Source organism: Neodiprion fabricii, chromosome 7 (genome assembly GCF_021155785.1).
Source record: "Neodiprion fabricii isolate iyNeoFabr1 chromosome 7, iyNeoFabr1.1, whole genome shotgun sequence".
Classification (NCBI taxonomy): Eukaryota; Metazoa; Arthropoda; class Insecta; order Hymenoptera; family Diprionidae; genus Neodiprion; species Neodiprion fabricii.
In genome coordinates this window covers 15,072,902-15,217,080 of record NC_060245.1, presented here as the reverse complement: position 1 = coordinate 15,217,080, position 144,179 = coordinate 15,072,902, and the positions used below count along the sequence as shown (strand labels likewise).

The window sequence follows — 144,179 nt, the reverse complement described above, 5'->3', positions numbered from 1 at the left end:
CCGTAAATTAGTCGCGCGACTTATTTTTTTGTCGCACTCAATTTTCAAAAAAAAAAGCGGATGGCGTGCTAAATTCTTGAAAATCAATCAATCACTGTGTGTGGCAACTAGCCCCAAAGCACGTATTCTGCGGCAAGCAGATAGTAGAAATCGCTACGCAGTGTGCTGTGTGCACCTTCAATGAAGGTTACGATCCAATTTTAAAAATTTTGAAGACGATGGGATGCACGATAGGGCCGAGCGCCGCAGATTTCGCCGCTAAGTACAAGAATGCGCGCATCATCCAAGCAAACCGCCAGGCGTCCCTGGATAGCAAAGAGGCGAGGACAGCTCGTCGGACTGAACAATCCATTGAGCACGATCTTTTCGAAGAAGCAGAAGGGATATTGTCCGGACCTGGCATCGCTGATTGACCGTAAGTAAACGATTTACCTAAAATTTCCTCACTTGAAACTTTGAACGCGTTTTTCTCGAAACAGCATTTTTCAAAACGGTGTCCAACTTGGAGGGCAGAGTTTTAAAGCTATCGAGTTGAATTTTTTACACAATATTCTTAACGTCATTTTTTATCGTGCTATGGAAGCTTTTTTTTTTTTTTTGATATCTTCCTATTTTTTTGTAAAAAAAACTGCCAAAAAAAATGCTAAAATCGATACTTTTTGTTCAAACCGGCGCCATTTTTGCAAAAAAAAAAAAAAAGAAAAAAGCCTCCATAGCACGAAAGCCAATTATATACCGATCAATAATCTTTTTGTGTTTTTTGTTTCAGATCAAAATTGTGACCCCCAACGTGGACACCACATCCAAGTGCATTTTCTGCAACAATTGTTTCATCATTTTTATAGATATTAATTAATAAATAAATCGATCTTTAAAAAATTGTTTAGTATTCTTCAATACCCAATTAATATACAAAAAAAAAACCAGACCGATTAGATTATTTTTTCTTTAAAAAAAAAAATCGCGAAAAACAGCGATTTTTCGGGCTGTCACACTGGAAAGCTCCCTTAAGCGTTGCTCCCTTATTTCCACGATTCCGAGCGAATGGTTAGTTTTCCGCAATTTTCAAGTGCCATTCTTTTCAGAGGATGTTCCTCTACAGACTGAACCTGATATGTTTGAAAAAAAATATAAATTAAAAAAATTGCGGCTCAGATTTGAAAAACATCGATAAATGAGTGAGATTTGTGATAACAAGAATAATATTTTATTTTTTTTACCATAGACGTTGGCTCACTTTGTAAAGAAAATTAATATCTTCGTTAAAAAAAAAGAAGAAGGCGATATTTTACCACGTTCTTGAGTTGGCACGACAAAACTTATGAAAAACGTTGTTTAGAGAAAAACGCGTGTAAATATCTACCACACCCGAACGCACGATTGTCTTCAACGCTGAATATCTTTATTTATTATCAATATTTTTTTTACACGTAACACTAATTTCCATCGAAAAAAATGTGACAAGAAACTTAAAAATAACAAAAATTGCGTATGTTTTTTCAATAGTTTATAAAGGCGAATTGAATTTTTACCACATTTTCAGCCGCAAAGCCTTCCTAGTCCTCTTGAGTTCAATTTTCAAATTTTTCAGTTTTTTTTTTTTGCGCCAAAATGTTTGTAAGAGATTGCGGCATAGGGAATACAACAAAAAAAAACTATTCGAAATCTTTCAATGCTTCTTCCCCTTAAGAAGTAGTGATCTAAAAAAAATAAAAACAATATCATCTTGACAATGGATCAAATTCATTCAATATTGATTGCGTGAGATTTTTTATGTCGCTAATCACGAATCTTAGGCAAAATGAAACTTATTTGCAAAATTCAAATTTGGCATATTCAATATACTGAGAAAAATAAAAAACATTTGCATTTTTATGAAAATTGGTAATGGAAGGTTTATTAGGTGGTGGGTCGCAAATCTGAAATCAAACTTGCGAAGTGCAAAATGGCGAATGCAATATGGTGGAAAAAATATCTAAAAATATTTGGATTTTGATAGAAATTGTTACATTTTCATGTAGTATGATACCTGAGGGCCTTTGAATCATCAACCACTAATCTGAGCTTGTAGTTCGAAATTTGAATTGGATGTTATTATTTTTTGCCTGTGAACTTGGAACCTGCAGTGTGAGAACAGAAAGTTCGAAGACTGGCTCATGGTCAGCCTAGAGCCGCTTGTTACTCTTCAAAAACCTCAGATTTTCAGAATAAGATATTACCAGATACATGAGGATTCAAATGATCGTATAAAAATAGGTTTCCTCCGAAAATAATGCATTCTTTTCAAAGAGCCTACACTCTAATATTTAAAATATATTTGTGTTGACTCATGCATGCAAAATCCTCGTTTGCCCACCGTTTACAGACGTCCAAAATGGCCGATTGCCGCACTGTGCGCGAAGACGGTGCGCAACATCCTTTAACCAGTGCGCAAAATAAATTCACCAGTAAGCAAAATGTTACTACCGGTGTGCGAAATACTTTGCGCACTGCTGTAATTACTAGTGCCATCTAGCGTCACGAGCGGTTTGGTTTGCGGACTGTTGTGATTGCGAGTATACCGAGTTGTAGAGGTTAGATCAGCCGTTGCGAGTAATTTACGAGTGAACATGGAGTTCGTTGACGAAGAAAGCGTCGAGAGCTACGATGAAATGCAGGCAATAATAGAAGAAGCCGACAACATTGTCTTGAACTTGTTGCCGCCGAAGTCTAAAGCCAAGTACTTGGCTGTGTATGAAAGATTCGTGAAATGGAGCAACGCAAAAGAAATTGCACAAAACGATATGTGCGAAGAGGTTATGTTAGTGCATATAAACGAACTGGTCGATGTCGACAAACTAAAACCACCAACCGTTTGGTCGAGGTACTCGATGCTCAAAAGCACGTCACTTGCTTACGAGAAGGTTAACGTCAAACCGTGGGATAAAGTCACTTTATACATGAAAAAAAAAGCGAAGGGATATTGTCCCAAAAACGCGATGATTTTCGTGGCCGAGGACATTGCCAAGTTTTGTACACAGGCCTCTGACTGTTCTCATTTGATTGAAAATGTTAATCTTCAAGTAAATATAATATATAACAAAAATTGATATTTCCTTCGGACTAAAATATGTGGGCCAAACTCGCTTCTTGCGCACTACGAGTCTGAAAGCAGCACGAAGCCGAAACGAAGCGCAAAACGCTCGTTTGGCCTCTTGTATCGAAATATGCTAATTTCCGGGAGAGGGCATCGTTTCTACAAAGTTTGTTTATATCGATTTCGTTTCCATAGAAAATGAAGCCTGACTTACTCTAACTTTCGGGATGATAAAGTCACTTTCTGCGTTCTCATCAGAGGATTGTGTGTTATGGTTTCGGATATGGCTCAACTTGTTCTTATACCTTTAAGGTGTCAAAAATAACTCATATGCTGTTTTCAGACGAATAATTCTGGACCTATTCAAACTAAATTTTCTGGAGAAACGAACACTAGAAATCAACTCGGTGTAAATGGACGACGTGGGATTAGTTTTCGGCAAAAACGAATTCATATACCGGGAGTGTCTGGTGAAAGTGCCCACTTCAAGCCATGTGTACACCACTAGCGCCACACATGCACGACTTTCACGCGAGTCGAGCGTAGCGGGCAAATGCTGCGAACGAAAACTTGTGCGTTAGTTGGCCCTGGCGGTGTGAGCGTGGCTCGGAGTGAGCACTTTCACCAGATACTCCCGGTAGAAACAATCCCTGTCGTAGAAACGAAGTAGAAACGATTTCTGTTGAACGGGTCCTCTCCAATTTTATTCCTGGGATTTTTCATCCGTAATAAGCGCATTCCAAAAGTGAGATCTCTGTTAGATCAGACTATTAGATAATAAGTACGATCGGGTGAATTCAAAAACCAAAAATAAATACGAAAGTATCATATTCTTATATTAAGGTGTATTACGCATTCTTAAAGTTATACATCAATCGTCGACCAAGAGGTTTAAATTTAGTTCACTATTATCTTCATATTGTTGTTGGTGTGTTGAGGGTATCTCATTATGGTTGTTTCCTACAGTGTATTTACGTTTGTGTATTATCGGTAAACTATGTATTGTTTTGATGTAGAATAAAAGTTGTCCCTGAGGAGGGCCCACACCGAGGGCCGATACGTTGGATTAAAATATTTGATTCCTGATTGATCTACCTATCCAAGCATTTTCTGCATATTTATATTGGAAGTCAAGAGTTCCTTGTTAACAAAAGAGGTTTAAAAGGATGTCATCGTTCGAAATTTTGACTCGTACACCTTCAATCAGACAGCAAGGATATGATTTTACACAGATATCGTAAGTTTAAATAGTAATAAAATTCATTGTGACCGGAATTTTAAAGGAAATTGCAGAAACATAGGATGCATAGCAGAATAAAATGAGAAAATCACTTTGTCATAAACTAGGAGTGGAGGCATTATATGTATATTTGGAGGAGAAAATTGTGTGCTTAAAATGAATTTGTTAACGTCCAGAATGAAACAGTCTTTTTTGAATAGAAACCAGTTAATATTATAGATGAGAAAGTCGTGCGCAACGGAAAATGTACAGAATAGTATATTGCGTTACATGTAGTGCTGTGCGATTTAGCTAGCTTAGCCGACCAAGACAGTTAACTCGACCAATTAGCTGAAAGTTATTCGGGTAAAATAGTTAATCAGTCACTTGCTTCCCGGAAATCCAAGTATGTTAATATTTTTGTATCAAAACAGAGATTTCACTCAATATGAAGGCACCTCGGACAATTGAATAGCAATAATGTCGTTAGGGTAATATAAGAAAACTTATTTTGGTTGGAAGTTCAAATTCAAAAGGTGAAAAGTTCGTATGCTTGTTGATTTTTTGGATTCTTAGGTTAAGGCGGTTGAAATTAACCGATCAGCTATTTTTGGTCGACTTAGCCGATTAACCGGCTGATTATTTTGGCCAGTTAATTGCTTTAACCGGCTAACTTTCAGCTAATTAGTCAAGTTAAATGTTCTGGCTGGCTAAATGGTACAGCACTAGTTACAAGTGCGAAAAGCGGTCGGTTACCAATGAATTTGAAGTCTGCAAGTAAATAGAATTTAATTATTCGATAGTGCGCATACGCCAAAGAACGCCCTACTGTGTAAGGTATAGCATTTCAATTGTGCGCATGCGCTAACGTCGATTTACCTCATTGTTGGAAAATAGAGCTCTTTACGCACGCTCCAGTCACTTCAAAAATCGAACTTTCCAAGCAAGTCTTGAACAGAAACTGTAATTCGAACTCTTGGATTACAAATAATATATAGTTGAGCAGCACATTGGCCCAATGAAGATAATTTGCAGGAAATTCAGAGCTAAATATTGTGCCAAAAAATTGTTGGAAAATGTCCTCATGACGTCAGAGCCTGGTTTTTGGCACCATTTAATCACCAGATAACCTAAATTTTTAAATTTAATGACGGAAAATCGCAATTCTTGGGGTTTCACATTACTCATGTCACATAAATTAATGAAACGTAATGAATAATACATGACATATGTTCTACTATCCACACGCAAAAAACACGGTCAACGGTCAGCTGTCAGCGTGGTTGCCTTGGCTTGATTTTTTCCACCGGATGACGCGTAGCAAAGTGAGAATGTAAATATTGCATGACAAGGGACGAAAGTTGGCGATTGCAACGAATGCAAAGATTACGCCTGAGCGAAGCGGGGGCGGCAATCACACAAGTGACGATTATTTAATACGGATTCTTTCAATGATTGTTTTCGTAGTGACATGATTCTCAAAAGTTCGCCAATTTGACCGAGACAATTGTTAGCCGTGTTGAAATATATAGTCCGTTAATGAAAGTAATAGTCTTTAGTCAACGTATACTCGTAGTCATACAAACCTGAATATTATTTGGATTAAATTTATAATTACTTTCGTGCAGTGGCTTTTGCTTTATTCGATGTTAATTTACTAAATTTCAATTAAAATAGTTGTATACTGTACTATAAATTTCGCAACTCATTGATTATTAGAGTGATTTATCCTGTAGGAAATGAAACTCCCGGTTTTTTATAACCGATGCAAGCAAATCAACATATCATCGGTCCTGTGCAAGTTCTCAACTTGATTGTATAATGTTAATAATCTTGATCACATAATTCGTAATACGAACGTATCTGCAAAACCGTACCAGACATAATGGATTTAGTGATAGAAAATCAACGGAATGGTTAACACAGCAAGCAGATCTCATTGTGTTCCCAATTTTTGTTAACTCTGAAATATAGTGTAAATCAACAACGTAATAATTTCCAAAGATGTAGTGAAGCTCCTGCTGTTTTGTCCAACTATTACTTATCTAAAGATTTACTGTGAAACTATTAAGAGACAACATTCATGAATGTGCTCAGAATTTTCATTCGTCGAAAACTTTACAGACTTGAAAATTGCAAACACGCAACTAATACAATCATTTACAGAAGCTGTATGTTTAGGGTTTCATTAAGGGGTATTACATCCGGTCATGGCGTCGAAAAACAGGTACATCTTTGAGATTTTGTGACCAGCAAAGTACGGAGTAGATCCAATTGATATTTGTACAGTGATTATCTACATACAGTAGCATCCGGATTAACCGGGCTGCTAGGAACGAAAAATCCACGGATAAGTGAAGCCACGGTTAATCTGAATTACACGTAATTTTTCATTTTGATAAGTGTAATTACAAATTATTACATAACAACTCTTAGTCAATGATCAGTTATTATATATGTGTATATATATATACTAAATTTTTTCGTAAGATTTACCGTTTTTAGATGACTATTAAAAATACAAAGCAATTTTCGATCGAGGGATGTGTATGGAAATTCTGAAGTTAATTCATCGAACGGTGTTTGGGTTAGGGGGTCTACCACACCAGAAAATGTAGTTTCGAGAACGCGTTGACCTCAGTTTTGACTCTAATTTTGGATCAGATGCAATGGAAACTTCTTTTAACCTTAATCGGGGATTCCTGGGGTGTAGGTATAAGAAGCGTTCTACCGCATTTGCAGCTTCATCAAAGGCTGATCTTTGTACATAGCATTGAGCTCATGATCTATTGAAGTGCGTACCATTGCGCAGTTTCACTCAATCGCTCATAACTTTCACAATTTTTGAGAATTCGAAATTGGCTGTAGGCCAAAGCATTCAAAAATTTGATTTTTGAAAAGTTGCGACTGGATTTGACCCTTGATAACGATGAAGAGTTGTGACGGATAATGGATAAGGTTCTCGGATGATGCCAGCATGCGACACCGAATGCAAATAATGATAAGTTTGATTCTTATTTATTGTTAATCAATCGGTTTCTTCCGTAAATCTATGGGAAGAATTTGAATCTGCAATGTCGGAGGATTTGGTTCAATGAAAAGGTTTATTACAAGTTCAAGTAGACGCATATGCTGGAATTATTGTAAACGGCATTGCTTGGAAGGTCGTAGTCTATATTATATGATTTTTCGCAAGTGAAACTAATCATCAAGGCGATTGAAACTGAAAATAAATCTAAGTTCATTGGATGATGAATGTAATGAACCTAAATGCTTTTATATCGATGGATTGCGAGATTCTGATAAAACTTTGCACGTATAATCAAATAGTATTTTGCTTCAAAACTCAAGAAAAAAATGTAATCACCATTTTTGTTTTACGTGGAACTCTCAGGTAATTTCTTCCATTCAAAGTGAAAAGTGGGTATGTATAGTGAAATTGTCAATTTATCGATAAAATTTAGATAGCTACTATAATCTTAAACCCATTCCAAGAGGACTATGAGCCTATAGTCCCATTTATTTGTAACATAAATACGATAGTAAAGATTGTTCATTGAACAAAATGGTTTTCTTGTTGGAATGGAATCTTTAAAAATCTACGCAATTAATTATGAAGAAGAAACCCACCATACAATCCAGAACTTCACAGTTCAGTTTGTTGTTTCTACGAATTATAAAGTCAAATTCAAATGACAAGATTTTGTTTCTTCTCTCAACTCTTTTGTATTTTAGAAAACTTTGAGCAGATTTCAGATCTACAATTTTTATCACTAATATTGTAAGTAAAATATTTCAGTAGAAACGGAAATAATCCAGATGATACTTTGATCCGTGATTAAGCGCACGTTCAGTATATTTCAAAAAGTGTAAAGCAAATTTTGAACAATTTGTACTAACTTTACAAATAATCGATGTCTTTTTCACAAATTTAGTAAATTTAAAACGCAGTTGCAACGTTGCTTTTTACAATTCAGAATTTGTTATTCAATTCACAAAAAAGAGAAGGCAATTTTCCTTTTCTACACAGAAATTATATTATTGCTTTACTTTTATGGAAAAGTACGATAAAACCACTCATATTTTCCACAGTGAGTGAAGCTTTTTTTTTGTTGAAAAAATCGGTTTAAACCAAAGCTACTTGCCTGATGTGTTGAATATTCGAATATCATGACGCGTGAAATATGAATATATGGGGCATTCCATGCGAAATCACCGAGATTTTTAATTTATCATTTCGAGAATTGTGCATTTTCCTTGTACTATGATAGAAAAACACTTGTAAACCAACTCTCGTTACATAAAGTATCGTGTGCACCATGGAGGCAATGTCTTTTTCACCTATTAGTATATACTGTGAGCTTGAATTGATACAGGTTGATTGATCCGTGATTAAACTACTTTTTGCATTTTAACGGATTTATGTTGAGATAAGAATCTGGACAAATCAGAGAATTATTTTTGCATTATTTGAAGCCTAGCTAGATTAGAATCAACCTCATATTTATATTTGGATGTATTTTCATGTAATTTTTTTTATCACTGTTGAATTTAGGGATGAATTTACATTGTATTGGAATGAAGAATTGAGAGTATTTTAATTGGGGGTTTGTAGCACGAATAAAGTCAATTAGACCTTAAGTCAGGGCAAATTGGAAAGCTGGATAGGTAAAAGTCGCAGAATTTTTTTTCCAAAAAAAAGTAACCGCCGTGCATCAGCTCGCCATCACGGTTTTAAGTGACGAAAACATTGCATTTTTCATTTCGTGAATAAGGCCTTCAAAGAAACTCAGAACATTGACCGTTTTAACGATTATTACTGTACAACGCTACGAATGGGTGGTTTTCTCAATTTCAAAACGCGATAGTCAATCAGTCTCCAATATGTTCATTTGAAAAGATACACGGTCATTTGTTTGTATCGAAAATATACCTGTATGGTAAATTCAATTGCCAGAGGAATGACGTGTCGGATTGTGAGAGTCACTTACGATTCACAACTTCTGCGAAAATAAAATGGAAGCAACAAGAATGATGCATCAGTCATCATGAATCATTTTCAGAAGAACTCTCTGAGATGTGTCGAACGAACCCATTGACAAGACTTCGTTTCTCATTACGAGGTGTCTATGCCGTTTATTTTTTTATCTATTATTGAATCTTAGTGATCGGTCAATTAATTAAACGTATTTTTAGTTAACGTTTCGACCCGGATATGGGCCCTCCTCAGAACGATTTATTTATTTAACTGTCAGGAACAACAAAAAATTTTTATAATAGAAGTACAATCAGACATTAAATATTTTAGATGTAATACTCTTAGGGCTATTATATATTATTGGTTAGTGAGAACATTTTGATTAATTGAAAAAAGGTAGGCTTAGAGTGTTTTTTACCTTTTTTTAAAGTAAGCGGACTAAGATGCAGTCGAATTCATAATTTACAATTTGTGGAGACAATGTTCTTTGGGTGACGGTAGTCATTGTCATTCTTCTAGTTATTTTACATGTAGGAGTTAAAAGTTGGAAGTCATTAATTAAAAAGATTAAAGAACTATGTTTCTTCACAGTCAGTATGTCATTGTATTAAAAGGTTTTAAAGAAGGTCTTTTTAGTAAAATTAGTTTGCAAAGTGTCCAAGAAGTGGAGCTAGGCTCTTTATGACTATGTTCCCCATGTCTAACAAAAATTATTATTGGTTGAACCGATTGGGTCAAGAAGGTGAATAGCGACTGACGGGAGAAACAAATATGAACCAGAGTGAAGGTGAACCTAATATAAACAATTATACAGAAAAACAGAAAAATATTTTATGAAAAAAATTATGTAGAAAAACTGTGCTATGGGGACAATAATTTTATATATCTAGTTAAGGTTAAACAATATGTGGTGTGTGGGCGGAGATTAGAGGTTTGTAAATATTACTCAAATGTTCAACATCTTGTCTACGATTAACAGAATTGGTGTGTCCTACAATGTTGCACATTTCTAGTAATAGTCTTTTACAATAATTAGGTTCTTCACAGAGGATGTATGTATTGTCGTAGTTAAAAGTATGTTCTTTATTGGTCATATGTTTTGTTAGAGCAGTGTGACGTTCTTCAATCTCATGTACATTGCGTTGACTAACTACTAACCAATAATATATAATAGCCCTAAGAGTATTACATCTAAAATATTTAATGTCTGATTGTACTTCTATTATAAAAAATTTTTGTTGTTCCTGACAGTTAAATAAATAAATCGTTCTGAGGAGGGCCCATATCCGGGTCGAAACGTTAACTAAAAATGCGTTTACTTAATTGACCGATCACCAAGATTCAATAATAGATTATATACGAGGTCGAGAATTCCTACTCATCAGTTTAAAATTGGATTACTTCTGAGAACATGGGCTTTATTCAGAACATCGAGCTTTCACACGGGAAAGCTACAGCTGATTACCTACGCCGTTGGATCCGGACAGCTGAAAAAATGTCGAGGATGAAGAACCACAGGATCTTTCTACCTCGATGTAAGAAACAAGGAATAATGCCCAAACATTTAAGTTTCTCAAAGACAACCTTTGATAGTATTAATTTTAATTTGTCAAGATCTAAAACCAAAGCCAAACAACTTAAAACTAATTTCCACATATCGCTACTGAATTTAGAAATCAATGATGTTCATACACATATTATCAACTCTGAAAAGATGCTGATTAACTTAGCAGAACAAATCAACCATAAACTAGGGAGTACTTCAGGAAAAAAGTTCTTTGAATCCCAACATCGGATGTTAAACAATAAATTCATCGCTATCAAAAATCGTAATATCAAAAAATTCACCATTTTACTTGCTCAAAAAAAATCTTCTAACAACCACAAAGTTTCGCTTTCAAATGGAAAATATTACTGGTTAATAAATCTAACCGACACTCCTATTCCTGAAAATGTTGCTGAAATAGTACAACTCGGTCATAAATTTGGACGTCCATACAATAATCGCGATCTTCCGGTCTTCAACCTCATTTCCAATTTTGAAGAAAAAATAACGACTTTTCCAACCGATTCAAGAAATCAAGTTAGATCCGATTTCACTAACAGAGTTCTTAATTTCCCAAAGTACTCCAGAAACAATAACAATAATTCAGTCACAGACAAAAAAATTCGTGATACCATGATTTTTAAAAAAAACAACCCTAACATTATGTTTTTAAAAGCAGACAAAGGCAATACGTCTGTAGCTATGCATAGAGATACTTACAACAACAAAATGCGGCAACAGCTTTCGGACACTAACACCTACAGAATTGCTAAATACGACCTTTGCAACTCTCTACAAACTAGGGTGAACAGACTCACGTTCAATTGGTTTAACTCCAAATTAATAAACAAAAATTTACACAGAAGCATTTCTACCTACAATAGTGTCCTCCCACGTGCATATGGGCTACCGAAAATCCACAAAGATGAAGTCCCATTACGAATTATAGTCTCATTTGTCAATAGCCCGACTTATGCCTTATCCAAGTTGATTAATTCATGGCTCACCACAAATATCACACCTCCCACCTACAGAGTTAAAGACAGCTTTTCCTTAATTGAAACAATAAAAACATTGATTATTCCAGACAACTACACTTTAATATCGCTAGATGTAATATCTCTTTTCACCAACGTTCCGACAGACCTTGCTTTGCACGCAGTAAACAACCGTTGGGCTTCTCTTGAAAAAAAGATCCCAATTCCTCTTAGTGAAATAGATAAAGCTTTAAAAATATGTTTTGATTCTGCAATATTCAAATTTAACAATGACACGTATGCACAACAATTCGGGTTGCCCATGGGATCCCCTCTCTCTCCAATCTTGTCAGATCTTGTCATGGAAGACTTGGAAAGGTCTTGCATTACCAATCTTGATTTTCATTTACCGTTCTACTTTCGATATGTTGATGATATTCTAACTGCAGTCCCTAAAGAAAAAATAGATTACACTCTTAATATTTTCAACCGATATCATCCACGATGGCAATTTACTATTGAAATAGAAGATAATAACGCCATCAATTTCCTAGATTTATTGCTGATACACAACAGCAATAATATCAAAACAGTTTGGTTCCACAAAAAAACCTGGTCTCAAAGATATTTGAATTTTAATTCTCACCACCCGATGTCCTACAAAATAGGCACCATCATTAACCTAGTTGACCGAGCCATCAAACTTTCAAGTACAGAATTCCACGTAAAAAATCTGTCACTCATATACAATATACTAAGATGGAATGATTATCCTCATGGCCTATTACACAAACATATAAATAAGCGACGCTCCCATATCAACAACGTACTTGACAACAATATTGACTCTGCTCCCGCAGACGACAACAATAGACCTGCTATTACATATATCCCCATCCCATATGTATCTGGTCTCTTTGAGTCATTGAACCGTCTATTTACCAAACATAATATCAAGTTTGTGGGAAAAAATTCAAAAGATTTACAAATAGTCTTTGACACAGGAAAAGATAGGATCCCCAAGGGCAAACGATCCAATGTTGTGTATAAAATATCTTGCAATGATTGCAACCAAGTTTACATCGGACAAACTGGCCCCCATCTAAACACCAGAATCAAAGAACATCAACGCAATGTACTTGAGATTGAAGAACATCACACTGCTCTAACAAAACATATGACCAATAAAGAACATACTTTTAACTACGACAATACATACATCCTTTGTGAAGAACCTAATTATTGTAAAAGACTATTACTAGAAATGTGCAACATTGTAGGACACACCAATTCTGTTAATCTTAGACAAGATGTTGAACATTTGAGTAATATTTACAAACCGCTAATCTCCGCCCACACACCACATATTGTTTAACCTTAACTAGATATATAAAATTATTGTCCCCATAGCACAGTTTTTCTACATAATTTTTTTCACAAAATATTTTTCTGTTTTTCTGTATAATTGTTTATATTAGGTTCACCTTCACTCTGGATCATATTTGTTTCTCCCGTCAGTCGCTATTCACCTTCTTGACCCAATCGGTTCAACCAATAATAATTTTTGTTAGACATGGGGAACATAGTCATAAAGAGCCTAGCTCCACTTCTTGGACACTTTGCAAACTAATTTTACTAAAAAGACCTTCTTTAAAACCTTTTAATACAATGACATATAGACTGTGAAGAAACATAGTTCTTTAATCTTTTTAATTAATGACTTCCAACTCTTAACTCCTATATGTAAAATAACTAGAAGAGTGACAATGACTACCGTCACCCAAAGAACATTGTCTCCACAAATTGTAAATTATGAATTCGACTGAATCTTAGTCCGCTTACTTTAAAAAAAGGTAAATAACACTCTAAGCCTACCTTTTTTCAATTAATCAATATGTTCTCACTAACCAATAATATATAATAGCCCTAAGAGTATTACATCTAAAATATTTAATGTCTGATTGTACTTCTATTATAAAAATTTTTTGTTGCTCCTGACAGTTAAATAAATAAATCGTTCTGAGGAGGGCCCATATCCGGGTCGAAACGTTGACTAAAAATACGTTTACTTAATTGACCGATCACCAAGATTCAATAATAGATTATATACGAGGTCGAGAATTCCTACTCATCATTTATTTTTTTCATGTTTTAGAACCCGGTTGTAATTATTAGTTTCATAAAATATTTATTATATGATTATTAAAAAATTTCAAACGCTTTTTATTCCACTACGATATAGAATCACTTGGTCAAACAAGCCAGATGAGTGACTTTTAGGGGTCAAACACAGGAAAATTCTGGTTAACGTGATTAAAAAATAAAAACTATTATTAACGATTGATCTTAAATATATAAACATGGCTATAATTTATTGTGGGAAAAATCGAAGAATTTCTAGCGATTATTGAAGAAAAAATTCATTGTAAGCCAAAATTACTATTTCAGGAGAAGTAATTATATGAATGAATAAAGTATATTTGAGGTATTCCATGCCAACTGAGAGGACATTTTCTCTGAACCCCGCTAATTTGCTTCATTATTTTTTATACGATTCTACAACCTAAAAAAAGCACTCACCATTTTTTTTCAGATTTTTCGTTCCAACCATTCTTTTTAAAAAAATGTTACAAACCCGTTTATGGTCCTAAAAAAAAAACGCCATTTTTTATTTTTTTACAAAAATTCACATCATTTCTGGGTCCCAAAAGAAACATTTTGAGCCATAGTTCGGAGTCGAGAATTGATTTTTTGTATTTTTTAAATATTTTTTTAGAGGAATAATTTTTCTTATTTTGTATGTATACTTAGAAATTATGTGAATTTTTGTAAAAAAATAAAAAATAGCGTTTTTTTTAGGACCATAAAAGGGTTTGTAACATTTTTTTAAAAAAAGAATGGTTGGAACGAAAAATCTGAAAAAAATGGTGAGTGCTTTTTTTAGGTTGTAGAATCGTATAAAAAATAATGAAGCAAATTAGCGGGGGTCAAAGAAAATGTCCTCTCAGTTGGCATGGAATACCTCATATACAAGTTGCTAGTGGAAAAAACGTATTCTGTCACTGCATCGTCAGCGAAAAAAGGTGCCTACCGTCTAAAGTTGTTTCCAGATAATTGGTCACGGCGAATTGTACTATTGTTTTCTATTTTAAAATTTTTTTAAACCTATTTGTCAGAAGGTCTATCGCGATGATTATTTTTCCATAAATTTTTTTTACTTTCTTGCATTCTGTGACTATTAATATGACTATATATTCAAACTTGTACAGCTGAAGGTTTGAAATTTCACCGTGCGAGAACGCCACTAATCAAGGCAAGGATGCAACGTCGCTCGGTCGACAACTATTTACAGGGATTCGATGGTACAAAAATGAAAGATATACCGATCGAGATGGTGTTATTTCATAATTTCTAAATACATATTTTCCGAAGTGTTCTTTAAAAATGGTTTATAACGTTATCTTTTAATTTGAAGATAATAGAATATTCAACATTTTCCTGCTCCTTCCAGTTTTCTTTCACCCTCGAGAAAAAAAAAAAACCACCAAAAAATATAACTAATACGGAAAACAAATTGAGTACAAGCGTTTTGTTTGTAATTTGATACCTGCTGCATGACGGTGATCAGTTTTAAATTTACAACATTATCCGAATCCAAGTACTCGTAAATATGATCAAATTGAATCGAATTAGTAAAATTCTTATCAAATCATCCGGCATTGAAATTGCATTAGTATTTATAATTTTGGTCTATAGTTCTCAAGGCGCATTGTGCAGCATCGACCTAACACTTATATGCTGGTCTACACGTATGCGATTGCGTAGGCGCCGATGTGTGCACGAGCAAATCAATGATACATCATCGGCAATTATTAGATACAACAGTATGTCAAATAATGATTCAATTATACCATTGCGTTATTTTATGTAAAATTACAATGAACTGTAAAATGAGAACGTGACAATGTACTTTTCTATAATAGGTGGTAGAAAATTTTACCGGCTTCCGAGTTCGGGAACGTTCTCTCCGACAAATGACGGAAGTACAACATCATCAAATATCATACTGTCCGAATATATTTATCATTTAAATCGCAAATTTATGCGACCATTTGGCTCACATATAGATCAATTTTATTTTTAAATCCAGACTGTTCTTTCCCTATCTATGCTGCGCTCTCTTTTTTCTGCAGCAAACAAATCTCGAATCCACCTTGACCGGATATCAAAAGTCCCTGGTGTCAAGAAAGATCTAGAACCTTCGAGAATATTCCGGCGCGCAGGCCAGTATATAAGTTAAGGAGGCGGCGTGCGCGTCTCATTGCTGAAATCAACGCTGGTGCGTCGTGATATATTACGGACATTTATAGGAAGCAATTTTACGAAGCATTTAACTAGTCATCGTTTCCTATATTCTGAACAGAAACAATCGTAAGTATATGATCCACACTACAGCCTCGAAGTATTGAATTGCTTGATTCAAATGCTTTTCGCTTTTGTTATTTCAATTTTCATGCCTTCAATCATTGTTGTCACCACGCTATCGGAGCCACGTTTTTTCGTCTTCTATTTAAATTTTCGTGAAAAAATTATGTCGTTTCTACTTTTGTCGAAATAAATTATCACGTGCTTGAACACCTCTTTTGCGTTCTAATGACTGCTGCACTTTTCTATACTTTCTTAATCGGAAAATACACCGACCCATTGTTGCGGGATATTGAGAAAATTACAATTTCCTGATCATTTGCCATATATTTGAGTTGTTTGTACAAACCTAGATTTTAACATTGATATCATGCGCTTATATTTTTCTATTCAAATCACGAATTTTGTGTTTGTATCACTGATTCAACAAAGTTTTACTGATCATTTAGTACCAGAAAAATGAATCGTAAGCATGTTTTTTTAAATGTTACTTGGAAATAAAAAAATTTTTTATAAAAATTCCTTATAATAAGTAAACTGAGTGATATTTTTTTTATCCCACTTTCAAAGATGTTTGCATTGAATTTTTCTATCGTTCAACAGAACTCAATAGTAAATCAATATTGTGTCAATTTTCAGATGCCTGAGCAAATGGAGACAGCTCCCGAAGTGGAAACATTCGCCTTCCAGGCAGAGATAGCCCAGTTGATGTCATTGATCATCAACACATTCTACTCAAACAAAGAAATTTTCCTGCGAGAATTGATTTCGAACTCGAGTGATGCTTTGGACAAGATCAGGTACGAATCGTTGACCGATCCGTCGCGTTTGGATTCCGGAAAGGACCTGCACATCAAAATAATCCCTAACAAGAATGATGGAACCCTGACCCTGATTGACACTGGTATTGGTATGACTAAGGCAGATCTGGTAAACAATCTTGGTACAATCGCCAAGTCCGGAACTAAGGCCTTTATGGAAGCTCTTCAAGCTGGAGCGGACATCTCTATGATTGGACAATTTGGTGTTGGATTCTACTCCGCCTATCTAGTTGCAGACAGAGTGACTGTAGTTTCAAAACACAATGATGACGAGCAGTATCTTTGGGAGTCTAGCGCTGGAGGATCGTTCACAGTTAGACCCGACCCAGGTGAACCTTTGGGACGAGGTACAAAAATTGTTCTTCAAATCAAAGAAGATCAGACTGAATTCTTAGAGGAGACTAAAATTAAGGAAATTGTCAAGAAGCACTCTCAGTTCATCGGTTATCCCATAAAACTATTAGTAGAAAAAGAGAGGGAGAAGGAGCTCAGTGATGATGAAGCTGAGGCTGAGAGCGAAGAGAAGAAAGAAGAAGAGGATGGAAAGCCTAAGATTGAAGATGTAGGGGAAGACGGAGATGAGGATAAAAAGGAGAAACCAGCGAAGAAGACCAAAACTATTGTTGAGAAATATACAGAGGACGAAGAGCTAAACAAGACGAAGCCGATCTGGACACGCAATGCAGATGATATTAGCCAGGAGGAGTACGGCGAATTTTACAAATCATTGACAAATGACTGGGAGGATCATCTCGCTGTGAAACATTTCTCTGTTGAAGGTCAGCTTGAGTTCAGAGCTCTTCTGTTCGTACCCAGGCGCATGCCCTTCGATCTTTTTGAAAACAAGAAACGAAAGAATAACATCAAGCTCTATGTTCGACGAGTATTCATAATGGACAACTGTGAGGAGCTGATACCAGAGTACCTCAATTTCATGAAAGGTGTTGTGGACAGTGAAGATCTGCCACTAAACATTTCACGTGAAATGTTGCAGCAAAACAAAATACTGAAAGTTATCCGAAAAAATTTGGTGAAGAAATGTCTGGAGCTCTTTGAGGAATTGACTGAGGACAAGGAGTCATTTAAGAAGTTCTACGAGCAATTCAGCAAAAATATTAAGCTTGGAATTCACGAAGACAGCACAAACCGCAGCAAGCTAGCCGACCTTCTTCGCTATCACACTTCCGCATCTGGTGACGAAGTCTGTTCTCTCAAGGACTACGTCGGACGTATGAAAGCGAACCAGAAGCACATATACTACATCACTGGAGAGAGCAAGGAACAAGTTTCCAATAGCTCATTTGTTGAGCGTGTAAAGAAGCGTGGTTTTGAAGTTGTGTACATGACTGAGCCAATTGATGAGTACGTTGTTCAGCAAATGAAGGAATTTGATGGCAAGCAGCTTGTTTCCGTAACCAAGGAAGGCCTTGAGCTTCCCGAAGACGAGTCCGAGAAGAAGAAACGGGAGGATGACAAAGCCAAATTTGAAAATCTTTGCAAGATCATGAAAAATATTTTGGATACCAAAGTGGAAAAGGTCGTTGTATCGAACAGACTCGTAGATTCACCTTGCTGTATCGTTACATCACAGTACGGATGGACAGCCAACATGGAGAGAATAATGAAGGCGCAAGCTCTCCGCGATACTTCGACGATGGGATATATGGCGGCAAAGAAGCACCTTGAGATCAATCCTGACCATTCAGTGATTGAAACCCTACGTCAGAAGGCAGAAGCGGATAAAAATGACAAAGCAGTTAAAGATTTGGTTGTTTTGTTATTTGAAACTTCCCTGTTATCTTCTGGTTTCAGTTTAGATGAACCTCAAGTCCATGCTGCGCGTATTTACCGCATGATTAAACTTGGGCTTGGAATTGACGAGGAAGAACCAACACAAGAAGAGGAAGCGGCTCCAGCGGAAGTGACACCAGTTGAGGGTGACAACGAGGATGCGTCGCGCATGGAGGAAGTTGATTAAATATGAAAATTCAACATAGGAAACTTATATTAACAACTACAGTTGTTATTTAGTAATTGGAGACTATTTGAAAAATATCGCGTTTTATGCGATATCAACACTCCTCATACCATCAAATCTGTATCATACATACGTCATTGTTCACCGTACTATCTAATTTATCATTCCTAATATTAATATATTAGCAAACCAAATATTATTTTCCATGTAAGTTTTTTTTATAGAACTGTAATAAAAAACCATGTATTATAACATTAATTATTGAATCGTTTTTCTCCTCGTATTTGTCATTGATTTTTCAGAAAATTACCACATTAATAACTTTCTCGGTATAGTTTATTCAATGTTATGATGCTGATTTACTCGAATTTATTATCGATGAGTTACCGATCTTGACTGGAGTTTTCAAAATTGAGAAAAAATTCAGATAAATCTAAGAATATATAAAATTTTTGGCTCATTAATAAAAGACACGTATGACAATAAGTAGGTCATGTGTATTATGATTAGTTTCATTCAATTTGCAGAATTTTAGTAAGTAGCTACAAAACCTGTGAAATTACTTAAACTTTCATGATAAATCTTACATTTATAGGATAACATTCAGGTACGTTGGTGTTCCTTTCTTTCAAAGGTTTTCTCTTATTGATAATTATTTGGAGAATTAACATTGAATGTTTTTATATATTCTACCCACCCATCATTTTTTTCCCCCAACTATCAAAATGATCTGCTCTAATGCACCGAAGGGCCTCAAATTTAGGGCAAAAGCTAGATTTTACATTTAGAAAGTCAAATATATCATTGATTTTTCTACAATATTGTGCAATATGGCCAGCTTGTTCAAATATAGGTAAATATAAATTACCTTCAGGAACAATAATGCATCTGATGTGCTTTAGCTTGAAGTTTGAGTTGCCAAGTTAACTTTCACTTTCTCATTTTGAAAATTAACGTCTCTCGAATTTTGGTGCCACAATGCAGACCCTCCGCTTCTTGCAGGTCCACCAAATCATGATAATGTGACAATTCAATTGTTTCGCCTGTACTGTTCAATACTAATCGCGATTCGAGGGAATTTCTTGCCAATTTCAACATAATATGACACGCGTATAGCATAATATATATATTTTCTTTTTTTATTTACCGGATGCAGAAAATATATAGCCTTTTCCCAAAAATCTGGACAATTTACATCAAGGAATGTGGCTTCTAAATACTCAGCCATTGAAATATTTAAACTCGTTTCATCAGAAGTTAAACTTTTCACATCAATGTTGCAATTGTGCAAAGTGCATAAAATATTTGTAGTAATATGAACTCTTTTTTAGCTCCCGTTCCGTTTATAAAATAAAAAGCTATGGGAGCTTTCAAATGCCCATTTAAGGCTACAATCATATAAACCAAAGCTGCTGATGTCTCGCTGGTATCATTCGTACCTCCTGCTCCTACGTCAACAAATCCATAGGTGACTTTGCCACCAGTTTCGATATGTTTGCTGATGTGCATCTCATAGCACATCATTTTGAAATACAAATTTCGATGGGTTTTCTTGATGCTCTGTAACACAGGCTTACTGACGCCTGGCGTGAATTTGATGTTCCTGAACCATCTATGGACTGTCTCTGAATCGGGCAGTAAAGCTAATTTTGTCCTCATGTACTCATGTGCAGTATTTGAATAAAACATAAAACTGGCACCAAAAACTTGCATCTGAAAAAAGTATTAATTACTTTTAGTAATGACAATTTTTTTACACATTAATACTAATACCTTTAATATTACCTAGTAACTATCTTACTGTCTGACTATCAATTTACAAAAAACAGCCTGCAATTTGCCGTAAGAAAAAAATGAAAGAAGGTTTAGTATTAAGTAATATACATAAAATATATGAAGTGGTATAAGAAACAAAATTTTGAGTGGAATCTTTTTGTTCTTTAAGATCGATAGTATTTTGGATACAAATGAGTTTATTTCTTTGGCAGACTTAAAATTCCAGTCTTATTTTAAAAATTCCTTGAGTTTTCTCGGTTTTCCAGGCTTTCCCTGTGCGTAAGAATCCTGTAAATCTTGTGAGGGCTCATAATATAAAATGATGGGTAGGAATTCTCGACCTCGTATATAATCTGTTATTGAATCTTGGTGATCGGTTAATTATCTGTTATTGAATCTTGGTGATCGGTCAATTATGTAAACGTATTTTTTGTTAACGTTTCGGCCCAGATATGGGCCCTCCTCAGAACGATTTATTTATTTAACTGTCAAGCACAGCATAAACTTTTTATAAGAAAAGTACAATCAGACATTAAATACTGTAGATGTAATACTCTTAGGGCTATTATATATTATCGGTTAGTGAGTACATTTCGATTAATTGAAAAAAAATAGACTTAGAGTGTTATTTACCTTTTTTTTTATAGTAAGCGGACTAAGATACAGTCTAATTCATAATTTAAAATTTGTGGAGACAATGTTCTTTGAGTAACAGTAGTCGTTGTCACCTCCTCTGGTTGTTTAACATGTAGGAGTTACAAGTTGGTAGTCATTAATTGAAAAGATTAAAAAACTATGTATCTTCACAGTCTATATGTCATTGTATTGAAAGGTTTTAAAGAAGGTCTTTTTAGCAGTAAAATTAGTTTGCACAATTTCCAAGAAGTGGAGCCGGGATCTTTATGAATATGTTCTCCATGTCTAACAAAATTATTTTTGGTTGAACCGATAGGGTCAACTGGTGAATAACGACTGATGGGAGAAACAATTATGATCCAGAGCGAAGGTGAACCAAATATAAACAAATATACAGAAAAACAAAAAAATAATATGTGAAAAAATTATGTAGAAAAACTGTGCTATGGGGACAATAATTTTATGTGGCTAGTTAAGGTTAAACAATATGTGGTGTGTGGGCGGAGATTAGCGGTTTGTAAATATTGCTTAAATGTTCAACATCTTGTCTAAGATTAACGGAATTGGTGTGACCTACAATGTTGCACATTTCAAGTAATAGTCTTTTATAATAATTGTGTTCTTCACAAAGGATGTTTGTATTATCGTAATTAAAAGTATGTTGTTTATCGATACTATGTTTTGTTAGAGCAGTGTGACGTTCTTCAATCTCATGTACATTGCGTTGATGTTCTTTGATTCTGGTGTTTAGGTGGCGGCCAGTTTGTCCGATATAAACTTAGTTGCAATCATTGCAAGGTATTTTATACACAACATTGGATCGTTTGCCCTTGGGGATCCTATCTTTTCCCGTGTCAAAGACTAATTGTAAATCTTTTGAATTTTTTCCAACAAACTTGACATTATGTTTGGTAAATAGACGGTTCAATGACTCAAAGAGACCAGATACATATGGGATGGGAATAAATGTAGTAGTAAGTCTATTGTTGTCGTCTGCGGGAGCAGAGTCAATATTGTTGTCAAGTAAGTTGTTGATATGTGAGCGTCGCTTATTTATATGTTTGTGTAATAGGCCATGAGGATAATCATTCCATCTTAGTATATTATATATGAGTGACAGATTTTTTTCGTGGAATTCTGTACTTGAAAGTTTGATGGCTCGGTCAACAAGGTTAAAGATAGTGCCTATCTTGTAGGACATCGGGTGGTGGGAATTAAAATTCAAATATCTTTGAGACCAGGTTTTTTTGTGGAACCAATCTGTTTTGATATTATTGTGTTGTGTATCAGCAATAAATCTAGGAAATTGATGGCGTTATTATCTTCTATTTCAATAGTGAATTGAAGTCGTGGATGATATCGGTTGAAGATATTCAGTGTGTAATCTATTTTTTCTTTAGGGACTGCAGTTAGAATATCATCAACATATCGAAAGTAGAACGGTAAATTAAAATCAAGATTGGTAATGCAAGACCTTTCCAAGTCTTCCATGACAAGATCTGACAAGATTGGAGAGAGAGGGGATCCCATGGGCAACCCGAATTGTTGTGCATACGTGTCATTGTTAAATTTGAATATTGCAGAATCAAAACATATTTTTAAAGCTTTATCTATTTCACTAAGAGGAATTGGGATCTTTTTTTCAAGAGAAGCCCAACGGTTGTTTATTGCGTGCAAAGCAAGGTCTGTCGGAACGTTGGTGAAAAGAGATAGTACATCTAGCGATATTAAAGTGTAGTTGTCTGGAATAATCAATGTTTTTATTGTTTCAATTAAGGAAAAGCTGTCTTTAACTCTGGAGGTGGGAGGTGTGATATTTGTGGTGAGCCATGAATTAATTAACTTGGATAAGGCATGACGTTCATGACGTCTAACCTTTTGCCTTAACACTCTAGCTGCTCAATTGTGTTTCTGCAAGTACTTGATAATAACTCTGTAATCACTAGGGTGTTTAAAATATTCCGATTTGAAATCACCAAGCACTTTCTAGTGTACTGGATTTTATCATTGAAAGTACTTTCATTTCCTGAATTTTTTTTTGTGTTAGAAACAATAAAAGAAATAAATATCAGTCAACCAGCCCATTCAATGTTTGTACAAACCCATTCAATCGCTGGTTGATATTGCTTACTCCTTCTAATGGTTCACTTGGCGTTGTCTCCTGGCAGAAATCATAATGAGGTGTTATGTCTCGAGCAATACTGAAAAAAAGAACCAATTTATTATAAACCTGAATAAATGGGAAAGAACTTTAATCTCTGGATTTTCAAATTTGTTTCTAAACTTTTGGAAAGGTTTGTGGACGATCTCATTTTCAAGAATAATGTTTGAAGCTTGTGACAAGCTTTCAAGCGGTGATTTGATCTTATAATGAAATATATTTTTACCATCCTCAAGGTATATAGATGCAAAATTTTCAGTCTCTGTCAATGGAGCGATATTTGTAGAGCTGGTGTCAGGTACTGGATTAATATTTTATTCCTCATCGATATGATTATATTTTGTGAAACCATCGTGTGTAACATTCTGTTGTAAATTAAATGTGAAACTATGAATCCTCAGTGGCATTTAGATATTACATGAATTACATAATGCTAATGGGAAGGTTAGATTGATAGCGAAAAAAGAATTTGAATCTCACCAGGAAGAACGCAAAGGGCATAGCCGGATAAGCAGGTCGAATCGGCCCCCGCTGAATTTTTTGTCGGTACTTCAGGGATCAATTTGGACCCAAATGAAAATAATTCAGTGAAAATTTCAGCTATTAATCTTAAACGGTTTCCGAGTAATTGAAAAAAAACCTATTTTTTAGTATTTATTTTTTTTTTAATAGTAAAATTAAAAATTTTTTTTTGCTGATTTTTTTTTAAATACTTACGAGTAAAAGCTGTGGAAAAATTTTTTTTTCATGATTTCTAGACTAATGGCCGATTTTTAAACTAAAAAACAAAATGACAATTATTTTTTTTTATGCCTATTTTATAACATGCAATCACCAAATTTGGACAGAATACGTCTTTTATACCCCTCTGTACTCAGGAATTTTTTCAATTTTTTTGGTTTGGTGCAACGTCATGAAAAAAATTAAAAACCAATTTTTTGTTAATTATTTTATCTTTCAACTGCTTAGAACACTACTTACAACTAATTATAAAATGTATTTATTCATAAAAATATTCATCAGAAACGTAAGTGGTCATCAAAATATTTGTTAATATTTTCGTCAATCTTCATCACTGTCTTCATTAATAACTACACAGCACCCGGTATTATTGAAAATGCGACTTTTTGCATATTTTACTGACAGGATCATACCAGCTTTCTCAAGCAGTGTCATACTTAGCTGAGATGATGGATGAAGATAATAATATAAGCCTTCAGTACGTAAGATCGGCTGAAAACATTCTTAGATTTCAAGTAAGATCTCGGCATGTTAATGCAAAAACATATCGCTGCTTCATTGAGTATCATCGTGGCAAAAATGGAGTTAACGGAATTTCTCGATATTGCTGTGATTTTGCCAACGGTCGGCGTACAGTTGGTTGTTGTTCGCATGTAGCAGCTATTACTTATTACCTATCACATGCTAGATATTTATCGAGAATTGTAAGACCAGCAGAAATTTTAAGTCGCATTTTCAATAATACCGGGCGCTGTGTAGTTATTAATGAAGACAGTGATGAAGATTGACGAAAATATTAACAAATATTTTAATGACCACTTACGTTTCTGATGAATATTTTTATGAATAAATACATTTTATAATTAGTTGTAAGTAGTGTTCTAAGCAGTTGAAAGATAAAATAATTAACAAAAAATTGGTTTTTAATTTTTTTCATGACGTTGCACCAAACCAAAAAAATTGAAAAAATTCCTGAGTACAGAGGGGTATAAAAGACGTATTCTGTCCAATTTTGGTGATTGCATGTTTTAAAATAGGCATAAAAAAAAATAATTGTCATTTTGTTTTTTAGTTTAAAAATCGGCCATTAGTCTAGAAATCATGAAAAAAAATTTTTTTCACAGCTTTTACTCGTAAGTATTTAAAAAAAATCAGCAAAAAAAAATTTTTAATTTTACTATTAAAAAAAAAATAAATACTAAAAAATAGGTTTTTTTTCAATTACTCGGAAACCGTTTAAGATTAATAGCTGAAATTTTCACTGAATTATTTTCATTTGGGTCCAAATTGATCCCTGAAGTACCGACAAAAAATTCAGCGGGGGCCGATTCGACCTGCTTATCCGGCTATGCCCTTTATTCCAATAACGACATTTCATAAAAATCTAGCTACATTATACACAGTAAAATGAAATTGTAAATATATATTATTATTCCAAGAATCCATAGATGAAATCTGTAATTTTGTTGCTACTAAAGTTTATCCAAATGTAAATATAGTTAAATATACTACGTATGTTATTGTGTTATTCAATAATCTTTACTTTCAATAAAGAATACACTTATTACTTGTAATAGTGGATGTTCTATTATTCTTTTGTCCCATATTCATAATCTACGTAGTCTATAAAGTGGTCCGTAACAGTGAGTAGCCCATCAATTTCATTCGGATTTCCCGCTGAAATAAAGGGTGGGGGAAGAATAGTTTGTCCTACGATTCAACAGAGGCGCTAGTGGGCCTTATACGAAAAATCACATTGGTGTTTTATGAGACCTTCCGCTCTATCCCATCCTCTGTGGTGATAGATGATCATATATATATGACCTTACTTTATTGAGTAATATCATACAATATCATCATATTTATCCTAAAAAAATAATAAAAATTATAGCCAGAAACATTAAATATTTTTAGCGTATTCTGGAAATAAGTCTGTTACCCTAATAAAATAAGCGTATGCTGAGAGCGCGTTCTTACCAATTGATAATAATGTTGAGCGTGATGATAAGAGATTTATGTGTAATCTTACTTTGTAATTTTAAACCAATAAAACGAAATTGATCGTCCGTATCAAATTCCAAAGTAACGAGGAAGAGCGTCGGTATCAAATCGGAAACGAGAAACGAGAGAACGAGGCCACGACACACGACACCGAGGCCCGGGAGTCCCGGGCCGGGACTCATTGATGATGGTTATATGACCATCGAGGTTACCGACGAGCGGTAACTTATCGGCAAGAGCAGACAAGAAAAAAAATGTCAGTGTCAAGCAGTCATAGCTGTATGAGGAAGAACAGCTATCCGCAAGTAACGTTTGTTACCCGTGAGTGCTGTTACGTTCGCCGTTAACTAACATAAAAGTCGTACGTGCCCACAATTACCGCATGATTATCGTACGTTATGGTACGATAATCGTAAGTCGTACGACCCTTAAAGTTATCGTACATGTACGGTATTTCCGTCCGTATGGCAACACTGTGTACAATCGTACATACAGATATAGCACATGCGTATCCCACGCCAGCCCCCTGACACACGCTGATAAAAGTGGTTCGCAAAATGTCCCTCGATTTTGCCGCCAATCTCCACCACTAGTAGCGCTAGTAGTTGTCTGACAAGCCAAGGTCCTTAGATTAGACAGGTCAAGACACACGTGTTCCATTCTTCTCCCTATAACGTGGGCAAAAATGTTCCTTGCGCGTTCGCCTAAAGAATATCAAACTTACATTACCGCATTAACCAGTTTTGACCAATCTTGCTCAATTTTTTAAGGTTAAGCATTACCGAGTTGCGTCCTTAGTGTCCTGACGTTCACGAAATAAATAGAAGCACGTATATATTTTGAGGTTAATCATTGTGACAGGTCAGGAATCAGAACCACACCGGGTGCTTTCCATTTAATACAAATTTCTATTGTAAGCGGCCAATCCGGGCAAAGGAATAGATCAGAAATGTTTACACCGTGTCATATTGTGCTCTAAATGGAAAGCATCTATTGTCATATGAAACTTTTGGCGCATTCTCACTAATTTTTTTTGCCTACGCGTGTCTTGACCACGGTCCACGGTCTTACATACAGATCTGGTAACTCCACCTCCGTGAAGTTGGGCCCCCGAAGTTGTTATTTTTAAATCTAATTAATGCAATTCGTTCGAGAATCGTTTGAGAGGGTTTAAGAGTAAAGAAAAATCGTTTGAGAGTTAGTAGTTTTTCCGAAAAATTGATTTTAATTTCGGGTGTGAAGTTGGCCCCCATATTTTCTATCTCCACAAAAAATGGACTTAGACGTTTAATTTTTTTTTTAATCGTTTGAAAATCGTTTGAGAGGATTTAAGAGTAGAAAAAAACTGTTAGAGAGTTAATATTTTAATTGATTTTAAATAATTATTCAATGTGCGATTTTCCCTAGGATTAGAGAACTTCTGGTGTGCGCATTGTGTGTGCGCACTGTATATGCGCAACATGTCTGCGCAGTGCGTTTGAAATCAGCTATAGCGACCGAGATTGACGAAGAAATACAAGTTTCGAGGATATTATTTGTTCACAACTCGACGATGTTTGGCAAGATCATTGAAAAAACGTTGGATAAATTTATTATACGACATTATTCCAAAAGTTCTTTCGCTCTTTGAACATTATTGCTCTCGTTGGAATGTTGCTCAATTTTTTGAAGGATTAATTGATTTTGTCACTGGAGAACACATGATGAAACAGAAACGCCAGTTTCTTCGGCGCAGAACACTCACGACCAGCCTCCAGCTGATTTTAGATACACTGCGCATGTACACCACGCATATCCATTGCGCAGGCCGGAAGTGCTCAGAAACTAGGGGAAATCATGGGGAAACCAATCACTCAATAATTATGGAAAATCAATTAAAATATTAACTCTCTAACAGTTTTTTTCTACTCTCAAATCCTCTCAAACGATTCTCAAAAAATTTAAAAAAAAATTTAACGTCTGAGTCCATTTTTTGAGGAGATAGAAAATATGGGGGCCAACTTCACACCCAAAATTAAAATCAATTTTCCGGAAAAACTATTAACTCTCAAACGATTTTTCCTTACTCTCAAATCCTCTCAAATGATTCTCAAACGAATTGCATTAATTAGATTTAAAAATAATAAATTCGGGGGGCCAACTTCACGGAGGTGGTAACTCCGGCACTTTTGAGTGGTAGGGGGTGCCACCGTTAGTGAGGCACACGGTCTTGTTTCCTATCTATCCGTTAGGGGCACCATTGGCCCGGGGTATGATAGATATAGATATATACCGATAAGATAACCTACTCATCGAAGTTTTTGACATTTCATAACTCAGTGTAAAGTATATAAACGGTGGATCATCTCCACAAGATCTCAAATTGTCTCAAAAGTTGTGAGCCCTCGCTTGATGTTTATGGATTTTATTGACTTAAACATTTGAGGATTCCGTTAAAATAAAACAATTATCACGCCCGCCATGGAATGCTAGTAAACATCTCAATCATTTTTTATTCGCATCTTTCTTCATTTTTGAGTGTTATTCATGATAAAAGTACATACCCCCACCACCGGAGTTTCCAGATCTGGGGCCGGATTCTGAACATCCAGTGAGTCGCGTTCGCTTTGTGGAAACGAAAATTTGGAGTATGATGTCAATCTTTTCTTTCTGGAATAGTGTATGGCTCAGAAACTTCCGGTGTGTGCCATCTAGCGGCTAATAAATCGTTCTCTATCTGCTCGTGGTAATTGCCCACCCACTAGCACTCTGTGTATTTTCTATAATTTTTTTGCCTGTGTAGCCGGTTTCTAACGTAACCCCGCGTTGAGCACGTAATATATAACAGACTACTTATCCGAAAAATAACTCTAAAATAAGAAGTATATAATATACTCAACACCCAAACTTTTGAGAAGGAATAAGAGGTTATGTATGATTAATACAAACAAACGTCAGAACTAACATCTATTTTTCTCTCCTTTCTTAGCTATCGCCCTCTATTAACAGCATGTGCCACTTCGTAATAATATTTAACATCGATAAGCTCTGTACCGATCGTGATGTTCATTAACCATCGACTATAATAATAGTACGAAGAGCGGAAAACCGTAGAACTCACTAACTCGAACTCACTTGATGTTCAGAATCCGGCCCCTGTATGTAAGACCGTGTGTCAAACTACCAGAATCACCAGAATATGCAAGTTACGCTCCATGTGCTGGCACCCTGACATTGGTGGTACCGGTGGTACTGCTCTTTAATGTAAACTGTGCTTCAACCGCTTCATCGTAACATCGCACACCGTCGAAGAAGATCGACCAATCGTAGAGCACCACGATCGAAGCATTGCCACGCGTATAGAATCCTCCGCCGATTGTTGGACGAACTCGTATCTCGTCTGTGCCAGAGGGATAGCTAGTGCCTGTTGAGCGGCACTTTCGTCACTTCTTCCTTGTCCTTTGTTGCCGGAATTGGTCGCTGCGCGTGTAGTAGCGGCGTAGAGGTGTAACGGAGTGGTGTCGCGGCTGGCCATTTGATTCATACATCGATACGCACGTACGATCATTTCGCAAACATGAAGTATCTCTCGGTTTTCTTTTTTGCCATTTCGACGATCGCCGTTGTTCTCGGCGACGAGAGTTCCATCCAAGAGGAGGATGGCGTTTTGATTTTAACGAAGAAAAACTTTCAACAGGCTGTTACCGACAACCAGTTTGTCCTCGTCGAATTCTGTAAGTAAATCAAACCATGCATTTCGCAGTTTTGCTCAGCGTTCATTCACTCATTTATCTGAACCTATGTGTCACGATTGTCGTCATGTATTTATTTATTTTTACTTTGTAATTTTAGTTACGCCAACAATTTTTGTCATAGAATTTAAATGAGTCGAAAATTCATCAGTACCAATTAATCTTAGTCAATTAAACTAACATCATCCATACACGTATCGTCGTTATATCGTAAATGCATGTACTTTAACCGGCAGTAATTTGTATCGTCAGTGATTTGACACGTCACTCGTGTGAAGTCGAAAGGCCAACGGATTTACCGTAAGTCGGCTTCTCCGCCGAAGGAGTGGGAATGGAACAAATTTGAAGCATTTGTCATCCTTTGATTCATTAAACACGCTTTAAAATATGTTACTATTCACACGCGATGTACTTTGCCTCCGTATTTTTTGAAATATTTCTTTCTGCTCATTCGTTATCATTAAGTACTGTAAGATTGTGTGATTTTTTTTAGGCTCTTTTGTATCAACTCATTTGGTTTATCGCACTACACTTAAGTAAATATGAAAGGTAGTTCTGGGTATTTTACTTTTTCCTTGATTTCATCTTTAAAAATACATGTCTTACAGCGTTATCAACGACTTTTTCCATTTTTTTCGACGAGGACACTGCGTCACAAATTTTATTCATCTTGAGGCGTTCAGTTTGATACAAATTTTTGTGCGTCCGATCATCGTGACGAAAGGTTCGAGATATTTTGTCAATGTTTCATGCTTGTGCGACTTCTGTCTCAGATAGAAAGCTTCATTCTTGCATTACCAGCCCTACACAAACTCGTCCCACATATAAGTGAAACTGCATGTGATTGGAGTACACATCAATCAAGCCACACATTTTTAACCTACCCACAGATAAATGATATGCTATCGACGTACACATGTTTAAACATCACATTGACTTTTCGTAGTGAATAATATTCATCTTAGAGAAAACAATGAAAAGATGTATCTGAGAAAGACGGTAAAAAAGACTTGTATCAGTGTGATTGTAAAAAATAGCATATCTTAACACGCAGGTTTTAAGAGATCTATTTCAGTGAGAGGAATTCAAAATTTCTATGTATACATTGCCTAGAATCATATTTATCAACATCTGTATCTAGAGTTACATCGTTTCTACCTGTTGCAATAAGTTACAATTAGGGGCCAATGAAAAAATGTGGTCACTTTGTGAGGGGGAGTTAAGTTTTTTTTATAGTATTTGTGTTTTAGCATGAAAATTTACCAAAGATAGAAATGAAGGGCTGCTGTATTATTCGAATTGTGCATTTTGAATACTTTGAATATGTTTCATTATAAAGAATTTTAGAAATAGATAGAATTATGAATTAATAGACAAAACAGGAGTGCAAAGGGGGAGGGGGGGCATGATTTGCGATGCATTATTTTAGGATTATGTTGGAGTTAGTAACGTTACCATAGTGATTCATGCTGGGGAAAGACCATTATATCGCGATTTTGGAACTGTTTGACATTCGGTAAACTGTAATTAAACAAAGTTTATTCAAAATCATTGTAAATATAAGAAAATACTGATTGTTTCCCAATGTTTCGTTAGAATAACGTTACTCAACTTCGTATTTTAAGGGGGTTTGGTCAAACGAACCATTGTTACAAGGGGGGGAAGGAGGTCCGAAACCGTACAAAAAAGCGAATGTATTTGTTGAATGGCCACATAGACTATTTGTCGCTAGTTCGAGACACAGATTCTTTGCGTTTGTAACATAATTAACTTACTCATTACTAGAAGTTACTCATTACACTCCAATATGTGTGGTCCGAATTGAGTAGATTAAATACCTGTAGACAAAATCACGCCTAGTGAGAATTAATTACAGGACTAGTCTGTATGGGATAGAACCATATAGAAATAAGATATTCTTGAATGGAGCAACGAGTTTAAAGTGAATAATATTTCTATTGAATTTTTGTAAAACTAAATTGCATTATATCTATCCAAATGTCTGAAAATAATTAATAACACTACAGATCCAATTAGTCTTTATCCTAAATTTTCATTTCGATTGTCGATGAATACAATTAGTATAGTAAATTGAAATAATTATGAGGCACCTTTCTTTTTCTTTTTGATAAAAGTACCATTTATAAGTAATTGAATTTCAGTATTTTTGTTATGTATAGATATATCTTAGCATAGGTGACATTATAACTCGGTTGTTTTCAATTCGTCGTTTAAACTATAATTCTTGTTCAATTGGTAAAAGAAAAAAATACAACGTAATTATTTTTTTGTGAACTATTGAGATACATAATGAAAAGACGGACTCAAATTAGTTTCAATTTTGAATAATATGTAAAACTAGTTTTCAATCTTCCAAAGACAATTTTGTGAAGAAGATCGCACGTCACAACGTGTATGTGCTGTTACAATACAGTAGGTTGATTTGAAAGATAGTAAAAGTAAGAAGTCATCCCATATTGCCAAAATGAATACATAGTAGTAGTAGATTAAACTTGATGAGTGATATCCTCAGTGACATGTCAGAATTGCGCAATTTTTTTTTATCAGCTGTATTATTGTGAAATCCTCTCGTTACTGATAAAGATTCGCGTATCTAAAAAACCATTCCCAAGACTATAGTTGTGACTTGTTCATGATTACTGTCCACAATAAGATGGTTATCTACAACTTTGAATTTCACAAATTTAGCGCAGCAAAACAGTTTTCAAAAAACTTTGCACAACACTCGCATCGCGCGGTAAAAAAGTGCACGGCTTTGATCCTAATACCACATGGGATATCCTATACTTTTTTTTGCAAAGGTTTAAAGAATTAATGTATTAATCATATGATCTTATAGCACTGACAAATGCTATATCAATTATTCATATACTCCAATAACATGGATCAAGCCCTACTAAAAAGTATTTTCAAAGCCGATGCAAAAACCATCAGAAAATTTTCTCCGTGTAGGATTGTCAGACATGCAGTGAAACATAAATTACGATTCTAATGAAATAAATCATACTGATATTACAAATAAAAGCCCTACGATCTAATTATCAAATTGCGAAATAGTCGTAACGATTTTCAGTGTTTCATTACATTAATGTTACAAAGTTTAACCTCCAGATTATCAACGGATGGAAGAGAAAGCTGCCAACAATTGAATTAATTATGATATATTTCTGCTTTCAATTTATTCGTAATAAATAAAAATCTGATTAAGGTAACAGCATGAAACCTGAATTCAATATCTTATCAGCGTTTGATAAACTTCATATACCAAATGTAAATTTGGTATTCATAACAGATTTTATCATCAGGACCCAGCATTATTATTTTGTGTTTGAAATATCACATATACTTTGAATGTTTTGAATGTGCTCAACCTGCTCGAAACGGCGACGTCTAAACTAAGTAATCCACATGTCTGAATTCAGAATTAATGACCTTTGTGGAAATCTTTGTGACTATAAAAATGGCGTTGATCATTTGGATGCAATGTGACTACATTTAATTATAACGAGTTGAAAGATTTCTTTTATTAATTTAATTGAAATAAAACTATGAAATAAAATATTTCTATCCATTATCAAAATATCGTTTTCCCAATAGTTTTCAAACAGGTTTAAAAACTGATGTGTAGATGAGTGTATAGCTTTAGTAGATCGAACACCATAGAACGTGTAGAATTTTACTCATGTTTTGTCCTGCAGTGCAGACTGCAAGTTTGCTTCACTTAAAATCAACTTGCACACTCATTCACATACACTTTTCCATTCCAACAAAGCTATTTATATGAACAATAAGTGGGAAAAACAGAAAGTTATCTGGCATCATCGTATGACGAACTTGTCGAGCTGCCATGTTGTTTTTGATGGTAGAAGTTTTAAATTTTATCAGCAATAGTTGTAAAATAAAAATTAACACACTTAATTCTAAATTAGCAAGCTGGAAAGCAATTCTGTGAGTTAATAATGAGCATTAATTTTACACAATAAGAACAACAGCAGATTCAATAACACTTACATGATAACAGCACATACATTTAAGCCAACAACAAACTTGAATCACAACATTTCTTGACACATTGAGGCAATTTTATCAAAGACAATTATTTTGCAATTTTTGTACAGCCTGAAATCCTGTAAACTCTAATAAAGCAATACATACTCATATTTTCCAATTTACTTGACTCGGAATCATTTTAGGCCTCCATAAGTAATTTTTATTTCTAATGCTTCGTTACGTTGATCCTACTAACTTATATCTGGTGATTCTGTAATTAACCTGCATTAACCTGCATTAACCCTTAATTTCTTGCACTGTTTGAACTTGAAGTGTAATTACAATAATTCCTGTCGCATTTTCTGTTATAGATAAAGTACTTTGTGAAAGTTTATGGCGGAAGATATTAGTTCCTCCACTGTATTGTTCCAGTGCATCATGTAAAATATTCATATTGTTTCCAATATTCTACACTAGTTTAAAATACGCATGTTGTCTTTTCCAGATGCTCCATGGTGTGGCCATTGCAAAGCATTGGCACCAGAATATGTCAAGGCAGCTAAGCAGTTGGTAGACTTGAGCTCTGAAGTAAAACTTGGAAAAGTTGATGCCACCGTAGAAACAGAGCTTGCAGAGGAACATGGCGTCAGGGGTTACCCAACTCTGAAATTCTTCCGCAAGGGATCACCTGTTGAGTACGGCGGCGGTCGACAAGCTGATGACATTGTTAATTGGGTACTTAAGAAAACTGGACCTCCAGCCAAGAGCTTGACGTCCGTAGACGAAGCTAAAGCTTTCATCGACGGAAACAATGTCGCTGTCATTGGCTTTTTCAAGGTATGAAATTCTTTCACGTAATTTTCAAAATTCCCAAAACAAGGTACTAAAAATAATATTAGACAATTAAATGATTAATACTTCCGAAATGAGCGGAATTGCTTTCAAGAATTTAATAATTTTCGATATGAAGCTATAACGAATTGTAGATATATTTGATTGTCAGTTTGAGCGTTGTACTTTCAACGATTATGCACTAGGACTAAGAAAAGGACGAATATTATTATGATGGCAAAGCAAGTAACGCTCCTAGCATGCTGCTGGAAGAATATTTAAAAATTCTCTTGAGAATACCCCTATTTACTCTGGATTATGTATTTCGTGTATACATGGATACGCGTTTCAATAAAGATTTCCGCTTAATATTTTTTCTGATTTTGCATCGCACATCAATTAACAAATTGAAATTTTTCAACGTTTGAATAGTATATTGTAGTACAAGTTCGGAAAGTTGGCAATGTCCGACAAGTATGAAGTTCACAGTGTAAGCCAAGGAAAATGCTATAATCACATGTATCATCTATCGACACGTGTAACACATGCTATTATTTGCAACACCTATGAAAGTTTGATTTAAGTGACAACCAAATGCAATAAGGTGGTTTAAAAGAAGTAGAAGGTTTAGTCACCTTTAGTGAAGTCACTGGCAGTGCCGCAAGTCATTCGAAAAAAACCCTTGTTCTACGAAGACTGATCTGAATACAAACTTCGGTCAAAAAAGTAATCCAGGAAAAAGATCTAGAACGGCAAGGGATCTGAAAGATTTCTTTACCGTACTATTCGGGAATGGACAAACTATATTACCAATGGAAAACTAAACTTTCCAAGCATGTGCTATGAAAAACTTATTATAAAAGGTCAACCAAAACCATCATCTGTTGAATTATTCCATTGAAATGAGTGAAATTTTTATTGTTTTTGTTGTATTTTATGCCTTTGTTGTATTTCATAGTTTGTTACTCCATAATTCGAAATTATTTCTTTGCGTGTTATTAATTGACATAAGGTCGTTCAGCAAATGGATAACGGCATAGTTTCATACACATCTAAAACGTACAAGAATATGTTCCTATTTTTCCTAAATGAGATATAGTCCTGAAGGAAGTAGAAAAAAACTGAAGTCCCAACTAGTGTCTTCTTGACTGAGTAATTTTCCAACTACATGCAGGAGACAGTGCTAGTAGAATATCTAAGGAAGCTATGGTTTTAAAAATTCATGTGATGTAATTTCTAAGTACGGCAATGCTTTTTGTCGTGTGCACAACAATGTAAAACTTTGAACTTCTCGATTGTAAAGTGACCATTTATGGCATTGTTAGTTTACCATTGTCTATATATATGAATCAAAATTAAAACCAAACTGTTTTCGAATTTTAGGACACGGATTCAGATGCTGCAAAATTATTCTTGGATGTTGCAAACAGCGTTGATGATCAACCCTTCGGTATTTCAAGCAGCGAAGATGTGTTTGGCGAATACCAAGTTGAAGATGGCAAGATTGTTTTATTCAAGAAGGTATGATAGTTATCTTAAACAGTACTTTTTATAAGCATTGTGTAACCTTGAAGCTTAATTAACTAAATTTTAATTGCCAGCTAGTCCTTATGTATAACTGCTCTTTTACATTTTTCCAGTTTGACGAAGGAAAAGCTGAATTTTCGGGCGAAGTAACTGAAGAAGCTTTGAAACGTTTTGTTGCCAGCCAATCTTTGCCTCTGATTGTAGAATTCAATCACGATACTGCTCAGAAAATCTTTGGTGGAGACATCAAGAGCCACTTACTGTTGTTCTTGAGCAAAGAGGGAGGTGACTTTGATAAATATGTTGAAGGTATCAAGGAATCAGCAAAGAAGTTCCGTGAACAGGTAACAAACTAAACACAATTTATCCATTATTCAAATATCAATGCCACTCCCAAACGTGTGCCTAATTCCGAAATTAACTAATAATTTCGTTTATCAGGTTCTGTTCGTTACAATTAATGCCGATGAGGAAGATCACGAGAGAATCTTGGAGTTCTTTGGAATGAAGAAACAAGAAGTTCCTGCAATGCGTTTGATTAGGTTGGAAGAAGATATGGCCAAATACAAGCCAGAAAATCCGGAACTTACGCCTGAGAATGTACTTGCATTTGTAACTGCATTCACAGAGGACAAATTGAAAAAGCATCTGCTGTCCCAGGATTTGCCTGAAGATTGGGACAAAGAACCCGTCAAAGTACTCGTCAGCACTAACTTTGATGAAGTTGTCCTTGATACCGAGAAGGATGTTCTAGTCGAGTTCTACGCCCCTTGGTGCGGTCATTGTAAACAACTGGTGCCAATCTATGATGCTGTAAGTATAACAAGTTCAGCGACATATGCAACCTAACGCGAAAGGTTTAGCAACCATTGATACTTGTGTTAGAAGGACGTGGAATCGAAGTTCATGAATACATTTTCCTTAATTTGATCATCAGATAGTCAAACATTAACAGTTTCCCAACTTAATATAGTTCTAAGCTACAATGATTTTGAAGATTTCCTGATTTTTGAAGAAAACCTGAAGATTTCCAAAACAAACACTTACATTGTGATATTGATAATTCATTTCTAATTTCGTTAAACAGTTGAAATATCTAGTAGATTCGTCTGATTTTACTTCAATTTTAACCCTTTAATTGATACTAGTTTTTTCCGGCTTTCTCTTCTTTTTAAAACACATAATAATTTTTCCATCGGGACCATTTCAGTAAAATTAGGCAAGTCCTCGAATCCACACAATAGTAAAGCTAAAGTCTTTAAAGTTTAACACGTTTATAGAACCTCAACCTCAAAATAAGTATTGATTCTTGATAAAGTCCTGTTTTTGACATTCTAATTTGTCATGCAATTTATGAATAATGATAGAAGTTAAAAAAATGTCCAACTTTGTAGCATAGAATACTGACTACTTATAATTCCCAATTGTTTTCTTGAAAAAATAATCATGTCCTAGTATGAGTATGTACCACTATGAATTGAAAATGATTGTGAAATGCAACATATTTTCGGTTGATTCCACTCTACTTGAAAATTATCTTAATATTTCTACAGATTTGCATAAATTTGACTTGGTCGGGCTAAACATGATTCATAAATCAGGTCTAATAAGTAATCCCATTTAATTTGCAAGATGCTTATGTTCATCGAAGATCATTTATTGTATATGTCATGCGTAGCGTAGCATAGATACTTATTAGATTTCTTTATTTCTTCAATTTAGACTCTAGGGAATCCATTAGGGACATGTGGAAATGAAACTTCAAATTTCAATGATAAAATGCTGAAATATGTTTGGTTTAAATTACAGCTTGCTGAGAAATTCAAAGACAGCAAAACGGTTCTCATTGCGAAGATGGATGCCACTGCCAACGAGCTTGAACACACCAAAATTACTAGCTTCCCAACAATAAAATTGTACCAAAAAGGAGACAATAAGGTTCGTACGAGTAATTAGATCAAAGAAAGTATTAAAGAGTATGAGAACTGTACTAAAGACTATACCAATTGCTTGTAAATTGTCAATTTACATTCATAACATGAGCATATAACAGTATTTAAGATCAAAATATTGCAGATCGCATTACTTATGTATTTTATATCTTGATTAGGGTTAATGCTAAATAAGATGCCAGCTATATTATTGTAGATTACAGTTATTCTTGGATATGAAGGTCACAACTCAAAAACACTTTTTATCGTGTTAACGTTTCGGCCCTGGTGGGGGCCCTCTTCAGAACAATTTTATTTAAATACTAGGGGCTTCGCCCCTGCGCGCTTCGCGCGCCAACCCCATCTCGGCGCTACGCGCCTCGGGCACTCGGCGCTGCGCGCCTCGTTGTTCGGCGCTTCGCGCCTCACTATTTCCTTACGCATTGTCTAGTAGACAGGCGAATTCCTTCATGTTGATTTAATGACAGGTCCTGCACTTGCTGTCCACTTCAATTCCTTCTGTGCTTACTTTTCTTTTTTTCATCAATCTAAGCTTCCATTCGTTGGTTGAAAATTGGTGTTCCTTCTCTATTGATATCTATCTATCTCCTTGACTTGCTGAATTATTTTTGCTACCGCTCTGCCCGTTATTCTCCAAAATCATCTTCTTTATATTATTTTTTTCTCTATATTTATGTTGCTGTTCACTCCGTAAAACACCTCTTTCTCTTGTGGTCAACATCGATCATGGTCGTCCTCTTGCCTGGTAATAGGAATATTCGTTTATTATTATTCTCTGGCTTATTTGGTTCTTCGCACTTAAAATTTTATTTTTCTTTTTCCTTTGTGATACTTCCGACCATCCACCATCTTCATCGCCTTGTCTGCTGGTTGAAACTCCTCCTTTCTGTTCGTTGGTTGAAAAGCCAGTATGATATTTTTTGTTCGCTTCCCTATATTTTCGCTGCTGTTCCCGTCGTCTAATTTTTCGCTCTTCTATGTACATCACATTGGTTGGTCGTCCTCTCGATTTATTTTCCGAATCAATCATCGCAATCGATTCTTCTAATTCTTCGACACCCTTCGTTGAATTATTTTTACTGCCGCTCTGCCGGTTATTCTCCAAAATCACCTTCTTTATATTATTTTTTTCTCTATATTTGCGTTGATGTTCATTCCGCAAAACACCTCTTTCTCTTGTGCTCAACATCGATCCTGGTCGTCCTCTTTCCTGGTTATACGAATATTTGATGGATATTATTCTCTGGCTTATTTGGTTCTTCGCACTTACAATTTTATTTTCCTCTTTCTTTTGTGATACTTCCGACCATCCACCATCTTCATCGCCTTGTCTGCTGCTTGAAACTCCCCCTTTCTCCATTGTCATCGTAAATCCTGGCTGTCCTTTTGACTGTTTGGTGATATATTTAGATTTACTATTATTTGATTGTTACTTTTCGTACTTATTACTCACTATCTGAATTTTATTTTGGTTCTGCTAGACATCAAAGTGTCCACTGTCTCCGTCGCCGGTGAAGAGTAGCGAGAATTGTGTTCCATTTCGTGATCCGATCCGGTGTGGATGAATTTGTTCTTCGCGATACACGATTAAACATATCTTAAAAATGTCCGCAGCTGCGTATATTGCATTTTTATACATATGTGATTTGTAATCACCAGGTGACCTAATCACAGCACCGTTTGACTCATTACCTGTAATTAAACCCGCAAATGTAGACCAATTATCCACTATATTTGAAACGATACTCAGTCTCACCTCTGCGTGTCGATCCTGAGTGCCGTATACACGATACGTCAACGCGCGAAAAAGACAATTCCCGTCGGGAATCATCTTGATAATTTTCGTTTGCATGTTCATTTTTTGCGCGTCAGAAACAGATACCTATAAAGATATTTGTCAAAGACTGTCATAAACAGCCGATGACAGCTGTCAAAGGGTTTGCTAGATGCTTTTTGTTTTGTTTTCGTGATCTCACCCCACCGCCAACTTCATGCGTATACTATTGTTATTATAATCTTTTTTTACTATTGTTATTATAATCTTTTTTTACTATTGTTATTATAATCTTTTTCTACGTTCATTTGTTTGAAACTTTTTTATTAGATAGAGAGATCTGTCACGAACAAATAAAAATGATATACAAATAGGTTTGACAAAGTAAGACATATTGATGTAACTGATATGCAAAGATGTTGAAGAAGTATAAAAGAGAAATTACCTCATATGTGATAACACTTCCGATTAATTAATGCGTGTTGATAATTAAGAATAAATAGAACAAATAGTCAAAAACTACAGAAAACGAAAACACTGCGTTAGCAACACGTAACTCCCACGAATTCATATTTATAGTTGGTATGTTAAAAGAATTAAAATGCACAGCCGTTATGGTTGAGTCAGAGCACATAAGCACAGTGGAACGTCTAATGTGTAGTGGGAAGAGGTCGATCTCAATAGTTATCAGAGCAACGCAGAGTCAACGGGTTAGACAGAAAAACAAAAATTTTTTTTTTTTTTTTTTTTTTTTTTTTTTGTGTTAAGATATATTTGTGTTATATTATTGTAGATTGGAAAACGATAAGTATGCTTGTAGACTATTTAACTAAAAATAATTGGGTCTTATTTCAAACTTGCTTACAGGTTGTAGAATACAGTGGAGAAAGAACGTTGGAAGGATTATCCAAATTTTTAGAGACTGGAGGTGTTTACGGTCAGAGCGCCGAAGAGGTAATTAACTTTTTTTGAAACTGCATTTAATTTTATAACGTATCGGTCTACTCATATGTTCATTGAGTAATCTCAATAATTTTGATTGCTATAATAAAAATGTGACTGTATTGTTCTTCATTTTTTATGTTACTTCGTTGATGTTTCAGGCCGAAGAAGAAGATGAAGATGATGATGTGCCACGAAAGGATGAGTTGTAACCTGGTGCACAATCCAAGAACAACAATTACCCCTTAAAATATCTTTTCCTATCACATGGAGCGAAGTCGGCGCAAACATGTGTTGTTGAATCGTGCGTTGGGTCACATTAAAATGGGGGAAAAGAAAAAGTAAATTAAAAATAAGGTCACCTGTTGTGCTTAAAAAAAAAGCGTCAAACCTATATTTACACCACTAAATACTGTCATTTTAACGTACAAATATCTAAGAGGGTTGTTAGTACTCGATTTTATCAAATGAGAGGTACTAAAGATCGGCCGAATCATGTCCAGGAACAATTTGTCTACAAGCTGTCAAAAGTTTTCACAACATTTCTCTGCTGACTACAAATCTATTCGTACTTTACATTTTTGTAATTCTGGATCTTATTCTTGTGTATAATTACTAAATAGGTTTAGGTTGAGATTTTTTAAAATTGATATATTGCATACGATCATATACAGGTTTTTTTTTCCCGCAATTTGAGCATTTTTCTGTTAATGCTTTGAGTATTTTTGTTTTCATTCAATTGATCAAATCCTAGTACAAGTCAAGAAAACCTTATCTAATTATCTCCCGATTCTTAAATTTGACCGTTTGTGAGATGTACTTTTTACCCTCGATTAATACATCTTCAAATCTGTACATCGAACAATAGTAGATTTTTTTATGTCGAGTACAAGTTTGCTAATAAGCGAGGCGAAAAAGACTGCCCCCATGGTGCGCATGATATTTTATATAGCAAAAGTATGGTTTACAAGTTTTGTTTCGTTATTGCGAAGTGCAAAAAAAATAGTACTTAGTACTAAGGCATAAAGGTGCTCTTTTTCTGTATTATCGCAAAAATGATTACTTCAAGTATAGAACACAATATTCTCGCGTCCAAACCATGATTGGGTCACATAAAACATGATCAAATACGAAAGAAAGCTGTGGAATAATAAGGTTAAAAATTCGACGGAACTACAGGGGATTTCGTTCACTCATGCTTCACCGTGACAAATTGTTATTTAAATATCCAAGTTGAACCATCACAGCGACCTGATTGACAAAAAAGCCACCATATAAATGTGTTGAGCTGGGACGATTTATTCTCCTTTCATCTGTTATTCAGTTTAATTCTTATCTTACAGAATCTAATAATTTGTGAAATAGAATTTATCACTTATTTGGACTTGATTCGAAGTTCTATGCATGCACATGTATCCACGTATGTTTGCTTCAGAATTGCCTACAACGTAATGTAAACTAGTTTTTGTTTTTGCTAGGTTGTTTCATACGGGCCCAGATAGTTTTTTTTTTATATTTTTTTTTATAATACTTCCATTTTTCCATTCTGTATCTTAAGTCTATTTCTGTTGAACCTGCCAATAATTATTCAGATACATGACTGTTGATTTATCTGCAGGTTATTTATTCCATCTGTGGCATTTAATTGAAGGAAACTAGAAAAGTGGTTGTTATTTAGGAAGTATTTAAGCGAGGAAATAATTCCAATTTAATTGTAATTTTACCGACTGAAACGTTTGTAGAAGATTATGGATGAGATAAAATGAGAAATTATATCTTTTAACTCTTTATTATACATATATACACACATACGTATACATTATTCTTAATATATCACAAATATTTGAACAAATTACTACATTATACACTGCGAACAATGTTCGTGCGCAGTTCATTCATTTTTTTTTTAATCATGAAACCTCATTCTATACAGTCATTGCTATGATAACGTAAACATAGTGAATTCGCGAATGTAAGATCTTTTGCACACCCTCTGCATGGTGCACCTAACGTTGTCTACACTGGCCTCGGGAATATTCAAAAATTCCTAAACTGCCTAAAATTATGTATATTCTACATCGAAGATGTCCAAAAGTTTTGTCAACTTGAGAAAATCTCTGCAATCATGACAGGAATAAATTAAATATGCCATCAAAGCAATAAACGATGACATTTTGCGTACAGAAACTTAAAATCTTGATCGAGTTGAATCATTTGAATTAAATGCATGTAGTAATTGGTGGATTCCTAACCGACATGTCTGATTAAAAGCTATGTGAATTGTAAGATGTCGTAGGCTTGTGAAGTTATGTATCACATGTTTAGTTTACGATTAGACCGGATTGGGAGCAAGTGAGGGTATTTTGCTGTTTCGAGTTTTAGCCACAAGAATTATAGAAAATAATGGAAAACCTTAGAAATCGGCAAATCAATGACTATAAAGTGTATGAATAACTTGAGAAGCAGATTTTTTTTAAATTGGAAGACAGCCATATAGAAACTCAATTTTTGGTTCAAGTCTATATTTACCATTTTGACTCAGTAGGTGGCAATGAAAATTTAAAAGACCGCATAGCACATCTACGATGAATATTTAATTTTCCAGACATATTTTACCTGATCCGTCCAAGCAATATTTTTAAAATTAGAAAAACTTCCAGCAAATGATTTTTTTTTCAATAATCCGTCTGGTAATTTCAAAATATTCCGTTTTTGTTTTTTGTACCAATAATTACAGCGAAATGTATGCTGTCGAAACCTCAAATTTAATTACAAATATCTCACAATCCGAAATAGGAAGTCCAATTTGCCGCTCTGAGACCTGGATCGCCTTTTTGTGATCATAATTATTTTTCATGTAGATTCTAAAATTTAGAGAAGCATAGATAGCTAATATTTTCAAAACACTAGTGGATTTGGTATCATATCTGGCATTTCTCAAAGCTTGAATCTTAATTCACAAAATTGCAAACGAAATATCTCTGTAATTTAGCACACATTGAATTCTTTGGCTCTGCAATGGTGTGAGCAAAATTAAAAAAATTTTGGATTTACATAAGTTTAAGAAATAACAAGAAAGGTACGAGGAAACAGATAGGAAAAGCCAGAAGAGGAGCAATGACTGAGCGGAATCACGTGAATTGAAAACCTAAAAGCTTAACCTTTTAAGGACGGGGATTTTTACGTTGAAATCGACCTTTTATTTTACACGAAATTTGCATATAATATCAATGAATTTCTCACGTGAAGTGTCCGACCAACCCAGTGGTCGAAATCTCGACCACTCCCGTCCTTAAAAGGTTAATAATAAGATATCATATCCACACGTTCGTCATCACAGAAACTACTTTAAACAGGGTGAGTATAAATTTGGTCAGATTGTATGGCATACCTTGAAACCCAATTTTCCAAGATTTCTTGTACATTTTACATGCAACACTTATAGCTATAGTATTTATAGTTATTGCTAGCCAAATTTGTGATAAGAAATAGATATGGATTTTTTATTTGTTCGCTTTAATTTTCAAAAAGTACAAAATGTTAAAATTCTTTTCCTCCCACCATCAGTGTCATAGCAAAAATGATAAAGTGAATGGGCAAAAGTTTATATTCAGGGGAAATCTCACTGAAACTCAGAACTTTTCGAGTGACGCGAAATTTGAATTATTGATGAAGTTTCATGGAATCAGAACTCTTCTGTCTGTTTGGATTGATGGTATTCGGTATGTTCGTGGATACTGATAAAAATAGCATAAAGAAATTTCTGTTTTTCGAAAACAGTTTTGTGCCATACTTGTTCTCATGAACATGTCTAACCCGTGGTGGACATTTTGGGTAGTCCAAACACCACGCTAAGTATGCGGCACATGTTACACTACGTCTGACGAAAAACAGATTCATTTACTTTTCTTCTGATTTCATTGAATGTCATTTTTGGACGTTGTTAGTTTCAAATACCTCGGGGTTCTAATTGACCAGAGACTATCGTGGGTTGATCAGGTTGGTAAGACTTGTAACTCAGTGTCGCGAGTGCTATACCGCCTTCGTCAGTCGGTTAATGACTTGAACGTTACGTTAAGAGATCGTCTCAGTGTGAAATTTTCAAAAAATTGTTTTTTTTTGTTTTGCATTATCGTATAGTATACACTGTTCTAAACATTCTCTCAAATTTTTAAATCGAAATTCAAATTATTACGGTCGCTACAGCGTTTCTTGTGGAAAGGGAACGGGTTTTCTACCTGCGCGAGTACTAAGGTGCTTAGGTTCTATAACCTTGCAGAATAAACTCTCCAAGCATTTCAGTTCGTTTTTGACATCCACCACGGATAGACGTACGAAAGAAACCCCCAAGAAAAAAATCAAGACCTGGCATCGCCGATTGATCGTAAGTAAACGATTTATATAAACTTTTCCAACTTCAATCTTTAAACGCGTTTTTCTCAGAATGGTGTTTTTCAAAACGGTTTCCACTCTCAAAGGAAGAGTTTTAAAGATATCTAGTTCCAATTTCGGGAGAACATTTTAAACGTCATTCTTCATCGCGCTATGGAAGCTTTTTTTTTTTTTTTTAAACTTCCTATTTTTTTTACGAAAAACTGTCGAAAAAAAGGGCCACATTCGACACTTTTTGTTCAAACCGCCGCCATTTTGTCAAATTTGAAAAAAAAAAACCCCTCCATAGCGCGATAGCGACTTTCCTACAGATCAATAATCTTTTTGAAATTTTTTTTTCAGATCAAAATTGCGGCCGTCGTCGTGGAAACCGTGCAGCACCTTTTTTTTTCACATGAAATTACAACAATTTATACAACAATGATGCACTCAATAAATAAACTTAAAAAAAATCATTTTGTATTCTTCATAAACGTATTTATTTATGAAAAAAAAACTGGACCGATTAGTTTATTTAAACATTAAAAAAAAAAAATTCGCGAAAATCAGTGATTTTTCGGAGGGTCACACTGAGACGATCCCTTAAAGCGTCAATTAGTAACTAGCTTGTTGCTCCCTATTTTCGATTCCTGTGCGGTGGCTCTTACCAACTTAAATCAAAGTCTTGAGAAGAAGTTGAAGGTTACTCTGAATAACTGAGTGCGTTTTTTGTTGCGAAAGCCGTTTGGAGAACACATCAATGGACCGCGGCTTGATCTTGGGTGGCTTTCGCCATTTAATCGTCGGCTTTACTTGATGGGTTGCATTTATTATGGGATGATGGTCTTAAATAAGAATGCTCTCTTGAAGGATCGAATTAGGACAAACCACAACATCGCGAGGCATAGGCACAATAATCGAACTGACACACTTATTGCGCCGATTCCACGGACCTCAATCCCTCAGCACTCCTTCTTGGTTTTTGGCACTTCCTTTTGGAATTATTTGCCACCATCGATAACAGCAGCTGAATCAATAGCAATATTTAAGACAAGTTGCTATAACTACCTACTGGCTATTGAGCCTGCTGAACTTTAAGCTTGTGTTGTGCGTTGTGTTGATCAAGTGAAATTGGATTTAGTTTGCATTATTATTATTATTATTTTGCATTGTATTCTATTTAATTTCAAAATATTGTGTACACTCTGTATATTTGTATTTGCTTTTGGCCGTTAGAGGATCAAGTCCTACGGCCTTTTCAATAAATTACATTACATAACATTTTTGATACTTCATAATTTCATTGAAATCGGTCACTTCCAACTTCAAAATAAATATAGTTTTGTTCGGTAAGCTCTATGAAAATGATTTTATCCTGAAGTGTGTTATGCTGGGAGTTTAGAGTTGAATTTTTACTAAGCAAATATTGAAAATTAAAAGTTTTATAAATATTGTGGAGTGGAGTGAGTGTGTCTTTCGTGTTATTATTCGGAAGGGTGTTCATAACGGGTTAATAATTCCGTGACTATTCCAGTAGCGTGGATATTAAAAGTTGCCATCCAATTTACTATCTGATGATTATCAAATTATGCCACTTGTTTGTACTTGATAATATCTTCATGAAATTTCATTTAAAAAAGGTTTAATGCTCAGGAAGCATTTGATTTGAAAATAAAAATGTGATATTGCATTTACACATTTTTATTAGTTTTTTGATTTCACCTTTTTTTGCAAATTACTTCTGAAGCAAGTTGTTATATCAGGAACTTTTTGACGAAAACCAAATTGTGGCGTTATTTGAACTAGTACCTAGATTCTAGAAATATTCTAATGAGTAAGACGATCATTCACAGAGGCAGAAAAATACTTTATGAAATTTGTTATTAGCTATGAGTGTCGTACATACAAAAATATTTGGACAATCAAAATGATTCTCTAATCAAAATCGTGTAGTATCCTATTGTCAATAAAGTTACTAATTTATCTTCTGTAATTTGTATAGACCAGAGATTAACAGCAAAGATTAACAGTTCATTTATACGGTGAATTTTTTGAAAATAAGTAGATCAATAATAATACGTTTGCCTGAAGGAAACTGTTCGCAATCTATTTTATACATCGAGAAAAAGGATTGTTTCACGCAATGATTTTATTGCGGCTTGGACAAAAACATTTTATTTTTACATTTCTTAGGGTAATTGATTTTTTATTTCGCTACAGATAATCGTAGATGTTTGCAGTTTGTTAAATGTTTTATCGCTTTCTACGAAAAATCTGCAAAACTCGACGATTTCTTACTATTTTATATTTTTCTGCGTTCCGTAGAGTATCATAGAGATTACTTTCACCGGAACAAGTATTTTCAACCCCATAAATTGGTGACTTATACTATACCCAGCTGACAATAATGCCTTCATCGTACGCAGATGATGATGGCATTTTTGCTGATTTTTTCGTTAAATGGTATTCTTGTCACACGGAATTTTGTCATTTCTTAATATAGCCAATTTTAATGACGATATAATCTGTTTCAAGCGAAGAGTTTTATTAACAAGATGAGATGTAACATTTTTTCATATCGATAACAGAACAATCTTAAATGTAACTGGGATCGGATAGAATTATTTTTATTAATCAATATCATACTCGAGCACTTCACATTGCGAGCCACGTTGTTGGGTTCTTCATTGTAATGAGATCAATATCTTCTTGTGAGAAACCTTTTATTAACATTTTTGGTAAAACGTTGTTATAGATATGAGAGAATCCGTGTCCTCCAAAAGCCATCTGTAAAGTAAAAAAGTAAAAAATACATGAACTATCTGTGGTCTGGAAAATCATGAAGGAAAAATATGTTTGTTTCTAAAAGATGAGTACAAAAACGCGTTCAAAATATCTGCAAATGAAAATGGTTTTAAATCATTCTAGAACTTCCAACATCATTTGCATTAGAAACGACTTATTTTCTAAATATGGATGTTATTGAAAATAAATTGCCGTTAGAATGATGAAATTATCATGGGAATGACGCAGATCCATTAGATTCTGAAGAGTCACAAGGTATAATTTCCAGAATGCATCAGTGATTATTTTTCTGAGAAGATAAATGAATAGTGTCAAAAATAAAATTATAGAACATGTCAATGATTTAGGTGTATCGCTTTGAATTAAAACTAAGCGAACCGGAAGATGAGTACCAAGGAGAGGATTTTCCCGAAATCGTACCTACTTACTTTCCAATTAGGGCTTCAGCCCGGTGCACGGACCGCCCAGTCTATCTCTATAAGTCTATGGTAGTACCTTTTTCAGGGCAACATAACCGCATTAAAGAAGGTTGCATGATTGTTGGGCCATGTCATATATGAAGTGTTAATTAAAGATGAAACTTTTTGTTAATTAAATTAAGAATGAGTAAAACGTGCGTAATTGATTGATGCTATTTTAATGCTATTCGTAAAAGAAAAAAAAAAAAAATCAAAATCTAGACTGCTACGAAAGCACTCTAGACTCACCTAGCATGTAAGTATAATGTAAAGCATATTGCACACTTCAATAACGTATACTTTTTTCACAAGTATATTTTGTATACACTACCGGCGGAAAGTTTCCGGACAAGAGTTGGAAAAAGTGCCGGAACGGTGTTTTATGCCATTTCGCCGGTAGTTGGCCTAGGCCAATTTGACTAACGGCATTTTAAAGAGGGGGGATTTTCACCTACATTTTGGCTTTTCAAAAAAATTTGTACGATTTTTTTGACACTTAACAGACAGTTTTGAAAACGACCATTTCTTGTCGTTTTTTCGTTCTTTTGTGAGTGGACCCCATTTGCACTAAAAATCTGTTTTATGCATTTCTCCGACTAAAGTCATAAAGGGAGAAGCCTAAGCTTCAATTTCGTTTTGTAGAAAAATTTTTGTGTTTTTTTTCCCCAGAAATATTTCGTTTTTTGATAAAAAATAGACAATTTGAATATTGCTCCGGAGTACGAAAACGACGAGGTTTACAACAAAACCTCAAGACGGTAAAAAGTTGCATTACTTCTTGTTGAGTTCATGAGAATTTTTTCAGATTCATTTTGCGAAATGTTTTTTAATCTGTTTCCGGTCGGAGCTCGATTGATCTCAACACCATGATAATGATATAATTAAATTTTCTACTTACATACATATACATACATATGTATGTATTTTTATTTTATTAAAAATACATATTAAAAATTCATCAAGAATCATGGTTTCATGTATTTTTCTTCATAGAAAACTACGACTTTTCATGAAAATCTATGAAAATTAACAATGTTTAACGTAAAATCATGAAAATATATAACTATCATAAAGCGTAATAGTTTTACGTAGATTTTCGTAGAAAAGTATGAATATCTATGAAGATCTGCAATTGTAGTTGAACGGAATAGCTTCTTTCGATTGATCAGACTAAAACTCCGAGGATCTACGAAACTCTGAACCTCAAATACGCACTGAATATAAAAATATGAAACTCTATGGAAAAACTACAACCGCGTATTTAAGTAGTATTACGTAATAGTTTCCAACGATTAAGCAAAACAAAACTGTGACGATCTACGAAAATCTGAGCTTGGAGTTCCAAACGTTGAAAAGTAAAACTTTTCTTAAACTCCATGAATTCTCATGAAACAGTACGAATTTTCACGAAAAGATATGATGATCAACAATTTGAGAAATCAATTTAGATTGATAAGATTACGAATATGTATGAGAACGTATGAAATACTATTTTTGATCCACGGCTAGATGTCGCATCTCGCTAACAAGGAAAACTTATCGCAGACAAGTTCCTAGCAAAATTCGGGTCTACGTCCGAAAACTGATCTTCTTATTTTCTGATCCCGAGTATGATCTAGACGGATTTAGAGAATTTGTCATGTATTTTTGAACTCACCATATCTCGATAAGTGAGTCCTAACATTTGTTATTCTACTAAGCCAGGAATCCTACTATATATTTTAATATTTTACAACAAATTGTATCAATTTCAACATTTGATATAAGAAAAATGATCGCGCAAATGCGAGCCAATCTACACTTATCTATTTAAAAACGCCGATAATCTATGAAAAACTATGAATTGTTAGAAAATCTAAGTTCAAAAACTATGAATCGGTCCAAATCCTATACTTTTGCATAAAAATTTCGGTAAAAACTTGTAGAAATTTTCATAGAAATTCATAGAATTATTTTCACTGGGATCGGTATATTGTCGATTTATTGTCGATAGAACGAAGGTTGTGTAAAATGACTTCTCGTGAACAATAGACAATGACAAAATCCAGTTAGCTAATACACTGTCTGTTATTCCTTGCCCGTGAGTGAGACCACCACAATACTTTTCATTATTAGCATCACAGTTTGTTCGATAGTCATATCACTCCATATTCGGGAACAAAATTCATCCGAGTGGCGAATAGTGAAATATCCATCGTTGGCAAAAGCTTAGATTCCAGCTCAAGATATCTTGCAGATACAGTTGTGCTGACTTTGTATACAAAAAATGGCAACTTCGTTCTGCCTCGAAAAATTGTTTGACCAGAGTTACCATGGTAAAGTATTGTACCCATAGCTTTGCCGTTGGTTCACGTGCCTGGAGATTTGCCAAAGACTCTAGGAACTTGCGCGAAATGCTTATGAACATTCTTCGCGAATGGTGGTTCAAAACGATGGACTTGTAACATCTTGGAGGAGTTCGGTCATTGCTACGCGCTCTCAATCGGTGAAATCCATTTGCTCCCACACAATTCTCGCCGAAGCTGTATATGTCAGCCGATTCTCTCTCAACCCTCTACTGGCATAAGTATGACTTGATATCATTTTTTAAACAGAAACAGGAGCATAGACGAGGCTCAACAATTCTTCAAGTCAATTACTATAGACACAATGTAATCAATTGCTCCCATGAAAGACATCAGCAGGTGAAATCCTCCTAGTCTTACAACTAAGTTCTTCAAAATCGAATCTGTGGGCATTGATGCAACGATACCTCGTGATTTAATGTAAAGTGGTTGACTGAAAGTGACGAGACATTTGTTGTTGCCCTCACATGATCTACTTTTGTCGACGGCAGAGAGTAGTAGAGATGTGTAAACGGTGTCATAAGTGCTAGGTGGAGAATTTATAAATGACATGAACATAGTACGTGACTTTTCGTAAGTCATGTCCAAAGTCACTTGTTCAATGAATCCATTCCACCCCGGAATATGGAGCATGTTCTGTGATTTTCCATACAACCACAACGATAGTCACACGATGATAATACTACCTCTTGCAAAATTGGGTTTATTTCTTCCAGATCTAGTATCCCTATGTTCTTAAACCCCAGTTCGATTGATTTATTAAATACTTGTAGAGGAACGTGACCGAACGTACCCACGACAATGGCTGATGGAATTTTACTTAAGGATTAATTTTCACAATTTGGGTCACGGTAGGATATGGTATAACAGATTCCTGGTCGCCGATCACATGGAATGTATTCAAACCATGCAATGTACCTATGTTCATATCTGCATTATCAAATACAAACTGCGAAAATATGTGTGGTAAAACAGTTGAATCTGGCTTACAAATGATTGTAAGAAAATACGATTTTTTTATCTTTGGTTCCTTTTATCGCCACCCCCCAGTGCAACTACACAGAATAATATTAATCATCGTAACCCAACCATCCTGCAGATAATTGTGTTGGAGTAAATTAGGAATTGATATCGAGTTATTTCAAGTATACAATATGCTCACCAAACGATGCTTAGTGTGGATGTCGTGACTAAGTAGAACTCTATCAAGTCGGCCTTCTTCACGAATCAGCATTACTTTATCAAGGCGTTGAGCATCCGATGGCATATCGGTTGTTGGGGAAAACTGGTAGTACGAACATTCGGTACCAAATAAGTCCATTTGGCAGTAGCATCCAGATTTTGAAAATTCCAGAAGATCTTCGTCTTTGAGCAATGTACCTTTTGAAAGTCAAATATTATTACCATATTGATATCCTAGAAGAAAGAGCACTTTTTTTGCTCGGATGATCTTTTTTATACTGTCGCAGAAAAGATTACTTTATATATACTGATATCTGTCAAAAAAGACGCGTAAACTATACTGGCCCTAAATGCAAAAACCAATTTTGTGCTATTAGCTTATCCTCGAAAACTCGTCTTTTATAAATTTCACAACTACAGAGATGAAACGTTTATAATTTATATAACACCAATATGGTTTGCGCGTCTTTTTTTGCCTACGTACCGTACGAAAAGTAGGATCGTTTTTGCGACAGTACGAAAAAACAGGGCATCAGAGTGCGCTAAAGTGCAATTCTACGCCCTAGGACTGAAAAGTGCTCTTTTTGTAATCTGCTATAAAAAATAGTAAATTGTGTAACAAGGAGACAAACGTGGTCTTTTCGGGCCGAGCGTCAGTTTGCAATATGATTGCGAGTTATAGGTACACATTGTACATAAAACATCAGATTCAGTATCGAGGCTTGCTTTTTCACAGATCTACAGATGAGTAAGGACTCACACTGGAAAACCGAATGCGTGCAAGCTCCTGTCAGGCGAGCGGAGGGGAGGAACGCCGCGCAAGTCTAACCTCGCGATGTCGTGCAATAATGTATATATGTAACGGCCTGTTATTAGAAAAACCGCAAATTTACACTGAATAATTTTTCTGATAACTGACATTTCGGATAATTGAGGTTTCGGATAAACCAAATCACCGTTTGAATAATTGACGTTTCGGGTAAACTAAATCACCGTTCGGATAATTGACGTTTCAGATAAACCAAATTACCGTTCCGATAATTGATGTTTTGGATAACCGACGTTCGGATGATCGACGCTGTGATCAGTGAGCATAGACAATAATTAATATTAGGTATTTACTGGTATAAAGCAGAATACACGAACATATCAAATAAATTAAATTACTTAAAAATTATAGGAAAAATCTTACGCGAGGAGGAGGGGGATTGCGCCACATTTTACCAGGGGCTAGGGCGGGGGGGAGGGTAGGGGGTCCAAATTAAAAAACCACATCTCATATAGTATGTGAATACTAGACGTCCTCTACTCGTTCAGAGCGGTATGATAGATATATAAAACGTAAAGTTTAACTCACGGTCGAGATGAGACATGATGGCTTTTTCTGCAGCACCGCCAGCTTCCAAATACAATCTAATTATTTCGTAAGGTGCTTTCGGATTTCGTCCCGGATGAAAACTCACTGGGCATCCCAATTGTGCTTGTACCGCAGCGGTTGCTTGTATTGCTTTTTTCTCGAAATCTGCGTTTGAAAATTACCAGTGCCATATTTGTTATGAAATTTTAAAAGGATTTAAAAAAATGCTGTACTAATTACAGTAAAGTGTACGAGGTACTGCAATTTAAAACCTTGCGAATTTGAGAGAAACATTCAGATTCGCTGACGATGAACTAATATAACAATGGCGTGTGGCCTACAGTGAAACGTACCTACATCATAAATGATTACGTATTATCAACGCACGTGATGTAAAAAGCATTATTACTATTCGTTCACTATTATATTAAGTATATTTCAATACGTCTAAATGTTGAATTTACCATGAATGGGCCAAGTACTACCCACTTCTCCAATGAACCCGGCCTTGACACCGGGACTACCTTCGCATTCCACCGTCATTTCTTTCAAGATCAAGTCATACATTTCCTCTACACTGGTGTTGAGAGTCGCTTCGGTTTGTGTGGATGCCACGTAATGGCCTGAAATGTATTTCGTAGTACCAAATTTTTTATCGTGTATAGCTTATGTTACAGTACACAGTTTCTAAGGAAGATGACCAAACACCAACTACAGTGACATCAATCAAGTTACAAATATGAACGTTTTCAATACAGCATGAAGGAAAAAACGAGAAAAAGGTAATAAATAGCACTGGCACACAAAAAAAAAAGTTGCTTGTACATTTGACCGGACCCACCTACGGACATGTAATTCGACCCGCTGAATCCGAATTTGAAGTCCGTTTGGCCCGGTCACACTCCAGATTTGAGTAAAATGCAAAAAACCCAAAAAAAGCAAAAAATTGAGAAAAACTGCAATCACAGCGATGAAAAAATTTTTATGGACTCGGATCAAGTATGATTTTCATGTATTTCAATTCACTGAATCTAAATCTGAAGTTTTTTTGTCCCATTAACGTTGCAAAATTTAAAGAAATCTGACAAAACCACAAAAATTGGGAAAATTGCAGTTATAAATATGAGAAAAAATCTATAGATCTATAGATCTATAAAAACTCAAAAAACCAAAAAAATTGGAAAAATTGCAGTTATAATTATAAGATAAAATCTATAGATCTGTTCCCAATTTTTTTGGTTTTTTGAGATTTTTTTAAATTTTGAAACGTTAATGGGGCAAAAAAACTTCAGATTGAGATTCAGTGGAACAAAATACAAGAACATCATACTCAGTCTGAATCCAAAAATTTTTTTTATCTCGATAGTTTCGGTTTTTTATGATTTTATGAAATTTTTTTCAGTTTTTCGCAATTTTTTCAAACTTTGACGGCTCAACGGACTAATTAACGTTCAGATTTAGATTCAGTGAATTGAAATACATGAAAATCATACTTGATCCGAGTCCACAAACATTTTTTCATCGCTGTGATTGCAGTTTTTCTCAATATTTTGCTTTTTTTTGGGGTTTTTTGCATTTTCCTCAAATCTGGAGGGTGACCGGGCCAAACGGACGTCAAATTCGGATTCAGCGGGTCGAATCACATGTCCGTAGGTGGGTCCGGTCAAATGTACAAACAACTTTTTTTTTTTTTGTGTGCCGGTGTAATCTATGAAGAGATTCAGTCGCAAAATGGTAAGCGTCGTCTTCTTCCTTTAGACTTTAGTCTATATTCCTAATATGAGGACAAGTGTCTATGTAAAACGAGAATCTTTAGTGAGTAGACGTATATTGGTATCAATAATTAAATGAATAAAGCAGATGTTCTGTTGGCAGTAGTTGTCGCTACCTTGAAAAGCAAAAAAGAAAAGATTGCTAATAATTTGCTATTGTGTTAATAATTTATTTACACTCTACTTGCTGCAGGGCATTGAGCTCTAAATGAAACAATCGTCATCAAACACATGTACAATTTTTGAACGGGTGTTGTTTACATCCTACAGCTACAGACTGGAACTTTAATAATAAATATATGAACGAAAATTTGAAATGTTCCACAAGAAAACTCATTTCCTCCATATTTTTACGGAATAAATCATCTCGGTTAATTTTTGGAAATGGCTGTATAAGTATTCGATTTCGATATGGAGCTACCATTCGCCGAAAAAGGTGTTCCAAAATATCAATTTTAAATGCTTACTCAAAATATTGATTTATTTATAAGTTGCTGTGCTAAATGTGTTCATAAATTACTTTTGATATAAACGACTTTAAAGTTTGACGTTTACTGTTTTGCGCTGCAACTTGATAATTGTTGCTAAGCCTCATTTCTATCTGATGCTCAGCCTATACAGAGTCTCTGACTACGAGATCATGTTCTCGATTCTGTTTGTATAATTTAATTGGTTTGCACATTACTACTCATAATTTCTCGCCAGCACTTATGCATCACTATATCAATCGCTCCGTCTTTGATGCGTAGATGATATATTGAGTATATGATTACTCGTAGTATTGTCGGTATACCCTGGCGAAGATGATTTTTACCACTTTCTACAAGTTTTTAGAAAAATTTGAATATTTCATACAATTTTGTACGAAAAAATTTTTAGTACAAAAACATGTATAATTTCACTTAAAAACTTATTGGTTTTAATAGAAATTTGTATTTTTTCACTGAAAAATATACGACCATTGCACTAGACTACAATTTTGAAAGAAAATTAACAATTCTTTATGAAAAATTATGCATATTTACAATTTTGTGCAAAATCGTAATACGAGATGTTCTAATTTCTGTAAAAATGCGTAGTCGTAGAAATTTTATTTATTTTACAACATTTGGTGTCATTTTTAAACAAACTGGCAGTAGCTGGCGCGTGCATTTTCTGTTTTCACATCTATGATTTTTTGACTGGTGACGCCATTACTTCTCATATTGTTTTACTGGAATCGAAGCTTGAAAACCTGCTTTACCTGCGAATAGAGCGCTATCCTCAAATTAATAAAATAATAATAAAATCACTGTCGGATGGTTTTACTAAAAGCTTTGATAAATCGAATATTAAGACATTCCAACTGATTAAACAAATCATATCTTTAAAAAAATTGTTAAATCATCCCACCATGCTCTTTTCAGAAGGTCTTAGTCATACTTGGGACTTCGTACAAAAACCAGGGAGAAATTTAGCCTGTGAAACATGAATACAGCGTTACATGGTTTTTTTTTAAATTGAAAGCGCATTTTTTGATTACTTTCGGAATCGTTATGGTGAAAGTTATTCGCAAGGTGAAATAAAGAGAAGTAACTAAATGACATATATGAGTCTTACACCTCTATGACCTAAACGAAAAAACAAAAAATTAATTTCTCTCTGCCGAGAGGAAATGGTGAAACTTGCAAATTCAGTGTCCGACTGCGCATGCTAGACCTTACTTGTCTTGTCGTGCAGGCTAGCCACCTCGCATTTCTGCTCTAATATGCTACTTGTACGTTGCATACATGATGCGAATTTTTTGAATTAAGTAAATCCAAACAATTGATGTATTGCCTCGGGTAGACTTTGAAAACTGTCATTCTTTAATGGCTGATCCCAATCATCAGGAAGGAAGAGGGGACGATCATTATAAAAACATAACGCATCTTGACCACAGAGGTGACACAACTCAAAAATTCGCGTTTCTCAGATAGTACTACATTTCGATTGCCGAGATTAGAATCTATAACCTGCTCTCAGTGGGTATGCTTCACTTGGCCCATAGCATTACAGCGAGCTGTTAGCTATATAGCCTATGTATATAGAAATCTGTGCCTTTGTCGCCAAGATGCGATATTTTCAATTCGCCACTTGACATCTCATACTTCGTTCCGGATTGTATAGTTCCACTGGCTTACGGATGAGAATGTTGCTACATACGATCTTACAAACCAATAGAGTTGTTTACTTTAAGCATATCGAGTCGGTCACTCACCTGCTAATTTTCACCATTTCTTCTAGGTACAGCATTAAGTTGTAGAATATAATCGTTAACATTACCAGTGCCTGCAATGACGTGTATGCCAGATGCCTGACTGACATGCTTCATGAAAGAGATATCTCGCAATAGCCCGTGACTAGTGTTTTCGACAATTGTACCTCCACCGAATTTTTTCAATTGATCAACATCTGCCAGCACTGCATTGTGAGTATCTATATCGTTGAACACGATGTTGTACTCACTGCTGTATCTGTGAATTTGCAATGAAATATGTATGTATAATATACATATATATATTAGGTGTCCCTTAACAGGGGTGTTTTCGAATTTGTATGCTCCCAGGGGCTCAAATGCTTCCATTCGATAAAAAAAAAAATCCTCTAAAAATTTCAGCTCTTAATATTAACTCTAAGATAGTCCGCTTTCCCGCCAAAGTTTCTTATGGAAATAACATGTAAAAAATATGTGTTGTTCTTTTAAATTGTCTACGTTGGTGCCAAATTGACCTACAAGAATGAGCAGTACATAATTTGGTAGGAAATTCGACGCTCTATAAAAAAGGTCTTTTACGGTTTTTTGCTAAGTCTACTGGTTCAAAAGTTATTCGAGCTCAAAGTTTAATTTATATAAAATTATCAATATTATCGAGTATCTTTAAAGGACTGTATGTATAATATATATATATATATATATATATATTATTGTATAGTATCATGAGCAGTGGATAATATTATTTAACAATAACAATTATCTTAGAGTTGATATAAACGAGCCCAAGGTGGTACTCAAAGGATCGACAATGTTTCAGAAAGGTGATTTTCGAAACACGTGTAATTATTGTGATATGAATAATTAGTGTTTCTCAAAGTTTAAAAAAAAAAACCTCTCAGTTTTTTGCGGATTCTCGTAGTTTCAAGATGTCTATCATTATTCTGGTTCCCTCGGAGAAAAAATATGTCTTAAGTACGTTTCCGAAATGTAAGACTGTGATTTTGTAGGGAAATCAGCAAAACAACCAAACGTAAGGAGTAGGTTTAAGAGGGTGCCCTGGTCGATTGCGACGTTTACGTATGTATCTCCAAATATCGAAGTCCACGTATCTCAAACGCAAAAAAGCGCTCAACAGCCTTGCATTCTATACGCAATTCTGAACAAAAACACTCTTAACACATTTCCATTTAACACAGAAATAAAGAAATGGTACGGTTTCTACGAAATCGCAAAAGTAAATTCGTAGATTTCATGCAATTTCTTTATTTTTTCGTCAAATGAAAATGTGTTGGAGTTTTTTTTTTGTCACAATCGCGTGTAGATTGGGGCTGTTAAGCCCTTCTTGCGTTTGAGATACGGGAACTTCAATATTTGGAGATATTATACATCAACGTTGAAATCGACCAGAACACAGTAGACAGGATAGCCCGGTTCTATTCATAGATCCCTGCATCGACACGTTACCAGCCGCGGGGTTCTAATCGATTTACCCCAGGGTAACCAGTCTATGTGCTATTTACCGACGGTGGGTGGTTCATCGGTTACAGGTCGATTTACCCCAGGGTAAAGAGGTGGTATTTTCGATCAACTTCTCACCGATGCGCATGCCAAGATTTTCAATTTTATTTGAGCTTTCTCATTGGAGAATTTCCCAGTTTATCGTGTGAAATGCGTGCATTGGGGGTCATATGTGTATCGGTAAGCGTGAAACCATATGCAGTTCACACTTTGGAATGTTCAAGTCAACTGGGGATATCCCCCCATGAGCATGGGTTGTTTTATTTAAGGGTCGCCCCGCCGACATCCATTGCAGTTTTCCTGTGACGCGGTATTGGCTGTGAGATTTTAGAATATCACCCCCATTCCCCCAAAATTCAATGACCGCTGCATAGCCTGAGAGGCGTGAAAGGCAACCATGAAATTTTATGGCCTGCCCATTTGCCGCTCACCCTTACAGAGTCATTGTCAAGATGCAGGAGGAGATCTGACGTCACCCTTATAATTTGCAATCATTATCCAACCCGAACGAGGGATCGCAAAAATGTTAATAGCGGAAGTGTCATGGAAAAGAAATTTATGGCGGCGGTTGGGGGAAACCGCAGAAAAGCCATCGTTCGCATCAGTGTCCAATCAGCTTAGGCAAAAACCAGAACGAAATTTCCATTCATTAAGAACACATTCAAAGTACCTTGAAATGGAGTTGATTTTGGATGTACAAGGTTTCGGTCGATTCAGCGATAAATTTGTGGTAAAGGAATTGGTTGCAATGAGTATTAAAACACCGATGGAATATGAGCTAAGTCTAGCGCGCGTGCGTTTCAAATCACCCTGTGCTTGGGTAACTCTTTCCAGCGAGTACCGAAATCTCAATAGATGGTTGACTCAAAATTATCATGGGATACCATGGACTGCAGGTCATACACCGTACAGGATGTAGGGAAAGTTGTGAGAAGAATCGTGGAGGGTGCGAATTACATTCTCGTCAAGGGAAAAGAGAAGAAGCAGTGGGTTGAAGAAAAAATAGATGACGACTCAAAGGCTGTAATTGATCTAGAAGCGTTGGATTGTCCAAGCTTCCTAATACTACGACGTGACTCTAACGTGATTCGCTGGCATGGAGATTGTCACGGGAATATAATCAGCTACGTATGTGCCTTCGAGAACGTTCAATGTCTAAAGGAGTGGTATTTGAAAGAGTGCACGTGAAATACCGGGAAAGCATTGTGCAAGCAAGCGAATGAAGGCTGATGAAATTTTGCTCGCAGCTATTCTCGCTTCTCCAAAAATACCGGAATTTCTAAAGTGAACAGAGATTTTCGAATATTTCGGACTACCCTAAGTTTTTGGACTACCCGAAGTTTTCGGATTACCCGAAGTTTTCAGATTACCCAAAGTTTTCGGACTACCCAAAGATTTCGGGTTTGCCAAAAAACCCGACCTGATGCAAACACGACCTGAACTTGAGTTCGAGTACCCAAAATTTCGGGTACCCGCACATCCCTAGTTTTAGGTATAAACCTTTTCCCAACGCAATCCCATCCATTGTTGAATTATGACGTTTAGACTCCTCTAATCGACGCCTATGAGCACCAGCCTCATTGACCACCTTCGCTATACTTGCGGCGCCATCTGCCAGGGCCCTTGTGGCGCTGAGGGCCCCCGATATTGGGATTAAAAAAGGTAGAAAGCCTCCGATTTTCTTGGGGACAGGTAAAATGCGAGGCATGCGCAATACCCCTTGAGCTGCAACTGTACAGGCCCGATCCAACGCCGACTCAATGGCGATTTCAAAGTTATTGTTTTCTTTGTCTTTCTCTTCACACCACCACCACTCCTCTTGGGTCTCCTCAAACTCTTCCCCGACGCCGGCGACTTTTTTTTCGTCTTCTTCTTCTTTACAATTCTCCGTAAAATCCCCATACCGAGTTTATATTCAGCTTTTATGGTATTGGTTACTCCCCCGGCTACAGCTTTTTCACCTGCACTCGCGTCTTTAGCCAAAACATGATTCCACGCGCGTTCGGCGAGTACTCGGTCAGCTACGTTTCGCGCAGTGATGTTTGACTGATTCTTTGCGTATCCAATGTCGTGCTGTTTGCATGCGTCGTCTAGGGGATTGATTCCGGGATCACCGCGAGCCAACCACTTGGCTCATTTCGTCCCCTATCCGCAGTTCTGATACCCTGGCACGTGTAATTCGACTGGAAGATTATTGATCATTTTATTCACCAAACCTTTTCCACACTTCTTACGTGCGGACCTCACCATAGATGGACTGCAACTGACTTGATTACCTATGAAAGCATGTATTATACACAGGGGGCGTTAGTTCATTGTAATGCTCTAACCTATGAGCATCATGAAATTCCAAAATCAAACGAGCAAACTGTCCGTTACGAACTTCGTCAAATTGGTCGAGCGAAAAAAGAAAAATGGCAAACGGCACGGTGAATTACTGCCCAATAGTGTGAGAGCGGTCTTCCGCGGTCCCTCAAATTGCGGCAAGACAATTGCGGATTTCGATGAGAAATATGGTGTTCGACAGTTGGTGCAGGGATTGAAGATTGTTGATTCGAAAATAAGTTTTGATACGGATCAGATGCACCTTGGCGGTAAAAAGTACAAAGCAACACCGGGATTACTTGAATTATTATTCAAAAAGTCACCCGAAACCGCTATTCTCATGACTGAGGACAGGAAAAACTATGCTGAAATTGCTCTAGCGACGAAAGTTCACAGGCGTGGTTATAAGGCTGACAAAAGCATTCGCAGATATGAGAAAAGTGCAAAGTACAAAGACTTTATCGTTCAATACGCGGGTTGGATGAAACTTGGCAAGCCGATCTCATCGATATGTCGGCATATTCACCCACCAATAATGGCCATAAATTTCTGCTCACAGTTATTGATATATTTTTCACATTTGCCTGGGGCCTGTCGATTAAAAGTAAAAATGCCACTGATGTAACGAACGCTATGAAGTCTGTGCTGGTGCAGGGGCGTGTACCGAACACCTACACGTCACCTACAACAAAGAATTCAAGGCTCTCATGACGCATCATGGTATAAATATGTACTCGACATTCAGCAACTTGAAAGCATCGATATGCAAACGCTTTAATCGAACGCTGAAAAATAAAATGTGGAAGCAATTTACTCTACGTGAACAAAATACATCTACAAAATTATTTTAGACAAATTGAGAATGGCCGCACCGGTGTATATGTATTGGTTTATTGAAATAGACATTCAAGCGATTCATCTCGATTATCACCATGTCTCGATCGAATATGTGGCAGCTGTGGAAATTAGGTCTGGCAATCAGAGCCTTTGCACCACCTCGACCACCCCATTTCGTAACTAACTTGACACTTTTGTGTTTTCGCACATTCTCCATAGTTTTACCAAACACTGCATTGTTCATCAATTTGTAAAAGTTTTTTTCGAAATCATTTTCCAATTGCTTTCGCTTGTCGGTATTCAAGTCGATGGATGACTTTAACCATGGAGATTGAGCAAACTTGAGAATTCTATGCGTCTTGCGCAACTTTATGCCCAAATCTAAACACTGCTTCAAATTCCGGTAGTGAAGTATGTATTTATTTTTGGGAAGAAGCGTTTACTATAGCTTGACCATTTTACTACCTGGCGGGATAAAATGCTCGGGGCTGAGTGGTAAATCTTTATGCTGTTCGTGTAGCTCTACCGGGTAGTCCAAATCGACCTCGAGAATGTATCCCACCGACGAATCATCTCGCACACTCATTACTTCGATTGCATTATGCTCCCACTCAAATGAACCACATGGTAAATGCTCACTCATAGCTGCACCATACAGATTATTGACATCGAAATACATTAGGTAGGATTCCTCCTTGCTTGGATCGAAATCACGCATATATCGATTGTTCGTATCTGCATAGCGATTTGAACATTGTGCTACATCACCGCGAATGCATTTTTCAACAAATAAAACCATTTCGGGGTTATCTAACAGCTGCAGATTAACACGCGCATGTTTCAACATTGTATCGAAAGCCAAACCCGGAGCGGTGTAACAATGTAGGGGATCTAAATTGTAAGTTTCGAAACAACTCTCACGGAAATTTTGAAAAACATCAGCCCACAAGAGAACATCGGTTTTCAAATATAAATCTGAATATTCGCCCAGGGTATTCAATTTAAATTTTCTCCAGACATTCCGTGCATTCCGATAATCCTTTTTGGTGACGCCTGAGCGGCTGAGTTTCGAATAGAAATTTGCTCTAGCAGGCAGGCTCAATTCGTCAAGTTTTTCCTAGCTATCGATGTACTCGTAGAGGAAAACACCTTTGCGAATCATTAATTCGAATTCCTCGAGATCGCTGTAGAACGTGCGAGTTATCGTTTTACCCCATTATCTAGATACGATGACAGTTTGTCCGGACTGCTTGCCATAAACTGAAGCGAATCTAAGCCATCAACCCGCTTCGTGAACGAAATATACCTTTCTTTATTGATAGGTAGCACGGTAATTTCACCAGGAAAAGATGTGGTTAGAGATGTGAGTATGAAATGGGAATCGTATCCGGATAAATTGTGAAACATCACAGGAATCGTGTGTTTTCTTGTAATTTAAATTGCACCTGTTATGCGCGGGGCCACGATAATCGCCAGTGAAATGGCAATGATTGTGACACTTTTTATCATCTGGCGAAAACGGTTTCTCACAGATGTAACAATTTTTCGCGCGCGCGTGTCGATCCCGTTGCACTTGAGTCGACGGTTTCATACGGATGATAGTTTCAATTCGCGATTCTACATTAATGGCCAAGTCACGAAGCTACTTAAAGAACCATTCGATACAATCGGGCCCCCGTTCATTCACATATCCCGATAATGAAGCATCGGATGAGCAATGCACGTAAAATGCCGCACTATGCGGGATATGCTCTTGGGATTTGTTTGCACCGGGTTTTAGTATGTACTGAAGATCCACATAGACGACGAACCGTACCCGACCCTTATTTCGAAAACTTGTAAATTCCTAATTTTTCTTCTTATCCGAGAAGAGCATTCGCACCTTGTTCAATCGCATGCAATCGTCTCTATGACTATCATAGCTGCTCTGTATCCTGAAATAACACAAGCATCTATCGCACAAAGATTGTCGATGAGCACAGAGTGACAATTGGCTGCAAACCAAACGTGACAGATTTTTAATCCAAGCAAAGTGGAATCGCGGTGTGTAATTGTTCAAATCAATATCACCAATATCCATCTCCTCGTCATCATTACTACACTCAACCGGACACGACAGGGAAACTGTATGAACAGCTTCTGCGACCACGACTCACGGACGCGATACAGGACGGCGGAGGCCTTTCGGACCAACAGTTCGGCTTCCGGAGGGGTCGATCAACGATTGGAGCGATCCAAGAGGTGTTTGACTCCTTCCGGTCGACAAAGAAACATTGCCACGCTGTGCGACCCGTGGCGGTGCTGGTGACACTTGACGTTAAGAACGCCTTCAACTCGGCCAGGTGGGTGGATATCCTAGAGTCGCTAAGAGGCGACTTCGGGATCCCGCCTTACTTGCTCCGGGTTGTTGAAGACTACCTTCGGAACAGATGGCTGACGTACGAAACGACCGAAGGTCAAGTGACGCGACAGATCACCGCGGGGATCGCTCAAGGTTCCATACTGGGACCTGACTTCTGGAACGGGATCTATGACAGCCTGCTCAGACTGGAGCTCCCGCTCGGCGTTCGCCTGGTCGCTTACACTAACGACGTGGCAGCAGTGATAGTCGAGCGCACTTTAGATCTTGCACAATACGCACTGAATCAGACAATGAGACACGTCGGACGGTGGATGACTGACCACGGACTGCAACTCGCGACGGAAAAGACAGAACTGGTGCTTCTCACCAGAAGACGAATACCGATCACACTACGCATGACGGTCGGGACGGACGAGATCGAGACCAGAGGGGAAGTCAAGTACCTGGGGGTGACCCTGGATACGAAGATGACCTTCTGGCCTCACATACAACGAACGGCTCAGAAGGCGGCTGAAAGGATAGCATCCCTAAGTCGCCTGATGGCAAACACAAACGGATCGAGAATGGGGAAACGGAGACTTTTGATGTCGACGGTGAACTCGACCCTCCTCTACGGTGCGGAGATCTCGGCAGACTTCCTGAAGACTGAGAAGTACTGTCACGCAATGACGACGGTACAGAAACGAAGCGCGTTGAGGATCGCTTGTTCCTATCGGACGGTCTCAGCACAGGCTGTTCTGGTGGTGGCGGGCGTGATTCCCGTAGACCTTCTTGTGTTCGAGCGCAAGAGGGTCTACGGAAGAGACGCGGACGTGACCCGACGGGACGTGGCAACGACGGAAAGAGACGCGACGATACAGACGTGGCAGGAACGGTGGACGGAAGAAATGACGGGAAACTGGATGAGACGACTTATTAAGGACTCGAGACCGTGGATCCAGAGGGGTTTTGGGGATGTGAATTTTTACGTCACCCAGCTTCTGACGGGCCGCGGTTATTTTACACGGTATACTTATGCAACTTGAACCGAGTACGGACGCCCAACTGTACGTACTGCGAACACGAACGAGACGATGCGGAACACACGTTCTTCGAACGTGACCGCTGGACAGAACTGAGACGGAGACTGGAGACGGTCGTGGGAGGAATCACTCCCGACAACATTGTCGGGGTGATGCTCCATAGTACAGAAAAAAACCTACACGGAGACAATCTTACAACGTAAGAACGTGGACGGCTGTCTGACGTCACGTAACTGACGGATGGCCTGCACTGGACGGACGGACGGACAGACTGACAAGACTTACACCGACAGAGCCCCCAGCTAGAAGTAATATCACCATAGTTCCTGGCTGGGGGCGTTGCACAGGAGGTGGCGGTTTAATGGGTAGGTCATTCTGGAGTCCCACATCCGCGCTAGTCCGTATGACTGGCGTGAATCCGTAACTTGGATTCCGCAACTCCTCGAAAAAAAAAAAAAATCATAATAATAATAATAATCATAATAACAACAACAACAACGACGACGACAACGACATGATGATGATGATGATGATAATAATAATAATACGACAGTCTTATCCGACTAATTCTAGTATATCCGTGAGATAATCAGCAAAATGCGGTGTATCCAATCCGAACGGGATCATCTGAGGAGAAGCAATATCGGGTTGCAGGCCGAGCTGATGGCCTCAGACAATCGAGGCTGTGACAGCTTCGATTTGTTGGGGATCTGGTGGCTGCAAGAGGGTCGCTGGGGTGAGGAGCATCCGGAAACCGACTGGGGTCACCGAGCGTGGCAGACCCCCGAGAGTTATATGACTGTATACAATTTATAAATAAAATAAAGTCTTCAAAACTTTTCATTCTTTGTCTACGTAAGGTATTTCACATCCAAAACCTGTACCTGTAGTTTTTAGGTATTTCTAATTTAGTAATAATAATAAGACGGGTTCTACCCCCGACGTTCGATGCTGCTCTCTGTTTGTTTTTTCCGCTTTGCTCATTGTCAATATGACGTCAGCACTATTCTGATTGGTTTTTACATCGTTGGGTTTGTTGTAAAGGCCATGCTTGAGGATGCTTATTCCGAGCTGAAGCGGGCTGTTGAAGGGGTGATTATCGGCTTCGAGGGACCGATACACATATGACCCCCATGCACGCATTTCACACGATAAACTGGGAGATTCTCCGATGAGAAAGCTTAAAGAAAATTGAAAATCTTGGCATGTGCATTGGTGACAAGTTGATGGAAAAGACCACCTCTCCACCCTGGGGTAAATCGACCTTTAACCGATGACGCACTCACCGCCGGTAAATAGCACATAGACCAGTTACCCTGGGGTAAATCGATTAGAAACCCTCGGCCAGTAACGCGTCGGTGCAGCGATCTATGATTAGTACCGGCGTATCCTTTATACTGAGCACCCCCTTAATAGCAAGTATAACACTGTTGAAATATTTTGTAAAAATGACTGGAAATTACTTGTAACATTTCTGAGATGCCGAAAAGTACATACCTAGATACTTGTTTCAAGCTGTATTTAAAAAAAGCTCCGTGACTAGGCCAAGTACGTACCCTGATATTATTAAACACATTGATGGAACATACAGAATTTTTGAGTGCTGTATTGAAGTATAAAATACTATGTATGAAAGTATGTTATACTACGAATACAATCGAGTGACATTTTCGTCATCATTTCGATAAACGTTTTACTACAATAATTCTCTCATAATGCGTTTTGGGAATTTGCAACCTAAAAATATGATATTTGATATGATGCACGGTAAGTACGCGTACATAAAAACTAAATGAATGTCTTACTTTTAAATATTTACTCACGGATATTGTTTGACGAGGCCAGCATTTTCCAGACAGATTTTGTCATCGAAATAACATTTTAAATTTACAGGTGGTGCTGCATAGAATTTTCTGAAGTCTAATGCAAAATGTTCATGGGTCAGAATGCGACCAAGGTTTGTAAGTTTGACTGGACCGAGTACTGGAAAACGAGAAAATGTTATTTTAAAACCGGTGAATGCGTTTGCCATTGAATCTTTGTAATGATTGTTTTTCGGAGGTTTTCATAGAAGACTGACCTCCAAAAATACACCTCTCGCAAGTACGCAATATTTTTTAAATTCAGGTTATTTTATTAGAAAACGCACTGATTGGTTTCAATTTAATGGATGACGTTTTATTTGTCTTACGTGTACAAAAGGTATGTAGGTAGCGTGGAAAGAGAGAGAGGGGTGATTTTCGTTTTGATGTTATCAACCTTAAGATTAAATCAATTCTATAGCAGCAGAAAATGTGAACTGCCATTACATCATAAGGAGTGAAAAGAGAGAGTTTATTTGCCACATTTTGAAATTGAAAGAACTCAAAGACTCATGTGATTGAATATATATTCAAAGTCGTTTCCGAAAAGTGGCAAATAAAACCGACCCATAGGTATGTATTATTGTTTCAGGATCACAGGCTATATATTGAAATCAAGTTTGCAGAAAAAAAAATTGATTCAGAAAAATGTTGAATGTTTTTTAGGATATAGGCTTGTAGTTGTTAGGATTTTCATCATCGATTTCCGAACGACCTTTTTTGTAACACTGGCATCAAAAGTCCCTCTTTCACCATTGGCTGAAGATATACTGTGAATTGTGTAAGAAATGGTGCCTTTTACAAGGGTTTGACTCTCAACGAAAGCTGTGAAGTCGGCAGCAATTTGTGTACTATTTTCATACAGTCTCACGCCAGTCGCTATCATCCTTATGGTACCGTCCCACGTAGGGCCAGATCGCCGGAATCCGGAATCATAGAACGGAATGGATGGAAAAGTCACTAGAATTCACGTTACACTAGTTTCATGTTGTCGTATTTTTACGGAATTCTAAGTCCGTGCGATATTCGCATATTATAACATTCCGTTTGGCGTTTATGGTGTCTGCAGGACTAGTATATATGAATACAAAAGATGAGGTTTTACACAGTGCAATTATTAAACATGAGTGGTAACGAATGCTGTCCCGCAAGTATTTTTACGTTCCGTCTATTTGTATCTCCGTGGCTCCCATGTACCCGAATTCCGAAACGGAGTGCCAGAGAGTCAACTTTTATTTTATGAAATAATTAATTATAGTTTCAAAATAAATCTCACATAAGAACTAATTAGATAAATAATATATAATGATACAAAAGCTTTATCTAAACAGACAAATGAATAGCACAAATATACACATGTTTCGTTGCGTCGTTCGGCGCAATCTTGGTACATGAGACGGCAGGGTTTTCCATGACTCGGAACTTTACAGCATATACTGCTACAGGTAGCCTCGCGTATATAGACAGTGTGGTGGAGAAGTGAGATTAGAGCTCTATGCCACATACAACCTGTTTCTCTCGCTCTGCGACCTGGCTGGCCGATGCGTTTCCTCTCAGCCAATCAAATGCAGCGTAAGAGAGACGGAGTATCCAGGAAAACCCGCGGATATATGTCCCTCTCTCACTCTCTGTGAGTATCTGTACACGCTCTATCGATCTCTCTTGCTTGTTTTTGAACATTATTCTGCTGCATTCTGCCTTCGAGAGTTTTTTCTTAGAAAACTTGACACGCAAATAATTGCTTCTCATCATAATTGATTCATTTCTGCTTTGCCTGTCTGGTTTTGGAGCAAATATTAGTGAAAGGTGAAACGTACTTTCCTAACTTCAACATCTGACATCTATAATCGGGCCTTTCCTACACTGCTCGCTACTTGTGTGCTCCCCTGCGCATGCTCTTGTGATCTCACACCATCACACTCACTCGCTCACTTGCTGGATCTTGTGTTTCTCTTAAGGTGCTTCTAAAGAAGAGCTGTACACTTGTGGACAATGAATCTGAGATGGCTAATGTTTCACACTAGACAGTTAAGTTGGCAGCACAGGAAACGTACAGCGCCATAGTCGGCCGAGCGCGAAAGAAACTTAATCTCAATAAACGTAACATAACCCATGACCGTGGAAATTGACCGTAGAATATGAGTCAATCCAATAAGCAGCCCCCTGCAACTAGATCGAGCGAAAAAGTAAAAAGAGTAACCTAGTATGTCACATAATTTTAGTTCTTATTGAAGGCGCTAGTAGTGCAGTTGCACGGGTTGCACTCTGTAAAGGCCGTAAAGGCACTCTGTAAAGGCCGTAAAGGTAATCGCGCAAACCGTGCAACTGTACTACTAGCGCTCTCTGCCGAGTGTGACAAGATAGACTCGTTTTCTGAAACACGGAGTGACAGGGGGCTGCCAATAAGTCATTATCCCCGCAATATTCTAAGGTTAGATTCGACGGTCATGAGTTATGTTATGTCTATTGAGATCGAGTTTGTTTCGCGCTCGGCCGACTATGGCGCTGTAGGTTTCTCTGTGTTGCCAACATAACTGTCTAGTGTAAAAAATTAGCTGTCTCAGATTCATTGTCCCCAAGCTTACAGCGCTCCTTTAAAAGCACCTCAGGTCGGAGCACATAAGATTACAGAAGCCATAATCAGAATGCAGAAGCCATAGCGCATGCGCAATTGCCAAAGTCCAGTTCAGTCATATGGCTTCTGCCTTCTGCCTATGGCTTAGGGATTTTCAATCTACATAAAAATCCATAAGCCATACTCCATGGCATAACTATCGCATGTAATAATTATCGTGCAGACTAAAACGTATACGACTCGAGTTTGGTATTCTCCCATACTATGCAGTCGCATACGTCTTGTCACGTGCGATAATTTTCGAATGCGATAAGCCAGCAGTGTTGCCGCGTGAGAGAATCTTGCAACAGTCAATCATTGCTCAGCTTACAAGAGAAATCCATAAAGCATCAGAACAATGAGTATTCTTCGTTTGTTCTTCGATTCTTCCCAACTAGGCTCCATGCTTCCCAACAAGCATCGAAAGGAAGCGTGAAGCGTCCTACAGATCCATTATATTAGTTTCAACCTTGAATAAATACGATCAAAAATATATGTCTAGCGCGTACAACTATTGGATTGCAATCTGCAATGTTATAATGCAATACACCGGTGCAATTAATAAAAGAGGTTGAAATTAGTTATAATTGAATAATGAGCTACTTATTTCGTAACTTAAGAAATAAAATTATTGCCGATAACTGAGAAGAAACAAATTTCCGATTTTAATGGTATTTTTGTAATTTCATTCTGAATAAATGAAATGAATTGCAATATATAACCTCGTTTAATTATCCATTTAATAACAACCATGTAACAACTTTTTTATTTGAACCAAAAGATCATTCAAATTATCGAATTGTTATCGCATACGATTTACAGTATCGCACGGTCTTATCCAGTCGATAAACGGTGGACGATAATTATCGTACACGATTACCTAACCGAAGCTCAAGAATACAGTTACATATATGGCATTCGATATTTCAGACATCTCGCATCCGATATCTAGGGTCCCCAACTCGAGAATAGAGCCCCTGATTCGCATGAAGCGAGGGCTGACCGAATTTCCGCTCTTGAAGCCACTGCTGACAATGCTCGTTTATTATCGGACGAAGGTAAGACCGAAAATAGTGCCCTTAAACCGCAAATTCAAGACTTCTCTAACCGTATATCCGTGGTCGAATCGTACAATACTTCTGCTGAAATAACGATGACGGGTATACCCACGTTAGTGACATATTCTCGTGTTACCATCGTACGTAAAGTTTTTGGAGCCTTGAGAATCCCCGAACTTGTCGGTCATGTTCTTGATATTCGCCATGTTGCCAAAAAATTAGTTAGGGCAGTGGGGAGCTGTCCCTTGACATCTACGGTGACCCCCTCTACTTCTTATGCCTTTATCACAACGCTCAAATCGACTATGATTAAAGACCACATTATATCTAAGAAACGCGACAAAAGAAACTTACGGTTAACGAAGTTTTCTCCTTAAATTTACCGGGAAAAATTTTTCTTAACGAGCTGTTACCTCTTGAGATTTATAATTTATATCGTCAAACCAAAGCCAGGGCTGCTGAATTGGGATACAAATATGTCTGGACCAAATCGTTCGCAAAGTCGACGGTTCTCCGGTCATAACTGCCAACTCCTAGCCTAGACTCGAGCCTAATTTCTCTGAAACGGTAAACCTTAATAGCTCTTGCATGGCAGTATAACAATCTGATGCTCACCACATCACTGCAGCCCATTTCAATGCCAACTCCGTGCTTTCTCATATGGATTTTGTTCGAGCTCACGTGTTGACTCATTTCTATCACATCATCTCAATATCTGAGTCTTGGCTGAAGCCCCATATATGTATATATCTATGTGTGCATGGACTAGACACAGTGATGATTGTAATCATATTGACCATTCATTTAAAAAACAAAACAAAACTCAGAACAAAGCAGTCTTTAGCTCTTTTAAGACCATCAAAATATAAAATGAAAAAAAATATTTCTCGTATTTTTCATAAGTACATATAATATTACAATACGTATAAATAAAATATATATCGCTAATATAGATTTCCAGCTTCTCTATACAAAAGAATTCTACGGCAGAACATGTTCAATTATTACAAATAACGATCATGCCGCACGTGTGCGATTTGAGGCTGTGTTCAAATTAAAGTAAAATTAAATTTAATAACAATTTTAACAATGCTTTTACCAATTTAGGTTATTGTTATTCAACTTTATAATTGTCTTAAACATTTATTCAATATTCAAAATGCATACTTACCGCTTTTCACCGGTTCCGTGTCCTAGATGTAGTAGAGAACACGTGCAACGCGCACAAAAGCCATCAGACATGTGGCAATAAGAGGGCGCGAATTCTACAATAGCATTCCCAAGTATCACATATGGGATTACCGCAATCGTAGTGCCGAACGAACGTATGAATTTTTAAATAATATTCACAAACAAAATGTATATTACCGGTCAAAAACTCTAACAATATTATGAATTAGTCCGAATGAACTGTTACATTATATTACCACACATAAAATACACGCGCGCGCGCGTTTGTGTGTGTCTGCATATATGTGCAATTATGAGTGATGACGATACGTACAAATCTACAATTAACATAGACTGTAATTATAAAATGTTGTGGATGCAGCGATTGGACTTCAAATAATCGTATAACAATATATCAAACATCACATACCTATATATGGATTATGAAACAGATATCTTATAAATATCCGGCATGTCCAAGTACAACAATAGGATATCCTATAGACATTGGCGCGATCCTGGATTTATGCAAGATATCATTAGGATATCGTAATAGTCCAGGATATATAGGTATGGGCTGTATGAGACCTAAGTGGGATATCCCATGGACGTTTTGTGCTGTGAGGGGTAGTACTCCTACTTTTTCCGACCGAGCACTCAACCTTTTTCTTTGTATTTTAAATAAACGACCGAACGGAAAGGGTTCAAATTTCGGTGGTGCATCGCTCTTTTGTAGCGAAAGTCAGAAAAGTTACTCATATCCCGAAAAGCGTCTAAAAAATGTGTGATTTTTTTGACACATGTTACTATTTTCACATTTCACGAATTTCATGGGTCAAGAAGTGGATAGCTGAGATGGCTAAATCCATCTTAAATCCTGCAGATCAGCGGAGGTCATATTTCATAATTGCTCGTAACTGAAGTAGTTCTTCCTCGTCGAAAATAAGCCAACACGTATATTTTTTTATTACCCACATAAATTTTTTACACCCGATAACAATTTTTTAAGATCATAAGGTAAATATAGTTTTGTTCTGATATTTCTCGTATAATTTCCGAAAAATAACCGCCAATTTCGCAGTTTCACAACTTTTCTAAAAATTCTTGTTTTGGAATACGTAGAATCTCACACTCCATCGAATCAGATATCAAAGTTCAAAAAATTTGCAAAATTGCAAAAAAACATAGTGATTTGAAAAAACGAAGTCGTTTTTCTGAAAAAGCCCTGTTTAGATTTTTTTGAAAATTTAGTATGTTTTGATAGGGAGTATACACTATATACCCTACGGACGGCAATATCGATTTATTGTTATTTTTCGAGATATCGATTTTCTCCATTAATTTCATTTGGCAGCCGTATTTACATGGTTAGATACGCTCCTGAGTAGTAGAAGGAATAAAAAGGCCTCTATTGAATATATTCTATTCTTCATTTTCCTGCAGATGCGAATTCCTGCGAAAATGATTTAATATCAGTTTTTGAATTTCGTAGAAGTTTTTTTCAATCAATTCGCTACTTAGAATCGCACGAGAAATTTATTTTTCATCCTGGATATTTTTCAGCAAAAACGAGGGGCCATATATTTGATTGCTACAATTATTTTATTTTATCATCCTTTCCGATTCTATAAAATAAAACATTGGTCTTTATTCTTTTCTTTGTGTTTTGATTAGTACTTTTCTCATCGAATTCATTCATTACGATCTTACCATTAGGATTCATCAGCTTATAATTTAAAGAAGTAGTTATAGGGCGTAAAAAATGTATTTGGATAATAAACAAATAAAGGTGGCGGCTTATTTTGGGCGAGGATGAACATACTTAAGTTACGAGCAAATATGAAATATGGTCTCCGCTAATCTGCCTGATTTGACATGGATTCAGCCAGATACTTTGCGCAATTCCGAAAATAATGAGGAGTAAAATGAGCCATCGTGAGACTGTTTTCATAAAACATGCTCTCACGATCAGCTGAGCGCACGCCCAACCAAGGAACGCTTGGAATTAGAAAAAGAAATGGTATAATTACCAGTTTCTACCATGATTTAATAAATTTATAACCACAATACCACTAACACTTTCGAGATAAATCAAAACAGCTGCGAGACGTCACTAGTTAAAGCTGATAAGAGACTGACGATCTGCTGCTAGAAATTGACACGTACACTCTCACAACTAAATATGTATCATATCTCATGTCAACAGTAAACACACTGTTTTACTTCTCATACCATTTACAATCTGCATGCATGTGTGTATGTATGGGCCTACATATGATTACATAAGAGCACTACCTTGAAGGTGCGTTTTCATGCGTATTTTATATTTAGCTTATGGTTTCTATTAACATTTCACCACAATATCACGTTATTATAACAAGCAGGTAGAATTTATTCTGGTGACTTTATTTACAAGTTGCAGCATGGTAGCATTCGTTAGTCATTATTAGTGACCCTCCACAAAGCGATGAGACAAGGCATAAAGGAATGCATCTAACCCAGAAGTCGTCTAGTCAAAAATTTAGTCGGCTGGCAAAGACTGACTATAGCATCCTCTTAGTTTCTCTTAAATTAATAATAATCCCCATAAAGCACCTCCGGTGCAAAAACATTGCGCCAAGTACATTAAAGTGGAAACTACTAATAAAAATTCAATCGACAACTTATAGAAACCACAAAAATGCCAATCTATACATATAATCAAATTAACCTACATGAACCTGGCCCCGGACATTGAGATAAATTTTTTTTGCTGATGGCACTCGTTTATGCTCCGTTTGTGCCGATTGGTGCCATGTTATTTCGTTTGTGCTCCTAAGGGTACGAAGCTACCGGGGCGTTAAAAATGGTGAGCCCCCCATTTTGGAAAATCCGGATTTTGACTTAATACACAAATAAACATAATATAACTCATGACCGTCGAATCTAACCTTAGAATACCGCGGGGATAATAACTTATTGGATTGACACATATTCTACGGTTAATCTCCATGGTCATGGGTTATGTTACGTTTATTGAAATTGAGTTTGTTTCGCGCTCGGCCGCCTATAGCGCTGTACGTTTCCTGTGCTGCCAACTTAACTGTGTAGTGTAAGAAATTAGCCGTCTCAGATTTATTGTCCTCAAGTGTACATCAATAGCGCCATTTTTCTTGTGTATTTAGCATAGAAGATCTATGGTATTTAGCTATAGCACAACATCTTAACTAACACCGAGTAGTGCACTCCAATGGCAGTTACGTAACGATTCACCAGATTCGCATGCTTTAGGCCGTGTTCGAAAATTGACTGACAGTACTGTCAGCAATCTTTCATCTCTTTTGCGCTTCCAAGTTCGTGAACAGCTCTGACTCTGTCCTAGGGAATTTTCAGTACTGTCAGTCAATTTACGAACACGGTCTTAGTGTCGATCGCGAATACTATTTTAGTATTTTCGGTGCTGCGAGGTGTAATCGCGCGTCAAAACGAGTGGAGCAAACAGGAGGCTTATAGCCCTTTGTTACATTAGTCCCTCATAGTTGTATTTTGGGCTCGAGAATCAAACGTCGAAATTTCACCAACCAATACCACCAAACGATTGCCAGTGCGGGAAATTGCATTTCAATGCAATTTACTGTTGACAAGGAGTTGTAAGTTAAATTTATAGACTTACATATACTTATATCCATTTTAGGTCATTCACCTGGCAATCGCATAGAGATTTATTTAGACTTGATACTTTTATCATGGTTATGTTTCGTTTCTAGAATTGGTATGAGTATTTTTTGACCTAAAGGGCTTAATGCTTTTGATTGTAATCAATTGATAATTATTTTTGTTGGATTTAGCATTCGATTGCTTCACCCACGAAGTGAGAGGGAAGGAGACTGAACTCTGCCGAGGCCGCATCCCATAAGTGGAATCAATTTTCCAGCGATAAGTGAGCAGTTCGCTGCGAAGAATAACGGAGACGACGAGTCACGCATGCGCAGTACGACTTAGTTGCGTCCTTGTCTCGCTCGCATAAAGTGCGAGTGAGACAATTTTGTTATGACAGTGAGATTAGTTTTCACGGTAATATATCAGCGTGTCGTGTATCGCAGTGCAAAACCAAATATAAAGACAAAAATAACAATCACAAGTTGTTTAAAGCTCTGTCGGTACCTAACGTGATCATAGAGTGATGGTAAGACAAAATTATACTTCTATTTATGTTTATTACCAGATTGTACAATAAATTGAAATTGCCAACAACAAGCAAGAAATATCGTTTTTATGTATATATCTAATTTGTAAATCCTTATATCCTACATCCTAACCTTATCTCCTAATTCTCGTCACTGTAGCTGATAATTTCTATTATATAAAACTTTTATATATCCTGATTCTCTCATTTCCTACTTTAGCTGATACATTTTGAGTATTAAATTGTGTAAAACTTGTATACATCCTGATTCTCCTATTTACCATTTACAATTTTCGTATTGTATATGATTGATAAATTGTTTACATTTAAAGCATGATTGTAAAGAATGGTTCTTCAATATCCTAATGATCTGGCAAAGGCATTTTATCTACGTTGTTCAGAAGAACAATAAACTGATCCATGTTAACAAGGATAATACATTCTGACAGCGGACAAATTTTATTGTCTATGTATATTTCAACGTGCATATCTGGTAAAACAGCAATCCTTTTCCTGATCCTGCAATCCTTATCCATCTTTTGTAAAAAGTTCTTTCGCTCTTTGAACATTATTGCTCTCGTTGGAATGTTGCTCAATTTTTTGAAGGATTAATTGATTTTGTTACTGGAGAACACACGATGAAACAGAAACGCCAGTTTCTTCGACGCAGAACACTCACGACCAGCCTCCAGCTAATTTTAGATACACTGCGCATATCCATTGCGCAGGCCAGAAGCACTCGGAAACTAGGGGAAATCATGGGGAAATCAATCACTCAATAATTATGGAATATCACTTAAAATATTAACTCTCTAACAGTTTTTTTCTACTCTCAAATCCTCTCAAACGATTCTCAAAAGATTACAAAAAAAATTAAACGTCCAAGTCCATTTTTTGAGGAGATAGAAAATATGGGGGCCAACTTCACACCCAAAATTAAAATCAATTTTCCGGAAAAACTATTAACTCTCAAACGATTTTTCTTTACTCTCAAACCCTCTCAAACGATTCTCAAACGAATTGCATTAATTAGATTTAAAAATAATAACTTCGGTGGGCCAACTTCACGGAGGTGTCTCCTTCCCTCTTACTTCGTGGCTTCACCCTACAAAATCTTCCTGAGAGTTGGCGTATCCTCGGTGATTTTATTATTGCGTTACTGAACCACTCTTCAGGTGGCGTTCCTTACGGTTCCACATTAGAGGTCGACCTTGCCTTCACGACGTACGTGCATTGCCTGCAATATGGCCTTTTGGAAAGGACTCGATAATTCATGCTGGATAATTCGTGTTTTATGGTTTTGGAGGTTTCATAGTACATTGTTCTTACAGTTTATTGCAACGATGCGATTGACTCTGTATTATATTGATTATACCCGAACAATCTCTTGAAACTTGAAAATCAACTGCGCATGCATGAGCTTTATCGGCTGTTCGTGCAGGCTGTCAAATTGTTTCTGACGGCGATGGAGTTAATACGATTTATCGAGGTTAGAATTTGCAATAATTGAGGTAGTGACCCAGAAAGGTTTGAGGCTTATGTTCTTTGAAAACTCAAACGTATTCATTTTGTATACGTTGGTCCCCTGCATCCCAGACAAAAATATCACTGCGGGAAGATTTCGCCGACCAATGAGATTAAATTGTTTGGCGTATGCGCGGTTAATTTTCAAGTTCCAAGAGATTGTCTCAGTACATCTTTTGTATTACAGTTTTATCTATCTCCCTAGCTATAAGGTAAAGCGTGGGTTGCCTATAGTGTGGGTTTAAACTCCGTGCCTGCAGCTAAGTATTATGTAGTGGTTAGGTATAATTATGTTAATCAATTGTAAAAGTAAGGTAATAATATTATGGTTTTTCGGGACGTGAGCATCTTGTGATACGGTTTTTAGAGTCTTGATTAGTGGTATTTGTCGTTGCACTTCATCTACGGATATTCAGATGGTTCCGCAGTTTCCATGAATGATCTGGTTGCAGGATTCTCACAAGTGGAGTCTGGTTGGTTGGTATTACTGTTGCGGGAAGGTTATAAGCAATAGAACATACCTATGTTACGGTCAAATCTTACAGTAGTGAGGCCACTGAACTCTATATAGCGTTTTCCACTCAACGGTACTAAGAGTGCCACCACTCCACGCTGGGGAGTTCGTACACTCCACAGTTCCCGCGTTAGTGCGTGTTCAGTACAGTTTCCGCGTCAGTGCGTGTATAGTGCAGTTCAAGCTTACAATTAGAACATATACTATTGGAGGTTGCCTCGCATGTACTGAAAGTGTGGAATCTAGTGTCTAACTTCTGAGTTTATTCGAGGGTGTCTTGTCCATTTCGACGTCATGACGTCACCCAAATGAAAGTTGAGGAAATAAAACTCTGTGCAATTCGAGTACAATTAGTGCAAAACGCTCGTTTATAAATTATCTGTGCCTTCAGAGCATATACTATTGGAGTATATTTTACATTGTGCGTACAGAAAGTGTGGCTGAAGAGTGAGATAGAGCACTTATGCCATCCACAACCTGTTTCTCCTGCACTACCACCTGATTGGCCAATACGTTTTCTCTCAGCCAATTAAATGCAGAGTGAGAGAGACGGAGTATCTGTGGTGCCGCGGGCAATTACCAATATCTAGCTCCTCATCACTACGGTCACAGTTTCTTGAGTTTGACGACGTGGGTAGCTGCCTCCAGTAGTATAATCTCGAGGGCGGGGTCTTAAGAAACGAGTGCACATATACACAATAATTTTTCGAATTGGCGGTCGATAGGACTCAAAACGAATATGCAGCTCTGGCACATCGATGCTTTAATGCTTTGGACATTAACGAAAGAACCTGCAGAGCGCGCTGCAGCTGCCTCATAATAAGGTGCTGCAGCAAGTTTTCCCGCGGGGCGTATTTTCGTTGTATTTTTACGTGATTCGAGTGAGTATTTGCGAAAATCCAAGATAAGTGACGAAGAACAATGCCGCCTAAAAAGCGCGAGAAAGAATCCGAGGGTCAAAAAGTACCGAGAATGGACCAAATTCAAGCTGATCACGAACTGTTTCTCCAGGCCTTCGAAAGTAAGTATGATTTTTCTTTAATTTCTCCCAGTAACTGGGGAAGCTTCATGCAGCTATGATTATTCAAATACGCGTTATGTTTTATACGGCAGCATTGAAATATTACAGACAAGTCAATATATATTGCGTGAATCTCAGCAGTTACGTTGAACCTTGCTAACATCACAACTTGAACATAACCTCAGTTTTCTCTTAAACTTATTCACTTTTAGGCGCGAGTCCAGGTGCACCAGGCTAGCGCATCACGTAACTGGACACCTGTCATACTTGTTTTACCATATCGCGTTGATAGAATTTTACTAAATAAAAACTGTATTTGCTCCAGAAAGCGAGTACACTGTTGTTATGTTAGAGCTGTTCAAGTTACATTAGACTATCGCGAGAAAGGTTAGAATTAATTTGGCGTATTTTTATCGTCATACTGGGTTACAAAAATTCTCGCATCATGTTTCTATCTGAATACCTGAACTCATTTGATCTGCCAACAATGTTGTCTTTGTATGTCACCATCAGAGGGTGAAAATTATGACATGTACTTTTTAGTAACCTCTGTGTATTCGATGTCATCCCAGTAAAGTCACTCTACGGTGTGGATAGGAGCAGTTATTTAACTGTCGCAGCACGCATTTCCTGTAAAAAAATAATCTGTGATACGAATGTAGTCTAGAAATTCTCTGTCACTAAACTTAATAATATGAATCTGATATAGTTATCTGCATGTCCGTATTTTTGATTTCTATGATAGAAAAAAATTAACACCACTCAAATTAAAACAGCTTTCATTTATATAACTATCCTAACATTATCATTTGATCGAAATAGTCATTTTTTATAATGATCATTACAAGATTTATGTCTGGATAATCGTTGTTAATACACGTGCTATCGTGTAACATTTCTTTAAAAATAACCCCTTTAAAAATCTGCATTTTGATTTTAATTCCTGTTACATGTAACTTCTTCCATTTCATTTAAATCAGGTTTCTGCGAACAAACTTATCTGAAATTCTCTTTTATTGCTGTAACGAGGACAATTCCTAGAGTACTCCACAATTAGCATTCTGCCATGATTTTCTTTCATTTTATAAAGCCCCTTTTTGTTGTATTACAGGTTCGATATTTCCAAAATTTCCTATTTGCATTATAATGAATCTTTTATCGATTCACCATAGATTTAAACCATCATGAAACTAAAATGCTGCGTAATTCATATTCCTTCATCATTAATGTTTCTGCATGCAAGAATTAAATAAGCATTGGTGCATTGCACATATAGTTATGCTTCACTTTGACACACACAATTTATGTAAAATTTGCAGTCAGTACACAAGATTCAAGTTAGTAACGTTGAGATTAAGCAACATTGAAAAGAAAAAAACAACACTTTACAACTTCTTAATAATTTTGAAGAAGTTGAGTTTCCTCACTATTTGTATAATATGGTTTGTTTTATTACGTTTCAATAAATTTTGTACAATTCTCAGATTCCAATTTCACGTTTTTTCTGAAAATGCATCGTTACATTAAGATTAGGTATGCACTTTAATATCGTATACATCCATTTATTAATGCATTAGTTGTTTTTGTATTTTCTGATTCAATATAAAGGCTGTGAAAAATTGCATAAGCAAACAACAAAACTACAGAAGCCATGTTTTTAATTTATTCTTTAACTTGATATTTAAATTTATCAGTTCACTCGATTTTATCTATAAACATTATATGCGTATCATATTTTTTTAATAATCGAATGGGAGCAGGAAAGAATCATCTGTATTATCGTAGCAAGGCTTGTCCGTGTGAGTATCTCGTAAAGACAGACGCAACCGCGTCATCATCCTCCATTCCAAATTAAAGACAGGCCGATATCCACACTGATTCTCCATTGTTTTAACCTCCCCCCCAGTTGAAATTATTTAGAGTCAAAAATTGTTTGGTGTAGTTGTTGCTTTCTGTCAATTGGCAGAGGGTCTGTTTCTTTTTCAAATATCCCACGTTCATAGTTCCTAATAGCCAACAGAGTCTTTGAAATCATTTTCTCACTACAAATTTGAATACATATATATTGGGAAATATAAAATGCATGAGTTGAAGTAGCTTAGCCACAAAATGGATTGCATCGTAAAATATTGACACACGAGCGTGTTAAATTTGACCAACGTATATTACTCCAGGAATGATTCATTTGAATAATACACATACTTTTGAATGAAAAAGCTTGTTAAACATCCGGTAATAAATTACAATTAAATTATCGAGGTACACAATATTACAAAACAAATGATAAGTTACTCAATTACTTATCGAGGCATTTGATATGAAATTAATGAGAAATTTATCACGACGTGAGGATTCTATGCTGTTTCGAAACATGACAACGTCTCCGGCAATTGCGAACATTTGTGAGCAGCTATGTGGTTAGACCATGTGCACTATTTTTTTACAATTTGGTAGACAGGTAAAAGCACATTGCGACGTTATCAAGTCTTTACATGTATTGGGTGCCGCATCGTAAAGTATGAACAAAATCTTGATGATACTTACATTTTGACCGAAAGTGTTATAATTTCCACAAAAATTTATCTACAAGATATACACAATTCACTTTATGTTGAAATCTTTTTTTCCTCAACACATGAATGTCACTGAGTTACTTTGAGCTTTGTCAATCCTTTACTCTAAATAATCTGAACTGTTATATTCCCTTATGATTTGAGATGGAAGAATGAAGAAAAGTGGTACATAACATAGATTAGTTACTTAAAAAGAAATACATAATGCCCTACGCTATTAGAGTTCGTCATTTTCAATGTAAACATTGTTTTTAACATTCCTATAAGTCTGTGGTTACTCATTTTTGATCGATGACACATTTTACGAGTAGAGCATGGATCTTGGCTACAATTGTGTTTTTATCATAGGAAATTTAGAATTTGCTAGTGCAGATATTAATGTGAAGCCTTTTGATTCGTACCTATAGAATCCTAGTTTTGTTAATAGCGTCTGATATTTTGTTTTTAGTAACTCCTTATCTGCCAGATGTCAGTAACTTTACAGTATATGTATTATTATTGATTTACTGTGCCCATTAGACATTCATTATTGTTCTCACACATCAACATCATACTGATCAGATTTGAAAACATCAGGTACAGCATAAAATATGACAATTTATATGTATACCGTTGTCCTGTATTAATGTGAGGACCTCAATTACGAATCTTATTACAGTACCGTTAATCTTTGTGAAATGCTAATGTAATTTTAGAGGATCAGGGGGATTAGAGAAAAGTAAGAAACGTCAAACTTTCCAGAAAAAATTTTTAAGGAGTAGGGAAAACCGCAAATCACATTTAACCCTTTCAATCACAATCTTTTCAGTTCGATATTTTGGCCTAAATATTGTTAGTTGGGGACGTTTGGGATCATTGACCACGAATCTGAAATCAAAATGCATCATTTCTAAATCCAAGATGGCGGATCCAATATGGCCGCAGTAAAATCGGTAAAAAACTAAAAATTCGATGATTCTGACCGAAACGTGTTACTCAGGGGTTTTTGGGCCTATACGAAGTAACATAGATCATTTCAAGTTGTAAATAAACTGTGACAAACTAGCATATGGAAATTTTTGAGGTGGCTGAGCATCCTACCGTGACTGAAAGGGTTAAGTTCAGGGAAACCAAATAACAGCCTAAAATTTTTATTACACTGTCTAGATTGATATTGTGTTATTGTTATATAGTATGCATTTGATTGATATGGATAAGTCGCTAATGCGAAGAGTGAACAATATTAATGCGATAATACTTTACCATTAGATTCTAATACTTGGTTTAAAATGATGACACAAACAAAAGAAGTGGTTCTTGTTAGCATTTCTTAACAGTATCGTACCCATGTTTTTGTATTCGTCTGAATATTATAGTGAGGAAAAAAATGTATTTCTATGTACAATTCATTGGCACTATATCATTTTGTGTATGAAAATTGAATAATCGTTTACAATTATGCTACATATCCATGCAAACACAGTCGTGCGTATATTATTATGATTTCTTTCATCTGTAGCACTACGGCCACTCCACTGCTACTGCTATCATCATTTACGATCATTTGTTTGAATTGATTTTTTATCATTTATTAAATTTCATTAGTTTATCAATTTATTGTTATTATTATTATCATCATTATAATTATCATTTTCAGAGCCTACGCAGATATACAGATTTCTACGCACGAGAAATCAAATTTCGGTGAGTAAAGATTTGCTTGCATTGAGACGAACACGAAAACATTAGTAAGGATAATACAGCTAATGAGGGTCCGCTGGAAAACAGGAAATTGTCAAGGAATTTCGTTCGATATGAAGAAGTCGGGAAAATGTCAGAAATTTCCGCGAAATATATGGTGTTCGCTGGTATCACTAAATTTTTTAATTATTACCAGTAATTTAAATTCGCTGTTTTTAATTATTATCCCACTTTACGGTCACCAAATTTTTAGAAATATTCTTATATTAGTTGCTGTGTTCGCCTGATTATCAATATTTACTTATAAATATAACAATGATGATATTATTGACAATGTGAATGTGTATAATACTTGAAATCTAAACTTCATATTTACTGGTGCTTACAACCTTCTGTTTTTTATTACTTAATTATTGAATTGTAGCGTTTTTTATAATACGGAGAAAATGTTGCGAGACGCCGAAGCAAGAAATCAGGGAAAATGCGTCATGCCGGTTAGGAAATAAAAAAAAACTAAATCGAGTAGCCACCGTTCATAACGAAGAGTTAGATATACTACAGATAAATCTTCCAAATGTTGTAACTTCCAATATTTAAAAATTAATATAAAAAATATTGGGCACAAGTTCTACAAGCTCCTGTAGGGTGCAAACTTTTATACAAATGGCAATAATTATTTATTTTTCATAATATATCAACTGTGAATCTTTCAAGCAAATTTCTGTTCCGATTGACAGTAACCAAGATTGAGGTAGCATCGTCACAAAAACGTTATAAACGTAAAAACTAATTTCTTGTCATGTTACATACATCGAAAACAAAAAAAAATTATTGTCAGTAAAATTTCATTTGTGTTATTGGCTACTACAATCTCAGGTAAATTATTTTCAGAGGCACAGTAACACGTAACATAGGTCTAACATCTTCGTGATTATTGCTGAAAAATTATTTCACTACTTCCTACAATTTCATGATAGGTGAAAAATTCATTTGCTTCTTGATTTTCTTCACATTTATTTATTAAATCGTTCTGCGTTAATAATTAGTATCATTGACATCGCACGTATCTAAATTTCCAATCGATGAAGCTTGATCGGAAACGCAGAATTTACGTACCGAGTTCCAATCATAAATTTTCGAGGAGTAAATAAAACCTGGTTAGCTATTCGATGTAGTCTAGTCGATAAGCTCAAAATGATCTAAAATAGAGATACTGCTCTTAAAACTATGTGCGATAGCTCATTGGATTCGGAATGACGCCTATACAAATGTGCTAAAAAAGTTTATCAGCACATAAAAAATTGCAAAAGTTATAAACAATTAAAGATGAAAAAAAAAAGGCATTTCGTTTTCGGCCAATATCTCATAGACTATTCATATTTCTGTAATTTTAAAAAAAGATTCTTAAAGAGGAGGAAATTTCCAATAAAAAACTCCTAGCTCCCGGAACTCTATCTTAATTATTTATAATTTTAATTTAACGCTGAAAATGGGTCTCCGCGCTTCGTTGTCGGGTCGCGCGCGCAGCGTCAAAAGCGAGGACGACACATTGATTAATTTTTTTAAGGTATTGAATATTTTTTTAAAATTTGAAAAAATTATGGTGTATTTTGAACACTTCAAAAAATTTATCCTCGTTGGAAATTTCACTTAAAGTTAATTTTTCAACAAGTTAAACGATTGTTAAGTAACAAAATTTTCTCGAACTTCCGTCTTCGTTTTAAATGAAAAAAAATGTTTAAATAATTGTCGCAAAAATATTTCGCGTCGTGGAGCCTTTCTTATATACATACTCAACAATATCACGCCATCATAGTTGAAGAAATATTCATATTTTGTTTATAATAATTTTTTCTACTCGAACAAAAACTGAAAAATCCAAGTAATACTGTTAAAAAAATTTTTTTTTCTCAATCATGATATTATCTTTTTTTATTAATACAAGATATTAATTGATTTGCAAAAAAAATTTTTTTTATCAACAATTCCATTGTTTATTAACTCATCAATTTGTCATAAACAAATTTTTAACTTTGTTATATTTTTTTTCTCAAACATCTAAAAATAACTAAAACAACCATATATAACAAAGTACAGAAAAAAATTTTGTTCAATCTTTTATTGTAATTTTAAAAAACACGTGCTACAAAAGTTGCAGCTTCTTTAAATTTTTTATTTATTTCATAAAAAATGAATGTCGATTGCAGTCTATTCTTTAAAAACATGCAAAAATTTTTGCAAATAATGTGAGGAGAAAATTGTATTGTTGAATAAACCTGTGATTTTGATTAAAAGTCAGCAAAGAAAGCAGGTAACAGAAGGGATCAGGATCAAGGGTCGGTCAAAAGACTTGGCCTCTGAAAGAAGCAGCTGCTCATTGTAAAGTACAGAACTCAAAATAAATGATGAATATTACAGGCAAAATAATAACTGTGAAGAGAGAGAACCATAAAATTTAGAGAAAAACGGCATAAATTCATTGAAAATTGACATTATTTATAAATAAACAACTGCAACGTTAATATATTTTGTTACTTAACAGAATTGCCTTGAAGGTCTATAACCGTATCTGCATTATTTTAAAAGTTAGAAGTCATAAAAGTTCCAAAAACATCGAAAAAAACATCAGTTTTTATAAACAAATGCGCATAACAGCAGATTAACGATAACTACAAATTTTTTTAACAACTCATTTGAAAGATCGTTTAATTCTTTATAAAATCGACTGGAGTGTTCATTTTCGTATCTGTAATAGTTTAAAAGTTATATTAGTTTTTCAATAGACAAATGAAGCAGCCGCTGCAACTTTTGTAGCACGTGTTTTTTAAAATTACAATAAAAGATTGAACAAAATTTTTTTCTGTACTTTGTTATATATGGTTGTTTTAGTTATTTTTAGAAGTTTGAGAAAAAAAATATGACAAAGTTGAAAATTTGTTTATAACAAATTGATAAGTTAATAAACAATGGAATTGTTGATAAAAAAACTTTTTTTTGCAAATCAATTAATATCTTGTATTAATAAGAAAACGATAATATCATGATTGAGAAAAAAAAAATTTTTTTAAACAGTATTACTTGGATTTTTCAGTTTTTGTTCGAGTACAAAAATTATTATAAACAAAGTATGAATATTTCTTCAACTATGATGGCGTGATATTGTTGAGTATGTATATAAGAAAGGCTCCACGACGCGAAATATTTTTGCGACAATTATTTAAACTTTTTTTTTCATTTACAACGAAGACGGAAGTTCGAGAAAATTTTGTTACTTAACAATCGTTTAACTTGTTGAAAAATTAACTTTTAGTAAAATTTCCAACGAGGATAAATTTTTTGAAGTGTTCAAAATACACCATAATTTTTTCAAATTTTTAAAAAATATTCAATACCTTAAAAAAATTAATCAATGTGTCGTACTCGCTTTTGACGCTGCGCGTGCGACCTGACAACGAAGCGCGGAGACCCATTTTCAGCGTTAAATTAAAATTATAAATAATGAAGATAGAGTTCCGGGAGCTAGGAGTTTTTTATTGGAAATTTCCTCCGCTTTAAGAATCTTTTTTTAAAATTTCAGAAATATGAATAGTCTATGAGATATTGGCGAAAACGAAATGCCTTTTTTTTTCATCTTTAATTGTTTATAATTTTTGCAATTTTTTATGTGCTGATAAACTTTTTTAGCACATTTGTATAGGCGTCATTCCGAATCCAATGAGCTATCGCACATAATTTTAAGATCAGTATCTCTATTTTAGATCATTTTGAGCTTATTGACTACACTAATGATGCAAAATGGTGAAGCTCAATTATGGCCGAACATTTCATTAGTTTATTTGTCTATCATAAAATTTTTACCGATCAAGCTATAGCGTTAACTTAAATTTTTTTGTACCTCCTTGTACAATAAAAAGTTTACAGTACCGTTGATATTGGTACTTCAGCAACGTCTTTCTTCCATGGATCTATCTTTACGTATGCAAATTTTTGTCCAGGTCAACACCTAAATACAAGAAAAAAATGACAGTCATTCCAAATTTCAAGTGTGGCCTCCGGGGTTGAAGTTAATACCGTTAACATAATAAAGCATTGAAAGAAATTACATCTTAGAATTCTATACTTGAAAATTAGTATCTTGCCACTTTAGAATGAGTACGTTTTGCTTTATCACGGTTTACTGAATTTTAGACAATCGGATTAAATTCAGACTAAACATACATCGTTACAATAAGGGCATGTGACAGTTATTTATTATCAACCAAATTAGTTGTTTATTATGTTTCATTATCATTTATAAAATAATAAATAGATTTTGTACTTAGCATTTTCGGATTTTTGGGGCCGTAGACTCCAGCATTCCGGAAATAGTAAGGAGTAAAATGAGTTGTTACAGGACTATTTCCACGCAAATTCCATTCATTAGCTTATTAACGATGATAATGAAAAATTACCATCATTTACATGTTCTTAACGCTTCGAACTTTAACGTTATCAAAATATCCAGCAATCTTATTTATACATTTACGGAATAGATGTTGACATAGAACTATAGGCTATGAGGATTCCATTTAGAAGAAAACGATATTTAATATTGAAATGTCGAGAAAATTTTGGTAAGACCTCGTAACCGTATAAGTCAGAGACTCAGCAACGTCGCGTGGCAGATATCACGTAATCTGTATTCGCGTAGCCTAAAATTCTATCAATTCTACGATTTTTGTTTATAAGTTACATTCAACTAATAAATTTTACCACTGCTGACTTTAGTAGTAAAAACTGCATCATGAAAAAATTTGTGTTATTGAAACAATAAAGAGCTTCGCTGAGGGACCTACAAAGTTTGCATCGTCGTGATGTAGTCGTTGAGTCAAATCTAGTCCTATAAAGATTACGTGAATAATTTCATACAAATAACTTGTCAATCGCAATGACAAAGTAATATGAATACGTACGTACGGGCCATGTTGAATTTACCTTTTCAAACAGTCACCATTTTTTATTCTACCTGCTATTTTTATCTTTTTTGACACCAAAAGTAAGTTCACACCTTTTCCTTCTATCTCTGGTTTGCTGGTTTGGTTCCGTTTTACAGCAGATTGAAGTTCATCAAATTGTTCCGAAAATCACTCATCCTTATTAATGTACTTCGAAAACGACTAGAATAACCATGAAGATGAATAATAGCTAATTTATTTCGAATTTTAAATACTTCAAACAAATGTAGGTATTTTCTTCGAACAATTGCATGAACTGCATTTTGATGCATTTAATAAACATGTCATTTCCAAGAACATGTTTTAACAATAAGTCTCATTAACCCTTTGAATATACACAGGGTTGCAACCATCCATTTTGAACCTTTAGAATAACTGATAAAGTTGAATTTACAAAATCTGAGCTTGTTCACGCTTTATTAACGGTTCCCTAAATTTTAGGGAATCCTGATGTTGCAAAATAATGAGTTTTTCTAAACTGGCATTATTACAATAATGTTACAAACTTTAGCCTCGATATTTTTCCCGTAAATACGCGTTTTTCTTGCATACTAATATACATTGTGTTCACCATGCAAAACAAGTATTTTTTTTTTTTTTTTTGCAGAAGGCCAATGACCTATATTCTTCCGTTAAATATAGTACTTAAATAATCAAATTATAAATTGCTTGCTAAATATATTGAAAATTGAAAAACTTGGATTTTTTTTTTAATTCCGCAAATCCATGAATTCATCTGGGTACCAATGGCATTATATTTTTGCTAAAAACGTACGTGTGTACATTTTTTAAATATTCAAGCTTACTCATGTATTTTCTCGTTATTAATCTTATGTTGTTGATAATTTCAAAAATAGAGTTGTTCTAAATTGACCATGGATGGTAACCACCTATAGTGTGTACTCAATGTTCGAAAAAATACGTGTTTACTCTAAGGGAATTTCTTGAAAAATAACGACAATTGTTGGAGCGTAGCATAAGAAAATTTAAGTAGGTGCTAATACCATCATTTTTCAATCACATAATTCAACACAACGAATTTTAAATTCGAAGCGTCGTCGCTGGTGCGTCATAATAAATACCCAATAGCTACGCTATTGTTTCTCAGCACGAAAAACTTTCCCCAAAGGACAATACTTACCGTACGCGAGCACACGAGATGCAGCTGGTCACCAAATGTCGGATACCGTTAATCTACCCAAGAATTTCCTATACAAGGCCCAGGCACCATCATAAACCTTCCGCAACGAAGGCCTGCTTCTCGATACGCGGGGGGTGAACTTGGGTCTGGCAGCGCTGCTGAGCGTAGAATACTTGCGCAATGCGATACTGCGCAGTCAAATAATCCAAAACAATTCGAGTCTCTCCCCAGGACCCCCTGGCTTGAAACAAATGAATGTGGAAATGCGTAGTATCGGATTGCGCAAGTATTATACGCTTATAAGCGCTTCCAAGCGGCTGCCATGCATTGGTCAACCTCAAACTACGTGTTAGGATAGAAGTTCGGTCTCCTGGTCTCTAATCTTCTTGCGGATGACGCGGAGTAGCTGAATAGCTTCCGCGAAAATTCACCAGCGACGACCATTTTCCTTTGCACCATGGAACACGACGTTTCCGACCATGCCAAGAAGCTTGTCAAAAACGTAAAGTCGACGAAAAAATGCATCTCAACTTAAACAAAGATTAACATACTCGACCAACGCACTTAACCTAAATCATACAAAATGATGAGACTGAAGTTAGTAACGTTAACGCAACGAAACATTGAGCTGATAATAACTATTTTGAAAGTTTCTAGTGATTTTGAAGTGGTTAAGTTTTCAAAATAAGAATACGTTTCGTTTTATAATGATTTATTGCATTACCCACATTCCTGCAATTGTGACATAACGATTTTTTCGAAATGTAAATAATTACAATAATCTTACTAACTGCAAGCCTATACAAAATTGTACTTGAATATTCAACCGTATAATCACAATCCATACTTTGTAAATTTACATTACTTCGGAACTTTTTTACTTGCCTTCTTGAAATACAAGAGCAGTAACTGTGACCGGTACAAATTTTGTACATTATTGAATTGCAACACGAAAAATGTTGCATCATATTAATTTAGGACGCAACGTACCAGGCGGTATTGATATCGGGATTTACGCCTGTGATCGATATCACTAAAACTCGCGGTGTTTGACGGTACAGTTTTGAGATCCCCAGGATATGCCTAGATTCCTTCTTTCATAAACTTACTGTCGGTAACAGATACGCTTAAACATCCTTCTGATGCATAAAATATCATTTTATACCGACTTGTCTTTAACTTGGCATTCTGTAAATTTCTGTGTTCCGTACGTATATACAACAGAATAAAACCAAAACAAACCAGCATATGAAATTACATAATGCGTATCGAATCAATAATTTTCATCAACTGTTGTTGTTAACTGTAACTATATGAAAAAATATTAAGCCATGTTTTTCATTCGGGGTCTCAAAATTTGTGTTACCGTACCACAGTGGGGAATTTTCACGAAATCGTGGCCATAACCAAAAAAAAAAAAATTCTCATGCGGGTACAAAGACCACAGGGATTAATTGAGATCTAAATTCTGCGTAAGGTCCTGGCTGTTTCCACTATTTATACCTCATAGTCCGTTAGATATTTCAATTCAAAGTCGACCTTCGGCGGTGACAGGCACGAGCCTTAACCGCGCTGTGTTATTGAATGCAACTTTGAACATTTATACAACGGTATTCGAATATGTTAATCAATTTAAACGAAATGGATACTCTTCCTCAAGGTATGTAGAAAATTTTCCCTATTTTATAATCGAAAAATTTTATTTATTGCCCATGTTTATGTAGTCTAACGATAATCCTGAAAAGTGCCTCTGTTCGGAAGTGAATATTGACTTTGCATATACTTTTAGTATGCATCCAGACGCGTCCACACCTTCGTTTTTTTTTAAATTCTAGATTAGAATATCAGCTTTCGAACGGCATGTCAACAACAGTTCGCAAACGTGCGCCGCGCGTCCCAGAGCAAATTTTGTGAGCGTTTGCATGTTCCGAGATGCCCTCTGCAGCTGCCTTACTCTACGCAGAAACGATCGACCGGTTTAGACTCACGATAGATTCGAAATATAAATATATTCTTCGTGCAAAATTATGATACCTGATTCAACACACGTATGATTTGTTTCCGAGAGAGAATGGGATTTGTTAAAAATTTAGTATTGTATTCGAAACGCCAAATTTACATTTTAATTAAGTATGACCAAGTGCACAAACGCGTATGTCTAATCCTCATTCGCAATACCATACCATACATGATTAATACTAAATACTATTCTTTCTTTGTAGGTTCTGGAGCTTCTTTTATTGTATTCAAGCGAAGGGAGATATTTGAAATACTACAAAAGCATATGGCCGCGGATCTCAACGAGCAAGTGGAACATTTGGAACGAGAGTTATCGGAGAAAAGTAAATGTGCCATTCGAATTCGCCAAGATGCCAGGAAAAATGTGTCGAAGATGATCTCCAGAATGCGCATAAAATGACAAGGTTCAGGAAGAAAGGTGACTAATTTTCTCAGTAAGAATCGAGAGTGGCTGGAAATGGAGATGGCCTTTTCTGTTGATCCGAAACCGAGTGAAGCCAGCACACATGGTCGTCCCTCACTGGACTTTGCTACGCTGAGTGACCGATCGAAACGGCGTAAAACAGAACAACTTTGTCAAAGTCATACGGCTGTGGAGTTGTGTTATGCGGTGCAAATGAGTTTCCGCTCTTCCGAAAACTTGAATGCGTCCAAAATGATCAAGGACGTTGCAGTTGTAACGCCTGCACCTGCACTGGCATCATCAAGGGTAGAACAAGAAACACTATCAGCAGATAAAGCTCTTGCGGTTGTGGTCGGAGCCAAACTCACCAGACATCAGTATAATATTATTAGAACATCGCTGAAGGGTACTAACTGTCGGGCATATCGAAATTATGAAACAGTTAGAGAGGCCAAAGCATTATGTTATCCACCACGGTCTAGTATAACTATTACCAAAAATTGCGCTGATATTAAATTACAAGACTTGCTGGACTACACATGCAAGCGTCTTCTTCTTAGTCAAAGAGAAGTTCTGAAATCAGTGCATATGGATAACTTGGCAAATGCAGAATTAATCTGTCAATGGGGGTGTGACGGAAATTCTGGCCAAGGTACATATAAACAGAAATTTCAAGATGATAGTAATTCAGATGCTAATATATTCTTAACATCACTGGTGCTATTACAACTCAGCTTCTTTGAGAGTGAATCGATGGACTCCGGTTCTAAACTTTTGTGGAAAAATTCGAGGCCATCATTTCCTCGCTACTACCGGCCTATAAGAATGCAATTTCTTCACGAAAGTACAGAGTCTACGAAGAATGAAACAAAGTATCGTATATTGAGAAACGAATCTCACCCTTGAAACCAGTGATTATGGGAATTGATGGAAGAGAAGTAATAGTTAGTTATAAAATGCCGTTTACTATGACAGACACAAAAGTCTGCAATGTTGTTACGTCTACGAAATCTGCACAGAGATGCTATTTATGTGGAGCTACTTCGAAAGAATTTAACGATCTTGATGCAATCATGAAAAAAGTGGTAAATAAAGAGAACTTGAAATTCGGAATGTCTACGTTACATGCATGGATCCGATTTTTGGAGTCCTTTTTGCATCTATCTTACAAACCTGATCTGAAAAAGTGGCAGCACGAACTGAAGATGACAAAAAGCTGGATAGCGATCGAAAAGCGCAGATTCAAAAATCGGTGAAGTCTGAATTGGGGTTGATAGTGGATCGTCCAAAGCCTGGGTATGGGAGCACCAACGATGGAAATACAGCACGGCTCTTTTTTGAAAACCACGAAATCACATCAATGATAACTGGCTTGGATGAAGAACTTATGAAAAGATTCCACATAATTCTACAAGTTATCTCGAGTGGGTACGATATCAACGTGGACAAATTCGAAGAATACGCGTTGGAAACTGCGAAACTGTATGTGCGCGATTATTCGTGGTATTATATGCCAACAACCGTCCACAAAACATTGGTCCATGGTCCTTTGATAATAGCTTCAGCTATTTTGCGTATTGGACAATTATCAGAAGCGGCTCAAGAAGCAAGAAACAAAGTAGTTAAGAAACTTCGAGATGGATGTTCTCGTAAATCATCGTTTGAAGATACCGTACAGGATGTTTTGAATTGGCTGTTAGTGTCATCTGACTTATTCCTCTCATACTTGAGGGAACTACCTCGAAACAGGTCTAACCCGTTGTCCCCAAAAGCTATTGCGCTACTAGCTGGCCCAATTACGCCCGCGCCAAATGACAATTTGTATCCGAATTTAGTTTGAAATATTTTTTGTAATTTGCATAAATAAAGACTTTGTTTACCATGTACTGGACAACAATTATTTTTCCATGAATTTCTGAATCTATTTTATAATCTGTCATATCCAACCTATGTTGAGTCCTCTATTTTGTTTTTCCAAATTTTGATATTAGATTCGTAACCAACGACCTCGAAAACATTGGAAAAGTAGATGTTTGATCGAATTTATAACGAAATTCTTGTTTCGACCGGCCATATTGGAGCCGGCATCTTGTTTTTCAAAGTTTTGATGTTGGATTCGTAATCAACCACCCCGAAAACGTTAGTATACCAAATTTGGCAAAGTCTGGTCGATCCCCTGATTAATGGCCACGATTTCGTGAAAATTCCCCACTGCGCGTTCATTCCCCGTATAATCCCAGAAAATTTTCATTTATTAATTTTTTACCGTTTACCGAATAGTTTGGGTTGTATTCGTTTAAATGGGTGAATTTTGGAGAAGACTCAAGAATTTCAACTTACCACAGAAGGATTCTCAATCAGGAAATTGTAATTTAAAAGAATACTTACACTGAGAATAATTGAATTTCTTGCTAGACTATAACAGTTGCTAGAAAATTCTAGTAAAATGAGTATCGTTGCAGTGCACGAATTACTATCACTGTTTCGTCTAGTGATATCGAAAAATCATTCCGCACCGACATACTTCGCGGGTACATTCCTTCTTATGATCAGCTTCCATACCTTTCTGCGTCTCGCTAAAAAGAGTTCATCCTTATAATCAATGATATCAAACTTCCAGGTACACTAATTTACAAATGAATAGAATACCCTGTGTCCGTAAAGAATTTTGCAACGAATTTGTGATTAAATTCAATAAATCGAAATAGCATATTTCAAGTGTGAACAAATAATTGGAAATATTGATTATATATTTTTATATATATATATTTTTTTTTACCGCTGCCCTAATTATCACCTAAAAAATCGTAAATTCTCAGAAAATGTTGACAGTTATGTTACCTTTTTGTCGAATAGTTCTGAACTATGATGTGATCTTTCGATATATAACTCTCCAAATCACGTTTTTCGACTTTTTTCCGCGTTTTTCGCAACATACAGAGAATAAAGACGTGATCGATCTAGCCCAAAAATGCTTATATCGAATTCCAAAAAATTCGACAAAAAGGTAACATACCTGTCAACATTTTCTGAGAATTTACGATTTTTTAGCTGATAATTAGGGCAGCGATAAAAAAAAAGATTAAAAATCACGAAAAATCAATGCTTTTCTTATGGGAAAAAGTAAGGCTTCCTAGCGGTGGGTAAATATGGAGGGAAACATTTTTAAAAAATCTGACATTTTTTTGAATTATCACGAACCAATTTGGGGGGTAAGACCATTAAAATTCGATTTTGGCCTTCTTAAGGACACGTCTAATATATATATTATTAATAATAATTATTAACTCTTATGACGATTATTATACACGTGTATAATAATCATCATAAGAGTTAATAACTTTTATGTACACGCAAATCATGTCAGCATGATCCCGAGTAACATGTTTGAATTATACACTGATATCTATTGACTATACATACTTGATGTGTCATCAATATGACGTCCAAAAGTCTTTGATAACCGAAAGACCTTGCCCCCACACCCCAAGCGAACCCACTTTTGAAGTTCCTAAATTCATTTCTAGCCGTTCGTCTGAAATCGCAATCCATTCCGGTTTTAGCGAAAAAATCAGTAACTGTTCTACCCATTTTTTAATTTTGTTTAAAATCAACAGCGGCCAAGATTCCGTTGACACAAACTTACCTTCCAAATTTCAAGAAATTTTTTCCAGCCGTTCGTCTCAAATAAAGAATCTAAATCTTGATCAACTAAAAAAAACATTTTATATAATTTACTATGCAAATTCATTAAATGTAAAAAACTGTCGCGTGTTTCTCTCACCAGCTTTTGTGAACTTTCGGATTTGTTAGTAAATCCAATAAAAGTATACAACAATTTCACTTTAATAAAAAGAAGTTTTAATTTCAGTCCACTAGTGTGTAGTAAATACTTCGTAAATTCAGAAATTTAATATGTGTGAAAACGATTCGTATCGTAATGTTTAATTTCACGTGATTCGTGTTTTTCATTCGATTCCAGTTGAAATCAAAAGCCGTGATGTAATTTGAATGCTCTGTTAAAAACTACGGAGTTGATGTACAAATATTGTCCTTGGCATCTGAAATGAACGAATTTTTTATCTTGTTTTATTCATTACGAATATGATTATGGTCTGAATTACGAATAGATTTTTTTAGGACTAATTGATAAAATGGCACCGCTTGAAAAAAAGTACTCCGATTTATACAAATCAAACAAAAATTCACTTCTCACGACTCGGAAAAATTTTTGCTATAAAGCAAACTAAAAAACGGAGGTTCGAATGATAGGCTAACAGGTACTTCACATGGCTATAAAATTGCAAGTCGATCGGTCAAGTAGTTTCTGAGAAAAATGCACGCCCGATTTAAAAAATGTTGTTTTGAGAAAAACGCGTTTAAAGTTTATACGGTGAATAATGGCTCGTTTTTGTTATTTACGATTTTTCCGTTTGGAGGTCGATATTATACAGTTTGCTTGTAACGGTAATGAATTGTAAATTTTACATAATTTTTCATAGTGTTGATATGTAAAGCCTTTCGTACAATGTTTCTGCAAAGCGTATGTCGTATACTCAAATCTTTATCTTAGAGAGCTTGATTATAGAAAGATATTCAACAACGGCGTACATTTAGATGAAAGACGACATCTGAAACATTGTTTTTTAAAGTGGTATTGTCACTCGAATATTATTACGAACAGAAGTTTAACAGTTGCTAACGTTTGAGGCTCCACGATGTTACAAAAGTTACTGAACACATAATAATGGTGTACTGTAAGACTTACTGCAGTAAGCTGTGTGGAAAACGTATACTATCCATCATTGTAGCGAACCAGACTCACAAAACAGACTTTTATTAGCATTTAATGAATCCTGTTTCGAAACGTAATATATTAATTCAATGTTATAATTCACTTCCAGCCAATATTTCTATACAGAAATCTGTCTTATATGAGACAACGTATGTCCAGAAGTCACAAGTCCAGACGAGCATTTAGGATCGACACTATTTTGGATGGCTTAACGCTCAAAAACAACCAGGGGCAAAATCCTGGGGTGCGAGGATACATGACGCTGACTTTTTTAGGATTTTACGACAAAAAAGGTAAGTAAACTTCCACAATATTAACAATTGCAACTAAATTAGCTCGAGACAGTCACACAAGGTGATCATACTTTGACCATCAATCGCTGGATAGGTCGATTTCGAGCAAAAAAAAAAAAAAAAATGGAAATCAGATTATTTTTCAAATAGTCGAAGAGACGAACAGTTTTCAAGCTATTATTCACTCATGTCCAGAAACTTTAACAACTACTGTCCATGTATGCACTAGCTGATAGATTCACGAGGCTGCCCAGCTCTAAAAGACGCCGATCATTTTTTGCCAAACGAACGACCTATCCAAGGATCGCTGACCGTCGTTGATAATCTTGTATAGCAATTTTACAGTTTTATATGCTGTAATTGGATAAGCATTTTCTTATCTACTTCCCAGCTTAAAATATGTACTTTGCACCACGAAGAAGGGTTTAACGAAAATGTCAGCTGTGCGAACCATTCGGTTCAAAAAGTTGGTAATTTCTTCAACTGCAGAATTGTCATTGGATGTATATACTGTATACAATTCGAAAATTTCCCAGAACGTAATTCATTTGAACTCGCTCTCACGGAAAAAAAACCCTAACTTGGGTGTAAATTCGTACCCCCGACTCATAGACAATGCTAATTTCCCACAAGAAAAAAGTTAGGGGTACGAATTTACACCCAAGTTGGGATTTTTTCCGTGAGGGTGATTTTGGCCGTATAAGCAGAGTTCTGTTTTTTACCCGTTTTACGATTTTGATAAAAAGAAAAATGTTGAAATTCTTCTTTTAACGTCACAACATGGTAACAATGTATAGACGTACTGATTGTGAGCCAGAATTTTAGATTTCAATAAATAAATTATTGCGCATGAAATGCCACTACTTACGTAGTGGCCGTTGACATATCTTGAAAACGCGACCGAATTCATTGGCCAAGATTGTGACTTTTATAGGACTTGAATGTAAACTGTGCAAAAAAAATTAACTCTGCTTGTACAGCTAAAATATTTTTCGCACCGCCCAAAATATGTAGATTAAAAAAAAAGTAATGAAGAGTAGCTATTTTTGTCTCGTATCCGAAACATTCATTTGCCTGTCGATATGAATACTCAAAAAAAAAAAAAAAAATTTAAAACACAATAATGCGCCATTGAAATGTCCGTGTGGTTTGTGCAAAAGTGACTGCCGAAAAAGGCTTACACGGGGAGTATCAGACCTGCGGAATACAGATTATACTGAAACTTCTAAGGCTATTTCTTTGGCCCAACATATGGAGCTTCGCATTTATAGTTCCATTTTTCAGGCCTTTCTTCGCTCGATTTACAATTCAGTAGGTTGTCGAAAATTCGCAGTTTATACTTTAATATAGCTTTGAACTTGAGTCTATGAGAAAATGTCATCCAAATTTCAAGAGAAGACAATGAAAATTAACATTCCAGGTCAAAATACACAATAGGTTTTGTTTATTAGGGCATTCCACTCGTCAAATTGTTACTATAATCAACTTTAATCGGAGTGAAGAACGGATAAAGCTACACATCAGAAGTTCCAGATTTTGAGGCAGAGAGACTCCCAGAAGTTTCCAGCAGAATCCGTGATTTGGAAGTCTGATACTCTCCTTGTTAATACAAAAACTTTAATTTTCACTTGACCCCATTCCAGAATCGCGGTTAAAATTTCGAAAAGGCAATATTAGCGACAAGATATTATTAAAACATTAGAAACATTGAGTAGTGTCATGACGGTGGTACATGCGCAATGTGAACTTTCGATCTTATTGTTAGCTGAGCAGCCCTATATGACTAACTGGCTTCATTTTCCTTCAGTCTTTCGCTTTATTTTTGCGGTGGAAGATTCCGTTTACAAGTAATTATTTATACATACAGTAGCCCTCAAAAGTATTTTGACAATATGAGATTCGTTACTATTTTGATCCATAAGTTTTCTTTTTCTTTCTATTTCAACTTTATTTATAATTTTCTACAATTGCGTAGTACATCAAATTTCTTTCAACAAAAAGTATTATTGACTTTAGTATTTCATATTTGATTGTCATCAACCCAATTACTATCGTTGTCAAAATACGTTTTAGTGTTACTGTACGTAATACCAAGTTTGTGACAGATCATTTGGTTGGACTGCGGAAGTCGTCTTTTTCGAGAATTTTGTATTACTCTTATAAAAGAAGAGTTGTCACGAAATCTCGAAGTTCGAGTTATAGACGTATTTTGATTGGCTGTCGATGTCGTGTTCGGAGTTTGTTTATGTGCGTATTTCAGATCGTAGAAAAAAGTAAGAAAAAATTGCAGCTCATTAGCGACGCGATCGTGTCAGATAAATTTATTTAGCGACAAGAGTGAATAAGTGATGGAGAAATTTAGTAAGAGCGATTGTAAGTCAACAGACCTAACAGTAATATTGTTATTAAAAAAGTTATAAGACAATTAAAGAAAAGCGCACGCTTGCGCGCCCGGTGATCCTAGTATCATTAAAACATTGAGCTTGATGATCCAAAAAACAAATGTGTAATAAAGGGTCTAGCCGGATAAGATAGTCGAATCGGCTTACCAGGAAAAACCTAGAGGTTTGAATATGGTTAAGAAACCAAAAAATGTGGTTTTCATTTTTTTTGAGTTCGTTCCACCATTTTTAAAAATCTCAAAAAATTCATATTTTGACAGTAAAAATACATGGAATATTTTTTTTTGGAGATGAGTAAGGCTTCGTTTTTAAAATATCGGGTTTTTAAATTTTCAAAAGGCTATAAACTTTCGAATTTTGCGCCAAATTTCGTTTTCAATAAAACCAATTTGTAGAGCTTGAAAAACCCTACAATTTGAAAAAAAAAGATGTTTTTCTAGCATGAAAATTGACCGAGATATCGTCAAAATACTGAAAATTACTAAAATGGGCCTTATAAGGCTCCATAAGGGCTTAGGGGTCTAAAAAGCTAGGAATCGGCGTTTTTTTTCATGCCGGACTTAATGGTTATAATCACTTTTCCAGGTGACATGGGGGCCGATTTGACTATCTTATCCGGCTAGAGCCTTTATACTATTTTGATGGAATAATGTGATCTGTAACCATTCCCAAAACTGATAGTTGAAAAAAACTATTTCAAAAATAATTAATTATCCGTATCATAGAAAAAGCGATTACAATTTGAAAAATAATGATCGTCTTATCAGTAAGATGATGAAAGAAAGCAATTTTTTGTAGATTCAATCAATATATGTATACAGCAAGTGCCATTCTACACTATGTCTGAACTGTCGCGTGATAAAGTAAAATTCTACTTTACTTCTCTATTCGAGATCATTTTCTCGAGTAATAGTACGATCGTCTAGTAACCCATTTTCATTTTATACCTTTCCAACCTTTCTTCAAATTCAACTTTCTTTCTTCAAAGAATAAGTCACATAATTAGTTCTCAGGATATTTTATGTATTCATCCGTCACAGTTATTCACAAAAAACGAATATCTTTTGACGGTGAAAAAAGATGTTCACTCTTGTAAAATAATTAGTAAATGTTGAAAAAAAATTTTTGAATTCTTACTATAACCTGATATTCTAAACCCTGTTGCAAAAAGTAATACACAATATCTTGCATAACATTGTATTTCAGAGTAAACTTACGTTCTGTTATTTTGCATTTTGTTCCACAGTTGAAACTACCCAGGAGCCTGTGAAAGTAGAAACATTATTGTTGAAGATTTGTCATAAAAAACGAAAAGACGTTAGTTTACCAATAATGCAGGTACGTATTTACTTATTCTCATAAATTTACAATGTAAGGAGTTTGAAACCTCTTGAAAGTGTTTGAGCGCCCCTGGAAGTTATAATAATATTACTCCCAGCATTACACATCTATATAAAATGTCTCGCATGCACGAAAAAATAATTGCTTTAATATAAGTACAAAAGTCTTGACAAATACTACATATTGTCCGAATATTTCCGTAAGTAACAAAACGCTCGCGCTTGTCATTTCATTTTCTTCTTTTACTAGATCAAAAAACAATCCATTCGAACATACGAGTTTCAAATACAGTTATCCAATTTATAGTCAATTGGTATGGAATGTTTTCGACATAAAAAAATTGATTTGTCTGCTGTTTTCATATTTTATTTCACGTTATCACGGGTAGCGATTTGTCAAATATTAGTTGGGATTATTAGATCGGCGATACGGAATTGATCCGTAAGTTCTATGTGTAAAAGCCCAAATACTCTTGGAAAATTTTCTGTATCATTTTTTAAAATTAAACATGCACCACGGTTTGAATTTATAACCTGAGACTTTTCTTTTCTTTAGTTTATCTCTCTTTTCATCACGTGATTTCATATTAGGTTTAACAGGATTTCATTTTGCGTATAATTCTCTGTATACATGAATTTTGAAAATATTATTATCAACATCAGAAATTCCTGCAGACCTTGCTAATTCTTTATATCGTCTTCGGTTCTAAATTTTTGCATGTACCATATATTCCACAACGTCTCAATCTATTCTTGCTACATAACGTTACGGAATCTATCTATAAATTGTGAGTTATATCATTTAAAATTCGATCACCAACATTTATTACAAATTTTGCAAATTCCAAATGTTTTGTTAAGGGATCATCCAAGTGTAGAGAATCGAAAAATAGCTGATTATTGTGATTTTTTTTTCGATGGTTAAAATGCGTTGATCAGTCTGATTTTTTTTTATGGCAAATCAAAGTACTCATGAAGAACAGAAAATAAATTGCACACGCTTATTTTTTTATTTTTTTTCATCTTTTTTAACGGTATTCTCGAAACGCGGTTTTTCAAAACGTAATCACTCTTTTCATTTACTCTCGACATTTAATTACCAATCAGCTAAATGATGAACGGGTAAACCATCTGTCACATGAAGTATTTCCATTAGGTAGTAGTGTTGCCGCAATTCCAATCAAAGTCACAGTACAAGAATGCAAGTTTGTTATAGTTTTCCAATAACTAAACTACACGGAGAGAAAAAAAGAGCAGATTTTGTTCAAAACCGCAAGAAAAGAGAGACACATCAAAGGTTTGTGGTGAAAAATATCCATATCAACTGTATTTTTTACCATAAATCTAGCAGATTTTAGTCGAAACGCAGTGGTTTTTATTATTTTGAGACCGAACTCTGCATTTTACGAACCAAATTTTACTAAAAAACATGATGTGTCCGTCTTTTCCTGTAGTTTCGAGTAGAATTTGTTTCTTAATTCTTTCCGCGTAGAGTTTTAAAAATTATAATTTTCCGGTAACCACCGAGGGTCTATCAATGTAAAAATAATGCATTCATTGTTATAATCATTATTAATTACTCAATCACAAATAATGTAAAGATTTTCTTGTTGTTTTACAGTTATTAGGTCATGTTATTGTATACCAATTTCCTTAGAATTTTGAAGTGGCAACATATTCTCTATTTCCTCAGTTTCCATAGTTTATGGCATCCTTTTAAATTTGTCAGGACTCCAAACCTTGAAGATCCCCATCATGCCTTACATGTGATGGATTTATTGAACACATTCTTCCAATGATATTAAATTGTGCTTGACGACGTTTCATTTAAGTACATTTATTTTTCTGTGTTTTTTTAATATGTTATGAGTTTGAACGTCTGCATACCGATATTAGGTAGTTTGACGATCACGTGCACTAATTGCAAAATAATCAATTAACATTATGTAATTGTTTTTTATAGCATTCCTAATTGAATAGGGAAATTGTATGTTTTTCAATTTTAATTTTATTCGAAAGTAGAATGAAAAATAATGAATTCCCCAAGACAGTTTTCTTTTACGAGCCATATTAACGCCAGAAAATAAATTTTTGTCTTCTAAATTTTCTCGGCAAATTTGAATCGGCAGCCATTTTGCTGGACCCCTCTATCAGCGCCGCCAGGTGTGACGTTCGGGAACTATGCTCGGCTGTAAACACTCTCTGCTTCGAGCAAGCCGGATTCCTAACTTTATTATACACCATGTAAATGTAGTTCGCATCGCACCAAGCCTTCCGTTTTAATACATTATTTGGCACTCGGATAAATATCTTTTCTGGAGTTGAACTTGTTGTATTTTTACAAGATGGTGCAAAACAATACATGTACCAATCTAAAGTTGGATGCGGAGCTGATGATTCCATTGTTGTCTTTTTATTTTAACCAAACTAAAAGTTATTTACTGAGATAAATACAATTTTGATAACGCCAACTATGCTCCAGAGCTTCAAATATTAATATTGCAGGTTAGGATTCCGGCTTGCTCGGAGCAGACGGTGTTTACAGCCGAGCATAGTGCCCGAACGTGTCACCTGGTGGCGCTGATAGAGGGGTCCAGCAAAATGGTTACCGGTTCAAATTTACCGAGAAAAATTAGTGTAAAAGAAAAAATTATTGCAATGTTAATGTTGCTCGAAAAAAGAAACTGTCTTGGGAAATTCATTATTTTTCATCTTACTTTCGAGTCCAATAGAGGAATATAGAGATTTCAGATGCATGCAGGTTCCCTATTTTCATCTCATTCATCTTCATGAATTACAATATTTTGCTGACTTGGTAAATGGTCAGGTGAACATTGCTTTAAACTGAATAATGTATAACTCTATTAGGTGAACCCTGCTAATACGTTATATGTTCGTATGATTTGTTTCTTGATTCACTGTTAGTAAAAGCAAAGAATTAAAAAATAAAAAGTGCACGTTGATGTTATTAGGAATAGATGTTCCAGTGCTGGTTTAGACACATTTCCATACGCGTTAGGTCCTATGAAACGGTAACGGAACTTCTTTCGTAGATCGAATTCGATATATCAAACTGAGACGAATTCAACCTATAAAATTTTTGGATAACTATACGCATGGTTCATGTATACAGAGTATTGTTGTTATACCTAAAGTTGAAAGCTGCCTGCGAGCATGGAACCAGCGAGGTCATATTTTTTGTCCACAAATAGGCAAGGCTAAGATGTCATTTTAGGAGTGTTCTACCATTCTTAAAAATAAGCGGAGAGATATTATCGGGCATTGATTTCAAAAGTCACTTGTGTAACAAGTGCTTCAAAGATCTCTCGCTCATAGAAATTTACTGAAAAACTAGTACTACCTGAGGGCAAAGAATAGATAATAATCCTATTGCTTCATGATATGTTGAATTACACAAAACTTCATAAAATGAATCGACTGGATGACAGTCGACTATTTGCGGATACTCGATCACTTTTGCCATTGATTGCCACTTCCATTCTGGTTCCTGAAATTGCTACCTTACAGATATGCACCAGGATTCGCTGATAGGCCCATCTAGCATCGAAACTCCCAAGATACAATGTCTTGTTCTGGGGAAAACCTAGGATTCTTTAAGAATTTTTCCATCATATTTGTGTAGGTACTGTGACTGAGAATATTTCTAGTAACTTGTTAATTTGAAACTAATTTTTGAACGGTATTAGGTATGTTTTATTACTTCTATTTGAATGTAATCGATTTTTACTATTCTAATTGATCAGCAGACTCGCTAGTCACAAGAAACAACCAAACCAGCTCAAACAAAGACTTAAGACGACAGGAATAGCTGATCATTTTGTAGAAAGAGGATTTGTATGGTTGAACAAAACTTGATCCAGTGATATGCCACATGAGGTTTTGGTTTTCATCTTATTCTGATGTATCTTATAGTTGCAAATTTAAGTATTAATCAATTCCTTGTACAAGAAAACTGTTTTAAAGTTTCGGTTACTGGGAAATATTGAGTGGTCTTTGGTAGAAGCCGCTCAGTCAAGCTCAGCCTTGCTGCTGCTCAGCAAGGAGACGAAGTTCAACTTTTATCTTGGTTGGGCGTTAAAATTCAATGATATTAATGTTTCAAGGCTATATTTTCATAAGACTGGAACAATGGAGTCTTTCCTAGATTATTCACTTACATGGTGATACTTTCTGCACTTGGGTGTCCGCTTGACAATAAAAACGTAGGATTTTGTTAACGATCTAATGATTCTCGTTTCAAATCACTTGAAAGTTTCAAGGGTTTGAATTCAATCAGTTACGAACCTCTTGGAACACTGTTCAGTTCCACGCAGTGTTGGGCACCAATAATTATTTTGTGGAATTAATTACATCGAAATTACTAATTAGGTGCATCGGTACTTTGTAATTAAAAAAAATTTGAATTATAAATTACGAGTGTAAGAAGTATCGGTTTTTTTCTAATTTCAAACTACGAATGTAATGTACACCAGTATTTCCTTAACTATTCGAGATATTTGATGAAGTTATCTGCAATCCAACACACCGTGAAATAATTGCTTTGAGCTCTACTTCATTCACTTTTATACATAAAATTTTTTACTATTCCTTCATAACCATGTGATCTTTGGAGCACTTTCTAGACCAATCATTTTCGAAGCTCCCATTCGCTTACCTTTGTGTTTTTTTTTTTTTTTCAGAATGGCAGTGCACACGTAAGTTGACACTTAGGCTGTCTATCTATAGGCTAAACAATATTACATTGTGCATCGAGAGCGAAAACTGGCGCAAACGCTTGTTTTTCCTCGAGATTCACATGCTATTTTCTTGAACAGCGGAGCGAACGCGAGTTCTTGCGTAGCGGCTGATTCTCAGGTCAGTGTAAATCACCAGAATAGTTCGGCGACTTGGGCAAAGGGCGCACAGAAGCGGCTGCGGGTCCAGGGAGCGTAGTCCCCCCGGGGTGGGGGAGGGGCGACCCTCAACTCAAATATGACTTCTATCTCAAAGCTATACGAACAGTTTATTGAAGTTTCTTGAAAATACACATTTAAAATAACTGGCTATCATAATTTTCCCAATTTTTCAAGTTTCACCAAACTTAATATTCACAACTATATGAACAATACGAGTGGCCTCCCCCCAATGAGTAAGTGCTGGTAGTTGGATTCGTCGTCAGATGTCGCTCCGCTTCTATCTAGGTTCACAACGGCATTAGCCAACTACGAACCACCTTCCGTTGATACTACTAGCATTATGTCAATCACATAGTTTGAACATTTTCAATCCTTCGCGATTCACTGACCGAGAATCGCCCGTTCTCGATTCATTCGATCGGAGCGACAATGAGCGTTTATGCTCCGTTATTGAAGAAACATACTTATTGGTCACCTTCCTACATGAGAATGTCAGTTTTGACAGAAAATTCACGGTACTAAAAGACTTGTCCGATTCAGCAAAACACCGTTTAAAACATCTGGGAATCATCTATTTTAAGCAATTTAAGTGGTTACGGTTACAGGTTTCCGTTGGTACGAGTGAAGTACCGATCAACCCGTCAGAAGATCAGCCCCCTCCGAAAGCACCAACCATTTCAATTCCAAACGAATCATTTAGTTTAAGCAACGGCCACATTGTCAAAACATACATGCTGCTTCTACGGGTTTATTGTATGTCAAACAACAGCTGCCTTATTTCCAACTGTGATTTAGATGGTGAGAACATATTTACTTGTATTACGAAAATGCTAATTGGAAATTTTATCGTGGCTCATAATATATTTGTGACTAAAATAAGACATCAATGCTTTCTTTCGTAAATGCACCACTTTTTTTAATTTTCACGTACACTTACGTATAATCTTTACTATTTAATTTTCATGTCGTATTCTAGATATGATAAATTAATTATTAGAATATATTCACTAAAAATTTCCTTATTGTTACAATAATGACAAAAACAGGACAAGTCGAGTCTGCTTCCGAACATTTTCGAATGAATGTCTGGTGAATTTTTTGCTTGCTTGTTTCAATTCATTTGAAGTTCATTTCGAGAATGCAGATAAATTGTAAACTGTACATAGCACACAAGGGCAATTATTTTCTCGACCTCAACACATCGAGACGTAGTTAAATCTCGACTATTCATTTTCTGGGTGATTATAATAAATTTCTCTTCTTTTCTGAATACGGCAAAGTAAGAAGATTAAAATGATAAAACTACTGTAAACAAATAGCAGTGAATATTTTAGTAATATTGTTCTCAGAATCTCATTAAAAATGACGTCATATTCTTGGAACAAGCTGCGGCCTTTAACTTTTTGATGTCCTCCGTGAGCTTTCGTTTAAAAAGGGTGTTCTTTTCAAGCACTTGAATTTTCCACTAATGCTCTAACATGTTATGTAACCGATGTGATTTTTTACAGAACCTGCCCAAAAACGGCGTAAGTCTATCAACGGTTCGATAAAGAATGGTGGAGAAGAAATCAAACTATACGGTTCCGAGCTTATCGTATACGACAAACACAATCGCTGCCTATTAACGGACGGTGATTATGAATTAGGTTTACAAGAGGTTCAAACAAATGTCCGTGCCAGCCCTAAAAAACACAGTTCCTGGGAATGTATCACTGAGATTAAGGAGGTAATCTTATACATATATTAAAATCGTATTTCTTATCCGAAAATTTGATTACTTTTGGACTAATAATAATCACTGGACGGCCATGTTGTAAAATCAACACATCTGAAATTTATCATGCATTTATACGCAAAATCCATAATTCATCGGATTTTCGGAACGTTTTACAAACTTACGTGAAATATTGTAATAATAATACTAATCACCACTAACACCCGCCATATCCGTTAGGGTATGTCCCCATGATCTGTAAGGCGTGTATGGAACAAGGGGGGGGATGGATTAGGGACTATCATTATGCGTCCCCAGCCGTCTTAGGGTATTCAATAGAAACACCCGCATTCTCACCAGAAGTAACGAAATTTGCAGGAAAGTTTGCCCACGAGTAGTCGGGCCGAGTTTAAACCTCAGTTCGCCGATTCGGCGCCTAAATGACGTGGTCCGTCTCATAATTTCTATGAGTTGTCGTTCAGGTCTTCACCGTAATGCTGGGGATTTAAATTCAAATCCTCATCTACTTTGGTCAGTTGTAAACTTCAAAAAATCACTCAATGAAATCTATGGGATACGGATCTATAATCTCGGATGTTCTTTAACATTCAAAGCCTCTTCATTGCATTTGATTTAATTCAGAATCTTCTCAGAAGTTAGCCTTTGGATTGTGATAACTATCCAGATATGGTCAAAAGAGCTCGAAGAATTCTCTCTCGCTCATGCTGCTAGGATCTTCATACTTTTTAGAGAATACGATTCAAATATATGGTTTACCCATATGGCTTAAATCAGTTGAGATGCTTGAAGAAAGTGTTCCCAAAGTAAATGTTGACAAATTCACAAAATTGACGGAACCATCTTATGGAACTATTTATAAGTTTCATCCAAATTAAGTTGTTTTTGTCATTTTATTATATTTGCAATATATGTCTTCTTTTGCATATCCGCTTGCTTTTGACTCATATTGAAATTTTATGCTCGGAGTACAGAGACCTACTTTTCCTCCTTTTACAGATTCTACTATTTTCACCCGACGCACACTCCGTTGTTTTCAAAACCATGTTTTCCAACTTGAGTTGCAAGATAATTCAAGAAGCAATGAACCAATAACTTGCAAAGTACGACTCTGCTGTCTGTAGGTAGTTTTTTTTCGAATGTAGCTCAGTTCCAATACCTAAGTACCTGACCATCCGTGATCTACGTTGTGCTACCATATATGATTCATAGCCATAACATAGGATCGATTGTTGTTGAGGCGGATAGTTTCAAATATACCGCCCTAGTGGTGAGGCACATGAACAAAACGCCCCATCATTTCTAATCCATGTTTCCCGATGCTGACTGTAGTAACTGAAGCAATTCATCCCATAATACGTCTAGGGTCATTGGAGATGAGCCAATCTTTTGGTCAATCTACCATTCTCAAGAATCAAAGTGTTGATTCTTGGTTGAGGCATTCCTGGCATCGACTCCTGACTAATGGCAGTGTAGTTCTCAAGTTCGTGTCCCAATATTTTTTATCACGCTTGGTTAACCCACTGCCACGTGCCCCCCGTTCCTAATTTTTCGGCAATAGCACCAAATCTCCTGTTTACGTGTCACCCTATGAATATCACTTTACTTCTGTCATCACATCTTGCAACGCTCCTATCCTTTACTCGACCGTCAGTATTCTGTCGTCATCAATCGAGGATTTGTGTAGTCTAATCCTGCCTTGTGGTGGTCTAATCTTGCATACCGGTAATTGGCATTGCTAATGTGCATATCATACTTTGCCAAAGATTGTCCGTCTTTGCGACTGTACACATATGTTTCGTATATTTTGAGCCACGCGTATGTAATATGTATATGCCACTATAATCATGTAGTCTCATTTGCCGAACTCTCCCTTGAGAGTATCTATTCTGCATATTATGGATAATAATATTTCTTGGTATTGAAAACTAATCCAGCAGCCTCAGTTGGCTCTTATACTCAGCCCAAGCTGTAATAATGTTTTGGGAGAACGGATTCGTCCCAGTCATACTTCACACACGACTCCTTTGTGACTAGTCAGGATCTTGGCCTTGAGATATATTGATCCTACGTGCACTAATAGGTCATAATATAGTGCGATTTGCGATAGCATTGTTCATTTTTTTGACTTGGGCATTTCAATCGCGAACTTTTATGTACCTGAAGTTTCAATAGATCAAACTAAGTCGAAAAGCGTTCCAGAAGTAAAAGAATACATCACTACAATTTTCAGCCATAATTCGATAATTTGATACTCTCGAAATCAGTAGCTACGCAGATTATATTCGCTTTTCAGGAATTCATAATCGAATTTATAAAAATTTGTTGAAATTTAAAATTTGACCTACTTAACGAATAAACTTTTCGCATATTTCATAAGGTACGACGAATATAGTACAAATTCTTTTCTTTATCAATGTATAAAATATGAGCCGTCATTACGTTTAAAATTCATTCATTCGTCTATTCTGTCATTCATTCGTTCCAAGTGTAAATTCTTTGAAATAGTGTATATTGTTAAAATTGTAAACAATTGGAAATAATTGTCTTTCATCGATACACTTTACTTTTGGATTTCACTTGTTTGATTTTGTTTCTCCCTTTTAAATCGTCTCTCCTGAATTTTGATTTGGCTTTTGGAGTTTTTACTGTTTGAATTTTAAATGTCTATCTTTATGGTAACTTTGCTTTGATAAGACGTTCGTCGATCTTCGGTATCTGATGTTTGATTACGGAAGACGGGAACCTCCTTCTTCCTCCAAGAGAGTCGTTGACCAAAAGCCTCGCTTCTTCTGACTATATTCGAAATTAGTGAAGACTCACATCATGTGTCCCACTCCATGGGTCAACTCTCATCCGCTCTCGTTTTGCTCATTTAGCGGGTATATTTGAATCATTGCAAATTGCAATATCAGCAGTTAATTTAACTTTTAGTCAAATTTCATTGAGCGGAACTTGAGGTTCAATTAGTTTTAGAACTTGGGCTGTTTTGTCTGTTTGAGACCAATTGATGTCTAAAATATTTAGTCTATGATGAATCCAGAATCGGAGTAGAAAAATAGGTCAGGTGATTCTTTTCGGATTACTTGCAGTAACCTCACGTCATTTAATGCCTACTTACACAAGTTGAACCTGCTTACTTTCAGCAGGCTTGTCGAAGTTTCTCACTTATCTATACTGCATCTTCTAAACTAGATTAACCGGTTAAGCAATCATCTGTAGAAATCTATTTTAAGAATTTCTTGTCCTATAGGAAATGATTGCACTTCATCTTGAAATAATTGGTGCAACGTTCTTACTGTTGGGAACGATTTTGCTACTGTTCCATACGTGACTTGTACAATTAATACAGTGGCTATAATACCACTAATGAAGCTTAAAGGCTCTGTATCGAAAATAATAATGTGAATCTCGAATCGTGGCTGTTCTCTCGTTGCATGCAGTAAAGAAAAATTGGATATTGTTTATTCTGTGCTAGTGGCAATACCAACGAAACTTACTTTATTGCAGTGTGGTCCGTTTGAAGTATTTAGTCGTGGGCCGACGTTAAAGTTTAGACTCAGCTGGACGACAGAGCCAAGTAATGGTTTAGTGGATAGGCCACCACCCATCCATCCTCTTCCTAATGGAGACAATAAAGAGAACAGGCCAGGAAACGGTGAGTTTTACCAATTAATAATTCAAGCAGCCCGCATGAAAAGAAAGAATACGTCAGAATAGTACATTTTATCACAAATGCAGAGATTAAGAGATATCTGTACGAGTGCTACAATTATATGAAGTACATTTCACCAATCTGCATTTATCACGCATGATTTTCTTTGGCATCACGTGTACGGAAAGTTTGATTTGATAAGTACCGAAGATATCACTACTAGCATGCAAAATTCAAGTTTGGTAACTCACGCCCAATGCTGCAGCCACTGACTGTTTGTAAATAGTTTATTTTCCGACATTGACTTGGAGGGTACGATTTTTGAAGACTGTGGAACGAGCTTAAAGTCCCTGATTTCGGAATAGTGTGGTAAAACAACGTTGGTGCATACGCACAATCGAAATGCTAATCTTACACACTGCGGCTTTCTATGACACACGCTCACTTTTGAACAACTCAATTTTACGCTCTGTGTCATAGTGCATAAGTTAGCTAACCGCAATTTTCGCGCTATGAGTGGTATCTTCGTAACTTCTCAAATCAAACTTTCCTTTGCAGGTGCTCGCCTTGGCTCATGCTGCGTTCACACACTTGTACTTGCACAAATGCTATTGCAGCACTCGCTTTCAGCTGACGCCGCCTAATTCGTATGCGTATTCGTGTAAATGCAGCACTCACTTTTGTAGTTCACGCTACAAACTTCACACTCGTCAGAAATCGTCCATTTTCCGCACTTCAAATATAATATACCATTATTTTGCGTAATCATATATGGTTTTCATACATTGCATACTTGTGTATTATATGCCGTACAGGTTCATGACATGCCGTATAGATTTTAAATAAAAGTGATCAATGCGAGAATATACATTTTTCGCTTGGCTTATATCAAATATATGTTGTGTATAAGTCCCATATAAGTTTTGCATATATATTTTTTTTTATGTAAGAATAGATGCTTGAAGGTTGTAAGGTTCTTTCACAAAAAAAAGTCAATTGCAGATAAAATGCAATATTTACAAATTTAATTTTCTTAATTACAGGTGCATTGGACCGTTTTCCAGCTAATCACAGTAACAATAATAACTCAACACTGCCTAATTCTAGTCCATTAACACCTACAAAATTGTCTTTATCTATTGAAAAAATGGATATGTCATCTACTCAGCAAATAGTATACCAATTTTTATACAATAATAATAGTCGACAACAAACAGAGGCTTGCGAGGATCTTCACTGCCCTTGGTGTTCGTTAGACTGTGGGAAACTATATTCGCTCCTAAAGCATCTTAAATTGTGTCACTCACGGTTCACATTTACATACGTGGTAAGTTCTCATCTTCCAACTTTGTCATTTTACTCAAAATGGTTCATATTATTACTCAAAATTTCTTCAATTTAACTCTGGAATATTTACATATTGTGCATTGAAATATACAGAAAACAGTCAATAATGTGTCACGTATGATTCGTTTCAGCCAATCTCACAAGGAGCAAGAATAGATGTGGCAATAAATGAGTGCTATGATGGGTCATATTCGGGCAGCCCGCATGAATTGATTTCTCAACCCTCCGGAGTTGCATTTGCTCGAACTGGCCCGACAAGACGTACAAGTGTTACCAATATTTTAGTCTGCCGACCAAAAAGGACCAAGCCTAGTTTATCAGAATTTTTGGAATTAGATGAAAATGATTTTGAAAGTCAACGCCCATACATCACAGGCCATAACAGGTAACTTTTCTTGAATAATACTTGTTTTGTTTATTGCAGACAAAAATATTTTATCATTAGCGCTTCCATGTTTCATCGTGAAATGCGACATTCAAAACTTGTAACCGATTTTTGTATAACTCGGAATGATTTAGTTCTATTACGATCCTAGTCGATGCTCGAAATAATCCGAGTATCTCATCCCAGCTTCAAGTGATATACCACAAACGATTTGTAATCATACTTGCATGGTCTTGACCTGTCCGCTAATCAAAGCGTTGTGTACACGGTTTACACAAATTTAGCTGAATAATGATCCCATGACCATCCCACTTTGAAAATCTAGGCTCCCTACGAAAAAATCTCTGCTTTTTGATGGACTCATAAAAATAATTTTCTTTGTTCGCGAAAGCCTGAAGAAAATTAATTTTTCGCAAAAAAAAAACACTGTTTTTCAATGTTACTGATAACATATCTAAAAATAGACTTATTGTGCTCGCAGTGTAAGCAGGAAGATGATCTCACAGTCTATCTCTGTGTACGCAGTGCTTTAAGACATATGTATAGTTCTTGCTTTAGAAAAAATCTGGGTTAGTAATTTCATCGATGGCCGCCACAGTCGCCACGTACACAGAGGTGTTCATATACATGTATAATAGGGTGGTCCTTCAAATGGTGGTTTTTTGATTCCTACCCATTCACCGTCCAGAATGGTTCCAATTTAATTAAAAAAAAAAAATAAAATCAGTTTCAAATTTGAGCCTCCTGGCTCAACTGGAAAGGGTGCCCATAATCACAAACTTTTTCTCATTTGAAGAACATGAGATTTTGCCATATGTTCCATCATTATTTTTCTGTAAGTGTAATATATGCCTATAAATTGTGTAATTCTTTGGATCTAATGTGCATTGTTTCTGTAATTTGCTATAAAATTCACCTACATCCAACGATTTTATATTGTATTGTATAAGTATTGTTCATGCTACTGTGGATCGATGAACTTGTGAAATTTCTTTTCCCCTTTTTTGGGAATATATTGCATTTTATTAGCCAATTTGGGTTGCTACTTACTTTAGGTTATGGGCTGGTTGAATTTTCCTCAATGTTCAATACATTTGTAAAAAAAAAAAAAACAGTTTGACACCAAGTTCATCGATTCATGGTGGCATAAACCATGTCGTTGGAGGTCTGTGACAATCTACATTAGATCCAGATAATTACAGATTTTTTAGGTCTATATTACTTCTAGCAGAAAATTAATGACTGAAGGTAGAAGGAAAGCTCATGTTATTCAAATGAGAAAAAGTTCGTGCTTACAGGCACCCCTTCCAGTTGAACCAGGAGGCTCAAATTTTACACAGATATTTTTGACTTATTCGGAACCAATCTGGGCGGCAAATGGGTGAAAATCGAAAAAACCGACTGAAGGACCACCCTAGTGGGTAATATAATCACTAGCATGTTATCAAAAGCAGATAAAAAATTACAATGTTGGACATTATCTGTGTCTCACTCGAATGTCAGACACTCTTTAGGTTATTCGCATGCTGCGTAGTTTGCTCTGGAAGGGGGGAAAGCATGGTTCGTTGCTTGAAAATTGCTACAGGCAATCAGTAAAGAGTACAGTTTCGAAGCAAATGAGGGAGCACAGAGATTGCAGTAACAGTTTACCGTGAATCGCTTACAGGACTGAAATGTTAATTTAGTTGGCAACGGTATATAATTTCTGTCCCGAATCTCCCCACGATCTCCCGCCTAGTTGCGCTCGGTTTCGAAAGGTCCCACTTAGTTGGCTGTGTTTGACAATCTTCAGTCAACGCCGCCAATTATTGGAATAGATGACTGGGGGCAATATAAGAATGTTAGATATATGGAGGTGTTGAATGCATTAACATTACTTTTTTATATATTCATGTATTTACATATTTTAGTGAAAAATTGGAATTACTAACAGTCGTCCAATGTAAAATGTACAAAAGATTGCATGGCCGAGTTTCAAAGTGTTTCAAAGAACAACACTATCATATCAATCACTAATGCTGTGATTGGAAGTTGATTTTTCGAATCTGTACAACAATTCAACAGTTTATTTAGTGAGAAAATGCAACACGCAAGCGGATGAATATTAGCATCTTACAGTCTCTAATATTCAATAAAGGTTCTCTTATCGAAGTTAGATTTTGTTGTTTATCTTAACCCTTACCTACTACACTTCTCTGGAATTATATAGATTCCATATGGGATTGGACCCCAGTGTGGCAGTTAAGGGTTAAAGCTATTAGGATCTCCGCAATCAAAGGATGGCTGTAAGCAAGTGTGTGTGACACCAACGATAATAGGAGCAGGAGCGTTATATGTGCAAATTACAACTGTGTATTGTCCATAGTACTTTCAAAACATCATATCTCGATGACAGCGACACTTGCGATAAGTGTTAACATTACTAGTTGAAAATGGCTTCAATGCTGAATTCACCCCCACTTTTGAAATTCTAGTGAATTGCAAGACCTGTATGTAAAAGTAGTACTAGATAGGGGAGAAGCCACCATGTAGGGAACCTATGTTAAATTTCGCACGGAGTTTAAAAGTGCCACTAGTGACTCCCACTAATGACCCACCATCTATACTAACAACCGATCATTAAATCAGTAATTAAAGTTATAGGGATGAGGCCGGCAAAGTGCTTACCCCCAAAAAAAATTGTTGCACTTTTTCAAATTTTTCAAAAGTTCTCAATCTTTATTTATTTCACGTATCCCATAATAATTAGTTGATAATTTACCAATTTTCATCCTAATTAAATAATTTCATGGTAAAAGTATTCCAAGACAAATGAATAGGAAAATTCACAAGTTTTATGAATCATGACAAAAATACAACAAATTTAGAGGAAAGGGACCATTTTCTCTGCTGAGGCCCACTATGTTTTCGATTTTTGGACACTGAAAATATACGCATGTTAGCAGACTTTCGTTTTTTGGTCAAAATTCTAATATCTATCAATTCAGATTTCCATAATTTGGAGCCTTAATTCCTTAAGGAGCCCACTATGCTTGCATCCAGCCCCCTTACACACGTTGCTAAAAGTGGTTCGCAAAATGTCCCTCGATTCTGCCGCCAATTTCCGCCACTAGTGGCGCTAGTAGTTGTCAGACCAGCTTGCGCGAGGTTAGCGAGGGCAGCGAGCGTGTCAGAAGTCAACTATCGCCACGTAGAGGAACTAAAAAACTGGGACAAAACGCGTACAATTTTTTAGTATACGAGCAGTGGTGAGTGTCAGGGGGCTGCTTGCATCTCACCTACATATACGTCTTCAGAAGAGGTCACAGTGCGGATGAAGTGAGCAAATCGTATTATACAGTTTATTTTCTCTAGAATATTGAAATCGTTTAAATACACAATTGATTTTCACTAACTCTGAGGTTATGATATTTAAATCCCATGTTTTCTCTATTTTAACATAAATTTTTTGAACTTGTTTGAGTCAACAAACAAGCCCGATTGCAAACATTTTCACTTTCCAAAGTTTGAAATGAGTTCTATACTCAGGAATGAAGACTGCCTCTTGCGACGAATCCTTCAACTTATACTCAGGAATGAAGGAAACTAAAATATGAGTTGATCACTTCGTTGAATACCATCATAGCGTTACAACATAATTTAACCCCATTGGTGGAGGCTGGTGTCACGGTGTGACACTTGAACTTATTGTACGCTGGCTTTTCCCCTATCTCCTGATCACAGCTTCTAGAAATCCAGTGATGCTCTCATGTTTCTTTACACATTCATTATTTATAGTAGCGTGTTACCGCTTTATCAAAAGTTGAATAGTGCAGCAAGAAAAGTCTACGAAGAATAAAATGACCGCTGAGTAAGCCTTATTCATAATGATTGAAACCAACGGGAGCATTGCTTACACCCCAACGATTGATCTACGAATTATACAGATTATCGTCCGATATCACTGGTCAATATGGTTTTTTGCTGTTAGCTAAATTACATATTTTTTGGATTTTACATGCACAAGTATTAACACAAAAATGTTAAAAATGTTTCATTACATCAGAATAGCTAAATATGTGACAGAATCTATATTTGACATTATTATTGATGGTTTATCACGTAAAAGTATTATAACTACCCTCACTAACTAGTTAACGATTACTGTGTATAAGTGGACGATCTATCCTCACGTATGTATACATTTCACACAATATTGACAGCACGTAGACTGTTCACTTTGAATCAATTGATGTTCAAAATTCGTGGTAGAGAAGAGATATCAAGGAATATGCGTGCAGATTTTTTCCGTACGTCAAAACGAGATAATTCAACGTATTTGTATAAAAGAAGAGCAAAGCGTATCAGAAAGTTATTATATATCGCTATACCCACCCGAGATGTTGTTTCGGATACCCTTGGGTCCGATGTCGGCGCTGTTCTCGAGTCAAGGAATGGAAGAAGGAATAAGTATTGATATAAGGAAGGCTTATGGTTGAATGTGTCATGCTTTATTGCAATAGTGAGGAATTTGAATGTGCAGTTGAACGTAGTGGATTTTTTGAATGTTGGAATTGCAATTGATATTTTGTTATTTGAAGGATGGAATGGAAGTTGACCTGTCCGAAATGGATTGGACGTGTACTTGATGGAATAGAAAATATGTATCGAATGTTGGAGTTAAAATGAAATTTTTAGACAAAAATGTGGATACAGGAAAGATGTAAAGATTCGGAATAATGGGAAATAGAATTAGCTGAATAACGTGATTGCAAGAAAAGACAGTAAGATCATTATGAGAAATGTGGGAAGGTTAGCAAGTAGCGAAAAGACGGGGAAGACATATGGCGGTACGCTGGACGTAACAAGTTGTAAATTTTTTTTTTTTTTTCATTGAAACAAAAAAAAAAAGACTTTTTAAAGGAAATGGGCTTTCTTTTTTTACTGTTATATTTCATCGTACCTTATGCTTAGGTATGAAACGAAAGCATGTGCGAAGCATGACAAAAAATTAGCTTTTTCTTTTTTATTAACTAGTGTATTTCTACCACCGCAAGCTTATATCTGGTATCAGCAATACTCTTCCTGGCTACCTCATCCTTATCATTCTAAGATTTTTGTACCCCCCCCCCCCCCCCCCCTATCAGGTTATTCAACTGCAAATGCCATGACAGTATAGCGCAGGCACCATGGGCAGTGTGCAGTCCAGAATTGTATTATCTAAGCTATACTCTTCCTTGACTGAAGATGGATAAAGACTGTCGGCCCTGGGTTAATATTTTTTTATTTTTTTTTAATTTATTTATTATTTTTTTTCCGGGCACAAGTAGGAACAAGGGTAACGGCAATTTCATAAATTATGGACTAAGCTACTAACCACGCTGGTAAGAGAAGTTCTTCATATCCAACTGTCGCGTGCAGATCGTTGCCAACGTACCGTCATTATTCTGGATTGACAATAAAACATTGAAACATTTCGCACACTAAATATATGTACGCAGAAAGTATACAACGGGAAAAGGAATATCAATCGGATAGACATATATATCGTTTATATTCACCTAGATATGTTAAGTTTATATGGCCGATAGTAGATTCTCTGAGACCTTCAATTTTTTTTCAATATTTTTTATCAAGTCAGTTTTAAGTTATGAATCTTCAAACATTCTTAGTTTTTGAAAATCCCGAAAAATTCTATTCCCAATTCCAATAATTTAGATGTTGGGCTCACAACAAGTTTCATTTTAGGATTTTCGAGCTGAGAAATTTTTGAATTCATTAAAACGTAAGTCTAGAGTTATCAAGTGAAGATATCCAAAGAGATTCTGAAACATTTTCCATCTAGCGGAAAACATGTCAAACATTGTGTTGATGGTGAAACTATTTTTTTTAATTTGATCCAAAATGTTAAACTCGATTTTAGTCGATGAAAATTACGGAAGTGCTTAAAAAAATATTAAATAGGTAATAAAATCTATCTTAAGGTTAATTGAAAATTAACTGAAGTAAAGAACACAATGTTTATGAATTTATTTGAGACTCTGATAAGGTGTTCACTAGGATGTCAAAAAAAAAAAATTTTGTGAGATGCTGGCCTCCAGAACCATGAAAAATAAAAGTTCGAGTAGTATTCCAACAGTTCTCGAATTTTCCAGGTGGGTGGCAAAGAATTCCGCCCTTGAAAATTGTCCCGACCAGTTGTTTGTAATTGATAAAATCAAATTTCGTTTATTTTTTGTATTCATGTTTTCTTTTGTTTCACGTGGAAATTGGTATCCAGAGTAATTTGTTGGCCAGTTAGTAAATTGGTTGCGCGGGTGTGTTCTCACTTTTAGTATCACCAGAACCAACGACGAGGACGTAGTGAGAGATGGCTCTATTTTGCTTTTTTTTTTGTATTTTTTTTTTACCCATACTTTCCTAGGATGTTTTCGTATTTTCTCTCTTCTGATCCATTCACTTAAATCACGAGCTCTCGTTAAGTTTACATTAAATTTTATCGTTGCCCTTTTTGGTCAGAAACTTTTCATCATTATCGGTACGTCAGAAAATAGTTAATGTTGATTTATAATGCGAGTAAATAATTCGAGGTAGTAGATTAGTAGAGTAGATAGTAGTTAAAAGTAGAATAGTCGCGTATTGCGTCATAGATCGCTTATCTATGTCATGTTATTTGACATAACGTATACGAACAAGTGGGGTTTGATGTTTTCATCTGCTTTCACTGTCTCTCGCTTCTGGCGCATGTCATCGTACTTGTACGATTACAAGCCAATCTTTGCATACGCTACGTAATGTCTAGACGCGTAATGCACCAATCCGGCAATAATATACGTATTGCCACCCAATCGTACTGTCGATGAAACTGCATCGAGTGTGTGCGACTTCGTCTTTTTTGTAACGGTATAGCTCTCACCCGTAATTACAGACAAATCCAGTAATAAATGAGTACCGTATTCTATTACATCTTCCCTCACAGTTTTGCATGACCTGCAGGTTCGTTACGTGGCCAAAGCATGCTTTGCATGCATGATCTATCGCTTCCTGTATCAAGTGAAATCCTTCACCCAGTAAAATTTCGACGTTTACGGAAAGTGTAACACAAGGGTGACTTGTTTGATATCCACAAGTGCACGCAACGTGTTTCGTGCAACTTGTTTGCTTCGCAAACAAATAATCTGCTAAATGGCTTACATTGCACATAGCATCAAGACGCCGTATTGTCCGGGTGTAATACACTATGGCGTCTTTATATAAGTTCTCCCCGCATAATATCCTAGCCCTCTCTGTGTAATCTTTGGCCGTTATCTTTTTGTCATTCAATATTGCACGAGCCAGTTGGATCAAAGGAGATTGATCTGTAATGAGCATTAAATCGCGGTACGTTTTATTACATGCCATGCCGTTGAGAATGACTTGTAATGTCGAATCAAAAGCACAGGTATTGATTATATTGAAACTTTTCTTCATTACAGACACTGTACCTGTAAAGAGACCATTCTGTAGCAGTGGTAAATGTGCGTTTTTTACACCTTTAATGTAATCTCAGTCGGGGCATTTATTAAGGCATGTAGGTCCACATCTTTTCTTTTTATTTCGTATTGCATTGTCAGGTACTGTAGCAGTCTCGATTTTTGCCGCTAATCCACCCCAGTCCTCGCATGTATTCCATTGCATAAAATCTACGGGCGTACTTGAATGCACTCGACTATTTTTGTGATCCTCACTTATGCCGATAGAATCGGGCATAACTGAGTCATTGGTCGAATCTAGTTCTGAATAAACGCGGCTTTCAAGCTTTTTTGTCGAATGACTCGAGGTACATTCTTCATTCTCCTGATTTAGCGGCGATACGGTCAAATTTCGGGAGTATGCAGTGCCATCAAAATTATCAAACTCCATTTTTGGGGTCTTAATTAACTGCTCTTGTTTATCATCACTAAATGTCTTCTTGTCGCCTTTGTGTGATACAAGTTTAACCTTACCGTCAAGATGGTTATCGATGTGCTGACGCACGAATTTGTCAGGGCGCGTCGGTATGATACCTCTTAGGGTCCTCTTAAAGTCGGCAAACTCTGCTTCTACCGAAGAAGATGTGGCAATTCTCGGACTACGTTTGAAATGCGGTCTCATTACGCCGGTCCAAAGTGGGACATACGGTATGAGCTGTTTCTTAAACTGTTGGGCAAATTCCGGAATATAGCAACCGTTGATAACGCTTCCCTGATTTGAATTTTTAACGCAAATCTGTGCTGTAGAATAAATACTATCCGCCCACATTTTCCAGTCGGTATCAGATGCGATTTGGTCCTGTGAAGGATCATTCTCGTGCTGATATTCAGTTTCTCTTTGACGATTTTCATCCTCTTCGCTAACAGTAACACCTTGTATAACCTCATTTACTGATTGCATCCGCAATTCAGCAGGCACTGCCATATTATCTTTTGTGTAGCCGATAAATTCAGTCAACGACACGAGTAGAATTAATTCCAAACATTCGATCAGGGTTGGCAAATCCGAAATTTGATAAGCTTGACCTACGCATCATCTATAAAAATTACGGACAGCTGGGCCTTTTCCGTTTAAACATTTCCACCGAACAACCAACTGGACCAAGTAACTTACATCGAGTCTGATTTAAGTTTTTGGGAGTGTGCCGTTTGCTCGTACTGCCACGTGGTAGCATTTCTGCAGGTAATCGCGCAGATCATTGCACATACCGAAGATCTTGGTAACAGCAATTAGTAAAGCCCTACCGAAGTCTGATACGACTATCGCTGGAATAGGAACGCCTTTGGTCAGAATATACCACAAAAAAAATCCTATCGCCAATGCAGTCTGGTCTGCAGATATCATCTGGAAGACAGGAACACTACCTTCATCTGTTATACTCATACAATGGTATAGAAAAAATTGCGGAGTCATGCTTATGTTCCCGCTTGACAATCCCACCAGTGGCATCTATGGTGAAAATTGCATTGGGATTTTTTTTGCAGCGCTCTTCGTATAACTGTTGTTGCTCCGGTGTCCAATAAATACAATAGAACTTTTCGAGACCGATTTTGCGTATTATACAAGCATGCTTGCCATTTTTACAATGTTGGTACAAGTTGAGTGCCGGATTACCAAAAGATAGACCGTGTGTCTGTAGCAGCTGTTGCTCTTTGGCCTTACGTAAAACTTCACTGCTCGGAAGTATTGGTGGACCATTTTCGCCGAATTTCTTTAACCGTTTAGCTTCTTCATACCGATATGTTACCGCTGCTTTTTTTTGTTCGATAAAACGACTAGCAACTTGTTGACGCCTTTCGCCTCTCAACTGTCGCTGCTTTCGAGCCGTGTGATACTTTTCTATAATGTTCTCCGTGCAAATTTCGAAGGTCACGTCAATGTCTTTGGTTGGTTCTCTTAACAAAGTACCACGAAAGGTGGCTTTACATTCCAAACAGACACCATGAAACTTTGCACAAAGTTCAGCAGTTGCCCTAGGATGAACTGTGTTATTTTTAAACGAAATGACACAATTCAGCCGATGCTGCTTGCATATGTGCTCAGCGATAGCGTCAGTCCATCCTTCGCAGAACTTCCAATATGCGCGACCATTATAAACTTTTTGCATCGGTTTCATCAATTGATATTTATCAGCCCCTACGACGATGTTGAGTTTCTTCGAAAACGCAAAGTTGGAAAAGTTTGCGAAATTCTCGACAGTTGTTTCGTTGAATAACGAGTTTTCGTTCGTATTAGACGCGGTTCGAGACTTGTTAGATAGATTATATGCCTTCTGAACTAGATTGCGGAATCCGTTACGGTTTTCGTTCAATATGGAATAAACATGTTTCGCCGTTATGACAGAACCACGGTCTTTCATACGCTGAGAAATGATGCTATAAACAGCGTGCGCAGGTTTGTACGGAAGTCCATTGTTATTGAGAGTTCGGCAATCCGATTCTAATAAAATTTTTTGGAGAATATTCTTGTCATCCATTGTCTGAAATTACTGTAATAATACTTTATAAGTATAGTGCCTTTTCCCGATTCCCCGAGTGCAGCGGGCCGTGCAGCCTCGCGTCTATACCCCATCGGCGGCGCCGGTCTAACGAGAGACGCGGCCACCTAGCGGCCCCGCCGACAAGCCTCCTGCTGGCAATTGTCTTTAAACGCTCAGACCCTATACTCTGTCGTATTCGTTAAGCATACCCGACAGCCATCAATAAATAGATTTGCTGTCTATATTATAAGATTATTTGAAAATTAAAAATTATGCGAAATCAATATTAAAAATCTTTTATAAACTATGAATAGAGTAAAAATTTAAATTTATTTATAAATATGTCCACACATGAGCCGTCATTAGGTTTAAAATTCATTCATTCCAGGTGTATATTGTTTAAAACAGTGTATATGGTTAAAACTGGTGGATATATTGAGATTATAAATAATTGTCAAAAACCGTCTTTCGTCAAGGCACTATATTTTTTTATTGCACTTTTATTATTTCTTCGTTCTATATCGTCTCTTTTTAAATTTGGGCTTGGCTTTTGGAGTTTTTAATTTTTAATTTGAAAGGTATGTCCTCGTAGTTTAGATTTACTTTATTATTTTTAATTGGTCGATTATGGATCGATTACGATTTCTTTTCAGAAAGCAAAACCTCCGCACCTCCTTCCTCCTGGAGAGACGTAGACCAAACCACCTAATTTTCTCCTTAAATTTGCGACCAGGTGCCCCACTCCCTGGGTCTAACCTAATCCGATCGTGCCGTGTACAATGAGCGGTTATATTTGAATCATTACAATATTGTTCAAAACGGGTGCTCAGGGCACCCTACTTTTGACTACTACCTACTCTACTAATCTACTATCTCGAATTATTTACTCGCATCATAAATTAACATCAACTATTTTCTGACGTACCAATGATGATGAAAATTTTCTGACGAAAAATGGAAACAATAAAATTTAATGTAAACCTAACGAGAGCTCGTGACTTAAGTGAATGGATCAGAAGAGAGAAAATACGAAAACATCCTAGGAAAATAGGAGTAAAAAAAAAATACAAAAAAAAAGGCAAAATAGAGCCATCTCTCACTACGTCCTCGTCGTTGGTTCTGGTGATACTAAAAGTGAGAACACACCCGCGCAACCAATTTACTAACTGGCCAACAAATTACTTTGGATACCAATTTTCACGTGAAACAAAAGAAAACATGAATACAAATAATAAGAATAAACGAAATTTGATTTTATCAATTACAAACAACTGGTCAGGACAATTTTCAAGGGCGGAATTCTTTGCCACCCATCTGGAAAACTCGAGAACTGTCGGAATACTACTCGTACTTTTATTTTTCGTGGTTTTGGAGGCCAGCATCCCACATCGGCAGGCTGTTTTGTTATAAATAATCAGTCGGAATAGTTTTGAATCGCAGAACTCTTCGTCACTCACCTGGAGAACTCGAGAACTGTCGGAATACTACTCGTACTTTTATTTTTCGTGGTTTTGGAGGAGATAGCCGATTATTCTACGCAACCGTCGAAGTGGTCTGTACATTTGAACAGATCCACCTACCTTTATGTATTTTGACGTGCTGAATCTGAATCTGAGGTCCGTTTGGTCCGTACACCCTCAAAATTTTGAGAAAAGTGCAAAAAATCGTAAAAAATGGAAAAAACTGCAGTTTTGGTGATAAAAAAAAATGTTTAAACATAAATCATATAAGTTTTACATTTGATTTGATCCGCTGAGTATAAATCTGAAGTTTATTTTGCCTGTAGGCCCTTAACAATATAAATAAATTGCAAAAAATCCGTTAAAATTGCTATAAATTGTATTTACAGTAATAAAAAAATTGATTAAACATGATTAAATTTATTTCTCACGTATTGTGATGCACTAAATCCAAATGAAAAATCCGTTAATGTGAATCAGTCAGAAATTTACCAAAAATCGATCAAAAAAGCATAGAAAGATAAGGTAAGGAACGAGCTTTATTGATTTCAAGCTGTTATTCGTTTGTGTCGAACTCTTCTGTGTTCAAATGACCTACGAAACGGGTTTCTCTTTCGTTTTTTATTGTCCTTCGTCACTTCTCTCGTCAGCGTCCAGCAATTTTTGCAATTTATTTATATTTTTAAGGGCTTGCAGACAAAATAAACTTCAGATTTATACTCAGCAGATCGAATCACATATAAATCTTATATGATTTAAATTTAGAAATTTTTTTTATCACCAAAACTGCAGTTTTTCCCATTTTTTACGGTTTTTTGCACTTTTCTCAAAATTTTAAGGGTGTACGGACCAAACTGACCTCAGATTCGGATTCAGCGCATCAAAATACATAAAAGTAGGTGGATCTGTTCAAATGTACAGACCACTTGTTTGTTTTTGTGGGCTGGTGAAATTAACCACCCAATTTAGGAAACACTTTTTCCTTGGTTTTTTCTATGGTCAACTTGAAAAGGATATCAAAACCTACATTTTCAATTTTTAGCAAATATTTTACGAATTTGTTTCGCCCCAGTATTGAATTTTTAGCTAAAAAAGACATGTTTTAGAAAAAAAGGCGTAATACAATAACTATGGGGTTCCGAACGAAATGTCAAGAGGGTAAAACGTTGCATAAGTTCACATGGGAGTAACTAGAGTTTTTTCAGAATTGTTTTTGAAATTTTTTTTTACAATTTTTGGTTAGGACTCTGGGAAGTACAGGAGGGGCTTCATTTGAAAATTATGGGGTCTAGGGCAATATATCAAGAAAGAATATTAGTCTACTTTTTCATTTTTAATTAACAACAATTTTTCAGATTTTTTTGAAAATTATTGAATAAATAGATGAATGGTCTGATCGGCACAAAGGCAATTTTTTTTCAACAAAACACTCGTGTAAATGAAATAAGAGACGTGATTGATTATTTTTATTGTGTTGAAAAACAAAATCACCAGTTGAAAATTTTTTCTTTTTATTATTTTTTTTCAAGTCTGTAGTTCTCGATAACTCAACTGACAATGATTGTCCAAGTTTCAGTCAAGAACATTTTTTAATTTTTCAAATTGTAAATTAAAAATTTCTGGAAAATTTGTTGAAATAAGTTTAAGAATAATTAGTGGAAGATAATCCCACTCGTTTCGTTAGCCCCTCCACGCGTCGCCTAGAAATCCATTTCGACAGCTCTCAGTAGGGCCGCTGTCATTTACATTTTCTGAGCAGTTTATACTTTATATGTAATTTACTTGTCGAACCTGTCCCCGAAAGATACGTATTTTCCAACTAAAATACTTATAAAAAGCAGTCATTAATTCCAATTGCTCTGCAGTTCTACTGAAACGGGCGCGTTTGAGTGGCTTTGGCAAAAATTTTTCATTCTCACCCTGAAAATATTATCAAGGTGTGTTAAAAAAAATGTGTGTCAAGTTTAAAGGTGCTTTGATAATTTTAAGGTACCACCGAGCAATTGATATTTTAAATGGGAAACGCGTCTATTTTCCGGTACCAGTACTCAAATATTTCTTATACACATAATATCGATGAACAAAAGTTGTAAGTTGGTACACATTTTGGGTCTATTAATTATGAGGTATGAAATACTAATTTTGCAGATTTTTCGAACTTGTGATTTTTATACTTACAAACATTACAAAGATAATGAATTTAAATGTTATCAGTACTTCAAGTTTTTTGATCACAGCTAAAAAAATCTGAAAATTGCATTTTATACCTCACAATCTGCTGAAAGAGTGTGCCAATTACAAATTTTTTTTCGTCGACATAATATGGTATTTTTGGATAGGTTACAAATAATCAATCATTGATACATTTAAATTAGTGCTCCCTCTTAATACGAATTTTTCATCTATCCATTCATTCCCTGCATAGGGAGTATCTTGTGATGTGTAATCACGCGTAAACGAGGAGTCCGAACTAAAAGAGACCGAATCGACATCCTAGTTGCGCGTAGGTCTAGTTTGACCCTTGAGTTCTACAGTCGCTCGTTGGATAAAATCAATTAAAAATTATTCTTCATTTTTGAGTTTGAAAAATTCAATTACAGATTATTTTTCATTCGCGTAATGCGAGACGTTGATTAAAGTTCTTTCTTTCCTTAATTCATATATTGAAGTATGGAATGATATTTCTATAACGAGAGCATGTTTGATGCGTTTTTCCATGTATGTTTTACGTACTGAACTATAGTACAACTGGAACGTTCGCTGCATGGCTTGGTACATTACTTGGTATACGACTGGCTTTTAGCTGAGAGAGATAGCTTGGAGGTCATGATGTAAGGAAATAAGGTGAAACAATGCGCATACACTTTAGTTGAACCAATCAGAAAACATATCCAAGGTGACGTCATGTAGGCTCGATATTTTGTCCTTTAGTGTTTACATTATCATTTTTACAACTTTTGACTGCACAAACTGGCAATTTTCAGCAAACAGAATATATGGAAATAAATAAGTAACCTCAAGTAACCTGTTTACGTGATTTCTGTGACGTCATCTTGGACATGTGCAGACTGCGCGAAAATCGGTCTTCAGTTCTGACACACCTTATTTCCTTACATCATGTTGGAGATAAAGTGCTGTCTCTCTCGCACCGGTACAGTCTTTTAAAAAGCTTACACACATCTACCACACGCGTTTTTTTTTTTTATTTATTTTTTTTTTTTATCAGTAACATTATATTCTTGCTTAGGCTGTCCTACGCATGCGCAGTCGCTAGTAGAAAGAGACAGCACTTCACCTCCTAGCTATCTCTTATCTGAACCCCCACCATCGTAGTAAGCGTTCCAGTTGCATTATAGTTCAATGGTCTTTCGTACACAAGCGCCTGTCTATGACGGTCGAGTTAATCTGCGCATACGCGGAGTACTGGAAAGTAGGGGTTCGCGGTATTTTGATATACTGAATTTTTATCGGTATCTTCTTCCTCGAAATGTATAGGTATGGGAACCTTTTGTCAATACCGATACTCAAACGTCGAAATTTCAATGAATACCGAAGTACCGAAATTTCTGATAGTATAAATACTATTTAGATTATTGATAAACCCGTACCAAAAATCCTAACCTAATTTCCAATACCGCGCACTCCTACTGAAAAGACCACTTTTAAGTCCTAGGAGTCTCATTCGTCTGCGGCTCGCGCAAGCATTAGGTACTCGCCTTCGGCTCGTATGCGTGCTTACCCGCGACTCAGATTGCAAACTTACGCTCGGCCCGAAAAGACCGAGTTTGCTTCCTCTTTACACAATATACTATTTATTTGAGAGAAAGAAACACACGCGGCCAATGTCCATATCTTTCTAAGCATTTGATTGATTATTGATCGATGGTTCAGTCATGTATCACCGTCAAGTGAACCCACGGCTGCCCGTATTAATGTAAATTGTAGTTCGATATGACCACTCATTTCAGTGTGTACGACCGTATACGACGATGATTACTTAAGAATCAATACAACATATTTCGCCAAAATTCATAAATTTTATACAAGAATTTATAACTGCGAGGAGATGAAAAACCTTGAAGAACGTATGATAAGTAGATAACATGTCACAATTTGAGGTCATGTTCTTGTATTTAAGCACGTCAACATTAATAATTAACTGATATTATGAATAAAGGAATGAAACTGCTCTTTGATAAGGTACACATAATAAGAAAAATATATTTTCAGTATTGAAAACTCAATATCTTTTTTTAAATCAGCTTTCGATAGAAATAAACAAATATGGACTGCATACGTTTCTTTGTCTTGTTATGAATCGAGTGACTTTCAGTCCGAATGCACAGTTCGTGCTCTATATTTATGGTCGAGATGCTGATTGAGAACGAACAAAAAAAATCGATCATCAATTTAAAGTCCGGCAATACACAGTATCACCGTGTTCGCAGCACTATTTGATGGTTGAAAAGTTTACTAACTTTTCTATCAGTTTTTATCTTCACGGAACAGCTGCCTGATCGCCTCCCTGTGCTCTAGTCTCCACTTCGAGTGATGGTAAAATCCATAGACAATGAGCACATAGTGAGTATAGACAGCCCCCTAAGCAGAAAATGTGTCCCAATGCAAAAAGAGGTAAAACCCAATCTTTCGTTTACCTACGTGAGTAACTGGCGGTTGAATGGTCTAACGCGCATGCGCTAAAATTCTAGAGCACAAGCAGTTGTGTTGTTAAGGGATCGTCTCAGTGTGACCCTCCGAAAAATCACTGATTTTCGCGAATTTTTTTTTTAATGTTCAAATAAACTAATCGGTCCGGTTTTTTTTTCATAAATAAATAGGTTTATGAAGAATACGAAATGATTTTTTTAAAGTTTATTTATTGAGTGCATCATTGTTGTATAAATTGTTGTAATTTCACGTGAAAAAAAAGGTGCTGCACGGTTTCCACGATGACGGCCGCTATTTTGATCTGAAAAAAAAATTTCAAAAAGATTATTGATCTGTAGGAAAGTCGCTATCGCGCTATGGACGGTTTTTTTTCTTATTTCAAATTTGACAAAATGGCAGCGGTTTGAACAAAAAGTGTCGAATGTGGCCCTTTTTTTCGACAGTTTTTCGTGAAAAAAATAGGAAGTTTTCAAAAAAAAAAAAAAAGCTTCCATAGCGCGATAAAGAATGACGTTTAAAATGTTCTCCCGAAATTGGAACTAGATATCTTTAAAACTCTTCCTTTGAGAGTGGAAACCGTTTTGAAAAACACCATTCTGAGAAAAACGCGTTTAAAGATTGAAGTTGGAAAAGTTTATATAAATCGTTTACTTACGATCAATCGGCGATGCCAGGTCTTGATTTTTTTCTTGGGGGCTTCTCTCGTACGTCTATCCGTGGTGGATGTCAAAAACGAACTGAAATGCTTGGACAGTTTATTCTGCAAGGTTATAGATCCTAAGCACCTTAGTACTCGCACAGGGAGAAAACCCGTTCCCTTTCTACAAGAAACGCTGTAGCGACCGTAATAATTTGAATTTCGATTTAAAAATTTGAGTGAATGTTTAGAACAGTGTATACTATACGATAATGCAAAAAAAAAAAAAAACAATTTTTTGAAAATTTCACACTGAGACGATCCCTTAAGGATGGGTTACATATATCTTGGCGCCTGTCATCTGAACTTATAACGTTGGTCAACCTGACAGAACAACTGCTTTAGCTCTTGAATTTTAGCGCATGCGCGTTAGATCATTCTGTATGGAACATGAGCAGTCCATGCTTTATGTCTATGGTAACATCGGTTTTTGTCCCCTCTACATATCGACTTCTTATCGACTAGCGTTGCGCGTGTCAGTAGAACATAAACGGCACAGCTAAACAATCACTTTGTTTCACCCATTTTTTCTTACGAAAAGCCCTATATGGTTAGCAGTTTATACAGTGGACGCTAGATATATGGCCCTGCCGCGGGGTCCAAGGAGAGAAAATTTCTCCGCAATGGCTAGTTTCGAATCGCTCCCACTGATGGCGTCGCAAACGAGAGCCGAGCGCGGTGGGGGGTGAAAATGTAGCGCAGTGGAAGAAGGGCGCGCTAAGGTAGGGGATGTGCGTGTGTGACCGTGCGTGTGGAGGGGTACTCATTCGCATGGCTATTTACTGAATGACCATTTATCAAGCGCCTACAATACATCTTTACTTGATGATTTCTATTGCCTGGTCGACACCACTGAACTCTGTATAGACTGGAACGCGCGAGGGCCTATGTTCAGTGCAGTGTCAGCGGTGAGAGAGTGATAGTTGTGTTTCATACTGCTGCACTTGCCTAATACGTGGTGATCATGTCGCATAAAAACATTAACAGTCAGAGCAAAAAACTGGTGTCTGGCGGTTGGGGTGTTTGAGTGTTTCAAGCGCAGCGTAAACTGACGCTGACAGTTGAACCTGGTTTTATTTTTAATAATTTTGTTTGGATGAAATAGTGATATCACTTAAACGTGAATTAATCACTGAGCCGCCCATTTACATTTGAATAAAGATAATTGGACAGCAACATATCCGAAACTGAATAAAACAATTTCAAATTATATTGTCTTATGTCTATTATACACTTTTCTTTCCTTTTATTAGTATTATAAGGACTTATACATAGATATAACGCACTGATAATCCCTACATTTGTTTCGCTCTCGAGACTTGTCAAAGCACCGGACTGATGTTTACAGCTCGAAATGTAATTATGCGTGCAACAAGTGTGGACGGTACGAAACACTACCATCTCTCTCGCCAGCCCCCACTCCCATCGCGCGCGTCCAGTCTATATGGAGTTCAGTGGTTTACACTCTATGATCATGTCGCTATAATTATGTCAATCAATGATAATAAGCGTGTGTAGCTGACTTCATCCTGTCATAATATGGAAGTATACTTTTACATTATGGTATTATCACTGGTCGACATAATCATACCATAATCATACCGACATAATCAAACATGTACGCCAAGTATATTTAAATATAGTTGACCTTAATTAACTTCTGCACCTACCAGGACTGTGCGATTACTCGATTAATCGTAGACACTGGCCAATTGTTATTTTAATCAAGCGATAAATTAATAAATCGAAAAGATAATTATTGGAAAAGGATGATTAATCGATTAGTCGCACAGCCCTAGTATCCACCGCCATTGTGTTCAATGAAAGTAACAAGAACCGCAGGCGAGAGTCAAAAACGCTAGAAAAAACATTAAGCCACGCTGCAAAACAACAGTATTTATGCTTAATGCTTAAGTAATCCAAAATATACTCCTAATGTGTTCAAGATTCTTACGTAATTCTTTACAGTGACAATTTGTTACTAACTTTCTCACATACATATGAGTGTCGGCATTGACAGAAAATTATTAAATATAGCTAGCTATGCACCGTCTTTTGTAGGAACGTACAAGCGTGGAGGTAATGACAGTGCCCGGTATTTACCGACTCTTTTGTGGAACTACAACGTTATATGAGTCAGTAACGGTATGAAATTTCTGAACTGAACCTCTAGGCCTCGTCCTTTGCCCACTTCCAAAAAACCCAATTTAACTGGCTGTCTTTAACAATATTTACTCTATAGTGCAGGCCAAAATGTAAAATGAGAAAACATAGAATTTTGAAATGTAAATAATTAAATACAGATACATATGATTGCATGTGAACATATGCAACGTACTGATGTAGACATAAATCTTACGTGAGATCACAATCAATACGTGTATGTAATATACATACCGTGACAGACTCAGGGAACTAATGATCTGTAAGCCCATGCGTCAAATCATGTGTTTTGATTGGTAGATTAAAGTACTTATTCGCGCAGAATTTTTCGTTGCTTGTCAGATTGACGAACTCAGTTGCGGCCAGACGCTAGCTGTTGAAATTCGCATGGGTCTCGAAGTTATGTTGCGCTGGGAATTTCAGATAGCCAAAAATGTAACGGGTCCATATACAAGTCAACATAACCTCGAAACCCTTTTGTGTATTGACATTTTCGCGCTGGGGCCCAACTAGGCAGAGTTGACCAGTCTGTCTAAACAGACAAAAAACTTGACACATGCACAGTTGAGTGTACAGTTTCCTGAGATTATGACAGTATAGCAGTTTTGTCCTGAGTATTTCAACATCTACCAGCTCTATTTGTTGCATTGAATTATAAATGATGTAAACTTGATCAATTTTGTTTGTTCCTAGGCTATATCATCATACAGTGACATGTCTTCCCATTTATCCCAAAGAAATGGATGTAGATTCAGAAGGTGAAAATGATCCAAAATGGTTGCAGACAAAGACAATGATGATGATAGACGACTTCACAGACGTTAATGAAGGAGAAAAGGAGTTAATGAAGATGTGGAATTTGCATGTAATGAAATATGGCTATGTCGGAGACTGCCAAATACCTTTAGCATGCCAAATGTTTCTAGAGACCAAGGGTAAAGAGCTGTTAATGAAGAATTTATATCGGAATTTCGTGCTGCACATGTGTAGTTTGTTTGATTTTGGTCTAGTCAGTCCAGTGATTTTGTACCAAACTATTCAAAAGTTGCAAGAAATAATGAAAGAAGGTGGTGAAAACAGTGACGTGAAGAAGATTTTACAAAAATCTCACGAAGCTCAAGTTGAACGTTGGGTAACCACTGGTGTATATGTGTCAAGCTTAGAAGCCACCAAACCAAGCGGATCAAGTGCAAAGACTAACTTCAACAACGAAGTTTCCAATTTAAATGCCCGAAGAAAGACAACACTGCCTCTTGGGTCACCCCCAAACCCACAAACTAGCAAAATAACTGTTACCGTACATAATAATGCCAGTAAGCACGCTAGTACAGATATATATTAATTATGTATATATATTATATATATACACACAGTACTGTTTGAAGCAAATACACTGTTCATCGTCACTCGCCAAAAAATCCAGCAAACTATTACGTACAATATCAGCGCGAACTTATTCCAGAATGATGTGTTAAAATCCAATGCTCAACTTTTTCAACTGGTAGGGTCAAATCAAAAGATATACATTTTCCTTAAAGATTTTATGGTTAACATGCTTTATTTTCCGCCCTTACGTCACATACCTCAGATGATGGTGTGAAAACAAAATTACGGCTGCCGTATTATAATTTGTTGTTTAGTTCTTCGAAATTTCAAAATATTTCTAATCAAAATTGAACCCAAAAGCTGCCAAATATCATTCTTTCGTAAATGAAGGCACTTTCACAGTCAAAACCGAATATCTGTCACGGGTAGACCTCCCGTGGTAGATTGTGACCAATTCAAGGCTGCTGGTGTTGCCTGCTGCCACCTATTTAACCTACGGAACAGACGATACAGGTGGTCTTGGATCATTCAGAATCCTCCTCAGGAGGTGTATCTAGGAATTGGAACAGTACGATTCTTATATTAAACACTATGTCATGAAAGCGTATTTTCCAAGAATACCCTCCCAGCAGAAATTAGCATGTGGAAATATTGTGAACTTATCTAAATAATTGAACTCTATTCTGCATTCACACAGAAAACCCAATATTGTTTGTTAGGCTACATAACTTTATATTTCTGTGAGGTCTGAGCATTTACGATCAATGTCGATCTCTCAAAAACCGAAAAAGCGAGAAATATTAGAAAATTGAGGGTAATTTTCTGTTACTCGTTTCTTTAACTACGCATTGTACTTGTTAATGGTAAAATATTTTTTTAATGTCTAATTTATACTGGTACCGTGAGTGGCTCATATCATGGCCTATGAATCACGATTCTTTATTTATAAAAGTATAATTGAATTACGATCTCATGTTTACGCCTTTGTTTGACCTACTGTTTGTGTGATCGATTTAAGACAGAATTAATAAAAAGAGATATCTAGTACACATTTTAAACATGCTCATAAGAAATGATATATGGAAGTTTAGCCCATATTTCGCAGGTACACAGCCTAATGGTACAACTCAACAATGTACAGTCGCCATTTCAGAATATTATGGTTCATTTGGTATACCAAAATCAATTTTGGCGGTCGACGTTTTGCATAATATATCTGAAAAGTAAATCATTTGATTTGAAACTTCAATTTGAAATTGTAATAATTTTACTTCTAACATTTAATTTTTTTTTATAAACTATCCAAGAAGTACAATGTGTATCTAAAAGCTTGAAATTTTTGTACTAAAACACAAAGAAGTCAATTCATTTTATAATATAAAAATTGTGACAACCCACGGGACAGAGGAAGGTTGCCGAAACCGGATCTTCGCTATGTAAAAAATATAATTGAGTATCTATTTCTTTCTTACGAAAATATATAATGTACTTCTTCACTTATGATCTTTTAATCAGTTTTTTTATCCCTGAAAATATAATATAATTAATGTCTTACTTATGTCTAGCTTCTTGAATCATAATCATAGTGTAAAGGATAAAATTTTTTGTCCAATGTGTTCCAAACGGTCTTATAAGTCAGGTACAGAATTCAGCGGAAAGTGTTCAGTTATCTTTATAATGTACTTCGTATTTATATATTTTGATTACGTGCAGCTTATTCTAGTTTTGTCATCCTATATCCGATCAATATAAAAACTTCAAACACAGCAGACTTAAAATTAAATTTCAAGTGTGATTTAGAAACTTGTAAGAAACGTCACTTGCAAAATCTACAATAATTGTTAAAGAATTGTGTTTACAGTTATTCAACGAATTCGAACAATTAATTGAATTGTCACGAGGTATCAAATAATATCTAGAAAACCTTTACTTGATGAAGAAAAACAAAATGAAATCAATTTATTACAAAAATTTTTTATAGGCAACCTTCCCTTATGTTGACCCATAGGTCACTTTCCTTGTCTATAAGCCCTCTATCAGTCTGTTACTGATTCTTTTATTCTGAAAATCATGGCTGAATAATTTCGGTGATATTTACTGGTGATATCAGTCTGTTTATATAGAATGGTATTCGTGTCATCAAATAATTTACACTTTCTGATATGTTGATTACCATAAGTAAGTACCAAGTATAACGTTATAACTCAGAATAGATTATGCCTTGCACATGGAGGAAGATATAGTTTGGCAATATCCTTTAGTGCATTGCCATAGGATCTTGTTAGTTGAAAGTTGAACTAATATTAGAAATAAATAATGAATGTCCTACAGATGTTTAGCAAGAATTCATTTTTTATACAGATTATGATGAAGTAACAAATCGTTGGATTTATCTAGCCCCGACAACGCGTAGTCTTAGATATTTCGAAATTAGGCATGTAACAAGAATCAGTGATAAATATAACTTTAATTTCTTAAACCAAATTACAAGAATTACTAATATTTTGCCAAAAAGTAGTAATATACAAGGTTGCGCTAAAAGTGATGGGACCCTTGAATAACTTTTGAAAATGTGTAAATATCTAAATAAAATTTGATGGAAGAAGAAAATCTCACCAATCCAAAATTGCAGCCGAACCAATTTCTGCTGCCGCAATTTCAGCTGAATGTATTAAGCATATTCAAAATGGTGGCCAAATAACAAACTTAAGTTCTGCCGACGTTCTTACATACAGGTCTTACAATACCGGTGGTGAGGGGGTGTTCGCTTAACGATTAAGGTTTTGAAATCCATCTACGACCGCAAGGGGCGCCACAAGTACCATGTGCAACAGGGATAGAAGCCGCATTCTGTCTCTTTTTCTATCGTACCCAGCGCATGCGTTATACCCTCTAACCTCATTACGCATATCTATTTCGTCTTTTGCAAGCTATATTTAATTTATGGATACAGTAAATGCAACTATATGTTTTTCATGGCCGAATATAATTAATTAAGGCAAATGTGTTAAAATGAAAACGCACCACCTCACTGTCCACTACACTCCATCCTTTCCATCTACCAGCAGTGACGCACAGTAGCGTTAGCGTTAATGAAAACCTCGGACACTAAGGGTATCACTCCTCAGCACTGGAATTAGACCACGTTGCAAGACTTGTATGAAAGACCGTGGTTCTACCTCCTCTCCCGATCCACAGTGAGCCACTGCATTTTGAATGAGTTGGTCCGATGAAATATTGTTTGTCAATAATTTGAACAACAGCAAACCTGTTGCTTTACCTGAGCAGGCTTGAAGTAGCAAGTTGCAGAAAACTCAGAATTCTATATATTTCCGTGAAACTATCACTATTTCGGCTAATCTTCAAGAAGGCTTTAAAAACTGAGATGGCATTTGATAGTACCAATTCATCCAAAATTTAATGACTCACTAGCGAGGACAGGAGGTGAGGGGGGCTCAATAACTTTGTTACGTAGCCACTATTTCGAATACGCACAATACATTGAGCACGAATGGCGACAGCGGGAGAGGGTAATTCTGGATATTTCCAGAATTTTAGTTTTGTTCGAGCATCATTTTCGATTGACTCATGGCCTTATGAATAGGCCGACGGATCACGAGCTGCTAAGATAAGCACTCAAAGTGAAACGGAAGACGAAAGGGGAGAAACTCACACGTACAGTACACTGCCACACCATCATTGATATCTTTATGCACTGTATTCAAAGGACCTACAAATGCTTACGTTAGTGCAACTGTGCTTGCGACAATCTTAAAGCGTCTGGGTGAGGAAGTGTTCAGGATACGAATTGCTTATTGCTCATAAAATAAAATTGAAGCAATTTTCGATTATGCAGGTTAGTTTCGTATACAACTGTTATGTCGAAATTATGAGTTACATCTGTATTTGCTTCGACGAACGGCTTACCATGGTGCAAACTTCAATTGCCTAATTCCGTCTTTTGTTTTATCCTACAAGCCTTCAGCTTCGTCTCCCTATTTCTAGATTCGCGGATTGAGTGGATTAATCAAGCTGAAATTCGGTGAGCGCATACTGATAACAAAAAAAAAATTTTTCAAACGAACCGTAGTCCCCGTTGTCATTTAAGGTTTTAACTGTCTTGCACGTCGCTGCCCCCCCCCCTTCCCTCCCTCCAATTCATTGAACCATTGCATTTTGGATTGAGGTGGAACCCTTACAAAAGGTGTATTTTTTGGTCTCATACATTACCTCCAAATTTCATTTTGATGTTTGCACACATTCAAAAGTTATCCGCGGGGCTCCCAATACTTTTAGTGCATTCTATATGTAATTTTTATACAACTGCACCTATCCATAGACCTGACTAGTAGGTATACGAACACAAAATGTTTTACACCCACATAATATATAATAAAATCGTCACTGCCGAGTCCACGGATAGTTCTGTAGTTGATCTAAAATGCATCCACCGTAAATCCGTATACAAGTGTAGTTTAACTGACGATAACAGGTAAGTATGGAACCAAACTAGAATGCAGTGATTAGAAGTACCCTGATTAACGAAATGTAAAGACCAGACCCTTCGCCAAATTAAAGTATGCCCGTATGACAGCATCAGCAAAATTCACTCCGTATAACAAAGTTCTGAGAAATATCCATAATATAATGATTATCTGGAATCAGTAATAGATACATTAATATAGGTGTCTAGATATATTCTATTATTTATTACCAAAAGTTTGTTTATTACTGAACATGATAACATTGAATTGATGCTAATAATAAACTATAATATAGAAAGAAAATGTTCTTCAGGGCATATGAATGCGTAATTGTTTTTTTTATTTCAATTTCTGCCATTACAATTGATATATCCTTTGGTGTTGTAACTGCATTTAAAATATTCTTCTATAATAAGCGTGTTTTCCTGCAGTTGCAAGTGTGAATTATGAAAACTTGGAATACAGATTACTATGAGTACTATATCTAGGCAAACATAGACAACTAATCGTATTTGCATCTAGCTTGAGTTTTTTTCTGCTTATTCATTCGCAAATTAATAAATGAGAAATGTCCCATAGGTCATTGAGTTGGTGAACACTGTATGTCCAGCTGTAATTTAATCATGTCCGATGGTCGGCAACTACGTTTATAATAAAATTTATTAAAGTTCATATTGTGTGTCAGAAAAATCATCAATAATCCAATAAATTATAATTCAGATCTACTATATAAAGGTTGATATAGACAATTATGAAAAAGGAGTGATTTGAATGAAATGATTTATGTTGAACTATCTTGGTAGCTACTCCTCGCTACTCCAACAATACCCTTAGTTTTTGTGCTATAATGAAAATAATTGATAAAGTGAAAGTGCCTTTGCCAAAACTAAGAGTATTAGTATAATTAATAGAGCGTTGTTCGTCAATATAAATCATGGAATGGCATATTTATATAAAATACAATTAAGTACATTCTTTAGGCACTATAGGTTAAGCCACCGTTTGAAAGTGAGTTACCAAAATCAAATAAAATAAAAATGTACGTTAACAAGAAAACAAATCAAGACACATTACGCTGTAAGAGGCATACAATGCCCAATCCATTAGGTTTTGATTCTGAGCATGTTTTATTCCATCGACTCTTCTTCTCCACTGTTTCATTTGTTAGAATGTGTGATCCATCGATTTTCTCAAATCTTTATCTACACCCGTCTTAGACTCATGAATTTTGAAACATGTTGTGGCTGTTTAAATATTAAGTTATACTATTTTTGACTACCTTAAATCTCACTTTTCGCACGTAACTAGTTCCTTACTGTTTCAATTGGTTGATGACATTTTATCTCTTGTTTGGGCAACTCATGTTACGATGGATGTATCACTAATATTTTTTTTACCAAGTTAGGTTAAAAATATTTTTTCTTTCTTCATTTATCGTGATTTAAAAAAATTCACTTAATACAATTAGCAAGACGGTAATATTATTTAATATATGGGAAAGTTAACACATTAAGTGTTCCTGTTATGCGACATATCTACTACAACGTCAGCGATAAACAAACGATTCATGAAATTGTAAGTAATCGTGAAATTTTCGTGAAAATCAATTAAACATTCAGACATTCATCATCATGACTTACCATTATCTGTTTTCAATTCAAAACTCGTAAAGTTTTTTTTTTTTTAAAGATACATTGAAAGAGGTATCGCTAAGGAAATGTCTATTCTGCTATTTTATTTTCAAAAATCATGTTCCAGGATAAATCTGAATCTTTTTGGTCCATGTGCATATATAAAAGTAAGACAAAACAATTGAGGTGTCATCCAATTTTGCCTGTGAAATAAATTATACATGTATGTCGCAAGGTAAAACTATTAGAAAATGCGTTCTTATACTGAAATAGTAGGATTTTAAAATTCCACACTCGATAATGAGTGTATGACAAAATCTCTTATATTGCAATTACTTTATGATCCTGGATAAACGCTAGGTGAAAAAACGTGAATAAAAAAATGCCCGAGCTTACAGGTTGGTAAATTGCTCGAAATACGTTGCAAATAATTGACAATGAGTGTAACTGGCTATGAAGAAAAATTTTCTTCTTCATAGCACTCCTATTTTTAACGACAAGGGCTTATAGTTTCATAGATGAAGCTCCTTCGGGGATATCAAAGTTAATAACATACCAGTACAAATATTGATATTCAACGCTCTCCCATGACTTATACTTCTTTCAACGTTCGCAGATTAGGTACTATTGTAATATAAAGCAACCATAACATATAAGATTGCCTCACTCGATGCGTAACAAATTTTATGTATGTCATGTATTCCTGATGACATGAAGTTCTTATAGAGGCTCTGAAATATAACGAATGATTCATTAACTATAGACAAAGTATTTGAATGTTACATAAGGATCCCCACGCGCTAACATAAACAGAAACATGGAGCTTGATCTAGCATGTGTGTACTGTATGAAATTTGAACCACATTTGGTTTTATTCTTGCCGAGATGATACTGAAAGAGCATATAATATAAGGTCATTTACTCATTGCTGAGCACGAGTGCGACTCACGCAGCCGTCGGGTCTGACGTTCAGCAAGAAGTACATGACGCCATACCTACAGAAACCCTCACAAAAAGAGATCTGCGAAAGCAGCCACGAAAGGCAAAAAAGTTGGTCATTTTTTCATTTTTATTTTCAGTTTCCCTATAAGATGTCGATGCTACAGAATCGTTTAGACATTAATAGTATATTTATGTAAGCTTCAGAAAGTTAGTATGAAGAAATGTGTGTAAAATATGTGTTCCATTATTACGAGATGACGTATCACTTTTTCTGAACCTAGGCAATGTTATCTTATCTGGTCTTCGTTACTATTATCCATTATGATTATCATTAATTTTATTACGATTATCACTGTCCATTTTGAATTGTAAATACTTTTTAAAAACTCAATAAACCTACAAAACAAATTTGTTTATGCGTTTAATTTTCTCCGATCTAACATTCATAAAGAATATACATGTATATCAAGTCGAGAATTATTCACCCAGCCCAACTATTTCCCCATCTTCCAGTGTAGAAGCAAGTGGTCATATCTCAGGGACGCGTGAATGTTTTTCAATGACACTTACATGGCTGGTAGTCCAGACCCATGAAACCTAATTGTTTCACTTCCAAAACGATCAAGTGGTTCTGCAGAATTAGTTGTTGAAGATGATGAAAAAAACATATCTTTAGCACGTACAAATAGTTAGCTAGGTAATTTCCAGCAGAAGGTTGTTCGTTTGTCATCAATTTAGCGAGACAATGCTAACCAGACTGAGCGGAAGAATAGTTATGATGCCTCAAATCAGACGGTATGTTACGTACATTGATTCTTACTAGATTATATTTATTCACATAATGTGCAATAGATCAGCCTCAACCTTTTCATTTCCACTAAATTCATGAATCATTCGTTTGTTAATTTGCATGTCTTATACTATCGCCCTTAATGTTTTCAGATTACCGAACCTATAGAATAGACGAACATGAAGCTTCAAATTGATATTGAACGACCCAACGAAGACCAAAGTTTACTAATTGCTCCGAACCTCATAGTTGACAAGGATACACGGCCATATTCCGTATCTGCTACATCACCTTGCTTCACATGACACATGCTCGGAAAAGTAGTAGCGATGAAGTGGAACCTCTTCTTTGACTGTTCGTTATTCTATACGTTTCCTATAATAATCAATCTGTTGGAATAGAGAAACATTACACTCTTGCAAGACAATGTCCCAAAACAAAAGATGGCTCGCAACTGTTTCAAAGATGACACTGCGTATCACGTTGGAATAAACTAACTTTCACCAGCTACCAACCGATAACTTCGCCTACCTATCCGTTGCCACTACTAACTCCTTACAGAGAAGATAGATATAAAAGTCAATACCTACTCTCCTCATACAGTACATACGTACGAATACAGTAATAAGCTTTATTCTTTTGTTTGTTTCGACTATTTGCATGGAACCAGAATTTTTTGTTATCACATATTGTTTCGCAATTGCCTGAACCATTCCTATAGGATTACGAATCGAGTGCAAGAGATTTCATTGTCTTTAACCATCTCCCACTGGACTGCCAACTGATGTAATTGCAGGTATTTGACTCGGGTTTTTAACTTCGAGAGCGCAAGCGAAATAACAACACGTGTGGCATGTAGTCCAGCTTAAACCGAAAGTGCTTTCTTAATTTCATCACAGCGACAGGATACAGTATGGTGACAGAATGTAGAAAAAAAGAGGAAAACATATTATTATTGCTATTGGAAAAGAAGAATGAAAAATATAGTGTGTCATAGAATTATAACAACTTGATTAATATAATTATTATTACAACGTCAACATCTAACTTCATCTACCTATCCGTCAACACTACTGACTTTCCACCGACATGACTGATATAGGCTTGGAAGACGATCTTCGTTGTATCTCATAAGTGGAAATAAATAGGTGGGTATCAATTTTTTAAATATCTTTTTGCGCTTACTTATGTGGGTGGAAGAGGAGTTCAGTCGTGAAATTTAAGCGGAAGACGACATTCTTTAAGCTTATGTTTCAATTAATACGTACAATAAGTTTCGCGTATACGGCTATAAATTTTATTTGTTAAGTTTTTGCTGTTGTTATAACCCTTCATATTTGAAATTCGTCGCGAAGAGGCACATTTTAGACTTGTATATGTGACTTGTTGACATGTACACATTAGAGACTTCTGTATGTGGCTGTTAATGTGTGTATCTCAGTACACTACATTATTTTAGCCAATTTAAGGTGGACGCAGCCGTCTATTTGAACGATATGAAAGACTCATATCAATTATTAGCGAGAAAAATTTGCTAGAGAGAGTGCAATTTCGAAAATTTTCAGGTGAGTTGAAAAATTAACGACGGAACCAGGAATCGAACCTGGTATCTAGAGATGCTTTGCCGGAGACTTACTCCAATAGACGACCTAGCCGTCCTGACTACAATGTCATTAATTTCTCTGATCATCTGTATTTGAAATTGTTATTGTTTTCGTGTGCCGTGAATTTATACTTATTTGAAATTCGTCGCTTATAATAACCCTCCTGTAACCCCCCGTCGTGGGAGTGCGTTAAAAGATGTTCATGTTACTATTATATGTTACACGAATTACTCATACAAAAATCCACAGATATTACACAGGGTGTAACTATTGGAATCATTAAAAATGTAGTTACAAGGGTAACGAATCAATATTATACTAGATTACACTGCACTTATTAGTAACCAGAATAGAGTTATGTTTATATTTTAAACTGGTAACAGAATCGACATAAGCTCAAATCAAACATTGAAGATAAACATACCATCAAATATTTCCATCTTTTATTATTAAACAAAAAATATGCCTGTATATCTATGCCGATGAAAGACAGTGAAGTTAACTATTCAAAAAAATAATGTTTCATTCATCCCAATCAGACATGGCGATAATTTTGCCCTGACGATACGGATCGATTCACGGATTCGATAGAATTAATGTTTTCGATTCTTTTTACTCGCAAACTGCGGGATATCGCTATCAGAATTCATAATTGTTGCAAAATTCGACTTTACTTTACTGCAGTCGGCAGGAATACTAACAGCAGAATGAACTGATACTCGCATTATCTCATACAAAGTTGATCTAGCGTTTACAAGCTAGAATACGCCGGCGCACGAATCTGAATCATTGGCCGATTGGTGGGGCAGGCGCTCGACCAATCATAGCGCGGTCGTTTTCAGGTGGTATCTCTGCCAGTATCTTCATTGCAGGAGCAATTTTAATGCTGAAAAATGAAGCTTGCGGCAATGGTGTGATGAAATCTGTCGTTAACTCCTGGATTAAAAAAAAGCTCTTGGATTCCTAATATTATATATTTCATGGCGGGGTCAGTAGTGATAACACAGGTTTGCAATAATATCTTCCTTCAAAAAAAATATTATAGATACGAAGGTTTTCATGTGCCGAATTTATAACTGCTTTCTATTTTTTGCTGTCACATATATACATATATGCAAAATTTAGAATTTGTTGTGTTTCGTTTTTGT

At 35.9% G+C, this 144,179-nt stretch overlaps 4 protein-coding genes and 1 long non-coding RNA gene across 7 annotated transcripts; 3 read left to right on the top strand and 2 right to left on the bottom strand.

The window, feature by feature from the left end:
* Positions 1 to 13,317: 13,317 nt before the first annotated feature.
* On the top strand, positions 13,318 to 19,278 carry LOC124186313 (heat shock protein 83). Its single transcript, XM_046577901.1, has 3 exons — positions 13,318 to 13,649; positions 15,990 to 16,227; positions 16,861 to 19,278. Exon 3 carries the CDS (start codon positions 16,861 to 16,863, stop codon positions 19,018 to 19,020), a length of 2,160 nt encoding a protein of 719 aa, XP_046433857.1. The 5' UTR covers positions 13,318 to 13,649; positions 15,990 to 16,227; the 3' UTR covers positions 19,021 to 19,278.
* Positions 18,788 to 22,056, bottom strand: LOC124186344. Its single transcript, XR_006871634.1, has 2 exons — positions 21,430 to 22,056; positions 18,788 to 20,733 (listed from the first exon to the last, which is right to left on the bottom strand). It is a non-coding gene; the product is annotated as an uncharacterized LOC124186344 (long non-coding RNA).
* A 7,634-nt stretch (positions 22,057 to 29,690) lies between these two features.
* Positions 29,691 to 42,886, top strand: LOC124186322 (protein disulfide-isomerase). Its single transcript, XM_046577934.1, has 8 exons — positions 29,691 to 30,048; positions 34,583 to 34,914; positions 36,292 to 36,429; positions 36,549 to 36,779; positions 36,877 to 37,248; positions 38,245 to 38,373; positions 41,029 to 41,115; positions 41,265 to 42,886. The coding sequence occupies exons 1-8, from the start codon at positions 29,892 to 29,894 to the stop codon at positions 41,313 to 41,315; spliced, it is 1,497 nt and encodes a 498-aa protein (XP_046433890.1). The 5' UTR covers positions 29,691 to 29,891; the 3' UTR covers positions 41,316 to 42,886.
* A 5,112-nt stretch (positions 42,887 to 47,998) lies between these two features.
* Positions 47,999 to 74,596, bottom strand: LOC124186327 (phosphotriesterase-related protein). 2 transcript variants are annotated; one of them, XM_046577940.1, is made up of 7 exons: positions 74,428 to 74,596; positions 67,517 to 67,676; positions 57,698 to 57,888; positions 54,086 to 54,244; positions 53,622 to 53,786; positions 52,245 to 52,462; positions 47,999 to 48,261 (listed from the first exon to the last, which is right to left on the bottom strand). In XM_046577940.1, the coding sequence occupies exons 1-7, from the start codon at positions 74,438 to 74,440 to the stop codon at positions 48,130 to 48,132; spliced, it is 1,038 nt and encodes a 345-aa protein (XP_046433896.1). In that variant the 5' UTR covers positions 74,441 to 74,596; the 3' UTR covers positions 47,999 to 48,129. The 2 variants fall into 2 exon arrangements, with proteins under 2 accessions (XP_046433896.1, XP_046433897.1); XM_046577941.1 differs by lacking the exon at positions 74,428 to 74,596 and adding an exon at positions 68,123 to 68,236.
* A 4,793-nt stretch (positions 74,597 to 79,389) lies between these two features.
* Positions 79,390 to 138,736, top strand: LOC124186311 (polycomb protein suz12-B). Of its 2 annotated transcripts, XM_046577896.1 has the most exons (11): positions 79,390 to 79,621; positions 83,831 to 83,877; positions 97,336 to 97,519; positions 101,168 to 101,259; positions 105,962 to 105,976; positions 106,783 to 106,975; positions 107,686 to 107,903; positions 111,420 to 111,567; positions 112,608 to 112,891; positions 113,043 to 113,296; positions 132,948 to 138,736. In XM_046577896.1, the coding sequence occupies exons 1-11, from the start codon at positions 79,522 to 79,524 to the stop codon at positions 133,594 to 133,596; spliced, it is 2,184 nt and encodes a 727-aa protein (XP_046433852.1). In that variant the 5' UTR covers positions 79,390 to 79,521; the 3' UTR covers positions 133,597 to 138,736. The 2 variants fall into 2 exon arrangements, with proteins under 2 accessions (XP_046433852.1, XP_046433853.1); XM_046577897.1 differs by lacking the exon at positions 105,962 to 105,976.
* Positions 138,737 to 144,179: the final 5,443 nt, after the last annotated feature.

Coding starts and splice junctions, on each gene's coding strand:
- LOC124186313 (XM_046577901.1), top strand. CDS start 16,861: ATGCCTGAGCAAATGGAGACAGCTCCCGAAGTGGAAACATTCGCCTTC.
- LOC124186322 (XM_046577934.1), top strand. CDS start 29,892: ATGAAGTATCTCTCGGTTTTCTTTTTTGCCATTTCGACGATCGCCGTT. Junction 30,049..34,582: donor GTTTGTCCTCGTCGAATTCT/GTAAGTAAATCA, acceptor TGTCTTTTCCAG/ATGCTCCATGGTGTGGCCAT. Junction 37,249..38,244: donor TGGTGCCAATCTATGATGCT/GTAAGTATAACA, acceptor TTTAAATTACAG/CTTGCTGAGAAATTCAAAGA.
- LOC124186327 (XM_046577940.1), bottom strand. Junction 54,245..57,697: donor ACACGTCATTGCAGGCACTG/GTAATGTTAACG, acceptor AATACATTTCAG/GCCATTACGTGGCATCCACA. Junction 48,262..52,244: donor TCCACACTAAGCATCGTTTG/GTGAGCATATTG, acceptor TTTACTTTACAG/ATGGCTTTTGGAGGACACGG.
- LOC124186311 (XM_046577896.1), top strand. CDS start 79,522: ATGCCGCCTAAAAAGCGCGAGAAAGAATCCGAGGGTCAAAAAGTACCG. Junction 83,878..97,335: donor GCACGAGAAATCAAATTTCG/GTGAGTAAAGAT, acceptor ATTCACTTCCAG/CCAATATTTCTATACAGAAA. Junction 113,297..132,947: donor TACATCACAGGCCATAACAG/GTAACTTTTCTT, acceptor GTTTGTTCCTAG/GCTATATCATCATACAGTGA.